Source organism: Coloeus monedula (assembly GCF_965178545.1).
Source record: "Coloeus monedula genome assembly, chromosome: 2".
In the NCBI taxonomy this organism is placed as follows: domain Eukaryota; kingdom Metazoa; phylum Chordata; class Aves; order Passeriformes; family Corvidae; genus Coloeus; species Coloeus monedula.
Genome location: NC_138782.1, coordinates 79539028 through 79665827, shown reverse-complemented (window position 1 = coordinate 79665827; position 126800 = coordinate 79539028). Strand labels below are relative to the sequence as shown.

Sequence of the window (126800 nt, the reverse complement as noted above, 5' to 3'; positions counted from 1 at the left end):
TCGGGGGCAGAACTGACACTTTCTGTTTAAGCCCAGTGCACTTCTGGACAATAGTGCAAAACGTTTTCTGTCTCAGCTTAGTTTGGAGGCTTGTATTCCTAGGTCTCATAGCTTACCACAGCTGTAGCTATGGAATAATTTCTAAACTGCTGCCTCTGGAGAGCAAGGGGAGGGATTAGGATGGATCAGGATGACTGCTGAGCAGTGGCAGAAAGCGGCAGCAGTGGCCTGGGTTTGAGAAGAACAGGGGGGCAGCTTCCTTATGCAAAGCAGCATGTGCCTCTTGGTTTGAGGTCTGAAAGGCAAGAAAGTTATTTATCATGTTTGTTCTGCCCCTTAGACACTTTTACTGCTCTGGTTGTTATCACCAATTGTCTGCACTGTGAATGGCAGTTTTAAACAGCTGTGCAATTGCATTATATTGGTTAGGGGTACCTCTGCCACAGAGCCTCAGGACAACACATATGCTCCTATTAGGATTCTGCTCTGGCTCTTAATCATCAGGCTCTGCTGATTACAGAGGTCTTTCACAGCAACCTCTGAGTCATTTAAGTTTTTGCATTTCCTATCTGTGTCTTTCTGCTTTTGTTGCAGGACCTACAGGACAGATGGAGGGTGCTTGCTGCACCTGAAGTCAGAAAATGCCTCATAGCCCTTGCCAGATGAGCAAAACCCAGTTAATTATTGCCAGGTAAGAAAAGGGAACAGTGTGGATGCAAGAGCAGATAGCACCCTGCTGTGGCTGTGGGGTCTCAGCTGGAAGGAGTGAGGATGGGAGAGCAAGGCTGGCTTCACCTGCTGCCTGCAGCTGTGCAGAACTCCTGCAAAGGCTGCCTGGTGAGCTGAAGTTTCTGAATCACCATGTCCTCGCTCTGCCATCCTCCCATTGAGTGTCTCTGGCTTCTGAAATTGCCATGGTTTCAGAATCCTATGTGTGACCTCCAGATCCACCTGTGATGTTCTAAATTTTGTACCATTTTGGGTAAACATACAACTCTGAACCCAACCTTTGTCCCTACCCATCCTACTGGATTTGGTATATACCTCTGACATGAGTTTAGTTCAGTTTTTCCACACAGCCTTAAAGCTGTCCAGAACAATATTATTTCTATGCTTTTTGGTTCTGTCAGAGTCTGATCATCACAGTGTGAGAGCAGATGCCAACACAAGTCATTTAACCAGCTGGGAGTGTTCAAGGTCATGGGACAAGCTGCAACCAGTGAGAACTCACTGCTGCTTCAGGGAAAGTGGTGTTCTTACCAGTGAATAATGCAGCAGCAGTCACTGACTGTCCTGTTTGGAAGACAGTGCAATTCTGTGCCCTGAACTCCTTAGATTTACGCATTAAAGCTATTTATATCTGCAACTAAGAGCCACAAGGTCTAAAGAGCTGAAGAGCTATTCTCTGATCTTTTTTAGGCCACTCCCATAAAGAGTAATATTCCATCCTTTATATAGCTTTAATCAAAGTATATAGTTTAAAGTCTATATATTTTACCTTTGAGTCCTAAAATGTGTTATCAGCTCTTCTTAGCTATAAATAACCACAAGGGAATCAGCTGCTTTGTGCTTTTAATCAAAAAAATACCCAATTTTCACAAGCAGCAGCACCAGCAGCTTCTTCTGCCACTTTGGTGTCTCTTGAGTATTTCACACCCAAGTGCTGACTAAAGAAACTCACGTGTTATGAGCCAATGTGCAGCAGTTCTGCTTCTGTACAGTAATGTTGTTGTAATCCTTCGATTTCTAGTTGTGGCTTACAATTTTCTTCTTAGTTTAGCAACTTTTGGGCCAAGTTCCTGACAGAAGAGCTGAAACTTCTGTAACTCTTTTTCATCTAAGCTTTGCCTTCCCCAGTTACCCTCCCCCAAACCTGTACAGACATTTAGTACATCAGTTGCAGAATCGTGGAGAAATAGATAATTGAATATTCACACATGCAGAAACAACCCAGGCAGAATGTGGAACAATGTGGAAACAAGCGCGAAAAGAGGCGGCATCTGTTTATTGAAAATTAGAATGTAGAATAAATTAAGAGGGCAAGGTTAAAACACTTCATCTGCAGGCAGAGTTTGTAGGGAGGAAGACTGCAGGAAGTTTAGCACACAGACTGTATATAAAGGACTTAGGCCGTTCTATTTTTGCAAAATGAGTTGGTTTTTCTTCCCTCCAAGGACACGTTATAAAGGGATAAAGTGTCCACATAAAGAATGGTTTTCCAATAGAGATGATTATATATAGCTGCTTCACAGTAATGCCAGAATTAAAATGCTTAAAACATTAATGTTGCAATGCTTCAAGTACTGAAGAACAGAGTAAGTATTTTTAGCAATACCCTCAATTCATGTAAGCAAATGCTGTGCTAATTTTTCCACCAGTGACTATGCAGGTCATGCTGGGCCTTTCTAAAGCAAATAATAAATTTAGCAAATTTACATTTTTTATGCCTGTTTTGGTGTCATTCTGCAAGGAGAAGGGTAGAGCCAAGATAGTGTTTGATGCATTGACAAATCCAGTGAATTTGGTTGTAATGTGGAATTACTCTGCTGGCATTCCACAGGCCTGTAAAGATACCACATCTGTGAACAGAGGATCTGAGCTTTTACTTTTTTGTTGTTGTTCTGTACATACCTTTGCACTTTGTACATTAAGCTTGCTAAAGGTTTACCACTTTAAAACTGCTCAAGTAGACAAAAGCCATATCCTAGTCATTCATCATAAAACAAGCTTAATTATGCTAGGACATATTGACACTGCATCAGATTTTTAATCTTCAACATAATTTTATAACCATTGCTAACAGATGGGCTGATTACACTGAATTTGAGTTTTAAGTAATAGTTAAAAATTCTAAAACATGATCAAACTGGAAATACCCATTGCATACATAATTATGAAAAAAGCTACTGAAAGAAGGAAAACCAGAGTGCAATAAAATCTCTTTTTTGTTTCCTGAGGGAAATATATTGCATTTAAGTGCAGAGTTATCAAAGTTCCTTAGATGACCAAGCAGTTTATGCTATTGGCAGCTCCTCTTCTGTTCAATTACAGCAGATAACACAGGACCTTATTCTTTCCATAGGTCTGCTGCTCTATTCCAGCATAAAAGGTGTGAATTTTTCTATTTCAGAAGCTTTTTATTGAAACATGCACCCCCACACCTCTTTTTTTTTCATTGAAAATGAAAGCAAGGAGTAATTTAAATTACCATGTTTCTGCTCTTCAATAACAATAACAGATGTAAAATTCTTTTGAAACAGAGGGACAGCTTAGTGGGACTAATGGAAGTCACATATGAATTCTGAACAGAAGGTATATTTTTTTCATGTTATCTTAAGGTTACTAAAGGAAAGATAAGCCAGACTTCCCTCTGCCTGCCATTGTTCATCATGTGCTGGACATCTGTTTCTTATCATAGGGATGATAATGGGGCAGAGGTGATTGGTATCCTGAATTCTGGAATAGAATACTGTCTATTCAGATCTCAATTCTATACATTGTGGGAAAAAAAGGGTGCTTAGTATATATACACACATAGTCCTCTTATATCCTGGAACAGTCCTCTGGCCAAGGAGATCAGTGTGGAAAATGCTGGCAAGGCTTATGATGACTCTATTTCAAACAGGTATCCCATCACCAGTATTAGCATTCCAAACGAAAGGACACTGGCCACAGACTGGGCATCATGCTTGGGACAAGAAAAAGCTTACTGGAATTAAATATTTTGTTAAAACCCCACTGACAAACAGTGATTCTGTAGTTATAAGTAATTAAGATGTCTGCTAGTTTTGGCTGGGGTAGAGTTCATTTTCTTCACAAGGGCAGGTATGGGGCTGTGTTTTGCATTTGTGCTGAACACAGGGGTTGATAATGTAGAGATGTTTTTGTTATTGCTGAGCAGGGCTTCCACTTCTCTGCTTCTGATACTGCCACACTGGGGAGGAGGCTGGGGGTGCCTGGGAGGAGACACAGCCAGGACAGGTGACCCCAACTGACCAAAGGGATATTCCAGACCACGTGCCATCATGCTCAGTACATAAAGTGGGGGGAGAGGAAGGAAGGAGGGGACCTTTGGAGTGATGGGTTTGTCTTCCCAAGCTATGTGCTACACCGTTATGTGTGATGGGGCCCTGCTGTCCTGGAGATGGCTGAACACCCACCTGCCCTTGGGAAGCAGTGAATTCATTCCTTGTTTTTCTTTATTTGTGTGCCTTCCTTATTTATGGCTTCTGCCTTCCCCATTAAACTTTGTCTCAACCCAGGAGTTTTCTACCTTTTACCCTTCCCATTCTCTCCCCGATCCCATTGGTGGGGGAACAGCTGTGTGGGGCTTGGCTGCTGGCTGGGGTTAAACCATCACAACATTCAAAATAACTTATAATACCACCACCATTTCATTATATAGATGGGTTTGAATGATGAAATTCCCCTGAATTAGGTACTCTAGCTACAATTTTATTTTCAGGACCTTTTCACCATCAGCTGTGGAATTTACAACTGCAGGAAGCGTCCATCCTTGCAAGCAGTGTTATTTTTAACCAACATACTGGGAGACACCCTTACCATCCAATAAGTAAAATGCTGCCCTAGTGCTACAAAACTGCAGGCCAAAGGAAGAGCCTATAAAATCTGAAATCAGGCTGTCACTTTATGGTGCCACCTCTCTGAGCAACCTGTCCCAGGGTTTCACCATCCTCATAATAAAAAAATTCTTCCATATATCTAGTCTGAATCTACCCTCTTTTAAACCAAACTGTTCAATGTCAAATATTACAGAAAGGTTTAATTTAAATAATGCTTATTGCCTTAAGCAGCCTTTATACAGACAACATCTAATAAGACTATATATATATATATTTGGCTTTTAAGTTTTTTCTATATTGTAGTTAAAATAAGCCTTTTCTTTGTTCCTCCTAACTGGTTTGGTGTATGCTTGGTAGTCAGCATAAACTAGCACTCAGCTCTTGTTAATATTGTTGGAACTATCAGTCACATCTGCAAATGTCCATACCAAATAAATAGACCAAATCACATCCCCCATTTGGCAGTGGTTGATGACTATGATGCAAAATGCCTTATTTCTGTTCGCATTAACTTTGTGACAGAGAAGAATGATAATTTCCAAACTGTTAAATCAGTTTCTCATCTGCCAGGAGCTGCTAAACATTTCCATAAAGTCTTGTTTCTTTTTCAGAGACTTCCAACCACTGCAGATAGTATTAAATGTCTTTAATAACCTACTAAACACATCATTAAGTGCTTTGTTATAATATCTGTTCAATCCTTCAAAACCAGAGTCTTCACTTTCAGGAAGTAGTACTACAGTCAGACATCTGTTCTGGGATCCACTGTGTGGTAGGACTCAAGTGTCGAAGGCATCTCAATTAATTTCTCTCGGAGAGGGGTGTTTTATATTTTTTTAAAAAAAGTTTTTCAGAAGCAGAATCCTCCTGGGATGAATAAAACTCCTCCCAGGTACATAAGCTTATGAGAAGCTATAATGCAAGTTCAATAAGTCACTTTCATAATGAAAAGAACCTCCATGTTCTGCACTATTAAGTAGCCTAAAGAGGCTTTTAGTTACTGCATTATCTGAAGTACCGATAGCCGATTTAGGCAAGAAGATTATCTAGTTCGACTTGATAAGATTACTGTAACAAAAGGGAAGCTGCTCTGAACAAGATTTTAGGGATTTTTGTGGAGCTATCAGACACAAAAATAATTTTTCCTTCCTGTTAACATTGTAAAGTTAAAACGTGAATAACTTTAAAAGTAAGAGCCTGCTCCCCGGTGTTGCCATTAAGGGCAAACCCATTCCCAAAGTCCAGTAAGTAGTTTCAGAAATTTTCAGAAAGCTTCAGATTATTGAGGGAAGTGAAAAGTGTAGATGCCACAACCATTAATAATTAAAGTTTCCTGAGAACTTTATAAAGAGCTAGATCCACCCTTGAAAGACCCAAAACACAGCAAAATATTTGAAAGGTCCAAATTTCCAAGCAAACAGGAATAATTATTAGCCTATCATCAAATGAGAAGTATTTTCATTAGAAGTCTGTCCTCTCTTCTTTTTCCCTCCCACCTTTCACACCTAGTCTAAGTGGATAACTAATAGTGTCATGACTAATTAGAAGATCATGGGACCCCTGGAAATGACAGGTTAATTTTAAGAACATAGCATTGAAAAGGAAGAGAACAGGAAATCTGAACCTGCCTCTTCTTATATTACCCAGAAAGAAAACAGAGCAGTTTTACAATGGAATATGAAATACTGAAATGTTTTAATACAGGTGGAAGATTAAGACAGCTATATACATTCTGTGCAACATAAACATTAAAAAAAAAAAATGCTCTCTCAACACAAGCTTTATCACACTTGCACAACTGCTGAATGCACTGCATTCAACATGTTGGGTACTAGAGCGCACACATTTTTCTCATTCTACTAAAATAATAAATTAGAAATTACAAAATTATTATTTTCTTAAGAAAAGACTGAATAAGATTTTCAGAAGTACACTATTAAGAGGGACAAGGTCTCATTCAATGTGAACTAAGTTGTGAAATTCTTTGAAATCCCGTCTTGTATGTTGCAATATAGGCTCTGTTCATATAGATACTGAATATGTAATAAATTAGCTTTCAACCTTTCTATTGCTATTCAACAGGATACTGAGTTAATCTTCAAATGCATGACAATAATAAAATACCACCAATTTTTTTTTTTAAATTAATACATAAATTGGGGGGAAAAGCAACCACAACAATTGATGCATGTATTTTCATTGTAAAGATAAAGAACTTGTCTAGTGTGTTGTAGACTGTAGTTTTAGACACCAACAATGGCATAACGTCTGCGAGAAAAGGATTAGTCACCATCACACTAATGATCTGTCTCATTTTCCAGTTTTTGTATCTCATTTTGTCCAGCCTCTGTGAGGTAAGATAAGAGTCTCTTATAGGCTTCTCTGTTGGGGGAAAAAAAAAAAAAATCAAAACATGTAATGTGTTCTTTTAACAATCTCACACATCCTAGGAGTAAAAATGTGTAATTCCCAAACACATTGTTTAGATATTGGGATATTAGAACATGGTAACTTCCTGACACCTGTTCAACTTCTTTGTTTGCTGTGACTCTTTAGCATGGCCAGATCAGAGGAAGAATAAGGACTGCATTGTTTATGGCTAGAAGTGTAGTGGAGATGCTTAGAAGCCTACTTGTTTAGTAAACTGCTGTGAAATAGAAGTTCCTCATTTAAAAATGTGGAGTTTCCAAGGCCTAGATGAGATTAGCATTCAGACTTGACGATGTTTGCTCTCTCATTTCTGCCTAAGCTATCCCTGTGACTCACCACAGCACAGTGATGTGAGCCCCTGGCACTTGGGTGCAGCCCAGCACTAACCCAGATTTAGACCACCATCCTCAACCAAGGACAATGACTGTTTTAAAATAAACTGGGAATTCAGAAGGGAACTGTCACTCAAGTGGATTTCCAGAAGAGTGCATATGTGTTGACGAGACTTTTCACCTTAAGTTCATTCTAATACTCTCCAACCTAGACAGTGTAATTATTGTTGAAGTACTGCCTCTGACATTTAGGTCTTTTCTAATTATCTGTTTTTGTCATGAAATATTAACGTGAGCAAACAAAACTGAAGTTTTCTTACTAGTTCCTTGCAATAACAACACCAGACATCACCACTATAAGCATTTAATGCAACTTCTGAACCTTACTTCTTTTATAGAGATGGGTTTGCACTTTCATGTCTACAGTAATTGTACTGAATATGTTAATACAACGTTATTTAGAGGCTGGGACTGAAGAGAGAGAATCAGGTGTTCTTGAAGAGAGAAAATTAGTGTTCTTACAATAAAATGCTCATAGATCACCTCAGGCTGCTGGGTAATGGAGCACATTCTAAATACAAATTACTAATAGAAAACATCGGCAACAGATTAGATAATATATAAGGTTTAAGTGATGAGGCTAAAGGAAATGTAGCTCTTCAGTAATCTCCAAGCATATATTTCAGGAAGCTCAAACAACCTGCTTGCTTTCAGTATTTTGTAGATAATGGGATGAATGTTACCATATTAACAGTACTTAACAAAAGAAAAACAAACAATAATTTTAGCCATGAAATACAGTATCGAAGGATGAAAAGCAGGTTGTGTGGAAATCCTGCATATAACGGTACATCAGGCTGACCCTGGGCAAATTCTCTTAAATAAAGGGAAATGCAGTTGTTGGTAGTGGATAGTAAAAAGTGAAAAATATAATTACAAATTAATTAAATACATTTTTCATTAAATGGAAGATTAATACCTTGTGAGTACCCTTTAGTGTCTCACGAGTTACTCTTGCACAGCTCTTGTCTTTTGGACTTTTTATAGCCCAGGCCCTGCCAGCACACTTCAAAACTTCCCCAGTGTGTGGCATGAGTGGCTCCTCCCCTTTGAGTAGTCCGAGGATGTGCAGTAATGCAAAACCTGGGGCCAGTTCCCTGCCCAGACCACAGGAGAACCACGGGCAGCCTTCCAGTGAGCAGCACTAACAGGAGGAGCCCTTTTGGCTTGGGTTCCACACGAGGCAGAGCTTCCTGGAGTTTTGTAACAATGCTGAAAGGCCAGTGCTGCATCTGCACCCAGAGACACCACCCTCCCCACACAGCTGCTCCCCTCATGTGCCATTTCCTCCTAATGCCAGATGGATTCACATGTCAAATATTTCCTAAGTTCTTGGGGGGCAAACGGAGGAAGTGTGAGCCTGCTGTGCCTATTGGAGCCAGCCTTTCCTGGACACCCACAACTCTTCTAAGTTTAGATTATGAGAGAGCTCTTGAAACTAAGTTGGGGGTATTTCTTTTCCAACCATCTCAGATCATACATACTAATACTATAATTTTACATATGACCCATAAAGTCCTCTAAAACAGGAACTAACAGGAAAATTCTTAGGGTAAGGAATTCTTAATTCTGTTTTGCAACATACAGTGCAGAGACAACCTGGATTCATATAAATTCTTCTGTGGTCTGTGGACAAAACAAAACATCTCTGGAAATACTCAACAAATATAGATGGCTTAAAACCATGAACGGCTTGAGTTAAGAGAGATTTCTGGCTGAACACACTTAAAATCACTCATTTTCGAGTGTCTGCGCTGCTGTCTTAACACTGCTTTCTTTCAAGGAATAAACATCTACTATTCATTGTCAAAAAATAATATTAAATGAAAATCAAACCTCTGTGCAGCATTTCTTCCAAGGCCTTGTTTGTGCTCCGAGTCCTTCAAAGACTGTGTGATTGTGGGAATCAGGCTGGTAACAAATGTCCGATCCAAGACTGCCACTGTTTCCAGTATGCTGAAAACCCGGTGATCATAGACAGCAGTGTAGTCCTGGATAAACTGCCTGAGGGGGATACAGAGGCAGTTAATGCAGGGTCAAAACTAGATGCAGAGAACATGCCAAGAACAATTGAAGAGTCTAATCAGAACAAGCAATCTGGCTGCATAGCAATTTTCATATTGTTACACTGGAATACTCTACCTGGAATACTTTCTCTAAACAAAGCCATGCTTTTGAAGCCTAATGCTAAAAATTCCACACAGTTATTTTCAAGTAATCTGGCAGATTCTGGCGGCTGTTTCACCAGGACTGCCTTGTTCCAGAGCACTTCACTTCATAATGTGTGTGAATGCAAAACTAAACTATATATTCCTTATTTAATAACTAATAATTGTAATAAAAAGACTAACAAAACAAGAGTTTTAGATTCAAATTTGCAGAAACAACGTTGGCATTTCTTATAAAGCTCCACTGGATCTTAACTGGGGCAGACCATTGGATGGAAGCATATCCATTTGCCTTCCTGAGGATTTGAGGTCTTTAAAGACCACAGATTACATTCAAATAAAAATTAACACCCTAGGGATGACACATCCCATGAAAGTGATGTACCACATACAGACTGGCATTCCCACAAACACAAACATTTTGATGAGTTTCTCTGGAGCTTTCACCTAGATGTGACCCAATAAAGCAACAGTGTGTAAGGGTTGCAGAATGTCTTTGGGTGCCAGGTCAGGCACCTGTTCTACTGTATCCATGTGAGATACAGGATTCATTTTGCAGAGCTATGAAAGGAGGATAATTTACATTATAATAATCTATTATTGTCACAAAATCAAATAAAAAAAGATAAGCTTGTTATATGAAGATTATCTGCACTTCAAATTTGGCACACACATCTTTCACAGCACTATTGGCATTCCTGAGGAGTTTTTCCCATTGCAGGAGTAACACACCTCCCTACTGTATGCCTCTCAAAACTACCTCAACCCCTGAGGAAGCAGGTATGTCTCTCAATTCTGTTTTTATGCTCTGGCTTTTTGGCAAAGCTGTGTTCAAACCCAGTGCCAGAAGTACCATTACTTAAATACCATAAACAAGCAACAATGCAGCATGTTAGGATAATTAGTTATTTTAAGAAAACATGTTTGCTGTCAATTGGCTTGCAGCAGCTTTGCTGCCAGTTGGCATATTTTCTGGTTACCTAAATACAGAAGTCAGCTGGGTGGCATGTTCTCCTCCTGACCCTGCTTGGCAGCCTTCTACCATGTACTGTACAATGTCTGTAGATATTTTTTTAACTGCAAAAGAAAAATCACAAGATTCACAGAGAGCTCTTGAACTGACCATCTGGAGAATGTCTTTCATGAAGACAAAAATTTTTAAATGAGGAAGAAAAAAAGGTTTCATCTTTCTTTGATGCAAGTGAAATGACTGTGAGAGCACTTAGATTGGCTGTAAGGAAGAGAATGAGTCATGGTTTTATGCAAAAGTCTTATTTTTACCACCATTATCCTTTAAACAGGTTTTTAAATACACTATGGTCTTTTTAAGTTAAGGCCAAGAGATACACATTTAGAGGAAACAGAGGTTTTATTTAAATGTTACGTTCTGTTTATATTCCTTCATCGTTCCTATTTGATTCAAAAGAAAGGTAGCGACAGCATTATATCCTGCTCAGAGCTATGTGGATCTACTCTGTACTTTCAGTGGTGGAGATTGTTCTGAAATGCACCCTAACTCTTTTTTAAGGGAAAAAGTCCTAAAAAACCCAACAAATCCCCCCTACTATTTTCTCAATAATTGTTTCCAAAAAAATTCCCAAGTTGCAAGATACAGCTCTTCCTTTATAAAGGCAGAACTGGGCTGCAAAGACTTTTTCAGAAGGGTGTGGCAGAGCCCTGTCCAGGCAGGCAGGGAGCTGGTGGCTACAGCAGCACAAGACTTCCAGCTCATTCCCCAGCACATTGCAAGGTGGGTACGTAGCTTCCAGCAGATATGGCTGTGATGGCAAAAGGGGGAAGAAAGCTGTGTGATGATTGAGCTAATTTCCTAAGCACATCTTGTCCTTGAAACTATTATAGACCAGAACCAAAAAGTGCTTCATTAGAGAAAATTCCCAGGAGAAGTCAGAGGTGAATCCAAATTTTGCTTAAATGCCTCTCTAGGAGCAAGAAATGGAAATTTTGAGCTCAGATACCTTCATTATACAATGGTGGGGTGAAAAGAGTGCTTCGTTCTTTAAGCAGCTAAAAAAAAGCTGTTCTTGCTACAAAACAAAGCATGCTAAAAGAAGAAAGAAGACTCAAAGATACCTTCAGAGAGCAACATGCTACTTTTAATCCATTTATAATGCCTCTGTGGGGAGAACATACACTTGCCTTATTTGGTCTCAAAACTTTAGGTGGAAGAAAACTTCTACAATTCCTAAGTCTGGAGGAGATTAGGTGGGAAGAATGGGGAAAAAGGAAATAACTTCAGATTCCTGAGAAGTTGATTAGTTCATTAGAGAGTTAAATGAGGCAGGACTTCTCTGCCTGAGAAACAGAAGTCCCAGACCAGTTAATGAAAAAAACAGCCTCATCCAGTTTAGCTGGCCAAATTACCTTATTCACCTCATCTGAGAGTCTTAAATACTGGGATGAAAGATGCTCAGCAGTGCAAAAATCTTGCAGGTGTGGAGAGATGTACTTAAAGCAAACAAATAACTCACCTTGCAGCTCATTAACCAGTACCAAGCATTTCAATGTGGCTGGGAGAACCAAGTTGATGTCACACAGTTCAGTGCTCTGAGTTCTCTGAAGTACTTCAAGAATGAAAGCAAGAACAGAGGCCAAGCGAGGAGGTGGAGCATTCCCTTTGAACTGCAGGTAGTTTTCACTGGGAAGACCAAGCAAGCCAGAACAAAGTCTATGACTTGGGGTTTTTTTCCATTCAATGCAAGCACCATATACCTTAAAATAACTGTGATATTTCAGCAAGAGGCCTATTACATAGATTTATATCTTGATATCTAGGCTCAAATAATGGCTTCTATTTGTCTTAGTTGTAGCAATGACTCCCAGTTTGTCAGAGGACAGTGATACCTTCTGACTCTTCTATTGAGAGGGGAGTAAGAAATAAGAGCAAGCATAATTACAGTTAAAAACCCAAGTGTGACTATTAAAAGCTATACACAAAGGCAGCTTCATAATATAATTGACTAGATGAAGGAATCAAGATTCTAAGATCCTAAACCAACATCCACAATACAGCTGTTACTCAGTTACGTTATTTTAGCTTCACATGCTTTTGCAAACTTACAATCATACTTGTGGTAACAGCTCTGTTGTTACACTGGTACTGTTGTTTTATTTTTGTCAACAGTATTTTGTAACAGGACAGCCAATGACTGATTTTGCTCTGTCAGAATTAACACAAATGTCTCCAGTATAAACTCTGGTACAAAGATAAAAGGTGACCTGTCGATCTGCAACAAGAGCAAATTTTAACATCACATACAGGGAGTGTTGTAACTTTAACACCTTGATTTGTTCCTTTTCCACAAAAGAATACAGGAATATGAACTACTCTTGGTTTGGCACCACAAATTAATGAAATCTGAAGACAGTAAGTTTGAATTGAAGCATTCAGGACAGAGGAGCACAGGTGAAAGAGAACACAGCTTTCATTCATCAGTCAATAAGAGCACTCCCAGAACCTTAAAAAAAAAGCTTTTAAGATACTTAATATTAGGTACAGTTATCTACTCAAACAAGGCACATGTGTTGACTGAGTGATGCATCAATTAAAAACCAGCATCCTTATCAAAAACTCAATAAAGGGTGTTTCTACAACTTTAAAATGAAACCTGACTTTCAGAGCTCTGGGTACTTCATTGCACTGCTTCAGAGCACTGGTGTGACTTGGCAAATGAAAGCTATAACATGTACAGTTCTTGTATCATGTGGTCTTACTTTCATATTAGCAAGTCCAAAATCTTCTGTCCCATTAATTACTCTGAAAGTTTCCCACAGATTTTTTTTGGGTGTTCTTCCACTAAAATAGTCAGCTCTCTGGCCTGAATAATATAAACTTGATGGTGTAGTTCCCTTTCCTCTCTGCAGCAGCAATACATTCACTGGCTTTCATACGGCAAAGCGGCGAGCAAATTGCACCTATTTGTGTACAGACCCCGTGACTGCCTCATGATCACCCAAGCAATTTGCAAACCAGAGTGCTGCTCAGTTCTAACACATTCTTCCCAGATCACTAAGGAATATTTCACATCTAAAAAATCACTAAGTGCCATTACACCTTCAGAACTTTCCACTCTCAATCCCCATGTTCACACATGCATGCACACATTCAAAAGTAATTTTAATAAGATGACGAAGTTTGGGTATCCATAAGTTAAAAACATGTCAGAACTAAGATTGTGAAATCTTAATTCACTCCCTTAATGTGTGAGAATCAGGCTTTACTTACAGCATTGCCTATCATGCTTACCCAAGATCAACACTGACATTCTTTTTCTGATCAACATGTATACCCACTCTTTAACAAATAAAATTCCAATTACCTTGGATATAAGCCTGTATTTGAGGGGGTTTAAATGCTTTCCCAACATGGACAAAAAGTACAGATTGTTCACTATTCTGTAGTACATAAAACAAAGTGTCAGCCTCTGAGCAGCAGAACACAGATGTGTAGCTGCTGTTGACATCATGTCAGTGGTGACAGTGCAATGAACAAGTACTGTCTCCCTGTCTCTCTGTCTTCCTCTTCCCACAGCCACAGTTTTCCATGTCCCCTGGGCAGCTGGCACACCTGTGTATGCCCTGACACTTACAGTGTGACAAGGTCCCACATGCACAGGTATCTGTGGCAGCTCTAAGCACTACAACTCTGTGCCCCTAAATACAGCCTGACACACACACACGATGATGTCTATCAGAGCATAATTTTTCTAGAAAATTACTTGCTTTTCATGTGACCTCCTGCAATAGTTTTTGTTATGGCCTAGGACCTTTAGCCTTAATTATTCTCTCCCAAATCTTTCCAGTTTTACTCTCGTGGTGTATAAACACCATCCTTCCTTTGCTCCCTGCCCAGCAACTCACAGGCTCTTCCAAGAGCCACACCATCACCTGAGAAGAAAGCAGAGGCCTGAGCTCATGAGCCGTTTGTGAAATCCGAATCTGAAATCCGAGTAAGTGATGTTTTATATTTCACTGGTCCTTACCTTATGACATGCAAAGTGGTCTTGCGGAGACGGAGCAGCTGGGGGGCTGTGATGGAGCTGCCCAAAGCAGTGAGCAGAGGATGCTGTCTGGCACCGGGCGCAGTCGGGGAGGAAGGGAGAAATCGTCCAAAGTAATGTCGAATAATGCTCCCAAGAAGTTGATTTAAATAGGCACCCTGTGTTTGGGACTGACAACATATGAAGGACAGGCCCTGTAGAAGAAAATTTTAGGAAGTGAGAAATTGAATAAATTTTTAACAATACAGTTGAATAAATCTTTAACAATGGTAGGCTAAACACTCACTACATGCTGTGTAAACTGCTACACACGGAGTAACTATGTCTGACAAATAAGCAGCACTGATTTGCTGCAGATATGATGATCTGCAAATGAAGACAGACAAGGCTTGAAAAGGAGAGAAAAATCTTTCACTAGATTAATATATTGGAAGATAAGCTTTGGGACATGCAAGCTCCCCTTCAAGTTCAAAATAAAACCTTGGCATTTCAAACCTGAAAAAGCTGCTGCGCCCAAAAGCTTCTCATTTCTGTTTTCAATCCTGTACATGGTCTAACAAAGTGTGTTAGGAAAGATTTAAGAAGGAATAGAAAGAATAAATCTCATCTGCTTGTAAAGGACCATGTGAAATTTTTGTATAAACGATATAGCAGAAAAATGAGCACTTAGAATTGAGCTCAAACAAGAAAAGATTTGCTCAGTAGTATGAGCACATTAGGGTAAATTAGGCACCATTTATAAGGGATTTAGAGGAGGTTTTAAACTCTGTTTAAGATAAGGCTCAAACTGCTGCGATTTATCCAATATAAGCTATATTGATCCAGAGAAAAATCTATAATGAAAGTACTTGCCCAGAAAGTGCTTATCTGAACACTACCTGTTGTTATAGAACATATCTATGGTCCATCCCTGAAAAAAAGAACTGTATTTTTACTGGAATGGGTTCCCATAAGAGAAAGTTAGGATCTTGTTTCCTTCTCCCTCCTCTGACTACTGAGAGGAAGAACAAATCACTAAGAAAAAAATAAAAAGGTCCTGTGATCTCCTGTCTCAAGGGTCACAGTCAGCAGCACAAACAGAAGCCTCTTGAGAACTCAGTTTTCACAATAGTTTTGTCCAACAAGAATAATGGTGTAAAACAAGGTCAAGCACAGAGTTCCCTAGACAGCAATTTCAACAGTACTTCAAACTTCCATTAGCATTGCAATCCAGACTCCAGTTTTGGTGGGAGTATCTGTCTGAATATTTATGGTTGCTGAGGTAAACCAATGCCCCTAATATAGGAATGAACACAAGCTGCTTTTGTTCCTCAGCTATGAACAAAGCATATTTCTGTTGCTTGTTGTGTAGAGGTTCCTCTCCAAAAACATTTTCATCTGTATCTGTCTGTGTGAACGTGGCTGAACATTCAGGAAAAAAAAAAGCAGCCTGAGGCACAGCTGAGGGTCTTGAAATGGGGATTTCCCACTTTTGGTTCCGCAGTAAACAAATACAGGAAATGTGAGATTTCAAGAAATGAGGTGCCTGAAGACTTCCTGTTGGTGGCTCTCTTGAATGCAGATTTGGGTTAAGGGTTTCACCTCACACACTTCTAGGGCTCCTTGATAATTTTGGCAAGTTCAATGATAAAAAACACACTTTCTGAATTGAGGCTTTGATTAAAACTTCAGATTTTCTCGTCCTTTTGTGTACAGAGAGCAAATTTTTGTAGGAAAAAGCAGCTGCTGCTGTATCAGAATTCTTAAAAACAAGAAGTCTGCTACTTCTTGGCAAGTAGCAGGCTCAGAGAGACTGTTGGAGATGACAGATTATTTAGTGTGTAAACTTAAGTGTTTGATGTTTTCAGTAAGATATTGCAGCAGGCATAAAGAAGAGTTGCCTGTGCTTTCTGTAGTAAAGCTCATACAGATAGAATGTATTTCATAATCCAAATATTGGAACTGGCACTCTTAAGACTCTAGATTGTTTTAGCACTAAAAGAACCCAAACATCTATGACAAAGTGTATTAATTTATCTGATAAAAGGACACAAAAACCATCACAGCCTCACAGAGGATACCTGCAGGAATACATGAAGAACACAGCACCTCTGAAGAACTAACAATGACGGTTGCTAAAATGAGACATTTCTTCAAACTGATGATTAACAAATAATACACAGGATCAAGAAAAGAAGACATCAGTTATTAACTAGTTAGAGTTACTGTTTTAAGAATGATCCTAGAATTATTTAATAGTAGCAATAAAAAGAAAAGAGTATTAGAATTTAGATATCGGAAAAAATGCTGACTAATTTTTGCAGGTCTAATAATTTCATTTGAAAGTGAATCAACAAATGTAGCCTGATCCTTCCAAAAAGCATCTTCATTTTTTTGTGTTGAAATAAATTGATTTGGAAACTGCATCCCAAAAAATTAGGAAAGAACTTGGATTTCCCTCTTGGACAAAAAAGCTTCAGCTCAACACTGTGCTCTTTATTTTGGACTCCTTTTCCTTACAAAGTGCAGAGAGCAACAGACCTGCAAAAGGTCTGACACTACCATATCCCAAGTGGCACAAGGCATAAATTACCAACACTGCACAGTAGCTGCAAATCTCTAGGTTCAATGGCAAAACATGCTAGGCAGTGCTGGCCAAGGATGTGATTACACAGTAATCACACAGAAATTTCTTCTTTTAAATCCCACCAGTAATTAAGAGAGATGAAGGTAACTGTTCAAATGCGAGAATAAAGAAACAACCGTGCTACTGGACTGCAATTCTGGACCAGAGATTTGTAATCAATCACATCAGACACCAGGACAATCCCTACAAAGCAGATGGACTTTAAAGAGCTGATAGAGTTGCTTCCTTTTCCTTAACTCTGTTCTTTAGCCATCTTCTGAGGTTAAGAATAAAAAAAAAGGACATTTTAAGGGGAGCAGAGAAGCATGACATCATCTGCTCTTCGTTTTAGCAGAAAGGCAACTGATTCCTGTGTGTGTTCACTGCAGGAACCTTTTGTGGCCAGAGCTGCCTCTTCTGATTTATCCGTGTATCTGTAAATCACCTGTGGAGAGCAAAGAACCGATTAGTATGGATTACTGGAAGTATTCACTGCAGAAATGCCAAGCTACCTAATGAGGACTTATACTGTAAGTCCTGCTGTTGGAATAAATCTGCTGTTCATCAATTAATGTTGTACAATTCCTATTAAATATATATTATAATTCACAAAATGTATTAATAAGCTTGCTCAAATATCAGACCACAGATGTGGCTCGTGGGAGGGCTTTTAAGGTCTGATCTCTGACAAATGCTGAGCCTGCACAGAGCCATTAAAATCACTGGGAAGTATATGTGCCAAGCACTACTCAGAATGAAGCTCTTTTGCCATTCTCCATATTTAGATAGAAATCAACAGATCTTCTGTATTTGGACAGGATTAATGCTGATAAGTCAAGCAGGGTATCTTACCTTCCCTATCATTATGTAGACAATGCTTATTCCATGCACCCACACTGTATTCTGCAAGATACATTTAAACTAATATTTCTTCTCCAAAACAAGTTTCTTACATTGCTTCAGTTCTTTCCCATATTACTGGTAAATGTGTACTAAAATTCCTCCAAATCATTCTCCAAGAAATCCAGCAAGAGCATTATTGGTCTAAAACTTCCTGTGGTAGACTTCAGCAATCCACTACCACACAGATCAACTCAATTTCTTTTTGCAGTAGTGAAATACCTAAGCTTAAATTTTACATGCCTCACTATCTCATAATTAGGAACAGTCCCATAGAATTGTAAAATGGCTGTTCATTCACGTTCTTCATCCTTTACTTTCAAGTCAGTCATTCAAACAATTCTGAGGGCAATTTTTGTATATATCTCAATAAAAATCTTTCTTAGGTCATAAAATACTACCAAAACAGATGATGCACAGTGAAAGAAATAGTATCCAGATAATAACCCTTTAGGCAAGATTAAAAAAACCCAAAAAATTAGTTTAAAAATTGCTAGAGCAAAGTTATTTTGACAAGGCAGCATCAGTGACTGAGTTTGAAAAATACTTCTTGATAAGTTCCCTGTACAGTGGAGACCAGACCAGCTGCCCAAAAACTGTCAAAAGGCAGAACTGTACAGCCCAAAGTTCTATATAAACACGAATGTAACAAGTAAACACAGTCTGAACTGAGGAGAGAGAAATGCAACATCCAGTCTTAATTAGCGCCTTTGACAACTAGGTGTGCTTGTGTAAAATGAAACAAAGCCTCTAACTTTGATCTACTAAAAATAAATCTGTAGGTTTGGGGTGGTGAAGGATGGTGAGATACAGTCACTGGTTCTGATGAACTGTGTAGTAATAAACTACACTATGTGAAGAGAAGGAGCTTTGTATGTTGTCCTAAAAGATAAAAAAAATTCAAGAATTCTATAGGATTTCATAAAATTGCTGCATCAGTGGATATGTAAAATTAACTGCTCCTAGGACTGATTTTAAAAACCCCTTTAAAACCCACAAAAAGGATCAAGTAAACCACATTAAGAGTAGCTGTTAAAAACTCTGGAAAGAGGGAAGTTTTTTCAGGTCATTGCTAGCAAAACTAAAATGTTTTCTGGGATATGAAATAGTTTTTTTGAACAAAGCAGGAGAAGCCCACACTGTAGGAACTGAAGAAGAAGAAGAAAAAAGATGGAGCCTGGAACTTCTCAGAAGACAGAAGAAAAAAAAAAATTAAAAAATGAAAGGCTGCTGAGTAGAAATTCCACTCAAGGGCTTTTATACTTTGACTGTGAGTAAAGAACTTGAATGTATGAGAAGATATTTTGCATGGTCTCCAAATTCCTTTTTCTCTATTTTCATGTAAATGCCAAAGGATTAAGTTGTAAGCTGGAGTATTAACAGGGACAGATCTAGAGAACAATGTTTGTCTAACACTGGGGTGAATTAAGGCTCCTGCACTAAAATACCAGTGCTCTACCTCCACAAATGAGCACCAGGCACAGGGCAACTACCCAAGAGGGACCTCATCACACATTTCACCTGCAGTTTAAGTTAGTCAAGGTGAGGTTATTCCCAAAGAATTCTGTTTCTCCATCTTCCCTTCCACTACATTTACATGTTTTCCCTCCCACATATACTGTTTTATCACTTTTCTGATATGCCCATCTGGGGTTTTGGGTTTTGTTTGTTTTGTGAGGCTAGTTACTATTTGATTCAGGTCACAAATGGCTATTCACAGAATCATTAAAGCAAATTAAATAGGAATGCGTATGGTGGTGAAAGGGAATGAATTTAGCTTTAAGCCAACTGTGAAACAATAACCTGAGATGCCAGAGAGTGCCTAGAATCCATTCAGTCTCAAAGGATCTCAGCAGAGTTTGGTTTTAAACTGATCTTGAAATATATTTGGTTTGAGTTGATTCTAAATTGGAATTTTTCCACTTTTCCACATAAAAGAGAAAGAAGTATTTTTGAATGAATGAAGCACTTTGAAGCACTTAATGTTGGAACCTTGTAAATACAAGCTATTAATAAAATGCAGAAGTCCCATACTGAAACAGGAAAAATTACTCATGAATTCTCCTCCTTTCTCCCCAACAGTGTTTATCAAATTAAAGAATTACTTGTTTTCTAGAAGCAGTGTTTGTCTAAAATAAAATATTTGATCAAAAAAGATCATCTAGCTTAGCTGGAAAGGACATGGACAATGCAGCAGACTGATGAAGAGTACAAAAGTGAGGTCAGGAAGTCAGAATCTGGCAAATAAACCAGGAAACAAGGGTACACAACACTCAAGACTTCAAAACCAACTCAGGTGGTTTCATCTGAAGACTACATCTGTCTGTACAACTGAAATACCAAATTAGCAAACAGACACACTCTGTACTATTACCATTGTCCAGATGGCCCTACATGTACACAGCTTCTGAAAATGCCAACAGAGCAACAAAGCAAGTCATACTGTGCACAGCATTATATATCCATATTCACTTCCACAGGACATGCCTTCGATCACAATGAACTGCTTTTGAAAGGAATAAATCCAAGAGATGTTAACAATGTCACTACTGTACTGTTTCACAATACAATCCTCCAAAGTAGTGAGTTAAGACTGCAATCAAAATGAAGACTAAGAGAGAAGAGAAAATGGTAAGCAAAAAAGACCCAAGGATTTACAAGGAAAACTTGTCAACTTATTTATTTTCAAAATACAATCTTTTCTCTTTCTCACCAGCAGAAATTAGTCTCTTTCTACAGCATCAACAGGCCTTACAGAGCTTCAAGAGTCATAGGGAAACTGAGGGAAGAGTCGGAGGAATAATGGGCAAGAAGGCTTTAGTCATGAAATCACAAGCAGCAGGAATATGATTTATCAAAACATATTCTCAAAGCATTAAGATAAACCAGTGGTATAATGCATGAAGGATTTTCTTTTGTTCCTAAGAGCAATGAAAAAAGGGTATCTCATCTCTAACTGTCTACAGTTAGCCAAGTCAAGGATGATTTAAAGTATTTGTTTGCTCTGTCGTCTCGCTACTTATTATGATTACTTGATGCACTGTTTGAGAATTCTGTCACATTGGAGACCAGTGTAACCAGCAGGTTGGCTAAAAGTTTTCCATATGCAGCAAAGAGACCAGAAGCTCTGGAGTGTACCACTGCATGGCTGCCTGCAATGAGGAAAGCCAAAAGGGTGGCAATTTTCCTTCCACTTCTATAAGAAGAAAAATACTTCTCTTGCTGCTTCTGTAAATTCAGTCAATGCTTGTTCCCGTTATAGAAAAAGAAAACATCCTCTGCAATATGAATCTCTTCCTGAAGATACATTTGTGTGCTGATAATAGAGTTGTGATATTTACCTGGAGATAAAGAGGCAGGCTTTCCTGAATGGCAGACAGCAAAGCCACAGGCAGCTCCTTGTCCTGCTGAAGCACAGAGTGTGGCAGCAGTAAGCAATCCACAATGCGAAACAAGAGTTGCTGTGCCTTGGAAGTAGCCAATATCGGTGCACAGAATTTTACCAGACATCCTGTTGAAAAAAATTTTAAAAATCCCGAAGTAATTTACAGTTAGGAAAAAAATTAAGAAAGCCTAAAGAGGCAATTATGTTAAATTACATAATGTGAGAGTAGTAAGAGCAACTGAATTGTCTCACTTCCATGTACTCATTCCATGGCATCCTTTTAAAAAATCCCAGTCAAAACAACTCAAAAGCCCACTTACAGTTCACCAAAATGAAATACTAAATTAATTCAACACATTACAATTAGAAGTTTTTAGGCAAGCAAAGCTGATTTAGGAAAAGTACAGCAATGCTAAAGAAAGGATGAGTCTCTTAGATCCCTGCAGAAAACTTAACTAAACGTGATCCATAACCCTATTGCAATCAGCACACATGCACTTGAACATTTACCTTGCTGTGTGCATTCATCCCTTTTTCAGAGAAATGCTGCCTTTGCCTTCCCTTCACATTTGTTTAACACCACTGTGGCAACACCACATCAGCAACTACTCACACAGCAATTCAATGTTAGCAAAACATTAAATATCCTTCAAATTGCATTTAATTTCAACAGATTAAGAAGAACAAAGGGCAGCCAACTCCATTAACCAGCACAGTCTTGCCAGGTCTTTGTGGGGCTCCCAGTTCACAAGCTGAGAGCCTCAGAGAACATCTTTCTTGTTTTCAGCACAACAGTGTATCACTTGCACAGCTTTGAGCCAGTTTTAATATTGCTCTTTTGACTTGCAAAAAAAAAAAAAAAAAAAAAAAAAAAAAGGAAAAAGGTCTTGATGTGTAAATACCCCAACTTTGAGAAACATCTTTATTGCAGATGAGGTGTAATTTTTCATGAAAAACTAACTCCATACTCAGAAGTGTTAATACTCAAAATACACATTAAATAAAACAAGATTCTTATGTAGTAGTTTCCACAGACATTTTAAACTTTGTATTTTAATTAGAGGGAAGAAAAAGTTTGCTGGGTTGAAAATACAGGAATATCCCAAGGAGACATGTTTAAGACTTTGAAAATAATGGAAAATCAAAAGTAGGCTGTTACAAGATATTATTAATCTATAAAAGTCATTCATTATCATCTCTAAAAACAACGCAAAACAACATTAATCTTGTGGAGTGAAAGAAAACACAATGATCAATCATAGAGAAAGAGAACGATCACCTAACAATACTCCTAATAATGTTGTCTAAGCTTCCTGCTTTGAAAGAAACATGGTCATTCCAGCTAAAAGTACTCCTTCTATTATCACTGCTGTGATATATGGGACAGTACAAGACACAATCTGACTACAGACTGGAGGTGTTTAGATTTGTTAAGTTTCATGCTTTGTCCTTGTAATTTAACAAGCCCACAGAATGTGAAGCAGTGATTGAAATACACTTGATTTTTTTTTTCTTTTAAACCTCCTTTATGTTTTCTTAAATAAAAAGAAGGGACATTTTCTTGCACACAACACCATGATTGAAGATTAATCGTTTCCTACTGCAAAGAACAAAAAGGACAACACCAATCTAAAAAGGAAAATACCAATCTAAAATTACTTTCCAAGGCTTCAACCCTCTTCTGGATACCTAAAAACGATTAATTTGATCTTGTGTACCAAAGTATGCTGATCTCACTATATAAAAATAAAGTATCTTACAAAACTCTAATTCCAGTACATTTAATGCACCTTTTGCATCTTGGTCATGCTTTCCCTGTGCTCCTTAGAATCATGAGGTAAACTGTGTATGCATGCAAATCATTACCTCTCTTTTAAGATGCATAAGGTTTACCCTATTTTTAAAGGTAAGTGGGTCAGACTGGCACATTCGTTGATAATTAAAGCACTCTTCTTTTTCCACCCTATCAGTGGTTCCACACTTAATGCATAAATGCTAGATTTGCATTTTAGTAAAGCACACAGTGTATGTCAGAGAAGCAGTTCGCAAAAGAAGCAAAATACATACCTGAGCCAACTTGGCCACTGCCATAACTCCACTACACACCGTGTAGCCCGTCATAATACTGCTTATCACAGAATGCCCTGAGTTAAGAGGGACCCCCAAGGATCACCAAGTCCAACTCTTAGCCCTGCACAGGACACCCCCAGGAGTCACACCATGTGCCTGAGATCATTGTGCAAACACTTCTTGGACTCTCAGGCTGGTCCTGTGACCACTTCCCTGGGGAGCCTGTTCCAGTGCCCAACCCCACTCTGGGTGAAAAACCTTTTCCTAAACTCCCTAAAACCAGAGTTTTAAACTCTACCTTACCCCTCCACATTGGCCCTAACCAAATCTGCCTACAGTTTGCTGAATGCTATGACTCCTTGGCTGCACTTCCATTTCTAACTTAACTACAGTGCAACTTAACAGAAGCAATCATTCAAATAAGTGATTACTACAGTGTTTTCTCTGGTGAGCCAGGCTATGCCCCATAGCTTGGATACCTAACACCAAAGCTGCAGGTTGTCTCAATCCACAGGGTTTGAAACCTGGAATTCTTTCAGAAGGGTATACACCTAACCTTTATGTTCTATAGGAAAAACTCAGAGCTCATCACTTCTGTTTAAAATGAGCGGGCACAGGAAGGAGACAACAAAAGACCTCATATGAAAAGATCTCATGACCCTCTATGGGAAGACCAGATCCACTGTGGGCATAAATTGCTGTAACTTTAGGAACTGCTATGAGTTACAATAATCCTCACTGCAGCTAAATAGCCAGAAGCCAACTCTTGTCACAGTTTCTGAGTTTGTTTAGGTAAAACAGGTGGTTTTCAGTAATGAAAGATGTGAAAACACCTTACTTTTGAAAATACTGATTTGCAGGGTAATAAAAAACCCCACAAACAAAAATCACAAAGAGGTTATACATCAGGATCTAGAGAAAATCTGGGGAAAAAAAAAATCTAATTGCAGTATCTTGGTGGCTTTCTTTTTTCAAACATTAAATAGTATAGAGGAAATACATATATGGATAGTATAGAGGAGAAAAAAAGTATTAAAAGTTTATTTTACTGATTCCTTAAAACTATTTCCTAAAAGAAAAGAGGTTGTAAAATAATTACCTATGATCCAATATGTAAGCTGCAGACCTTCTGGGGGTCCTTTTGCCTTCAGATAGGGTTTTACGTACTTTAATACATCACCTAAATACTCCAGAGTCTTTGCTACCATGGCAGATTTCTCAGGGAGTGTCTGAAGATCACTGTAAGTTCTACCAACAGCCTGATAAAACAAAAACATTGAAATAAATATAAATCAGCTTACTAGGTCTCTCATGAGACTTTTGTGAGTCATTTCTTTTTCAGCACTCTAAATCTGATACATAGTCTCTTTTCACTAAAATTATCCTATGAAACTAACACAGGGACAGATGTACAGTACCTTAATGAACTGGACAAGAGCATTTTCTGGGTCTTGCTTGAAAACTGACTGTCCAACATTAGCCTTTAAAATAATGTTTTCTACTTCTGAGAGTTTAAAAATCAGTCTTGTCATTTCAGTCAGCTGCTCCATGTAGGCTTTTCCTGATTATTACAAGAGAGCACATCAGTAAATACAGCATACAGCTTTTAGATTTAATTTAGTCCCAAAATGATAAAGTAAAACACCGTTTTAAAATACCTAAAACACAAGTATTCGGCAACCAACTGCATCTCTCCAGACAAAGAATGTAAGTCCAAACCAATTATTTTTCTGATACAAGTTGTAAGAGAATAAGAGTTTTACATATGGATAAACAAGCTGATGGCTTTATTTTTTTTTTTGAAATCTGGAAAACATGTATGAGAAATAATGACTAGAAGACGTGTTCTATAGATAATTAGAACTGCAGTGGTTTTAGAAGAAGGGATGAAGTATTGCTCTAATAAAACAAAATATCCAGTATAAAAAAGGGGAGAATTAATTGCAGCTAGATTCCTCCCCCCCCCCCTTTTTTTTTTTCTTTTAGGCCATTCACAGCATGATTTCTGAGTATTTACTTCAGATTTTCACTTTTTTTAGAGCAGTTTCTCCATGGGGGAAAAATAACTTGTCTCCTTGGGAGCAAGTTTTTATTCTTTGCTTCCAAGGAAACAAGCTCTTTTATCTTTGTTTGTGATAAATTTGTCATATGCAGAGCAGGCAAACTATCAATAAATAGCACAAGCAGTGTAAAGAAACACATTTTGTAATTAGGTAAAAGTAAAGGAATACAAACAAAAATACATTTTGTAATTAGCTGAAAATGTTTGCCAGCTTTGCAATATAGCCCCGTTACTGCAAACATGAGGGAAATGTGAGCACTTACCAACTGTTCTCTCAGCATCTGTCTTGGCCAAGGCGCCACTTGGTTGATCGAGGAACATTTGCAAAACGCAGCGAAACCACGAACGTACTGTCAAAGCTTCGTAGGATGTATAGCCCATGCTAGAAAAAGCTTCACACAGTGAACTGTGTAGGTAGAAGAGGAAGAAAAAAGGTAGAGAGATCTAATAAAAGTAGGCAGAAAGGTGACAGTGTCTCTCATTTGGCTGTAGATGCACATAAACACATGTACGTATGTTTTGGCTACATAAAACAGAGGGAGGAAAATTCACACAATGGGAAATGCCTTACTCTAACAATGGATGATTTGACTGCATTACCTAAACTGACAATGTACAATGCTGGAAATAGTTTATCTGAATCAGCCTGGTACTTCATATTGACACTGCTTAAGCTGCTCCAGCCTTTCATACAAAGCCAGCCCAGGTGCCCCACGCTACTCTGAAGTCTGCTTAGTTCTAACTACATTAAAGATGGAGAAGAGAAGGTCTGCTTTAGCAAATAAAGATATGCCATGTTTGAAACAGATCTAAAAGGGAAACATAAAAGGTCATCTTGGAGATGAGAAAGGAAACTGCTGTACTTGGCAGTACACTTACAGACATATTCATTTGGGTAGGTATACACACACAAGTATATACATTCCCACACAAATTTGCTATATATGCTTTCAAACACTTGCTACCATTCTACCAGTCAGGCGTCAGACCAGAGTCACACAATGCACAGTCCCTGTACTCTGCTGCTCTGTATTCCCGAAGTTTTACTTGCCTCACTACCATGAGTAGATGCTGCAGTCACTTTCCCAAGCATATCAACCTTGCATCATTAATTCTGGAGAAACTCCTTGCTAAATACAGCAGGTGTGTTCTGCACTCTGTTCCCAATTACTATCAAAAGAGCCGCATGTGTGCTTCAGGCCAGGGAAGTTTTTCGAAAATAGTTATGTGTTTTATTTGAGATACTTCCTCCCTGGTCAGTCCTGGATACTTCAACTTTAATGAAAAATGCTTGTACTCTTTCTGGATATATGTACATGTAAATCTACTTATTTTCTACTGATTTTTTACTCATGCTTGCAACAGAATGTCAACAAAGGTCCAGATGGAAACCGAACTGGATTCTACTTCTCACTAAATAACATTAATGAAGTTGAGGGTTTTTTCTGCTTCATTTACTTAAAACCAGTGACACCTGTATATTTTGTCTGAACATCCCTGCTGAAGTACTACTGACAAAATAAGTAAAGAAGCAAATAAAAAAAATTTAACACTGAATTCCAGGACCAAAAGAGAACAAATAGGTTGCCTATGGACTTAATGCTCCTTGCAGTAACATATAAACAAGTTCAGTCTCATGTAATCTTGATGTACACAGCTAGTCTATTTGGTCCCAAAGGCTCACAAAACCACTTTCTGTTGTAGTCTCACTCCTGTTTCTCTTGCTTGCTGGTAGGTGGACCACTTAGGCATCTTCTTAGAACTGGAAAGGAATATGCTCCTAATCCTCAGAAAGGAAAGTAGAATAACTACCTGCTACAAGCATGGCAAGTGGTCCTTTTTAAAACAGTGAGCTTATTCACATGCTCAGAGTTAGTTTAGACAGGTTATACCACTATCATGTACTACACAACATGGATCTGGAGAGGATATTTTAGGCTCTACTGCAGAAGAAATTCCAAAGCTCATGTGTATGTTGCCAGAGCTTGCAGGGTATAACAGTATTGGAAACAATTTTTTTAACTGAGAATGTTTGATGTGAATATTGTCAGAGCACAGTAACCATGAAGTCTTAAGATCCTAGCACTTAGATACTTGGATGACTTTTGCTCTACAACTGCCTAAGATAAATAAGTACATGAATCATGCTCCAAAAATAGTGTTTTCAAGACAACAGTGTTTCTAGTATGATACCTCTGTATTCTACAAAAAATATCTTACCTTAGGTACTCACTGTCCTTTCACAAGGAATCTGAGCTAGTAGAACCATGCATCTATGTATACAATGTTAACAATATGTCAGGTGCTTAATGAACACTGGTAACAAATACTTAAGTAACTGTTTTCAATCACCTACTTGAGCATTTACTGAGAGAATTGGTAATTAACTTAAAGCACCTAAACAATACTCTTATTTCATTCAGCACATGCCAGGTATCTGCAAGCTTGAATGAAACTCGTCCTATAAAAATCATAAAAGAGAAATATAGCAGAGGACTCAACACTCCTTTCCAAAGTTCCAAACTGACACACAAGGAACTAAATTCAACCTCTTCTAACACCTCCCTGCAAGAAGGCCATAGCCTCATCTTTGTCAATCACACTTAAATAATCTGTACCATATCCTGATTTACAGTTACTGTCCTTAGTACACTATGTACCCTAAAAATGTGCAACATTTTTCACTTTCAAATACAGTCCGACACAGAAATATTCCTTCTTTCTCTCTCATTTCTCACCTCCCCTGCTTCCAAAACCTGATTCAGAAGCGGGCAAGGCAGGCAAAAAAAAGCACACCACAGAAACAACCACCACCCATCCATCTTAGGTTCACAGAGGCTTACTTAGTGAAAATAAAATTTCTCAGGTGTATAAAAATTTGACTGGATTGTCCTGGGCAATCTGCACTAGCTGACCCTCTTTGAGAAGATCTAAAGAATCTGGACTGTTTTAATGAAACATTACAGTCTGAAGCAAGTTTTTCCTCAAGTCTAATGAAGGATGAAAAGGTACTGGAAGAACAAGCAGTTGCAATTTTTCACCTGTTTTGAATTAGATGACTTAGATATCTTGACACCAGCTGAGGCCACACCATGTCATCCCATCCAAACAGCCTCATCATTGACAGAACAGGCTGTGGCTGGAGATCTGATAGGGCTTTGCTGGGTATATCCAAAGCTAAGAGAGTAAAACCTGTTTTTAGAGAGAGAAGAACATGGCACCATGTTAATAATTTCTCAGCATAATCCCGGTTCCACTAAAAAGTAATGAAAATTTATTACAATTAATAACGTGCAGTCTGGAAGTACCAGAAATCTCAATTAACAGGGAAACTGTTCTAACAGAGTGTTTGTACCCACATTAAAAATGTAGCCTCTATCCCAAGCAGTTTGTAAGTCATCAAGACACACAGGCAGCAAAGGAGGAAAAGTGGATCCTAACGTATGCAATTTTAAATAGATTCACAAAACCACAGTTTATAAATCCTGAAGGCATAGTTTTACCCCCTCTGCAATACAAAACATGTCTTAAAACCTGCCTTTTTGTCTTCTTGACTTCACTTTCTTATTTCCATCCACTCTATCTTGCCCTGTACACTTAAGCGTTACTGTGCTTTACTGGGTCGAGTTTTATTTATTTGTTTTGTTGTTTCTACACACTTCTCACAGTGAAAACTGTATCTGGAAAGAATTCACTCAGTAAAAGCTGGTACCTTTCTAGTTTTAGAAGACTTTCCTGTATCAAAAGTTACCATACAAATAAAGCACTACAGAAGAATTTACTCTTGAAAAGGATCACCAAACAACAGCTGCAGATCTAGAAACACGGGCAGTACTTTGTGCAGAATTTTGTTAATGAAGCATAATCTGTTTCTGTTAGGTCTACTGTTGAAATATTGCAAATGACAAGTGCATTAAAACTCAGAAATTAAATGTAATTTTAAATGCTGGGCAGTTATTAGGTTATAGGAAATGAGAAGCACCAAATGACTCAGGAAAACTGCCCTCATTGGACGGCAATGAAAAAGGGGCTCATTAGTTCCCAAACTCTCCAATTCAAGTTAAACATAATATTAAAATAAATATAAACCTGCGTGCATTGATCAGCTGACTTTGAATTAGACAGGAAAGGCTAATTTTCAGAAACAACAATGAAATTGTTTTCATTAACAGTACAGGGACAGACTATCTTAAGCCATGAGTGACTTCCCACTTCCTTACGTGCCTCAGAATAAACAAGAAGGTCATACAGAGTCCCCACTCTGCCTTAGCTGAGGAAACAATTTGTGCCAGCCTTCTTCCAGATTGTCACCTCGTTTCTGCAGCATCAGCCATAACAGAAGTTGGGGAGGAATGGGAGATAGAACAGTGCTGTGAGGCCCAGGCTGTTTGCCTGGCAGGGGGAGCAGGAGAGCTGTGACAGCTGCTCTCTCTCTCCTCTGGGCTGCAACCTTAAGGCGAGAAGCTCAAGCAGCGTGGGAAAGGTTTGCCTATCTCTGTAGTGCTACCTAACACATCTCTATAAAGCAGGTCACAACTGCACTCCCCTCCTTCTTGGAGGAGTTTATAATAGCTTGCTGCTCTTGCTACTTCACAGTGCTAATATAAAATAAAAAAGCTATGTCACTGTAGGAAATGAATGAAAGTTTTGACATTAACAACCTCCTCCTTTGATTTGTATTGCTGTTTCTCACACGTTTCAGCAGTGTGAGACCACTACTGTTGCACACTGCCCCTTTCATTAATTCTGCCTCCTAACTACCACAGAGCTGCTTCAAACGAAGGATCTTTTAGCTTTTCTACTACCAACTCAGTACTCCTGAGCTTGTAACTGTATCTAATTCATATCATGATGGGAAAAAATATTTTATGTTTCACTCCTCTGAATTTTAGTTGACTGGATACAAGATTTCATTGTAACTACACAATACAGTGTTAGCTACTGATGTTAAAGATCAAACTTGGGTGTCTTTCTATGCACTGCCAAGCTGACACATTGCATGTGGAGCTCACACACATATGGAATGTTGTACTTCAAGATTAAAAGCCTTCAGTGTAAAGCAAGACAAATAATTAGAATGGATTATGAAATAGTTTTATGACCATGAATATAAGGGTTTAGCAATAGGCAACACTCAAGTAAGCAACCTCTTAAAGATTGCCTTCAAATGAAAAATATTTTTAAAAATTTAGTTTGAATCTCAGCCATTATGAACAGTTCAACACAAACTTCTACAAAACCAAGTAAATTCTGGATATAGTGAAAAACAGTATTCTTATTTATATTGTATAAAACTTGTATGTTGATTATAATCTGTGACTAGTAGTGAAAAAGAAGTCAGGCTTGTATAGCTTCAAACCCCTTTGGCGTTCTCAATGTGTTTGTATTCTATTAAAGAATTCAACACTACAATATTTCTTTGTGTCAAAACATTTAGCACGGATTCCACTTTTTGCATTTATACATATGTAAATCACTCAATGGAAGGAGAAATATCCCAAAATACAAACTCCTTGAAAGTTTGTGATGCAGAGAATAGCACCAAATCCAGCAGGTTGCAGGGAGGGTCAGTGCTAACCTGCAGCTGTATCAGCAAGCTGAGGGGAAGGCGGTGTCTGTGACATTCTCTGGCTCTTCAAGTAGGGAAAGAAATTTCTCCAGAGAGCACTGGCAACAGCAAGGTGGTGCTCTTTAGCCACTAATGGAATCTGTGCGTCTGGGGCTGTATTTCCCAGCTGAAGTCCCTGGCTTACACGTTCGTGCACGCTCCTAGGGAGAAACAAAAACAATGTTTACGTTCAATAAATGAAAAATTCACATCTTTTTAAAATGCATTTACTACTACTTTAAACCACAGAGCCTGAGAACTGAAGGATCATTTTGAGCAATTAAAACCTTTATGCAAAGACATTATGCATACCAGTTATTTGATGGATGAATGATGGCATATTAAGCACCATAAAGTTAATGTTAATTACTAATGTCAACCATTAATTATATGCTTTTTAATATGTCAGATCAAAATGAGAAATTGGCAGCTTTAAAATGAATATCTGCATTTTGCAACTGCTAGCATGACAAGCAAGTCTGCTTCCAATCCAAAGCCAGGTGCTTCTTTAAAATTGTTGTCACTAGGATTTTTAGGATAGAGTTGTGTACAGCAAATAATGGCAAATGATTTTGATCAACTGTAAAGCTTCCTTCTGAAATCCACTTCTCACTTGTAAAATCTCACTAGGTAGGAGTTTAGATAAAAGATTCATTTTATCCTGATGCACTGCAGACAATTAGGTTTGACAGCAATGCCCACAGCTTTGTTAGTACAGTAAAGACAAAAGTTACCACTATACATAACTCCCATCTCTTCCTCAGACAATGTGGCATGAATTCAATAATGCACTCAATTTTCTTTGATTCTTCTAGTACCATTCCTGCTACTTAATCTAATTTGGAAGTTGCGACTTTCTAGAGGTTTAATAGAGATATGTCTGCAGGGAATCAATGTTCTCAGAGAAATGGTGGGGGGGGACATTAATAAATTTGTCTGGTAGAGCAGGATAGGAAGCATTACAGTACCAGGCTGATCAACTAAATAACATGCTTATTAAAAACAATCTGTAGGAATGCACTATCATTCCTGTTCCTATTTATCTTCTGGTCAACCCAATTGAGACTGTGCATTAAAGCACAGGCAGCATTATTACATTTGCTTTATTAAATTCTATAAACAGCACTGTAAAGTCAGAGTCAAGATATTTATAAGATAATGGCAAACTGCAGAGGCATTGAGAATTGCCTTAACACTAACATTTCTAGACTACAATTCTTTTTTCTTAACTGCCATTCCCACAATAGCAACTGTTTCACAAAAATCTTTCCCTAGATCTTTATTTTATGCTTACCCTAATTTTAAATAAACCAAAACAAAAATAGAAAAAACTCCAGCTCCTATTTCCCTTCTGGGAATGGGGGAAAATTATGAAAGAATTACACAACTCACAGCACTCATTAGGACATCTGAAATGGAATAATTTTAAATAAAGAGTAGGCTGGCTGCAAGGCCTTCCTGTACTACAGTTGATATTAGAAGCGCATCTCATTACATCAAATTAGTATCCAAAAATTCTGCCCAACACATAATTTAAAACATAAAACATACTGGCTGTCAAAGGTAACGATACCTTATGCCTGCCTGCAGGCATTCATTAGTTTCAATAGGACAGACAGAGAGAATTGAGTACCAGATACTTTTCGAATGGCTACATTTAACAGACAAGGAAAGGTATGCAGCATTAGGAGGAATCAAGGATTTCTCTGAGAGACGGCATGAGTCCAAACACAGGAACAGAAGCCAGGAATTCTAAACCCAGCACTTACTCCCTCTGTGGCTTCACATAAATCATACAGCCTTTGTTAGCCTCAGTTTCCCAGCCATGATATTTGGATAGTAAGACAGCTTACCCTTTAAGGATGCTGTGAAAACAATCAATGCTTAGAAACTGAGGATTATATTCAGTATGTCAGTTGGTATTCCTATTTACAAGGCATATTCTCCAAGTCAACATGAACTGAAATAGAAGCAAGATTAGCATAAAAAGTCATGCAACACTTCTTTGGGAGCATCCCCTTATTAAAAAAAGGACAAAGAAAAGGGTGTAGAAATAGTGAGGTCTAGAGGTCAAATGATGAAAAGGTAAAAGCAAGGCTAAAGACAAATTAAAAAATTATTTTTGCCTATTACAAAATAAAAAAGTTTAACAGTAAAAACAAAGGGCTTTTCTGTTCTATTTTGTTAGGAAAGGAAAGCATGATGCCTCATAATGCAGAGACTAAAACTTCTGGGACCAAATTCTGCCCTACTTACATCCAAACTACGCTGTAAAATTGCACAAAGACCTTTTTCTCTCCTCTAAATTGCCTCTCCAAAGACGGGTGCCTTGCATCTCCTTTAGCCATCTATGCAAAGTAGAAGGGTGTACAGACTTCCAAAGTAAGGTAATATATCTCCGTGTCAGTGGAAGGGCAACACGTACAAATCAGTATTTATGTTTATTCATAGTAACCTACACAAATGCTTGCAATAAGGTAAATGCTTGGAATCGATGGGGCATCAATATATCCTGAAGCTGATGTAGCCAGCTACTTCTACCAACAAGCACATTTTTTAACTCTACGAAAATATGAATAAATGCAATTTTACTTTTTATTCAGGTTTCTACATTTTTCTAACACTAGACAAGCATACCATCAAACATCACTCTATTTCTAAAACTTTATACATTTAATTTTCCATTCTGTTAAGAATTCTGGAACCACCAGTTGCCTCACTGCATTGGTAAAAACTTGGTGTGGTTTTGACTTCTTTTAAATAATGAATGTCCTATTTTTGTATAAAGAGATGTGGGGTTTTTTTTTCATTTTGCCATCAGATCATATAGACCCTGGGTTTATTAAAGAAGGGAATGCTTGTGCTACTTGAATGAGGATTGTGCTGGATGTGTAGGTATAATAGTAGCATACAGGATTATTTTCTATATCCTACAACTAGGGTAAGGAATTGCAGCCATTCATCTGGATGTAGATATAGTAATCATAAAATATGCTTACTTTTACATAAAAATTACATAAAAATTGCAAGCCTGTGTTACTAAAACAGAGCCAAACTTTAGGTCAAGCTAGAAGAGTAAAACACAAAATTCATCAGCCTGCCTATATAAGGGAAACTTTGAAGTCACTACTAGTCTGTAATCTGCACTGGATGCATATTAACATACAGACTTAATGCAATGTCATTTAATTTGATCTACAAGGGTTCAGAACTCCCCAACATGAGAGAAGACCTCTCTCCTACCAGCACTGCCAGGGGCTACCACCCTCAGGGTCTCACAGGCTATGAATATAGATACTGGTTTCTTCACAGACAGTATTCCCAGCTCCTCGACTCCCAGTCTAAGGCAGGCCAGCCAACATCTACAAATCTCAGCTGCCCAGTACAGCCAAGATTAAGCTCAAGAAAGTCTTTTTGAAGGACCTGAATGACCTTTTGATGTTGAAACAAATAAATAATTAAAAACCACCACCTGAAGTACCAACATGCTTGGATAAAACTAGGGAGATTGGGAAGAGATATATGAGTATTTCTAAAATGGTAAAATGGTTTTGATGCATAGAATTTCAACTACAATCATCAGTTATTTCCAGAAAAACTCAGGCAAAGTGAAAGGAAGCAAAGCACCATCACAACCAGATTCAAAGAGATGTAGTAAGTGCTTTGTGCCCTTTGCAAATCAATGGAACTTGCACAATACTTAAATTTGGAAATTTCCCTTCCAAACATTCTTCCTCTTTTTATATCATTATCAACACAGTTTATAGAATCATGGAATTGTTTTGCTTGGCAGGGACATTCAAGATTACCTATTTCCCACACCCCTACCATGGACAGGAACATCTCCTTCTAGACCAGGTTGCTCAAAGCCCCATCCAACCTGGTCTTGAAAACCTGTGGGGTATCCACAATTTTTCTGGGCAACCTTTGCCAGTGTCTCACCACCCTCACAGTAAAGAATTTCTTCCTAATGTGTAACCTGAATTTCCCCTCTTTCAGTTTGTACCCATTATTCTTTATCCTATAACTACAGTTCCTGATGCAGAGTCCCTCTCTGGCTTCCCAGAAGGCCCCTTCAGATACTGGAAGGTTGCCATGGAAGTCTCCACGCAACCTTCCCTTCTCCAGGCTGATCCGCCCCAACTTGCTCAGCCTGTCTTCGTGGGGGCGCTGCTCCAGTCCTCTTGTCAACTTCCTGGCCTCCTCTGCCCTTGCTCCAGGCCCATATTGATCCTCTGCTCAGGTCCACACATGATGCCATGACTGACAGCTCAACCAGGGCTTGGCGGGGGGGGCTGGAGGTGGAGCAGGGCACTGCCTCACCTTCAGCAAAGCCCAGCCTACCCCCCCACCAGACATGGATAGCGGGATTCCAAGGTGTTTCAAGACAAGAAACATCCAGTCTCTGACAAGCGGTAGACTCAGATTTTAGTGACCAAACAGTATTTAGCAAACAGCATTGCAGAATTACTTGAAAACTACTCATTCAATTTCACTTTCTTCAAATGCCATAAAACACCAATACTTCTTTAATACCTGTACTGATTTCTTCCTGTCACACCACTAGAACCGCTATTTATGCTGAACTGCAAGCAAGGTTTCAGCAGAAGCCACAAACGTTTCCAGTAACTAAGTCTATCCAAGATTAAGCTGAGAAAGGTCCTTGTGTGTCCTCCATATTCCTTTGAAAATCCAATACGAGTATTCAACTAGTTGACTATTATGTCATTTAATTACATGTTATAGCAAATTGCAACTATAGCACTTATTTCATTGATCCCTATGGATACCAATTCCCATGTTGACAAACTCACTGTTCAATTTAGTAATTTGTTCCTAGACATTTATTTAATTTTCGTCTGTGCTTCAAACATGCAGTTAACACTAAATACATGTAACTTGTCTGAATTATAACCACTTATAATACCATAAAATATTCAAAGTGTGAAGGAAAACACATTTTTAGAGTGAGTCAAATACTTTTATACAGGATTTTTTAAAACATTAAAAAAGAAAAGGTAGTTTCAGTCTGAACTGTAGTACTGACACTCACAAAGGCAAAACCAAAATTGTTGCATATAGGTTCAAGTCTACTTTCAATGCAGTATCATAGCACTGTGCCAAGATACAAGTAACAAACTGTATGATCCTACCTCTCTTACAAATGCAGATTCATGCAAAAGAAATGGATCTGGATTCACAGAAATGGCATACTAGCTGCATGGTGGTGCAGCGTAGAGAGTGGTGGCAAGTCACAGATTTGGGTTTCAGGCATCTCATGGTAAAGGCTCCTGGCTTTCTGGTCAGTGGCGAAGGATTGTGACCATCTGAGCTAATGTGTGAAAAGGTGAACCTCCTTTCTCTTGGCCCCAGTCATGAATGCAGGTGCGCAGAGTGGCAGAACTCCACACGGAACTGGTTATCAGCATGTTTAGTAAGGGCACTGATAGCATGCTTACAAGAATTTAAAGTGCTAGAACATCTACTTTATGGCCTCAAAGTGCCTAAGCTGGATGCTAAACAGCTAAGGCCTATGAAAACAGTCTTAATGCCTCTGGGCACATGTTTTGGTACCTAGGAAAGTTGGGTGCTTAAAACGGAGTCACCTAAACACTGTCAAGACACTTCCACATTCAGTCTGTTTCAGTAAGACATGCATGGAGGAAGGTGACTAAATTCTACCCAAATCTGATTCAAACATCCAAGCCTTCTTTTACGTCTGTTTCTAAGCTCTCTGGGATACAATTTCTATTTTATAACCCTTTATATAGAACCCAGTATATTGATACTGGTGTGACTGCAGTAGGAATTCTCAAAGTGCACAGAATTTTCACCCATCTTTGTGGAATTAAAGACTACATTTCAAAAAGCTAAGCAAGATGAGAAAATTAAGACCAAAAATAAATTTTCCTATCCATTAAAAGAAACATTCAGAAAAAGATCCCACAGTTTATAATATAAGTGTCAGCACTGTGTAAGCCATAATAACAGCAGTAGCACCACCACAGAGCTGTACTGCTGTACAGCAGAGCGTAAATGCAGAACTGGAAAAATCATGACAATATTATCAAACATCAACATGCCCCTATCAGTTCAGTATTTATTAAATGATGTTTTAGTGTTCTCTCTTCATTTTAATTTGCTTCAATAAGCCACGTGTTTAAATGTTTACTCAAAAAAGGATGTCCAAACAACATGCCTGGTTATGAATGTGTATGATGATTACTGAGTTGTGTGATGGGGTAGAGAGGGCTACCAAGGGAAGAGGGATGTTTCTCAGAACTCTAATATGCAGGACTTTTATCAAATGCTTAAATTCACCCATGGTGCTTAAGTTCTTTATAGCAGACTTGTACAACACCATTAATATCAGTGTTACAACATGCCTTCATCAGGCACAACATGAAGCATACAGAAAGTGATGTGTCTTAGATGTTGGATGAGATCCAAGGAGATACAAGGATGTAATGGTTAAAAAGCAGGGCACAAACAGGTATCAGACTCCTGAATAATAATTCCCAAACTGCTCACTTAGTCAGATCACCTTCTTTTGACCAGAAAGTTCCCTAGGTGCCTGCAACTGATCTACACAAAAGCCTTGAGCTGAGCATCTAACTCACAGTCTCTGTCTACTGGGGCCCAGAAATCTGAACATGACTAATCCACACCAAAAAAAAAGCAGCAGGTTGCATAAGGTGCAGCAGTAGCTACTTGCATTTTCAAACACAGAATGCACTTTTTCTAATGTAACAACCAATGAATCACAGCATCAGGGTGAAGGGCACCTGGGTCCACTTTTGATACTATTTTGGGGCTCAGGCTCTCCTCTTGATTGTGGGTTCTACATTAACTCAGGTACTGGATAAAAATGTGAAATCCAGAACAAGGAATGGAGCCCATGACATTCTTCTCTCCCAGTATTACATACTAACCACTAGGGAGCAGATATTTAATCATTCCAGCTGCTGCCTGTGATTTAAATGACAAACAACAAAACAAAACCAAACCCCAAGACACTTAGGCACACATCTTCAGCAGTGGTTCTGAACACACAGATTTCTGTTTTCATGACTCTAAATTAGATATCACTGGGCCCACTAGACACATGCTGGATTCAATCCTTTCTATTTTCTGTAGGTTAACAGGAAACAAAATCCCAGAGAGGAGGCAAGAGCGGTTTGTTGTACAAGACACATATGCTGCATGTGTCAAATGAGCTGCTGGTGAGCTGGACCTGTTACTGTAGGTCATCAGACCATTACATCTTGGAAGACCCCTACACCATTTGAGAGCAGGATTCTTCCAAGTGCTGGTAACCTTTAAGCTCATCTGAACAGAGCTGTCAGGCAGAGAGATACCCAGGAATAAAAGGTCAAAGAAGCCAACATCACCACAACACTGTAGAAAGAAACTGATGCACACAAAGTTCCACCTGAATATAAGGAAGAACTTCCTTATTGTACTAGTGACCGAGCACTGGATCAGGTTGCCCAGAGAGGTTGTGGTGTCTCCTTCACTGGAGATATTCAAGAACTCCCTGCACACAGTCCTGTGCCATAGGCTCTAGGATGATCCTGCTTGAGCAGGGAGGTTGGACCAGATGATCCCACTGTGGTCCCTTCCAACCTGATCCATTCTATGATTTCAGTTACAACAGCTTCTCTGTAAAACTGTAGCTAACATCGCTAAAAGATACTCTACCTTCCTCCACCTGAAAATCCTACCCTGTGTTTGTTTGGTTTTTTGCCACAGGAACATCAGGAATACATTACCCCCAAACATCTTAAAACATATTTGGCATTGTGTTGCCTTAATCGAAAAAAACACCTTTTACCAAAATAAAAAAGGCTACAGATCCTTTCAATTTATCACACATCAATCACTGCCTGGGTAGAAGCAGATCACATACTCTTTCCTACTGAAGATACAGTAGGTTTAAATAGAGCCATTCCAGTCCTTTCATTGGTGGTATAAATCTTCAAATCTCAGTGGAAGAGCCTAGGATATTCCTGTTGTTAGTGAATCATTGACAGAACAGACTCAACAGTTAAGAAGATTCTAATGTGACAATTTATATAAGCAGAGTAATTAAAGTATATTAGAAATCCAGATAATCTCTTCCAATCAAACCGATGAAGGGCAGCCCATGGGCATTCAAATTACACATCGCAATTTAGCGCAGGGTCACCTTCCCAAGTTAAATAATATCAACAGAAAATGCCTTAAACAAAATGATACTTACTCATAACTAAACCTATTCAGGAAACTATATAAAGTTCTTTGAAGATATAAACATTTTAAGAAGTTAACCACTTTAAACCACTACTTTTTTCCTTCTAGTGATCTGGAGACGAGGGCCAAATTTAATTTCTCAGACATTGCTTGATTCACTAAAACACAGGGAAGAGAGCAGAAAATGTGTCAGATCCCTTTCAACATTATAGTGCAGTATGGCAGTAGTATTTTCTTCACATTACCTGAGAGGGTGTTAAAACAGATGATGCAAGATGTAGTAATTAAAGAATAATACAGACAGATAGGGAATCTAGTGCTTATGATTTTTTTAATATTTTCATAAGTAATTTTTTTTACAGTTTTTGTTGAATGCTTTTTGTTTGTTTCATGCATCTTTTGCAAATCGGTCTATCAACTGCACAACTGAAAGTAATGGATTACATTACATTTTGACATAAAATTAAAAGTAAATCAAGACCAGTATATATAGTTTTCCAACTTCAAAGTTATATTAAAAACAAAACAAAGCAAATACCCCCCCCAAACATAACCATTGCAACCAATCCCATAATACACAAAAATGGCAAACATACACTATTCACTTTTAAGTCCAAGTTCCTATACTTTTTAATACACAGCTTAACTGCTTGTTCTTTAGAGAAATACAATTCAAGAAATGGGGCTCTTTGTCTGAAACTAATACAGAGGAATTTGCTAGATTTATGTCCGTCACTAAATTATTTAGATTTGAATGTAACAGAGCAAACAGTATGTACCGCAGAATAAAATTGAACTGAAAGTCTCAGGCTTTTAAGACAACCATTTTTTCCACAGCAATATGGAAACAATAATGTGCTATGATATATAATCAGCAAAGTTCTCACTGATGAAATGATTTTCCCCATCAAGGAATCACTAAAACTGGCAAAAGCAGCCATGACCTAATCCTCTTCAAAGTTTTCAAACCAAGCATTCAGAATAAGGGATGTTAGTTTGTCAAGCTGCAGCATTCTGAACACAGCTAAGCCTTGAAACTTTAAATAGTCTTCGGGAATTCACCTTCTGGACTTTTAGAAGGAAACAGCACATTGGTGTGAAAAAGACTCAAAATCTAGGCGTAATTCACATATACTCCTTTACTTTTTTTCTACTGGATAGCAGAAGTTACACAAAGGCCAAAGTGGTACTAGCCTGAATATTCCTGCCCTTCTACTGAAGGGTAGTAAAAGTTCCCAAGATATCACCTACAGACTTGGCAGAGACAAAAGAATAAAAAAACAGGTTATTTTAAAACTCATGAAATTGCAGGAAGAAATGTGGATATCCTTTAAAGAGGAAAATGGGCACCCAGCAAATGCTGTAGAATTTAACTAAGAAAGAAAAAAAATAAAACACACAAATGAAGTGTCAAGCAGAGCCAGTTCTCCCTACTATATTACACCACTTCTTGTTCCACATTATTCCTGCAGTGACCTTTACCCCATGCACTTACAACAGAAGAGAGACCTGGAAGATGCTATGAACAGCCTGTCCTGTCCTTCTGACTCTCATGCAGATTCTCAGTGAGACTTGCCATGATGCAGGCCAACCAGATGACATAATCATGAGACCCAAATGAATAGTCCCATACAAACACTTGCAAGAACTTCCCACTGATTGCTTGATGAAAGTCTTACATATATGGAGAAATGGGTCAGCAGTCTACCTGAAACAATTCTTACTAAATTACAAGAAACAGCAAGGATTTGGAAAAGAACTAGCATATAATATAATCATGGACAAAGAAAAGCAAATCAAACTTGGAATTCTTTCCTAGTGACTGGATTCCCCTTACTTTAAAGACACGCAGTGCAAATGTCACCAAAATTCTGATTTTATAATGTGCAATATTGAAGACAGGGCAATAAGTTCCAATGATTTTTCTATGCATTTAACATCAGATTTTAGAGGAAAGCTGTTTGTTACTAGGTCTGCATTAATGACAGATAGAAAATGTCAACACATCTTATGTTGCTGCATCAATCCACTGATTCATAGATAATTTGCGGATGGGGAACACTAGGGAATGTTTTTCTTAATTACTTCAAAATGTTCTTGTGTATCTATTTTAGAACACAAGTATTTTCCAAAAGTATTCACTATTTCGTAGACAATCAAACAGCATAATAGCCCCATACTTAACCACTAATTCATTCATCAATAAATTGTTTTACCCATTTTTGAATGGCTAGGCTTGATGAGTATTCCCTGTATATGTCTAAGTGAAGAAATGTCCAAGGCAACCATTGCAAGAACCACACTAATAAATAAATTCTAAAAAATTAGAAAAATTATCTGCCCATCGAGGGGCTCATCTCCTGATATCAAAGATTCTAATCTTCACTGGGATTGAAAGTGTTAATGCTGTGAATAAGATATTTTCAACTGCAACTGAATCATGTGAAGATTATCAATATAGCAGCAATGTACAAAGGTGCTCCAGCAAGGTTACAGAGTTTAATATAATCCTCTCTATAGCTAAGCACAGTAATAGAGAACCCTGCATTCACTGTGACAGCATGTTGTGTGCGCTCAGTAATACTTATAAAATACATGGGGAGAACAAGAAATCCCCAACATCCTTACTATTCTCAAAGACAAAGTAAAGATATTAACAAGAACAGACACACAACCCTAAAACACCAAGGTACAGAAAAACCAAGCTTTCAAAGCTGCAGAATATTACTTAGCACTTTCTCCTTAACCCTTCTCAGTGGGTTTAACTGCATCACTGAAAAGACAAGTTGTTATGACCGTAAATTAAATGCAAGCAACAGAGCTCAAGCTTGCTTTTTTGTCTAGGTCTGCTGTGGGGGAATATTACATCTTCCATAGCCACCCTAGAAAATTTGTTTTAGAGAGCTGTTTTCTTTTCCTAATCACATTTAGAAAAGATAAGGTTGCAAGAGCAGAAAAGACAACACAACCTGTGTTAATTCAGTGCAACTAGTTCAAATTTCAGTTTGTGGAATACTGTTGGGAAAAACAGACAGCTGATTTGAGCCCAACTGCAATTTTCCTTCATTACCTTCACTGGTGTTCAGCCAAGTTAGCTTCTGCCCTGTACTGTGTAGGCATATGCTAAGATTGCAGTTTCCTTTGTGCCTGTAATGCAAAATACAAACTGGAACACACAAACCCACAAACCAACCCTTTGCTGTCCCAAAATCTGAAGTCCTAGGAGAGAGAGTGTCCAGGTACTCATCTCAGCACAAGGGCCCAACCATTCACAGATTTCAGCCAAGCAGTCTCTCCTAGATTCTGCATAGATTCTGCACTATTCAAGGCACTGGGAGTCATCTTGTTGCTTTGAATGGGTCCCTGCTCAGTTCTTTTGAAGAAACAACAGAAGAAGTAAAGAGATAAAAAGACATTTAGTTTCCCTGAGCAGACTTTCAGTATAGGTCAGATTCAGAATTTTTGAATCCACTCAAAGAACTAAGAGAAAATAAAAAAAGTTAACAAGCCGCATTGAAATTGATACTATCCTAGGCTGTTGTATTCCCCATTTTTAGTTCACATATGCAAAAATCCCCACCTAAACCAACTTTAATATTTATAAGTCATTGCCACTTGACAGAACTTATAATAGCTGCATTTCAATTTTTAAAAGCCTTATTTTGAATAGAAATATTTTGCAATATTACAATTAGTTTTGGTCAAATTAAGACAAAATTCCCCAATAAATTCCCTGTCACCTCACAAAATTAGAGTTTAAAAGGAAAACACAAAACTGACTCATTCACCACTGATGGGAAGGAGGAGGCTTACAGAAATCATTGGAAGTTCTGTGTTCTGCCCTGCCCATGAGACACTTTGGCCTTTGGTTTTGAAGCTTTTGTTAATTTGTTTGTTTAAAAAAACACTGGTCATCTTTTTTAAAAAATATTTCTTAGAGAACTGAGAAACTGTAATTACATTTCTGTAACTTTAAGTTACAAGGGACATAAGTACTTTTTTTTTTTAACAGGAGATTTCATTTCTTTTCCAAACTATTTTATATTTGAAAGAACAGGGAGCCCAGATCACTTCGGGTTATATTTATTCAAGTTCAGAGTTTATTAGGAACATAAATGCTAATATCTGCCACATAGGGACAGACAGTATTAGCTGTTAGGTATTTAGATGAAAACAACACATCACTGCTGGTACCATGATTCCTCCTTCTTGCCATCAGAGCAGAACAGTTACAACCACAGACTTGAGGGTCACAGCTAGTAAGTTTAGCACCATTTGCTCCCTGTTAAAGAGTATCTTCCTTCAAAATAATCAAAAGAAAAATCCACCCATCCCCATCAAGACTTTCTGAGTGAACTCCTTGCTTGCAAAAGCTGACTGCCTGTGACCACGTCCAGAAGGCTTCTGAATAGTTCCAAGTATGGAGACTCCACAATGTCCCTAGACAACCTGTACCAGTGCTCAGTCACCCTCACAGTGAAAATAAAAGCGTTTGTTGATGTTCAGAGGGACTCACTCACCTGTGCCTCTGGTCTTGGCACTGGGCACCAATAACAGCCTGGTTCTGTCCTCTTCATGCCCCCCTCTCCTCAGATAGTTCTATTTATTGATAAAATCCCCCTTCTCCAGTCTAGGCTGAACAGTCCTGGCTCTCTCAGCCTTTCCTCACAAAAGAGATGCTCCAGTCCCAAAATCATCTTTGTAGCCCTTCACTGGACCCTACCCTCTTCAATATGTCCATGTCTCTCTTGTACTGAGTAGCCCAGAACTGGACACAGCATTCCCAGATGTGGCTTCACAATAAACAGAGGGGAAGGATTCCCACCCTGAACCAGCTCTGCCTACTGCAGCACAGGATGTCATCAGGATTTTTGGTGGCAAGGGCATATTTCTTGCTGAAATCCCCGATGAAGGAATATGGAAACCTTCCACATCATTAAAAAATGATTCATATGTGAATATAATTTATAGTGAGAATCGGAATGCCAGATTATCTAAGAAATCAAAATACTTTAGTGAAAAACAAGTGTTTTTAAAAGTCACGTTACTTAACAAACAGAGAAACTGCAGATTACAAATAGGTATCTTTCATAAAACTCTTCTGTTTGAGCAGAACTTCTAAAATTCATCATACTCTAGTCATTATGTGTTAAACAGGATTTCTATTTGTCTTTTGTCAGTTGTTTGCACTTGTTTGCTTTTTTTTTATTTTTGCAGGTGGGAGGGAAGTGTTGGTTTTGTTTTATGCATTTTTTAATAGAAGTTAAAGTCATAGAAAAAAACCTACATTGGAAGAGACCCCTGGAGCTGCAACCCTTGGCTCAAAGCAATGCCAATCTTCAATAAAATAAGGAGGGAAATTCTACAACCTGTCTTAGAAATTTGTTCCAATATTTATCTTGTGAAAATTTTATCCTTATTTCTAATAAAAGCTTCCTTCCTCACAATCTCAGTCCATTGATTCCACAACCATACACATCTGTGACAAGTCTGAGTCCATCTTATTTATAACCTCTCCCCCAATAAGACTGCTTTACAAATCAATAAATTGCCTTCCACCCACCACCTCCTATCCAAACCCCCTTTTCCTAAGGATGAACTCAGCTTTTTGTGTCTCCTTGTAAGAGCATTTGCTCCTGACCCCTAATCATCTTGTTCATCCTCTGCTCAACTTAAAATGGTATTTCAATGTTTTTCTTTTACTGGGAACCCAATATGCTGCTTACTTATACAACATAATTTATTTGAATCATATTCTTGTAGAACACCAGGAGGGCAATGAAATATAGCTGCCTATAGCTACACAATAGCCCAGACTCAGATACAATAAATTTTCTGAATTTTTACAAGCTAAGTCTTTTTTACCAATTCCTTACTGTCTTTTTTCTCAAAAAAAAAAAAAAATCATGAGAAATAATAACTATGTAGTGTGACTGGAATGCCAAGTAATGGTTCTGAAAGGCCAGCAATGAAATTCAGTTTCAGATACAGTAATTTCCAAAATCCTGCCTTTAGCTCTTCTGTGGGACTCTGAGATCAGGATAACAGCAGCAGACAGAGAATTATAATGATGGGAGAGGTTCACCTCTTTTGTAAACTATTGTTTACACTTTTTAAAGGAATTTCTTACACAGTACAGATGGCTGAAATAAAAATTAAAGCTTAAAGGTTGACCTTAAACAGATAATTTCTTACAATTCAGACCCCAGTAGTTAATCAGACTCCCAGTGCCGATGGACTCCCCACACTGGGGAAGAGACACCCACACACTGTACTAAAGTGGATCTCTCTTTAAGCTCACAGTGTTTCATTAAAATGTATCAAAAGAATACAGGTCATTTTGGAAGAGCTTACAATCTAAGAAATGTGATCGCAAGTTCATGGCTATGCAAAGATCATTAAAATTCTTCTTAGCCGTGCTATTAAAAAAATTTTAAAAAATAAAATCCAAAGTTCAACATATTGCGTGAAACATTCACTGAGGTCAACTTCACCACATCTCAAATATCTTCCATTATCTAGCACAGCTTTAGAAATGCAGTTTCTCTCATTGAGCCTGTCCTCACCCAGGCTCAAGTAGCAAGCAGCAGAGACAAACTGGTAAAATTGTTATTCTGGCTGCAGAAATTCAAATGCTGAGTGGGTGCCACCTCAGTTAAAAGTTTCTGATGGGAGCATGAGATGTGAAATGGACTCTGAGGATAACTGCACAAAGTCCTCAGGAGAATATCAAAATATTAAATATTAAACTCCAAATACTGAAAACAAACCAACCAGAAGCACTTCTACCCACAGTTATCTCTTCAGACATTCTGAAATCATTTCCAGTAACAGACCTGTCTTGCCATTACACATGTAACACTGTTGTTAGTATCATGCAACTCATTTTTCAGGCAGAAAGCCTGAAAAATACTTCAAAAATACTCCTAATTTAAAACAAGACTGTAACAGAGAGAGGAATTGTAGTTCAAATGAAGTTTTTCTTTCCTAAAATGAAACTCTCTTGCTCCAGCTCCTCCAGCTGTCTTTGCAGAAAACCAAAACCTATATGCATAGGGATACTCTCTAGGAAGCTGCTGGGAGTCATATACTGTAAGTGGCTAAGGAAAATCTTCCTCTCAAAAGAGAAAACAGACTTTGGAAGGCAGGCAAACTTGTACTCAAGATAATGAGATAACTTGTTTCCAAATTCCAAACAAAGTATTTCATTTCCTTCCTGCAAAATCAATTTTGTTCTTTATGGAGTATCTGTTGCAGGAAAGGATGCTGTTTGTGTAACATATCTTTTTAGTGGAGGTGATTACTTTGGGTACAAAACATCCCCTACTAACACTGTTCCCAACACAGGGTAATACAGACAGGAGAGCTAATCTTCTGTCATCCAGAAAGAATGGCAGGCTTGCTAAACTTATATCATCATCCCCTCTGAAACACAGTAAAAATCACTGTTAGAACTGATAGTTTATTAGATCAAAGGTACCATCAACAATGTCAATTCTGCCTGGTAGTGTTAACAGGAAAATGTTTTACAGGTTCTACCACTGGGCATCCATTTAACTTCCAGCACCAGCTACGCTGTGAAACTGCACATAATTTATCCGGCAACCTGTGTGTGTAGGAAGCATTATCCAGGCAAAACTTCTCACAGTCTGACAAAATGCTTTGACTTGCACTGTTCAGATGATCGAACAAACAGACTTTAAGCAATCATCGACAATAGTTTTTATCTTCAAACATGTTGAAGTGTAATAGTACACGAGAGCAATCCATCATTTAAGACCAGATTTGATAGAATACAAGTAAATGAACAATTACTGCATTTTAAACTTATACACATCTTGTCCATTAGGTTTAAGTATTAGTAAAGCTCACATTTATCTTACACATTTTTTTGCAATTTTGCCGCAAAACACTCCTAATGCTTCCATGGTGTCCATGGTAATGTCTTTGCTTACATATAGCTTAAATAGACATTCATTCCAATTAGGTGAAGTAAACAGAAAACAGCCATTCATAATTCCTCAAGTTACTGTTATCTTTTTTTTTTACATAGCAATCAACAGCCTTCAAACAGTTTCCAGTTAAAGTCTATCACATGCAGTTGATGACAGATAGGTGTGCCAACAAATTCTCTTCCCTGCATCATGGCAAAACCAATTTAATTACTCCCAGTAATATGCACAATCTACAAAAAAGCATTTAATAATAATTCCAACAATGTAAATTTGATAACTTATCGTATTTCTTTTCAGTGTAAATATATTGCTACTACTCTGCAAGGCTTCCTAAAGATTAATCTAGTATTTTTCTATACTATAAAAAACATTTGATTTATAATAATCTGACACACGCTATAATGCCTTCCAAAAAACTCACCTCAGATAGAAAATACTCTCAATAAAAGAAGATTGTATGAAATATTGCATAGTACTTCATATCAAAACAGAAAGGGATGTTGTTTAAAAACTTGCAGCACATAATTTTTTAAAAATATTCTGATTTTCTGTGCTTGTTTGTTACTTTTCTTAATTTCTTAAGATGCACTTGTCTAGTTGGCAATATTTGCTTTTTCATTGAGAAAGCAGCTGATAAAGGTGTTTTCTCATGTTTTTTACATAAGAACCACTATAGTGAAAAAGCAGCATGAGCCCTGGGACACCTACCAGTTCCTACTACTCTGCCTATGTTCAGCATGCTGTGTCCTTGCCATGAAGCATCACCTACCACAGATAGACAACACATTGTTATAATAATGTCACAAATAACTGTTTAAAGTTTTCTATGCAGCAGCCGAAAGAATTCAGAGACAACTTCAAGACACACAGAGTTAAATATTGAAGCTGTTTTCCCTATTTTGCTCTTCAAAACCCTAAACTAGAAAATCCCTTGAGTGAAAAGTCAGAGAAAGGCTACCATCCCTTCTAGGGTTAAAAGATGCTTTTGTAAGATTTTTAGGTCAGATTAACCTTTTGCTCACAATAGGGCCGGTTATTGGTTTTATTTTTTACTGTCTTTAACACAGGTAAAAAAATCAATATGAAGCGAGACAAAGGGCTCTGGAGGCCCTGGCTGCACCAGCTTTTGGTTTGGCTCATACACAATCCTACAACATGCTGAGGCTGGGAAGGATTAGCCTGCTTGTGTTGAGTAAACCGATGATACTCAATAAACAGTTTCTGTTGTAAACCCCTTAGGACGTGCAAAGCCACACTAGTTGGCATTAGACCAGATAAGCTGCCGAACCAGCTGTAATCTCATTTAGACCTGAGCTGATCCTCCTGTCCTTTCATTCCAAAGGATCAAAGCAAACCACTGAGGAGGCAGCTGTATAATAGCAGCAGTGCTTGCTGGATGCGGCAAACATTTCATAAATTCCTCTCCTTGAAGCAAGCCTGCACATAATCTACCCAGAGCCAGTTCAATCAATGGATTTCTGAATTCATTAGTCTTATTATTACAGGATAACTGTTTTCCCCACATAGTGTGGTAGCTGTTGCAAGCCAACTTTGTAAAACAGCTCTTACTGCTGACCATTTCCTTCCCTGATAATGTGCTTTTGCATTTTTGCAGTGCCACATGAAAATGATTTAAATCACTTCAATGCAGTATTTTTTTTAAAGACTAGAAATAAAACCAATTCCCGAATAGTCAAGTAGGAAGCCTTGAAATATAGCACATTCTTCCAAGCATAATTACTGGCTACCTGTTTGAATGCTTCCATGCACCAGTAATGATGACCAATGTTTTCTGAGCTCAAATGATAACAGCAAAAGTAGAGATTATATCATTGTAGCAGCATAAATACAGACAAAAAAACCCCAACAGATGCTAAAGGAGTAATTCTAAGAAAAAGACTTCTATTTGCCTTTTACTCTTTTTGTTTTCTGGAATTAAAAAGAAGAAATATTTTCATTGTTGAAGAAATGATGAGCACAACTTAGGAAAACCAGAAAACCACACAAGCAACAAGTCTTTTTAAACTAAGCAAAAATGAAAACCAAGGCATTGGATCAAATAAGACTAGAGGGTGCAACATTCGATTTCTATACCACATTTGGCGTTTTCACTCCAGTTGCAATTATAGATAAAAAATGTTATAGTATAACCTTAGAGCTTTAGAAGAACAGAAAGTGTAACTCAGAAAATGCATCAACTGATCTAATTCCCACCAGTGAACTCTGCAATACAGCATATATTCACAGATAAGTAAAATTAGATTTGTTACTTACATTGGAATAAGGAAAATATTATTAAAAATATTTTTCAGTCCTTTTAGTTGCTAATTATATTAGTCATTAATGTAAAGTTTTCTGATACAGCTACATTGGGGAAAAAAAAGGATGTAATAAGAATTATGCACTACAGCAGCAATTTTTTTTACGTCATATACAAGTAACATTACTGATTCTTGGATCATTCCTTGAGGAATAAGTAGTAGCCAGAGAACTAAGTTTGGTCTGCAAAATAGGGAAGGCCAGGTAACCCTTAGAGTTAAGGTAAAAATAGCAGTGTTTGTGACTTACTGTTATCTGCAGCCAGTATAAATATGCAGTACAATCATGCACAAACTGAGAAGTCAGGAAGATCCCTCACAGAGAACTGCTCCGAGTTTACAGAGCACAAGAGAAAGGTCTGTATCATCTTTGCAGTCACACCCTACCCTACACCACACAGATCTATTGAACATCTGTATCTGGCTGCTCATGTTTTTATTAGAGTATTAAAAGAGTCCATGTAATAAAAAGTATCAATGAAGTACAATAAAATCGAAGTTTTAACACATGCAAATGATTTTTAACTGATTACAGAGAGGTGATGTTTAGGATGAAACTTTTTCAAGCACTACAGCACAGATGTGCTAGAATATGTCAGAGGCAGCTGGCAAAGATGAACAAAAGGTATTTGCACCTATCATGTATAGATGTGTAAAAAACTCACCACACATCTCTTCCTCAATCACTTAGAAACCATCTGATGTGCTAGTTAATGATTCCCCTCTCTCCACTTCATTCTTCAGACATAAAGGGGTCCCATTTAACATAATCACTTAATAACAGCAAAGTGATGGGTATCAGAACCCTAATTCTTCTAATATTTGCAAAATCCAGGTCTTTGTAATAATAATAACACCATGATAGCAAACTGTAAAACTGTGTAATTATACTTTAATTGTATTGTGAGGCATGCATTAATCACAAAGTTTAAGTACCAAGGATGGAATTATAATAATTCTGTAAAACAAATTTAAGCTAGCTAAGTAGGTCAGAACCACTAGCATGCAACAGGAGACCTCTGGGAATTTATCAGTTAATGGCTATTTATGTGCAAATGAGTGCCCTCCAACCCTCCCAAATCCTGTGTAGCTGAAGGGTATTTCTGTTAACCAGGAGCATGCTTAACTGCTGAGGCATAAATTAAACCATTTATTGGAATGATTTTAATTCTTCTCTCCCCCCACCCACTCTTACTACTCCCCTCCACCCTCACTAGCAGCACAATTTACAGTATTAATTTACATGGAGATAAGATTGCTGAAGAGTTTTCAGAAATTACTCTGTTTCAAGAAAGAGCAGGACAACAAGAGAACAGGAAAGAAAAAGGAGCAAGAGACAAACTTTTAGTAAGAGACAGTAGCAATGCTACACTTAATCTTCAAATCTTCCAGAGGATAGGTTGAGCTATTAGAATTCCAGAGGTTCAGTATCACAGCAATGCATTGGAAACCCTTCCACAACGAACTTTAATGAAATTAAATTCTGCTTTACATCCTCACAGAATCCTTTAGGTTGAAAAGACTTTAAAGATGATCAAGTCCAAACATTAACCCAGCACTGCCAAGTCCACCACTAAACCATGTCTCAAAGTGCAACATCTCCTTTTTCCAATACCTCCTGACCAGCCTGTTCCAGTGCTTGACAACCCCTTCCATGAAGAAATTTTTCCTAATATCCAATCAAAACCTTCCCTGGTGCAACTTGATGCCGTTTCCTCATCTCACATTCTAAATTTGGAGAAGACAATGAAGCTCAAGGGGGACTGCATCCACTGTATTTTCTGTCGTAACATTCAGACTGTACACATATCAAAGGTCTTCTTTCAAGAAAGAAAACAACAAAAATTTCTTGTCTGCAAGAAAAAACACCTTCAATTTTTGAGTTTGACTTGGAAAAAGCTAGCCATTTTTCATGTCTTAAGAAAATAGATACCTTTACAAACTACTCAGAATCAAGATGTATTGAATTTTCACTGTGACGTAAAATGGGGATGATTTACAGACAATATAAATTATTTCTCAACACTTGATAATCATAGCAGTAATTCAGTACAGCAAGGCAAGGTAATGTAAGCCTAACTTCAAGATACACTTTAAGGCTTAAAATTTCATATGCTTGGGATTTCTTTTTCTTCTATGTGCATGCACACATATTCTTGGAAAGCCTGGGGTCCCAGAACAATAAAATAGTAAAAATCTGATTATCCTAGCATCAATTAACCACAGCTCCCTGTTACCCTAAACAGGGCCACATCTCCCCAATGCCTAATAATCACATTGTAAAATCCCTTGATTGCCTGAATATATTCACTCTCCCCACGATGTTTGGATGATCATGGTTGTGTTATAGTTAATTATTATTTAAGAGCTGATCACAGTACATAACACTTTCTGATGTCATCTTCACACCTAATACGAAATTCCACATAAATGTAACACACTGACAAATACACACAGTTTTTCTTCACCAATTCAGGCTGTTGTAGAATATCCATAAATATAAATAGGTGTGGTATGAATCAGAGGAATTCCCTGGGATCAAATCTTTAGCAGCTCTAAAATATTTTTAATAGTCATATGTGGAACACTTACTTAAGTATTTCCAAAGGTACATCTCCAGTAGCTAATCAATATATTCCTGTCCAGGAAAACAGAAGAATATCAATGAAAATATTTGGTTTTATTCTTGTGGTTGACTTTTTGTAAGGAAAACAAGACTGCAAAAAGCAGTAGAAGGAAACTTCACTGTCCTGGCAAGCACATCTGTACTTGCCTGTTCTTCCCTTCTCCTGCCCCTCAGTAAAGGATGACACATCCCTGGCAGCAGGATGTTCCTGCTGTGCGCACAATGGCTGCTGTGGCTGCCTGTGCAGCCCCTGCATTACCACAGAGAGAACCAGAAGCTTTCTGCCTCTTAACATGGATTTCCAAGCACACACATTAAGCCAGACACTTCCCACAACTCTTTGGTAACAGCCAGAAATTAATGAATGAACTATCTAACCAAAAATAAGTTCACTCCTGTATTTTCAGAAGCATTAGCACATCTGCATTATCAGAGCCTATGAGAAGCCCACGGTTACCTCCCCCTTCCCTACAGTGAGGGGTGCAGCCTTGATTACGTCTGTACCTTACAGCCATTGGCAGGGGCTCAGTATTGCCCTAAGGCTTTAATTAACCCCAATTAGAGATAAACAGGGCCTTCTGGTTGTGAAAAAGAGGAGGGAATAGACAGTACCTTCAGCTTATCAGACAACTAAGTAAACCACAAACTACTTTTACCTTTCTCTACTTGCTCCTCCCAAAAAAAAAAAAGTCAGGAAGAGGCCCCCCAAAAGTCCCCGAGATGATGCACAATGTATATGTTGCAGAGCATGCTCTCCTCTTTCCAGTTTGTTTTTAGGGAGGATATATATGGTAGCCTACTATTTCAGGCTCATTTTCCATTAGATGTATTTTCACTGTCCCTGTTTTAGTGCCACTGTAAAGAAAGCTGGAGCATTTAGCCATTGGCAATTAGTGACACTTGGACTTGCTCCAAGCCAAATAAAACATGGCAATGCACATCTACAGGCCCTGAATCAATGTCTAAAAAAGCATTTGCAAAGTAATTTTCTAGACAGATTTCAAGACTCAAACATAAAACCACTGAAAAGCCATCACATTTTTCAGCAGGGCCACTGTCCAGTGCATACAGGAGAAGCCATCTTTACACTTCCACCCCAGAAATTCCAAGAACAAGTAGGATACCGTAGCACTAAACAGGTTCAATTTTTCTCCCCCAATAGAACATGGAAATTAAAACAAACACTAAAAAAAGAAAATAAATAAGTTTGATTCCATAAGTTTCTCTTGAAGACTGCAAGAGTGCTACAGTAGCAGCCTATTCTAAATAACCACACTAAATGTCTGTCCAAAATTAAGACAATTCTGTCTTCACTGGCATGAAGAACAGCAGAAAACCTGTAACATCCTTTTACATACTGGGTAACTTCTAGCTTGTCTCAACTCTTCCTAGCTGAAATCACTTCCATCAAACTCATACAAACTGCCTACTTTAGTCATTCACTTCTGTGACTCCCTCTAATTTTCAATTTATTCATAAATATTTTGTAAAATGACATATCCAGAACTGCATACAGAACGCTGCAACTAAAGACAGAATAAGCAGCTCTTCTCACCTGCAGGAGTTTTATTAACACACCTCACAACAATATTTAATTTTTTTTGGTTTTTTTTCCTAAAGCAGAGTCACATTAGGTCCTGCTTCCTAATATCATACAGGCTGTGTGCATAAGAAACTCACTGTTAAAAGTTAGCCAATAGATTTCAAAATCCAAATTTTGGATTTTCTTGCAGATACTACTAGAAACTCACAAAAACATTCTGTAAACAGAGGTGAAAGCATAAGTAGCAGGTTCATTTCCCACTCCTTGTAAGGTACAAGGGAATCCACTTCACAAGCAATTCCAGTTCACAAACAATTCCAGTTTTTCCCCCTGCACTAGGCAGCAACTGCGCTAGTGCAGGGACAATAATGGACCTTGCAGGAATCTGTGCTGAGCAGGCAGCAAAGTCTACAAGCAAGGGCAGAAATGAGGTAACAGCAAGGGCAGCTACCTCACTTCAACCAACGCCAGATGTGAAGATTCCCTGTTTCTCTCACCTTCCCATACTTTGACAATATGGCTGCAAGTCAAGCATTCCATGTAATATTTCCATGTGTCCTTTCTAATTTCAGTATTTGGCCTTCACTATTTCTTCTTGTTGAGGATAATTTATTTCAAAATATCGAAGTAATTTTAAATGCTGGTTTTGTTTTCCATTTGAACACACAGAAATACTCTCTAATTTCTGGCTACATATAAAATCAAACCCTAACTTTTTTTCATCTAGTACGACTAGTTGTGCTAAACAGTTCTTCATTTTCAGTGATTTGAATGAATGCCATTAAACACTGATAACACTAATTTTACACAAGTAACATTGAAACCTTACACTAGTGATGATTTTTATGAAAATTTTCTCTTATTCCTATAGACTCACACCGTTTTACAGAAAATCTGTTTGTACTTTCAAGGCTGCTGTTTTCTTTTTTCTGATTTTTTTTTTTTTTTTTTGGTTAGGATACCCAGGAATGAGTATACCAGAAGTTATTTTATTTCCAAGAAGAAATTCAATCATAAGCAAAAGCATCCTAGGGGATGAAGAATCAAACAGTATATATCCAGAAAACAGAAAAACACTAAAGAATAAACAGAAAACACAATGTATTGAGATCCAACCCTTCTCTTCATTTGCTCATTGCTTTCAAGAGAACATACCAAATTGTTTTTGCTGATTAGACTTAGTAGCAAGAGAAGATGATGCTCGTAGGTTACAGCTGTCAGTAAGAGAATCGGAAATAAATTTGGAAAAAAGGAAGCAAGTGGCTATTTCTCATCACTGTAGTTATTACCCAGTTTTTGAAGTATGAGTGATGGTGGGGAGGGGGGGAACAAAACCCAGAAGCTTGTTCTACTGAACCACTGAACTGAATCTTTCAGAACTGCACAAAGTGCTTCAACCTATGTTGTGACAAGCATCCAGCAAGTGCTTTCCCTAGTTTTCATTTTCCTCCATTAAGACAAGTACATTCATCTGTTCAGTTAGCATAAGGATTCTCCTTGGAGTTGGTTCAGATTTTTTCCTCCACTTTAAAGGTCAACTTTCTTTAAAACACATAGGCACAAATTAATTCTCCTCTCCAGAGAGATCAATTCCTTTCACAGGGGCTAGCAATGGAGACAAGAGAGCAAAGGGAAATATTCTGGGTGAAGCAGAGCCAAATGTGTCTGGATCAGTGCACGTAATTGACTCGTCTAAACATTCTTGACACATGCAAGGCAGTGGCTTGCTCTTGTCCCAGAATGTACACTTGCTGTTTTATCAGTCACATTTCTGATTCTCTGCTAATAAGAGCCTAGAAACCCCGGGCACAGCTGGGCACTTGGGCAGGCCAGGGCAGCCAAGCTGTCGGCCCGGAGCCAGCCCGCCGTGCGCTCCCTCCATCCTCCCGCACGGGCTGTCAGTAGGAGGCAGCATCGGCTCTGCCAGCAGCAGCTCCGCACCGCAAAGTACTTGGGAGCGGGCTTCATTCTTCTGTCATTATATAAGCAAGATGACACTGTTCTCTAATCCAGCCAAAGCTGATAAGTACCATCAACCTGTCACTTCCTACATTTCAAATTCTAACATTGCAGCATCAAAGAGTTTTTACATTTCGATTTCTTTTGCTGGCAGCGGTCGGTAGCCTCTCATTCTCCCACGGTGTTCTAATGCAGCATTTGCACACCGGGGTTACTCCCAGCCTGAATAGCAGGTCATCCCCTACTCACTGAGCTCATCTGCAGCCCATGTGCTAGGCAATTTAGATCCAATCAGCCCTTATTTAGCTCAAGAGTAATGAGCAGCATAGTGACACAGACTTAAGCCTGACCCTCAGGACACTGCTCATCAAGCAGTAAAACTGTGACAAAATCATTCATCTTCCACCCGCTGGCAAGAAATAATACTCACACTCACTGTATTACTTTTTCAAGACATAGAAAAAAAAAAAGGTCCTGAATTTTCATGATGCGAGACATTAATTTGCAGAAAGCTGAATTCCCTTAAACCCCCCTGTTGCTATGAGCTCACCAGGGGGAAATAGGCCTTAGGAGACTGAAATGGAATAAAGAAAATTGCTTCAGCTTTCTGTTCATTTTAAATAAGCCTTAAATCTGACATGAGATATCCTAAAGAGAGAAGAAATATAGATCTTGTAAGGTAACGAAGAAACAATCAAAATTAAGAGATTAGAAGGCTACTTGCATATAATGATTTTATTGGCAAAAATATTTCTTTTGTTTAACATCCACAACAAAAAAAAACCCACTTCATATGAAAAGCCATTCTCACACCTCATGTGAAGAATAAAAGTAAAACTGAGAGGAAAGTTAATTTAGGGAAAATAGTTTCAGAAGTGAGAAACTTCCATCAGAAAACAAATCTGTGCTTTACGTCCTTCAGGGAGCACATACTTCTCTAAACAACTATAGGGATCCAAGCAGCAGGTTCTCAGTACACCAGGATATGATTTTATTCTTTTTTTCATGGATTTACCTTTTCACAACAGAAATCTTATACTGCTGTCAGGTAGGCTACAGAAAGCTTATGTGGATTAATTTTTGGTGGATAAAATGGATACAATGGAACACAAAAAGTGTGTTTCCATCTGTAGCATAGGGGACTGAACTGTGTATCTTCATGATTGATGTCTGCGTACTAGACTTGAGTTTCTTTAGCTTTGGGTATCTACCAAGACTTTTTTTGAACATCAACAGTTAGGTTTTTTGATAGCTTTTAATGTTTCAGTGTGTTCTGAAGTGATTCTAGAATAGAACAGTAGAATAGAATATTGCAGTAAGAAGGGACCTAGAATGACCATCTAGTCCAACTGCCGAAGTAATTCACAGCTGATCAAGAGCTAAAGCAAATTATTAAGGGCTTTGTCCAATTGCCTCTTAAACATTGACAGGCTTGGGGTATCAACCACTTCTCTAGAAAGCTTGTTCCAGGGCTTGACCATCCTCTCAGTAAAGAAATGCTTCCTAATGTCCAGTCTAAGCCTCCCCTGGTGCAGCTTTGAACCATTCCCACATGTCGTATTAGTGGAGCCCAGGGAGAAGAGCTCAGCACCTCCCTCTCCACTTACCCTTCTCAGGAATCTGTAGAGAGCAATGGGGTCACGCCTCAGCCTCCTTTTCTCCAAACCAGACAAGAACCAAAACCTCAGCTGCTCCTCACAGGACATGCTTTCCAGCCTTGTTGCCCTCCTACTACGGCAAGATGCTATTACATCTTAAACACCAACGTGCAATTAATGTTAATCAGTTGTTCAACTTTCATGTGTCCACCTACTGATTCAAGAAAATGGACACTGAGAAGGGGAAGTGAATATTCTTGCAAACCTGAACCAGTGACAGACGTATACAGGAACTTTCTATATGCAAAGCATTAGGTACACATTTCCAGTGCATGCTGTTGTCTCGTTTCATTTCTTTGCATAGTAATACTCTCAGAGCAGAGGAAAAACAATTAAAGCAACACATTAGTTTTAGTTAGTCAACTTTGAAGGTCAGAATACAAGGGACAAAGATGTAAAACATTATTTTAGACTCCAACAAAAACCTGAAAAAACCTCAAATCCCACAGAGTAAGAAGAAGAAAAGAAAATTCAGTTTTAATTACCAGAGCCACACCTTAAGGCAACAACTGTAGCTAAGAACATACACTGTATTACCTGAGAAGGTGGTAACAGATTATTTTTAAGGATTCCTACACAGGAAACCTCTCAAAATGCTGTTATATTGTAAAGCAGTGCTTGCTTCTCATGCATTAGAGCACTTAGAAACTAGATTTTCATTACACTCCTTTAAACACCAATTTTGTTAATGGGATACTTGAACTTCAAAGAAACCATAACAATACTTTAAAGGATAGGTCAAGTTAGCATAGCAAGGCATACTTGCTCCCTAAGCATAAGATATTTTTTGTAAAGTGAAAAAGGAAGGATCTATTTCCTTTTTTTCACACAGATAAACAAAGTTCACAGCAACTTTTAGTGGTCATTCATTAAGCCTGGGAGATCTTTGAGCAAAACTAACATCTTTGGACTCTCAGTTCAGTGGCTTAGTCCAGAGTTGCCTTCTGTACTTATCAGGGCATCACAGCTGGGAGCTCTATACATTCTCACAGGATGGGATGGGTAAGAGAAGACTCGTGATCTTCCAAACTCTTCTGAATACAGTTTTCAGAAGCTCAACATCAGAAAAAAGATTTTACAAAGACTAACACTATAACCCCTGAGGGGGAAGAAAAGGAGGGAGGACCTTTCTGTTCTCTCCTCCTGAGCTTATCTACTGACTTACACAGTAATAGAGAGAGGGAGAGATGCTTCTGTTGGTCTCTAAAAAGCTTCCCACAGGCTGTTTTGATGGCAAGTATAACACAAAAAAAATTACAAATGACTCTACATTTCCATAGCAAAGATATACTGGATAATCCATTCCTATTGTGGTTTCTCTCACTACCTCAAGGCTAAACACACTCAGATAGAAACATCCTGTTACCCATGGTCCAATTATTAATGTAACTTTCTCCTAGAGACAGGTTTACTTGGTCAATATTCCTGTAAGAGCTTATGAAATTTACACACTGAAATTTTCAAAAATTAGCAAGAAAGTACAAATGGGCATAAATGCACACAGACTGTTTTCAAAGTAAAATTACCATTTATGATGGTATCAGGTTAGTGGTACTTCTCATTTCTCCTCCAAGTCTCCCTGAAACTAGGCAAAGATGTTTGGAGCACGGCAGTGATTTTACACCTGGGCATGTACTCACATTTTATAGTGCTGTAACTCTGTGCTAACACTCAACAAAACTCAAATGCCAGGATGACAATAATAAGAGAAAGCGCATGTCAAACAATACCCCATTACAATACAAGACATTTTAGCATGTTTCAAACACTTCTTTTAAGAATAATATATTGCAGTGCCAGCACCTACAGCCGATTTCTCAGTCTTGTATCCATTTTTACAGCAAGTTCTGTCAAATCCATTTAATGCCTGTATTTTTATTAACCTAGGGCTTCTTTTTGTGCCACGAGGCACACAGATGACAGATAGTGCTAGAGAGTTGGAACAAATGAAAGCACACATGGGCAAACATCCTGCATTTACCTTTCAATAAAAAACAACAACAAAAACACCACCAACAAAAACCCTAAAAAACAACAACAACAAGAAGTCAGGATTTTAAACCATTGCTTAAAAACAGGAAAAAAGTAAAGGAAAAAACTTATGTCTGAGCTAGAAGCTGAATGCTCCAAGTAAAAATAGGAAGGAAGTACTTCACATTTTGATTTAGGGGAGTTTCTTGATTATTTACTGTTTATTTTACATGGTTTTAAGAAGGAGACTGTATTAAAATACAATCTTACAGTTCATAGTGAATGTTACTATGAAGATCAAATACTTGCAAGTGCCAGCAAGTAGCATCTTGATTTCAATTATCCACTCACCACATATCAAAAAATGATAAAAATGAGCTCCTGTCAAGACATAGTTCTATTTAAATATATGGATTCCAAAATAATCATAATGGTAACAACCAATAAAAAAGCAGTTTAAGAAACCTTATTTAAAATAGTCTAACCATAGGTAAATACAACAATCAAAAGCTACCAGTACTTTTCTAGCAGACAAGAAAAATACCAGAAAAAGCTGGAATGGGTTATTTTAAAACACTGTGGTGTAAAAATGGTGAAGGTGGGGGTCTCTTTTCAGATGTCTTTTATGAAAAAAGAAAGAAAGAAAACAAGCGTACTTTCAAATCCTTGTATGCCAAGTTTTAGCCCAGAGCAAGTTTTCACTGCTATGGTACAAACCCTTGAAAATAAAGGTTTATAATGGAAATGCTGACAGACCCTTAACTATAGCGGCATGAATAGCTATAATTAAAGAAGAGCTTTTGGCTACACCTCACTCTGAAAATGAAAGACTAGAATTTTTACAGTATCCTCAAATAAAAACAACTGGGAAACCTGGAATGAGATTCCAGCAATCCAACAAGATATGTTAAAGGGGACTGCTAAAACTATTTGACATTTTAAGCTTTAAATATTGAGGCATTTAGTTAACACAACCAAGTCAGTATTTTCATAATGCTACTTAATCAGCAATAAAGAATGCTCCTGTGAGCCATCATCTGGGGTTAGCAGAAAGTAACACACGAAGTTATTATTTCCTAACAGCCTAGAGGGAGCTGCTTGTCTCTTTAATCAGTGATCTCACTTCCTTCCTACCTGTAAATTCCCTGTCATACAGTTTTAAAATTATTAAGAGTGCAGTGTACAGAAAAATTACTTTTATGAAAGGCCTACTATCTTATATCAGCCTGGATTTTATAAACAAGCGTTTCACCCTTATCTGAATTTGAAAACAGACCAGGCCTAATCAGTCTGGTCAATTCAATAATATTTTAACATCTGGTTAGCACAAAATCATCCATATCTTCTGAATCAAAAAGGTGTTTTTAGTGTTGTTTTATTTGCATGGCAACAGAGAACTGTTTTCAGTGAGTCTGTCAAAGCAACAAAATCACTAACATTTCCCTGTTCCATACAACCTGAAGATCAAAGTGTTTTGTAAGTGTTAAGGAATTTAGTTCTTCTGTAGATGGGATAAATAGGCTTGTAACAGTAACTAAATGTATAAATACAGAAACTGAAATAAAGAGCTGTTAAAAGCAAGGCTCTAAAAATCTCTCTCATACTAATTACTATTTGAGCATGTTGGTAATTCAAATATCTCAGAAAAACTACTCTTTATAAAAAAAGGTACTAATATTGTCCTGTACCTTATCTGTGATGACCTGAGAAGTCTAGATTGAACTTGCATGCCCTCTTCTCTGTCTTACAAGAGGGCCACATACCCCCCAGTCCTGGAAAGCTTAAAAATAATGCCAAGTTATAAAATAGGCAATTTTTTCACCAGTCTCAAATTTCTCCCTATTTTATCTTTAAAAACAACATAACAAATGCTGTGTATTAGCTAATGGAGAAGATGTCAAAGCATTTTTGAAGTCTCCAATTTATTCCAGGAAACACATTCAGTTGAACTGAAATAATAAATAATAAATCAACTAAACTTAGTTTTGTGCTTCATCTTTTTTCAAAAGACTGCCTGAAAAACAGTTGTCTTTGGATCTATAAGCTATTGACAGCTGCAGTCAAACTAGACAATAACAAAGAACCTAGTTAAAGAGAGATCTTGCATATGGGCCTCAGTATTCCTATTATGCACTCTTCCACAGCTCTTTACACATATTTCAGTCTTGCACATTTGAAGTAATGGCAGATCAATAGCTGCCTCTTAATATCTTATGAAAAAAAAGCAGTTTGGGCTTCAAACTGGAGGACTGCTTCTCAAAGGCATCAGCAGACAAAAAATATGCTTATTGAAGGGCACTGTGGATGTTGAAAAATGAACTAGTACATCAAAGCAAAACTGCTTGAAAGTGGTAAAATATGATTTCCTTCTTTCCCATCGAACCCCAGACAAGTATTTAAATCTCCATAACTGTAGTATTTGAATGCAACCTTGATGAAAAAAAGAAATTAGAACAAAAACTCTGAAAAACAGAATAATATTCAATTAAGAAACAAAACCAAAAAAACCCACTCCCCAGCCCCCACTTACGTAATTAACACAGACAATAATTTCTACGTTTCCTGTATCAAATGAGAGATGATATTGTCTGAAATAGTAGCAACTGGATGACTTTCTAAAGAGACACTAATTCATAACAAAATATCAGGATGTCAAACCTAATCTGAAATAGTAAGGAAACATTTCAAAGATTCTATATGCACTGAAGTATTGGTGGGTTTTGAGATTGAACGTATCATACACAGACCTTCAGAGATTTCTCTTTCCTTTTACTCAATTTCAGTAAAAAATTAATAGGAACTACAGTTTAACCCTAAAAACAAAATGCTAGTCTATATCCACAACTTAACTAAATAACTTACCGAAGTCTGGCTAGAACAACCTGAAGAAAATTCAGGACCATGCTCAGCTCAGCTCCTCGACACGCAGGCAGCAGCATAGTAAAGCCATCATTTAGCAGCTTTTCCTCAGAAAGGCTCAAGTAGCAGCTGGTCTCAAACACTTCCTGGGCACCATCAATGTAGGTTGAAAGTAGAGTCCAGAGATTTTGTCTCTGTGTGTAGTCATTTTTGGTTACTAAAAACTCCTTTGCCTTCTCACGGAAAGCATTTGAGATTTTCTCGGCTAGGGCACTAATGTCCATGTTCTTCTCAACATAAATTAAAAGGAAAGCAAAATGACCTCTCCAGATGAGAGCTCTCCGAGACATGGTGATGGAGGATGGAGTCAGGAAATCCAAAAGATCCAACACCCGACTCACTATATCTTCTGTCTCCGCAACAACTGCCAGCATGAGGAACAGGTTAAAAAAGTTCTGCAGCCCCACTTCTGTCAGCTCCTGCATTCTTTTCCGATGGAACTTGGAATAAATTCTACATTAGAAAAACAAACAAAAAAACCCAGGAAAGAGAAAGTTTCTTAAAGTATGCAATTTTCTATCTTCTTGAGTGACTAAAACTGTATTTTCATGCTTTCAGTTTACAGTTATCCACTTCTGGTAACCCTTAAATTTTATATACTCTTTTTTTCATTACTTTTATGGCTACTGGAACAAACATGCTCTTTCAGTTTCTGCTCCTAATTTAAAGCACACGTTGTTTCCAATCGGAGGTGCAGCCTAACCCTTCCCCCCTATCTAACCTCTAGTAAGAAGCGGAGCAAAATGTTATGAGCAGACTCTCTCTACTCTGTCTGTGATGGGTGTCCCCCATACTGTGCCTTCATATCAATCAAGTTTAGCCCATGAGGGCTCCTAGGAAGAGAAGCTGTCAAGTGGCATCTCTTTGCAGCAGCAAACCATTCTGGTACACCAACTTCTTCCCTGGAAACGTCCTCATTTCCACGTGGAAATCAGCTACTGGTTTCTGCTGTTATGTTGTAGTGCAGCAGCTGCTGTGATCAAAGTCTCACCTACCAAGCCATCACTGCAATAAAAGGAAGATTTCTGATGGAAAATTCCTTTTCTCCACAGTGCTTTGCCAAAGTCTGTATCAACCTGTACTGCGCACCTATGGTATGGATGGGTTCTAAAGAAAACAGACAAGCTAAGCTGAGGCATTTGGAAAGAAATCTCTCTCCAGGCAGGAAGAGGTTAAGAAACGTTATCTGTACTGCTTATAGGACAGTGCTCAAGTCATACACAGCTGATGGTGACAAGCACTGCTACTTCGAAATTTTAAAGCAGTTGACAAGAAGGAAAAAGCAGATCTTTTCTGGGACCTTTGCTTGGATGTGGACTCTTAAACGAAAGTCACCATTCCTACAACAGAGGAGTAAGATGAAAACAGCTTGACTCTTTGATTTTTGTGTTTAAAACTTCGGGTATATCCTTCACATTTAATTTAAAGTAAGTTCCACATACAGTAATTAAACAACTCTAAGTGCTGTTTTCCTATTCTGTCACCTGGAAAAGAGTTGGAAATGGTGTTGAGGTTATCAAATCTAGCCACCAAAAATTACAGCATATCCAATTAATGTTGTTTAGTAGTAAATTACTACTGACAAGCATATATGCTTTTCATGCATCCATTAATGCTTGGTTAGCTGCTGAAAACAGAGTTCATCCCAAAATCATAGCTGTAGACTGTTAAATTTTGCTACTTGTGTAATTGATATTTTCAAGATAGAAATGATGAATACTGGTTAAGCAGACTGACACACTGTGTGTTGTGTATTATTATTTCCCCTCTTAAATTAGGGAAAGTAACAAGCTATAATAGCACAAAAATGTAAGTGTAATTCCCTTTCAGTAAGAACAGAGTAGGCTAATTAAAATTTTTTTTAAAAAAGCAAGACACTGATACAGAATCCAACAACATATTTGTTTCTACATAGTTGCAATGATTTATAAAACCAAAATTTAGTGACTATAATAGCCTCTGAAGTGTACATAGACATTAGGCATACTGTTTTTTCTGATAGCCAAGATAACCCTTCTTTCTTAGAAGAAAAACACCACATAACTTTGTAAGGTGTGTATACACCTGGGCATTTTTAAATGTTTATTTCTTGCATACATGAAGAACTTACTAATGCTTAATAGAACTTTAATTTATGTTATTAATACTTAATAAAATCTTTTTAAACAACTCAAAACCCTAAACCAAAACTATTTTTGTTTTCTGTTTTCTCTATCTAATGAAAAAAAATTACCAAGTCTGTATTAATCATTACAAGTGCTATCCTCATTACTATAAGAAAAGTCTCATGGATTCAGTAAGCATCTAAAACATCAAGAGTTTAATTTAGAGCACATATATTTTACGGTTTTTTATATCATGACTGACTGTACTTAATTAGTATGTTTCAAAATTAAGTGAAAAATTTAAATCCTCACAAAAATACTATGAGAAATTTTGAAAACCACTGAAAAGAAGTGAAATATTTAAATGAAAATACAGGTCTAGCAAGTGTCAGTCTGCATGTTCTTGAACAACACATGGCTTACATCCAGCTCAAACACAATTTCTGTGCTTTAATTACATTATCTGTCTGGCAACTGAGTTGTACCACTGCACTGGTTGCCAGTCTACCAAATTCCTGGCCAGTGGGACGAGGTAAATCATCACACACCATGAATGCCAAGGTGATTTTTGGACCCAGTGACAGCCTCAGCTGGCAACAGAAACTTCAGGGAACAACTGCTTTCTTCAAATTATAAATCACCCTGGATCTGTCACCCCCTTTACTTTGCCATAAGCACAGTGCCCTCTGCCTTGCATGTAGCTGTAAGGGCCCCTGACTCACTACACTTCTTACAAAATGAGACAAAGTAAATAGCATCCATACCGTCCTTTAATTTGTTTCCAAGGATGCACCCCATTGTTTTCTTCTTTCATAATCCGTGCCAAAATGCTGAGGAAAATGAAGTAACTGTTGCTGGACTTGTACAGAGAAGGGATCTGCTGTTCGCAGCAGCAGCGTTTCACCAACTCAAGCATTGACAAAGAAGTCTTACTAACATTTGCCAGATCCTTCAGACCAAGCCAAGGAACAGTAAAGCAGCTGTTCTGAAATAGATGAAAACCGAAAATACTATAAATAACAATAAATGCCAATATTTCGAAGGCAGTAAGATGCACTCCTCCACACAAACAAAAGGATATATTGTTCCTACCTCAGCTAAAACAATAAAAATGCATTGTAACTGTGTGCAAAGTATTTTTACAAGATCTTAAACTGAGTAGTCCTGATGAAAAATAAGAGTTGAAATAAATTATCATATTCTATTATTTCATAATGTAATGGACCATAACAAATTTAAACATGATTTCATTAAATAAACATAGCAAATTTAGGGATACTGCCATTGACTAGGTAGTTTTACAGAAGTACAGCAATCAAGCTTGGCTACAGGAAAATCAGAATTAATCAGCAAAAATCAAGGACTATCTACATGCAATTCTACATTTTTATGTATTCATCTACTTACCAGATTCTTGCTGTAATAATCCCAGAGTATGGTGACAATAGATAAGTTCAAATCCCAGAAACTACACAAAGTCAAACAGCACTGAAGATGCATTCGTAACTGTTCTTCTAACACACCAGTCTTGAAAAGGAAGTAAGAAATTAATTGTAGGAGAGGAGTGTCACCTCATCTACACATAAACCCAATACTACCAGACTGTTCAAAGTAATTTCCTAATATAAAAATTATTTTTAATTATATACTGTTGAGTAAATGCATCTGCTAATTCATGCAATGAACTCAAAGATAAAGGCTGACAATTGCACCCTGCAAACCAGCCAATGCAGTAGCTCATCCCAGAATCATAGAATCACAGAATCACTTAGGTTGGAAAGGACCTCTGAAAAAGTTCACAGGGAAGAAAATAGGAAATGCCAAACAATTTGAATGCAGTGAAGCATTCAGGTTGTAACTGTGGGATAATGAAAGTGGAATTCTTCTCATCCAGCTTTTGGTAGCAACAAAACTGAACTTTCATTAGATGTAGAATATTAAGAGCTCTATGCTCTGGCTGAAATCATGTGTTTAACCCAGCCTATTCTAGGCATCTACTTCAGCATAATTCCTGTAAGGGCTTTATTATCTCCACTGCCTGCAAAAGTGGTTTAATGGACCAACTTGTGTGCAGTTGTCCTAAGGGTAGACTTTTACATGTGTGGGTCTAACACCTCCCCCATAGCAAAGGGGTGGGAAGTAGATGATCGTTAAGGTCCCTTCCAAACCAAAACATTCCATGATTCTATGACTTACAGTGCTACTTCTTATGACTTACTGTGTCTTGGAGTGGCTTTTTTTCCTGTTTTCAATGTCACACAAATGAGTTTCACTCATTAACTCATCTCTACCTGGCTATTACATTCATATGGAAAACTTGACTTGCTACACTTTATCACAACACTGCAAACAATTATGCAATCACCCACAATAACTTCTAACCAAGTCTGCCTTCTCTTCTCATGAACAATTATTGTAGGGCATGCTTCTAAAGTGGTCCATTCCTAAAACAACTTGAAAATTGAAAAGACATTTTCAGTTGCCATAGAAAATTATATATTCAAGACATTATGTGTAAGATACAGAACCCAATGAAATAGGAAAGTAACTTTCCAGTAAAGACTCATTAAAAATATACAGAATCATAATTCAAATGTAATAAAAATGCCTACAAATGAAAGGTGATACTCAAGTGTTTTTTATACATAACTATGAAATCAGTAGACTTCCCAAAAGATAACAATCTCGCACCAAAACCAAGGGACAGAATAGCTGCTATTTTTTTAATGAATAAAAACAGGTGTCTTGATGTAAAACAAAAAACCTGCAGCTGAGCATATCTATTTCTCTAGAGGGATCTACTGGGTTACAAGGATGTAAAAAAAACCAAACAAAAAACCAAAACCAAAAAACCCACAAAACTTCAAAACAAAACAATCCCCAAAAAACAAAACACACAACATTCAGGAAGGGAATGCTTAGTCTTGAAGTTGTATTTTGTGTCTAGGGTTATGTTTAGGATATAATTCAACAAACAATGACTGCTTCAGTTAAAGTAATTCAACAATAAACATTGCAGCTGAGCAGCTTCAATTAGAGCCATTATTTATCTGTCTAACAACAGTTTTAGAAACAGTTTCCAAAACCAAGATAGCACTGAAGGCTTTATCTCAAATTTAATATGAAAGAGTTATCCAGACTTCAAATATCCCTGGGATTAATGGATTCTCTCATTGCTCTTTTGCTTAAAATGGTCTCCTGCACTGCTGGAAATACTATCAGAACTCTTGAGGTAGTCAGCTTTTAATTTATCATAGAAGGGAGGAACACCAGATACTATCAAAATGATAGTACTATCTAAACATAACATTTTTCTCTTATGACCTCCTATGTAGTAACAAAATTGGTTTTCCTAGAAATCCAAGAAATATTTCTCTACCTCTTTTAAGGCAGAATTAAACAAAAAATACAGTGAAAATATAACAAAATTGAGGCAGAAATGAAACAGCACAAAGCATTTATTTTCCAAAATGAGAAGTCTAATTTAAAGACAGACTGCTATTAGTTCTTGAGAACCAAAAAGCTTTTGATTCTCACAATAAAACTTCATAAACACAAATGCCTCTTACACTGACAACCCATAAATTTAGTCAGTTTGATGTTGCCTAGTAGACAAGTACAGTTACGATACCATTACTACTACAACAATTTCCATTTTGTAGTACAAATAGAATTATACACCTTCTTTTGGAAGAGAATTACAAATTACAAAAAAAGTAGGAAATACCTCGTGCAACTAGTTTCCCCAAAAATGCCCTTTTTTGTGATAGAACTGGGAGTTTTTTCACATGAGCAATTTTCTTCAACTCATCCATCTACAACTTAAATAGAGAGTGATTTGTGGCTGAAGAACTCAGCTGCTGGCCAACTGTTTGAAGCTGAAAGGATACATCCAAGGAAGCAGCACACTACACTTGCCTAGGTATCCATGATTGCTCGTATCTTCTCACAGGGTGTTTTTGCTTCCCATCACTATTGATCCCGTAAGATGAACAGCACCTTAACATCTTTTCCTTGCTCAGCAGCAGGATGACTGTAACCTTAAAGGAGTCCCTATCTGGAGCAGGGCACTGCAGCACCCCTCTACCACCTTCACCTGGACATGCAACACCTTCTTCAAGTGGTCTTCATCATCCAAAATCCATCATATCATGGATTAACATGCCTTAGGCTCTCTACTGCCTACATGGGGACAACTAGATGCAACAGTATTACTGAAACTGAAGAAATGCTGCAGATTTAACACTGATTAGGCGTTTTTGTATTCCAGTAATTAGCTGTCCTAAGGATGTTAAAGCTAACTCCAGCTTCTGCTGCTTCATGATGCTCTGTTACCCTCAATGGCTGCAACAATGCCTATTAAACCATCTTTTCACAGCATGGAATTTGAAGCTCACATGAAGAGAAATTAACAGTCATTGACAGGAGAGAGATTATCAATTTACATAACAGATGTATGTTCTGCACCTTTTTCAGACGCTTTTGAACACACAAAACTACACATACTTGATTTCTTCTAATTTCCTCCCATTCAGTGTAAATTGCCATTCATCTGAGCATGTACAGTCTAGAAGCTCTAGGGAAGTTAGGGAGTAACAAGCACAAGATTATGAGGTTGATGAACAGAGTAGTAAATATGATTAGTTTTTAAGTTCCCATATACCTAAAAATGAAGTTTTTAGCTACCAATTCCAGCCCTCTCTAGCAAATAGGTGATTCAGCACTATTATTTCTTTTAGTTTATTTTGCACAGCTATTGCTGTGCATCTTTAGTAGATAACAGTCTATATGCTGAAAAGGATGGCTCAGATAGGATTTACTAACAAAGTCATGCCAAGTGTTAATAGGCAGTATCATCAATTCTGTCCTGCTGTTCATTCAAAGCGTACTATTATCAACTTTTGCTTTCTTTTGCTTTTTCCCGCTTTTCCATGTTCCATTTCATTATTGACTTCTTGATATCTCATTGTGCTTCTCATTACTACAGTTTCTGGACTTAACAATACCTAAGAGATGCAAAAGCATAAGATAAAAGGTAGGAGTGGTCACTTGAAGCTGCCAAATCAACAGAGGAGATAGACATGTCTACTGGGAAAGGAATTCCCCTTCCTAGACACTGTCAAGAAGGCTGCTGTGCAGGGGTAGGGAGCAGGATGTAGTTTCTAATAAAGTACTACATTCACTCGTGCATGCACATATAGGAATTAATGTCCCCCAAGGAGCACTCCTCTCGGGCAGCTAACTTCATAATGCAAGAAAAAATAATGAACAAATAAAAAAAGGAAATAAACTAGATGGGCTCCTTAGATGGTTGGTAATAGTTACAACCATGTCTTTGGCAAATGAGGGTTTGTTTTAATTCCAACAATGGTTGCCTTTGGAAATTAAAACACATATTTGCTTCATATTACTGTATCATGACTGACTCAATATGCAAGTCTTCTGAACTTGGCCACTTAACTTCCTTTTCTAAACTGTCTACAGTTCAATACTTTAACAGAAGCATCAAAAACTGTGTATTTTATGAATGTTCAGCTTCAAAGTAGGCTTTATTCAAAATAATAAACACTCACAAGAAAAGGGGATTATTTTGAAGAAAAGAACGTTAAATACAAATGTCTTTTTACTGTGTCTCAGGTTGCTGCCATACAGAAGATGCAACATAGGAAGGTGGCTAATAAGCTACTCACAGTTTTTATGGATCTTATCTAAATCTCTCCAGTTTCTCTCACAGAATGGTAAGCATCCAATAAGTAAAATCATCACTGTGGTTTTAATGTATATGCACAGTTTGTATTTTTAGTCATATACTGTAAAATCATTCAAAAAGAGTTAATCTTTTAAGCTGAAAGACCACATAACCAAGCATTAGAGTTTATGAAGAGAGTAATAAAAACCTGAAACATCATGCTATCATTTCAACTCTCCTAACAACCACAAATATTTTCTTGCTGAAATCATAGTTGTAACAAGTATTGTTCTACATTCCAGCTTTAACTAGTTGTTGCTACTCCATAAACAAGACATTTATAATAACTTAAAAAATTGAAAGAACTGATTCCCCTTCTGCTTTCAACAACAGAACTTTGCAGGATTTTTCTTAATTTCATACACCAAATGAAAAAATAAATTTCATAGAGCAAATGAAAAAAGAAACATTTAATGCTGTCTTAAACATACACAAATAAATTATTTTTACAGGCATTGCTGATACAACATTTGCAATTTGTACCATGCAACTTCAGAACAAATTTACAGAGCTACAATGTAACTTACTTAAAAAAACTTTATGAACAGCATATTTAAAAGCATATTAAAAGGAGGTCAATTCTGACCTCTGGGCCATGAAGCATTGCATTAACAGTTCTGCAGAAAGAAAAATGATAAGGTATGAAATGAGTGCTCAGAAACTAGAACCTTATCAGTAAAAGTTTGATTCAAGCCTGTAAGACAAATTGCTCAGCAAGGCAAGTCACCTTCCTGCTGTGATGAGGATATAGCTGAATTTTCAATGCAACTGACTATCTCCTCCATCATGTCTCCTCAACTTGATATCCTTACATTCAGTATCTGGTTTACATTTTCTAAGCATCCTGTTCTTATTCTGAATACATCTTGTCTGAGAAGCCATATACTACCCTTCCAGGATAATTATCTTTTTTCTTTATCTGACAATTTAGCATCAAGCACAAGCACTTTAAAGCAAGTGGAACCGCTAACAAGGAGGGAACTGTACACTGTCATAGTTCAGCTATGTCAAGGTTGTTCATTTACCAGTGATAAAAACACTACAACTCCAAAAATACATTTGTTAGTTGGACTTTGTTCCATGCACTCTATTTTCCTGAAAGCATCCTGACACTTTCCTTGTTCATTATTCTTTCCTTGACACACTTACTTGAGCATCAGTGGATTTTTTAAGGAGTTCTTCCACAAATTTCCAATTGGACTCCTTCTGTTTCTGAAAAATAATTATCAACATGAAATAGCATTTGTATCCCTTACAGGTTTCTGAAAAATAATTACCAACATGAAACAGCATTTGTATCTATTACAGGAAGCACTGTGTAGTAACATGAAAGTAAGCAGGCAAAATATTTCCAGAAATATTTAATGTCACGACAGCATACTGTAGTCATAATCAAAAAGAGCTTTTCTGTTATATGAAAGTAATCGATATCTGTCCCAAAAATTAGCCCTCAGAAAGCTAATAAACTGCCAAAAACAAAAAGTATGCAACCACTTTAAGTGACTCATTTGCAATCCCAGCCTTCACTTTTAATGGAGAAGCAAAACATTCAGGCATTTTTTATTAGTCCAAGCAGTATGTCTCACAGTTTCTTGCTCTAATGTTCTGTAAAAAGGAAGCTATAAGGGGTAAGAGGGGGAAAAAATGTACAATCTCACATTTTCTTGCTTTTTTTCTTTTCCATTTATTTATGCAAAGTGGAAAAGAAAAGGGTAGAAGGCTTTGCAACTAAGGCCATTTTCTCGAGAAAAAAGAAAAGGCAACCAGGCCAACACATTTACATTTCTAGGAGATCCAACAATCATCTCAGCTATGTATATAGCTTCTGTAGATAAGCAGATGTGTGAACATAGTACTTCCATCATTGTCCTGCCTTACTTGTTTCCTCCACTACCAGAACTGTTAAGCCTTGTACATTATTCTGCAGATAGCTGTCCTTTAAACATCAGTTTAGAACTTACAATAAAGAGCATTTTATGCTTTGGTAATTGAAATATAACTACTTTCCAGCAGCGACACCATTGTGCTCCATCCTCCTCCACTACTGATCAAACTAGTCAATGGTGCGACTTGGTGACAGTTTCACACAGAACTCCAGAAAGTACCAAGATAATTTAAAAAACAAATTCTTTTAAAAAATGCACTAATACTCATCCAACAGTATTTGACTACTTGGTGACTTTACATTTTTGCACCACAAGAAAAAGAGAATACTGAAAGACAATAGTTATCAAGTCACAGTCCATAGACTGTTTATGGAACAAATATAAATGAAAGGACAGATCTACAGAAAGTTACACTAAAGTTGTAATTGCATGATTCAGGAACTTGACTCATATCAGTTAAGAAATACACACTGCTTCTTCCTCATCCTGACAGCTCCTCTGTCTGCCCTCACAACTGTAGCATGCCACTGCTCAGTAGTTCTGGTACTTCTGTTTGTGGGACTCAGAGCAAGAACAGTGAATCAACACAGAGCTTTAGGAGAAGAAGAAAGAATGAGAAAAGGAACAGGGCCTGACTTAGGTCACAGAAGAGGGACACTAATAATTGTGCCAGAACAGCAGATGGCACATCATGCCTGGGGTGATGAACAGGATTTAAGCTGTTACTGATGCCTAAGGCTCTGTAGCATGAAACCAGAGCTAGCACCCTGTCAGGAGAGGACATTGCATCAATAGATAGCGAAAGAGTAAAGGCAGCACTTCAATAACAAGTAAATCCAGGAAGTACACAACCAGCATTTCCAGACAGATCTGGCCAGTATTTACATCAGATTTTTGACTGCTGTATTTTAGAGCCTGGTGTTATGTGAATACCTACACACAGGCAACATCCTACTGCAGATTTCAAGTAAAGCTAAGGAACTACTAAAACGCCAGTTTTAGCAGCCATGAGTAGATATTAGAGTTAACACTAAATATCTATGAGAGCACTGAATGTTTGGATCAATCTGCTTAGCACATGTTTTTAGCAGTACCATAGACCAAGGACACGTTTTATACAGCAGGTGTTTATTGCCAAAGCTCCAGCTTGTCTGCAGGTCACCTTACAAGATCTTGGAGCAATCTAGGGCAAACTCCTGACACCACCTGGGATATTGATTACAGGAGTGCACACAGGTTCAGCCCAAACTCAGGAAGGATGGGCACCAACCACCTGCTGCACTCTTTTTAGTTACAATTGTATCTATATTTTAAAAGACTTGTCTCATTTAAATCCCAATCGATTTAGATCCAAACAGTATTCCCTACTGCACCGGCAATACAGCACAGCACCTGTTTACCATTGTTTACAGTCTATCCCTGTCAAAGAATATGTAGAATCTACATCTTCAACTCCAAACCTCGTGGCTTAAAACATCCTCCCTCCACCCCCAGAGAATCCTAAAAATCAACAGAACCCAGAGACCTTACAGTGCATAGAAGTGCTGCTAAAACCAAAGCTTGAGCTGAATTTGCAGAAAGAAACTTTTGCAAGGACTAACCTGGAAAAGCAATATTAGGCTTCTTAGCTGGAAGTCCATGTTTGCATATCTTTCCACACAGTCATTTCAGATTATTCTATTCAAAGGCAAGAATTCTTAGCCCCAAGTAACTCTGCCTATATTACCTTAGCCCATAGGATATTAAAATTGACCCCTGCAACGTTCAGAAGTAGCAAATTTCTCATCAGGTCCCATTTGAGTTTTAAATATACAAATCCTGCTTTTCAGAAGAGTGAAGTGGGACCTGAACAGGGGAATATGGAAAGAGACATGTACCGAACAGTCTCTAAGAAATCTGTCCAAAATTTTCTAGTTTAAAAATGTGGTTTCATGTATGTGAAATATATATTCAATATATATGAACCACTGCATATTTGAAATTGCATTATATGAGCTAAAAGGGAAAAAATAAAAAGAAGCAAGTCTGAAACCTATTTAGAATTTTAAAAGCTTTCAAAACAACCTTACGGCCATGGAGACCACATTAAAAAATTGAAAATCTTCCACAGATGACATAGGCTTAGAGGCAATTTTTGCTAGAGCATATGAATAACCATCATTATGACACATCACCCTCCCACTTCTGATCACAGTTAATTAAAAGAAAGCATGTGTCACAAAGCCATTGCATCAGATGTTTAATCAACAAAACAGGACTACACTGGACTACATTGAGTCCTCATGTAATTCTACTGACTTCACAAATTCATATCACAGACTATTTTACCTTATAATGTTCAAAAAATATTTGACGTTGCAATTCAAGGAGGGGGACAGGACCTAAAGGGATGGTTACTATTAACTGTCTATGACAGATTATATTACTGTGGGTGAAAAGGCCCTAATGATACTGATAAGATTTCTTTTGTACGAGAACAGGGATCCCTGGACAAACTCAAAGTAACACTCAGAAATACAAAGTACAGCTAACAGTTTGAACATAAAGACTACTGGAAACATCAAGAGGAGCATGCACAGGATAGTCTCATGATTTACAAATCAAGACTTGGAAAGTCTCTTCTCCCAGGTAGGCTCTAAGGAAAAATTAATATTTAATCTTGGGCAAGTCACTTCCTGTCACTGTGTCTCAGATTCCTACTTTAAAAGAACAACAACAGGAATCCTTTTTTCCATTCTACATCTTTTCTTGGCTTATGTAAATAATATCATGCCTGGGGCAAAAAAAAAAAAATCTCTCATGAGGCTAAATACATAGTATCTATCAGTGTGAGTTATAGGAAAAAAGCCACAATGATCAAAGTAATCAGTATCACTGTATTTGGATTATGGCATTAAATATAAGAAACCAAGTACAAATGTGTGATTTCTGTATTTAACTTAGGAATAACCTTTCCTCGCTTTCTAAGAAAGAGTGAGTGTAGTTATTCTATCTTCCAAGGTCCCTCTATAATACGCTTTGGACTCTGTCCCTCTCCCACCCACGTAGTAGCGGGGCAAAACCAAGGGAAACTTGAGACAACCTGCAGTGCAGCAATCAGACCTGGTCTGCAACTTTACACTGTATAAATGTGCAAGAAGTTGCTTCATTCTGCCACATGATAACAAGCTGCCAGCCATGGCATCCTAAAGGATTTGTCAACTGGCAAAGAGAAGCAGCATAAGCATCCCACATGGGCCAAGTCCTCTAGCGAACAGACACGCTCATGAGTTTTTCAACTAAGTATTCAAGCACACCTTTGCTATATTTTAAATTTTTTTTACAAATTTGCAGATCAGAAAACCCAACTAATTCTTAATTTTATTGGAAAATCTAATTTTTCTTAGGATTGTAAGTATTCACAGAATTTCAACATTTTTATTTCATTCTCTGTTTATATACTAATGCTTTTAAAAATCTAAAGACAAGGAGAAGGATTTTAAGTTATCAAAACAAATTGCTCAACCAATGTGATCATTCTTCTCTTTTTATAGATTTACAGTTCGCAAACACGTTTCCAGGTTTTAACCTTTCCTCCTAAATCAGGAATGGAAATCACAGGACAGATTTTAACAGAAAGAGGGTACAGCCTTTCCAGTTTTAATATGCACGTTAAATTACAAATAAGACAATTCACAATAAAGGGCAATTAAGCCCAGTTTGTGGAAGACACCATACAGAGCTTATGCTTGGCAAATTAGGGAATATGAGCAATGCAGCTGAAAGGTTAAAAAAGCCACCAGACAAAAAAACCCCAAAACCAACCAAACAAGAAGACCACCAACATCCTCCCCTGCCAAAAAAAAAAAAAAAAAAATCAAAACCAAAACAAACAGAAAAAAAGAGTAACAATAACAGTATAAAAGAACAGAAGGAAGAGCAACAGAAGATGGCATGACCAGATTCTCCCTAGTTCAAAAAGCACTACTGGAGAGTGAAAACCTACTACAAAACAAACTACACCAAAACCACCCCAAAACCCCCAATTTCTGCATCTTCATCTATCTCACTCGCTTCTAATAAGCTTCCTCTCATCTCAAAATGGATGAATTGCCTCAGCAAGTGCAAGTTTCCTAAACTGAAACTTTAAGTCATTAGACAGTGTCTTTTGGTAGCACACCAACATAAAAATTAAGCTGTATACACAAATATATATGCATGTTACGATGCTATTGCTGTGATGCAAAGGCAATGCAAGACAGACAGACAGACTGAAATTTATCCAGAGCAGAGCTACCACTTCAAAAAAATAAGTGGCATTAATAATTACACAGTCAATGTTTGAGGTTTATACCTCATACAGCACAAACGAATGTGTTCAATTCCTAAACAACAAACCCAGTGAAGCATTTATGCTGCAGGCAGTCTTAAAACATATGCTACATCATTAAGTATATGTGCTACTAACTAGTTGGGATATTTCAAGTTTCCTTCATGCAGCTCTCTACTGAATATCTTGTGTATAACAGGAATGTGTCTGGGGCTCCTAGAACATTTACCAACTTGTACAAACCTAAAACCAACTTCTTTTAAAGAGTATGAAAATTCCTGCATTAGAAAACAAACTGTTTTCTGTCAACAAAAATAACCAAAGAGATCAAAATCAATTATAATAACTCTTAAGTATTTAGAAAAAAGCATACCCACCTTTTCATCTAGATTTCCATTACGGTCGAACTGGTAGAGTGGTGCCAGATGACTCATAATCCACCAGCTAAAACTCAGTGGGTCTTTACATGGAACTGCTTCAAACCCAGACACACTTTCAGAAGTACTTGGCCGTTCAAAGATATTCTTTAGGGTTGTGTTCATCAAGCTCCAGAAACCCTGTAGAAAACACAAAAGTTAATTTGAACTGTGTTCAATAACAAAACCTATGCTAACAATTTCCTCTACAACACTGTCCTATTGATTAATTTGCTTTTACAGAGAACAAGCAAGATGAGCCATTTAAAGAAAATAACAAAAAGCAGTGGTCAGTGTTACCACAGAAAACTCAGGGCTACCTTCGAAAGTCCCCTCTCAAATGTCAGTAGAAAGCAATGTGAAAGGACAAGCTTGGGTCACCAGCAAGAATGCACTGCAATACTTCACAGGCAAAATTACAAGCAGATGGATTGATGACATGCAGACAGGATGGTGCTCCAACACTCACAAGAGAAAGGTTAGAGTTCTTTAATGAAGACTTGTTATAGCATATTTTTGAAAAATTTCTAGTTCCAGACTAACCTAACCAAAAGGAATATAGTAGATGGTAGAGAATCAATCTGAAAGACAGCAAACTGAAGTTCTGTTTTGTCACAGTCTGTTCCAGCACTGAGAAACTGATTAATTCTCTTTGACTCAGACCCTTGTCTATAACACAATATTACTATTTCTTACAGGCTTTGCCTATCTTTCCTAGTTTTAACGAAGCTCTCTGGGACTTCTTTGCACGTGTATTTCACCCACCTTACCTGGGTCCTGATGCTAACTTAGCTGCAAAGTGCTACTGCCAGTGCAAATGCTTAACAGCAACACAGTTTCACTTGTGCTGTCCACCTTTATATGTGTTGTCATTAACAAGTAAACAACCATCAGTGCAAACCCTCTACTGTGAAGTACTTAATTCTGTACTAAGTGAACTGTACTCATAGCACAGATGGCCACTTGGTTCTTATAAAGATTACTTCAGAAAACTTTCAAAGGATTTTTCCACTTCTTAATATTCATTCAGAGAAACATCAATTCAATTCCAACCATCAAAGAAAGAAAAATTAAAATGCTAGAAAATATCAGCAAAGGAAAAGAACAAAACAGAAAACATCATTATGCAATGTATAAAATCACATGGCCTCCTAACCCATACTTGAAATACTGCATGCAATCCTGGCACTCTGTTATTCAAAATAGGATATGGTAATGTGGAAAGAGATTCAGAGAAGGGTGACAATGACCACAGGAAAACAATGGCACCTGAAAAAAACAATTACTGTAAGAAGTAAGACTCTTCAGCCTACAAAAGGCAGAAAGTAGGATATATCAGATAAAAAAAGAACAAACTGAAGAGGCATATAAGGTTGTACTGGTATAACAAAGAAGAACAGGTAATGATTTGCTGATTTCCAACAGAAATATAAGGAGGCATCTAGAGAAGTCAGTAACTACAAGATTCAAAACCATACACAGGCTGTTCTTGTATAGATGGGTAACAAAGACAGAAACATGGGCTAGCTGGATCATTGTTCTGACTGTACCCATATTTCTAATGCCTGGAGATGAGTCATTGCATGACATATCACAAAAATTGCAAATAATTTTTAAAAAAAATAAGTAAACATGGCTGTGGTTTTTTCTTCCATAAAAAGAATGGAACTTTCACAGTCTATTCCTTTGCTTTGCTTTCTTTAGCACTGAGAGCACTCCTTATCAATGACCTAGGTCATAATCCAACAGTACATTGCAAACCTAGAACCAGGACTTCATGCACATTCAAGACAGTGGCCCAAGGCATCAGTTAGCATGCAGTTCTCCTGGAGCAAATACGAGGTTCAGTTCTACCATCAGATCTGCACGTTCATGGCCATATGGGAACATTTGGTGGCCTTACTGCACATATAACAATATTCTTCCTTTACCTCTGTATAAGACCCTTTATTTCTGTGGTCCAGCAGCTGAATAAGTAGAATCCATAGTTCTTTAATGCAGGTACATGGATAATGGCTACTAGTAAGAGCCTCAGAAGGTCGCACCTGAAAGAGAATATAGAGTAAAACTATTCACAGAAGTGTTATTTTTAAAATTGTGGTTTATATATCAATATTTCCTCTAGTCCTGGCTGTTTGGTTTGAGGTTTTTTTTTTTTTTCAGGTAAATAATATAGTTACAATTACACATTCAAAGGTGAATTATTTCACTAACATCCAAAATATCTCTCTCATACAACATAGACTCTTTCCCAATTCTATATAAGTTACAGGTTGCGTTATTTCCTAGTTTCTTCTGATACACTCTCAAACATCATTTAATTGAATAAAAACAGCATTCCATGTTCTAAATGAAAAGAAATTACAATAAATACTGATTCATTGTCTGACAGTAAGGAAAAGAAAATGATTGATTAGATTTTCTTTATGTTCCTGAGAAGAAAAAGATTTCAAATTATTTAATAGCTATTATTGTTATTTTTAACTGAAAAATCCTTAATGACTAGGCATAATGCTAGTAGAATATGTTGTTGTTGGCATGAGGATGTTAATGTTCCCACAACATTTCACAAAATCTGCTTTTCGGTAAATTTACTGCAAGGCATTCTTTTAATATGCAGAAAACAGCATATTTCAAGTCATGTACGTTATTTGATTACTATTCCATATTTAACAAAATTCACTCAGACTGATGCATTTCAAATGCAAAACAGTCTTCTTGTGATTCATCTTTCAATTTTACATTCCCTGAATTGTGAAACAAAACAGCAAAAGGAACTGCTAAATACATAAAAAAAAAATCTCTGTATGCTTTTATGTTTTCATGATCTACCAGAACTGTATTTGAAATAATCATACTATAGACAAAACTATACTTATTCTATCCTAAGACACATGAACCCACTGAACTGTATTCAGAGCTGGCAAAAATTGTGAAAAGCTTTGTTTAAATAACATAATTCAGCACCTTTTACCTTCAGCAAGGACACAATGTAGAAAGAAAAGAGTGAAGACAAAGCAGCTTATACTCATTTTATCCCTAAACAATGAGTAGTCCAAGTTCGAATAATCAACCTACACCTCTCTAAAGCAAACAGAGGGGAATAGGTACCTAGAGAGTAATTAATCTCACTCATTGCAGAACTGTTGTTATCCTTCCATGACAATAAAAAGTACCTCAGGTGACTAGTTTAGCCAACTAACTCCTAGACATCTACATCTGATGAGATGGATCCTGAGTTTTTATATCCTTCTGTTTTTTCTGATCCATTCATGCACTATTCTCAAATCATACCGGCACTTAAAATAATTTCTAAATTTGGAAACCTAATAGTGTAAATTAAAAGTTATATCAAAATATGCAATGCCCATGACAGCAGTGGCTGTGTGAGACATTACAGAAGTGGGAGTGAATGACTAAAAACCCACATTTTCACAATTAGAACAAGTACCTCACCAATAGTTTCAAATCTGTATAATATTCTATTAGGATGCAAACTTCTTATTTATCATCCATATGATATGTTACATAATAATATGTTTACAACTACAGTTTCATACAGCTCCAAATCAGGTTTAAATACTGAACATTTAATTATAAATATGAACTTGCATGTATATATAAATGCGACACAGTTTGTTTTTTCTCTCTCAAGAATCCTGTTTATCCTATGAAATTGTCATGGTAGACCTATTTTAAATAATTCTTTATTCGTTTTCCACATATACTCACAGTACTTCACATGGCCTTCTCTCTCCCCACACTTTTAGCTAAAGATCTGTTACAGGAATCCCTCAACAACCTGAACTAATTTAATGTAAATGTTATCTTGAGAATAAACAGTATGACCACTAAAGTCTCTTAGAAAATTCATTATTTAATTACTAACTTCCCAAAACTGAAGTGCCTCAAAAATAATTCTGGTTATGACTCACCACAAAAGAGCAAAAGAGACCCATTGGAAATGAGCAGTCTACTTATTACTGTAACAGTGGAGGTTTTTATAGAATTTTTAGGCATAGAAACTATCTTACAAATGAGTTTCATGCTTTCTAGGTGGACTATCAGTTGTTGCAGCAAGGTTTCTTCAACAGGGTTTCTTCATCTACTGTTTGCATCTGTTACTGTGCTATTCTACAAGATCGCAGGATCTCTTCTGCAGGAAATGTGCAGTATCCATTTAGGATAGACTCTGGGTAGTAGTAGCAAAGCAAGACATGATACAGATATTGGTTAGACTAAGGATAGCCAAGATATGTTGTTTTCAGAGATATTCTGGACTTCCTCTTGCAACATCCTCAGTTCAGCATCTTGGTAAGAATGTTTAAAACCCCAAACTGTGATGTCGTTGGGACAATAAAGCTCTGGTGCCACAGGTGTGGCTGCTGAAGACAGAAGATATCCACAGATAAGTATTTCTCTGGCAAATATGTCTCAGAGCACACTGGGCTCAGTACACAATCCAAGTCAAGCATCTTAATATCAGAGCTGCCCAAGAAACCAATCTGAAAATATCAGTCTGGAAGACTAGAGTTTATGTCTTTCTTTCCAGAGATATCCATAAATGTTAAGAGCTGCACTCATGAATGTTTTCAGCCAAAAGCCCAAGGACATGTTTTAGTGATGAGCTGATGGTGTCACCTACTAGGGGTATTAGCTGCATTTTCAACAATTTTAAGGGATGCTATTTCCATCATTAGCAATGATTAGCATGCTATAGGAGTCACCAGCTCAAGTGCAAGCTTCGCTTCAGAAATTAACGTCAAATAGAACTAATTTGAGCTGTGGCCCACACCTAGAGAGAGCTTAAGAAAAAGCAGTGGCAGAACAATCTTCTCTCTTTGTAATGTGGCTCTGTAAAAGTACGTCAAATCTGTCATTTTATCATCTGTCATTTCCAAGCCTACCATCAAGCAAAATGTTCAACAGATACTATTTGAACTTTCTTTTACAAAACATTATTCTCCTCTATTTGCCTTTTGTCAGGGGAGAAATTACTTTTTGGGCATTGAGCCAATGATATGAGATAAGGGGTGGAATGTCTTGGGGTGACTTTGTGATGTGTATCCCCTATCGCTGCCCATGCCCAGGAATTAATTTTGTGCCTTTCTATGCTTTTAAACTGAGGCTGAGAGGGAGGAGGAAAACCTGAGCAAAACTTCTTCAAAGCAGTTTGCAGCTTGTTCAAGGTCATACAGAGATAGAGACTTTTTTTTCCAGCTGCAGCAGCAGAGCAGGAGTGGGGAAAGGACCCTGTTTGTTTTTGGCCAGTTTTTCAGCTTCTTTTTTTCTCCGGAGAGAGACAGAGTTGAACTTTTGTTTTCCTGGGACTTTGTTTTTTTTTCTTTTTTTTCTCTTCTGGACTGTTTCAACATCAGAATGCCTCAGGAGGAATTTCCACTGAGGCCTTGGCCCTGGAGGTGGGCCCACCACCCCATCCCAGCTCCAAGGAGGGGGAGAGAGAGATCTACGGAAGGACTCAGAATTTTCCCAGGTTTCTCTCAGCAGAGTGAGAGGTTTTATCATTTAGCATTATTATTCTTTTCCTGTGTGTTTGTTAAATAAATAGTTTTTATCTCTTTCACTTTCCTTCGAGGAAAATTTATTTTTCCCGAACCTGGTGGGGGAGGGCTGGTTGTGGCCTGCCTTCTCTCAGAGGATGTATTTGGTCAAACCTGAACAAATTCGCAGTATTATCTGATAATTTAATAGATCAATACTGATTTTAAAAGGTAACAGTTCTCTACATGAAGGTGTTTTAACAGAACAGTTATCAAATGCTAGTACAGCCATTCCTCCCACCCTCAAAAGTAATATGAAGAAGAGGGAGTCTATTTTTTACGTTTTTGTACTAGGAAAATATAAATTATACAGTGGTCACTGCTACTTCTTCTCAGAGTTCAGCTCTGCATTATGGACCACACATGTCTATCTCAAGCAGGTTTCACAATGACACAAAGATTACACAGCTCTTTTACTGGCTGCTATAGGGAGTTATTACGACTTTCTAGCTTTGGAGTGCTCAAAACAAGTGAGAAAAATACTGCAGCTATAGAAGGAAAGAAAAAGAAAAAAGAAAAAGAGAAGAGATGGACAAGTTTTCCCATGACAAATGCAGAAGTGCTGTAACAAAAAGATGAGGTGGTGGAAACAGGCACACTGCAACAATAAACTGTAATATGACATTCTCTAAGTGTCCAGTTAGCTTACTGCCAGGATTAGTGTTATTCTCTTTTTGTTCCTGTTGAGAGAGTTTGAAAAGACTTTTTTTTTTTTTTTTTGCATCTATCTAAACCTTTTAGACTGTGCCATGTTTGGCATTAAACCTGGAATACTGAACTTAGGAAATGTGGCACTCACTTCTGCTCTGTACACAGTGCATTTCAATATTACTCTCTCATTCAACTGCCAGATGGTCATGAATAAATATAACACAATTTGAGCTCCTAACAAATAACACTCTTTAAAACATGGAGATACAAAGCCATACGTAACATTTAGAACTAAGCAGTAAGAAGTCATCTATGCACTGGTGCAATACCCAATTCATATGGTTCCCAGTACAAGAATCTAAGTACCCATGTTCTATACAAAGAAAAAGAGTTACCTTCGTATACTTGTTGATAGCCAAGCTTATTAAATCAGATATGAGATTTCCACAGTGTTTTTCAAATAAACTGATACTGGTTAAATTCTCTCCGGTTAGATTTATGAAATGGTTAGCATATACAACTTGTCCTAAAACGCAGAAGAAAAGTAGAACTGTTTAGTTTCAGGTCTGGCTGTAGGAATATAAGACAGAGAGGATTTCGTTTCCAATACATATATATTTTAGAATGGGCTTGTTGACCTGTATGTAATTTTAATTTATAAATTCATGTGAGAAAGCTCATCCTAAATTCAAGATAATCCCTTCATCATTGCACGGAAATCTGGTATTATTCAGGTTGACAGTAAAAAAGCTTGGCACTTTACAGCCTTTTATTGGCACAGATTTTGCAGAGGAATAAAGATTTATTTATCTGCAAGTTCCACTTTGTCACATGCCAGTGCGCATGTTCTGGAATCATGACATGTTTTGCAGATATGCAAGCTGATGACAAACAATTCTGGAGAGGTCTAACACTTTCCTTTGGATGTGTTGATGTAAAAAGCTGGCATGATCATGTTCCAACTTGAGCATTTGTAGGCATTAACAGATGAAATGGTAAAGTTAAGAGGCTGCAAGATCTTATCCCACAAGCTTTTCAACAGTACAACCCCCTTGACACCAGTGGAGCAGATGATACGTAGAATGAGCTTGTATTTTATTCCTGGAAATGTAAGGTGAAGCCCTGAGCCCACTATCCTGCCACTGGTCTCGGCAGTGTGAAGTTTCCACTCAGAACACTTTACAGAATAAGATAAAAACCTAAGGAATTCTAAAAGGCACATAAGAATACAAGATAATACATGCAGAGATATTACTGTCTCAACTAGTAAATTTTATTCTTAAAAATCATGAGCTTTGTCTTACAAAGCTAGATTACTGCATTATTACTCAGAACATTATCTAAAAATAAATACTGAATTCTGGAGAATACCTTTCCTTCAACAGTTTCATTACCCTTTCTCCAAAATGCTCTAAAAAAGGAAAACAGGCTATCCCACAATGGATCATAAAAGAAACTTAGAATTATAGAACAGAAAGCCAACCCATACACTATCCAGTAACACAGACATGCAGAAACAGAGAAAATGTGTTAATGTGAGCAAGGCTGTGTTGTGACAGCGCTCGGAGCAGGCAAAAGCTAATCCAAGTGTTCAGATTCAACACCAGTTACTGGCCTAAACATATACTGCATTCTTTCTATACCTCAACATCACTTCAACTGTTGCAATTCCTGTTGGAATTTATATTGACAATTTATAATTGGGAGGCATGAGGGAAGGTATGGTTGCAGTGACACACTGATTATAGAAGAAAACACACTTTTGTGATTTATTTTGGTAGAATAGACATGGAAAATAGATATAAGCCTCACAAAGCAAATGAAGTTCTCTTCTGTATTTTAACAGTTCTTCAGCAAACTGAACTACTCTGAAATTTAGTTTTACAATTGCATTCTATGACCTTTTTAATCTAACTTCAATGAACAGCTTACTCTTATCAACTTACTTTTTGCCCTTTTAAAGCCTTATAAAATTTTTTTTAAAAGATATTGCCTTGCCCTTTTCTTGCTGTACTTTTATAAACTTTCCTGACTGAGGCTTCTTTTGCTCAATATTTTCTTAGTGTTCCACATGGTTAACAATACAGGTTCTCTCCTCCGAGAATCCTTGTTCTGGTCCATCCCTGGACACTTCCTACACTGTTTTCATCAAATTCACTGTTATGCATTCTGGATATCTGTAAACGCATTTTTATTTGTGATGTCAAGAAGTGCATTGTTATTAAATATTTAGTATGTTGCACCAGTTGAGTATGAACTTTGTGATCTTTGTTCTGACGGAACAAATTCCTAATACAATTTTATTTAATTTGAGCCACATGATGAGTCACAAAGAACCTACCTTTACCAAATTTGAGTTTACCCCATTCAATACAGCTATGCTTAAAAACCACCATAATTAGTTTTGATTCTGGACAAATCAAGATGGGAAAACTAGGTAAGTCATATGTAAAGAATTAAGTTCAAGAAAAAAGCCTGCATACTTACTCATCAGTTTTTCACCTAGTACATGAAGAACTTCTAATACTAGCCAGTTAATATCCAAATGGAGATGTAGTAAGTGCCACGATGGAGGAAAGACCTGTAATTAGAAATACATTTACTTATATTTAACATTTCTTTAGTGAATTCTGAATACTGTACTAAGACAGGGTGGTCCAGGCTTTGGAACAAGCTGCCCAGGTAAGTGGTGGAATCACTATCCCAGGAAGTGTTCAAAAACATATGGGTGTGGCATTTGGGGACACGGTTTAGGGGAGAACATGCAGGTGCTGGAGTAATGGGTGGACTTGACATTCTAAGATGGCCTGCAAAGAACATTATGGATATCTATGATCAAATGAAATGTAACATACAAATATGCCATTCCGTTCAAGAAAAAAAAAGAAACAAACAAAAAAATTTCATTACAATTCTGTCCGTAAGAGGCTATTTATCAAGTTTTGATTCAAGCTTCACAAATTACAACACCCTTAGTTAACCTTTTCTTTACAGAAAAGTATTAGGTAGCACACAAACTGCTAAAGTGAGCTCTTGAAATAACTTTAAGGAAGAGAATACTAAAATTTTGGAGTTTACTTGAAATTACTGTTTCTTTCATCAGCTCAACAGTGGCCCTACTGACAAGCTAAACAAAAAAAGATTCAAAATGCTGCTTCTCAGTTGATCATTCCTCTCCAGATACTAATTTATACAACATAAGACAGAAATTCCTTTCTTGTCTTTATAAAAGATTTGAAAGCATTAGCTATGATATGTGTATGCACAAATCCTAACAGTGTATACCTCACTAGTGTTTAATGCTGCCGTGCCTCCTTCCACATCTGCACTTTTCTTTGTATACAAGATCTTTACCCATTCTGAGTCAGGTTTCAGAATGTATTTTTTAAAAAATGCCCCTCCTACTGGGAAGCTCAGAAATTTTAAACATTACTACAGACAAACACCAAGTAATTTTTTTAAACAAGCTATGCTAATTCAAGCCTACTTATCTACCTGTAACTGGTACTATCATTTGTATAGTATAGGAAGAATTCTAAAGCTATAGAATGAAAATAAATAGATAAATAAAAACATCAACAGCAAATCCAGATCTCATTAGTTGTGTATGCCAAGTAAAGGATGGCACTCAATATAGAAAAAAAAAAAAACAAACCCAAACCAGAAAGATTAACTTATATTAAGCCAAAATTTATGAATTTATCAAGAATACATAATGCCACATAAAAAATTAAAATTCTAAAGAGACATCAACCTTTGCCTGATTTTGAATAGTAAATGCTGCCAGAACATTACTAGGAAGTTCACAAAGGTGACCAGTGTGCACAGTCAAAGCATGAAGCTCTTCCACCAACACCGATGGTAACTGAGCTTCTAGTTCTTCATAAGGATGGAGCATTCCATCATTTTCCACCTTAGGGGGTTCCAGATACCTGAATGTAGACAAAAATACACAGAATCAGAAAACCAGTAATAATCACCTACACAAAGCTTGATACTCAAGTTAGTAGAATGTGTGTAAATCTCACCTGAAGATGAAAACTTTCACATAGTGCAAAAACTTAAGACATTGATGCCTGATGCTCTCTGCTTCAGAGTGCAAGCGCGCAGCTTGACCTGAAGTAAAAGAGATCAATAGCTTAAAGCAGATGTGACCACACCACGGCTCGTTTAACATTTGCATTCTCCACAGTAATTAAACCAAACCACTGCAAAGACACTCTCTGAGGACAAGCTGGGAGGTAACTGATGGTAAACACCCACTTCTAAATGTCATCTTGCCAGAGGGATTCTTTATCTTACCATCTCAGGCACATTTCCAGATACAGATAGAAAAAAAGGCCCGCAGGAAAGGTGAGGGCAGTACTGAGTGCTAGAAGAAATCATTCAGCCCTACTGCCCTGCTTCCTGACTGCTTTCAAGACACCTTCAGTAAAGACATTGGTAAAACAGTTTATCAGCCCCCTTTTCTCTTGATGGACTTATTTGTAAATACACTTTGTAACTTTTCCTTGGAAGCATCACATTGTTGCACAGAACCTTCAGATGTATAATGCTAAGAGCCACCCATTCACAAATCCTGCCTTTCACTTGCAGCTCTGTATCCTTTCAGGCAGTTATTCTGACTATATGTCTCCTTTCCTTTGTTCTCTGAAGCAGTTCTTATGGTGTTACCATCCTCACCTAGCACCTGCAAGCTCAAACACCCCTATAAGAGCAGAGATTCACTGGAAGTTATTGCCACTGTGTGAGAATCACTCCTTATTTTTTCCTACACCTTGCCTTGTAGCTTTCAGCTTGTATTAGAGAAAGATGAAACTTGGTGCATAACAAACCAAATATGTCATTTAAATACCAAATAATTATTGCCCAATAATATATATACACACAAAGGCTTACCAAGCAGTCTGACTGCACACATGCTGATTATTGAGAGCATCTTAAATACAAGCATCAAACGAGGACCTTTAGCAGGGCCAAATGGAACTATCACACTAGAGGAGATGCAGGGCAAACTCTTGGTCACCTACTACACTGGACTGCACATCCAGGGAAAGACAGTTGTCTTTGCTCCTCTCCCCAGCTGACCACTGGGGAGTCTTCCCTTTTTTTAATCTTGCTCTCACTCTCCCTTTTGTTTCCCCCCATCTTCTCCCCTTAACTTGGAAGTTCACATAAGTCACTTGTTACAGACCCCACAAATAATGCTTTGTGCATACAAGCTTATCTCAATATCTTTTGAGCAACAACACTCAGGGGGCAAAGCAAATCAACTGGTACAAATACCAGAATATTCCAGTGTACAGCCTACCTGCACCACGTCAGAAGCCATAGCATCTGCCATGGTAATGAACCACAAGTTTAAGAGGATCGATTCACTCTGTTCTAAAGTAATTATCTGTAGATGTTACTGCTGATTTGTAGCAATAACAAATACTGTATTCTAAATTCCTCAGAAGTTTTGCTTAAGCAAAATTTTGTTACAGTATTTTTTACGTGGCTTCTACATTACACTGTTCTCAGTACGAAGTATTCAAAGCTCATCAAGACTGATAGGAAATGAAATCAAATGTACAATATTGGTATCTATATAAACACAGAGTATAACATAGATTTACTGAGCCAAAACTCTTAACTGGGGTTTTAAACAGTGGTGACAGCACATTTATTTAAGACATCAATAATACCTAGCATCACCCTGCCTGATCACTTTAAATACTTCAATCCTTATACACCCTTCTACTACTAGCCCACTTCTATAGGGAACTGAGTCACAGCTGAATCAGTAACTTGCTCTGATTCAGAAAGAAAGCCTGGTGCAAAGCACAAAATTCAAGTTCTTCATTTTACTAGCTCATTTGACAAGTGGAAGAACAGGATACAAAGAAGCGAAGAGAACCAAACAGGTGCTTAAATTTAAGAGAAAAAAAGAACTACAGAACAGTTTCTTGGTGTCCAGCTACAATATCGAAGTTCAAATGTAATTTAAAACAGGCTATTACCATTTACGTCAAAAAATTTAGATTTTTAAGATACTATCAACAACTGCATATGAAAGAAGCTTGATGATAAATTCACATCAATTATTTAAACAGCAGAACATGACAATATCAAAACAAAATAACAGTAATGTGTAAAATTTTCCACTCATAGAACACTAGCACTTCATCTGTAACGAGAAGACACTATAGACAGTTTATTTCTAAGTAATTACTGAGCTTCTCAACTTGCTAAGTAATTCAGCCTTCAAGTTACAATAAGCCCAAGGCTGCAATAATCCTTCAGAAACATGCTGCTTCTCATGCCTCAGTATTTAATTGAAACAAAGCATTTTGTAGTGATCCCATTTTATCGATCCCACTGCAAAGATAAATTAAGTTTGTAAATAACTCTAAACTAAGCAAATATAACTAACTCGTTTAAACGTAAGCCAAAGGAACGCTGAAAAAAATCCCAAGCCACTACCTTTGTAACTAAAATAGTTATTGGGATGTTTGATGAAATTTTCCTGTTTTAATTAAAAGAGTTAATAGTTTTGCCAAATTCTGCTCTAGGGGTGACACCTTAAGTCAAATTAATGCAAAATGCCCCACTAAGGTAAGGATTGCCCTGTGCATCTACCATACAGGCAAATATGGTTCCAAACTGACTCCCAACATTTCCACAGTCTATTTCCCTACTGTCTTACATCACTTGGTTGCCTACTATATTTCTACCCTTACTGCAGTTTTATGCTGCTGATATGCTTTTCTGAGGCACACTCCAAAAGCTCTTGGTCAAGAGTCAAAGCACAAGTGTGATCTGTGAGAATTTACTTCTATAATGAAAAGGCAGTCACATGCCTATTGCAGTGTCAAATTAAATTTGTGAAACTTACCAAAATCAGATGAACTCATTTGTACTAGGTTTTCCAGTGTGTGTATCTGTTGCCTAATTAAAGAAAAACAAAGATTAATGGTATTTATATAAGTTGTTTAACTCCACTTTAGTAAGGTCAAAATGGAACAGAGAAAGGTAAGAGGTGTTTCTTGCTCTGTAGTTCAGAAAAAGCTTACAGAAATGTAACTTAGGAAAGAGTTTTAGTGGAAGGCAATGGACACATCCAAGTGTGAAGGGATGACACTGAACAGAATTTTTGCTTGTTTTTAAATCATTAAATGCAGTACCAAAAAGCCCCTACAACAATTGGCTAAATATTGGGGAAGGCAAAAAACACCAATACAGACAAAAACCCCCAAAAACCATTCCCCACAAGTGATCTTTCCACAAGCATAACTCAACTTCATGTTTGACCACAGAATAAACCTAAAAGTTAGCCCTCATGGCATATACTCAGTACACACTAAATTAATCCACTTGTGAATGTGCATTCTGTCAGCAGCTTTTCCTGCTTCTTGCTTTGGGTGGTCAGGGGCTGAACTCCAGTACAAAATATAAACAGCAACAAATACAGTAGAGTAAAAGGAGGTGTCTCTAGAAAAGTTAAAGCTCAGTTCAGTTTTGGAGAGGAAAGAAAACATTTTTAAAGAAGCTAAGTGCCACTGCAAACAAATATTTTTTAAAAAGCTGTAAGCATAGGTATTTACTCAGCCATATTCTGTAACAACTGTTATTTGCAAGTGGTCTTCCAGTAGAGTCTCCACAGAGATAAAGCAGTATTAAAGTGAATATATGAAAAGCACAACTGTGTCAGACAGACTTTTGAAAGAAAATGCTGCATAAATGAGGAGGGAGCTCTCTGCTTCATTTCTTATACAGTCAAAGCAGTAACTACCAAAGGATTCTAAAACAGGCTACTTGGATATAACACAAATCAAATGTTATTATGAAAACCCTGAAAACTAGAAAGCATCTAAAAGACATAAGAAGCATCTAAAAGACATAGGAAGCATCTAAAAGACACAAAACTCCAGGTTGTAACTTGCATATTAAAGTGCAAACACACAGTAAAATGATCTCCCTTAGCTCTTTCCTGCTTCCTTGGATAAAGCCATGTCAGCTACCCTTCCATCATTTAGATGGGTTGTAGAGTTTTGTTTTTTGTTTGTCTTGAAATCAAACCTGAATTTCTGCCTGGATTTTTCAAGGATTTCAATCACGTGAAAAGGGAGGAAATCTGGAAAGCAGGAGGACTTTATGAAATAGGGCTTTTGAGACTGGAGAATAGAGAAGGAAGGTACCAGAAAAGGAGCCACACAAAAAAAGAAAAGAAAAACACTCTCCAGTGAATTGACAAAAGACAGAATACAGTGGGCTGATAAAATTAAAGCACAAACTGGGCAAAAGAAACATAACAAAAATACTCTTATTTAAATAAATAATTTTAATTTCAATTTGCATTTGTACCTTAAAGATTGATCCTCATGGCTGTTAATCATTAAATCATTTGATTTGCAAATACACATTCTGACAGGTAAACTGGTACTTCTGTTTATTAATCAAAGATATACTATCTTAGTATACCCACTTAAATGGTTACATGGTCTCACTCACTTTGATTCACACTTCTTTAATAAGAAAACTCATAAGTAAGAATTTTTACCATGAAATTACTACTTTAACTTGCAGTTCTATAGTATACTATTATTATTTATTACAATAGTTAAAAAATTGTAAATAATTTTTAATTTCAATATTAAGTATAATCTTAGACATGAAAAAAGACTAGGTTTCTGTAAGCATGTATTTAAACATAGATATTAACTATACTCCATAAATTTAACTATTTACACCCACCCTATCCTCAAAAACTATTGTAACGGGTACTTAACACATTTGATTTCCACAGTGGAAAAAGGAGGAGTTCTACTTTCAGTTGTCAACTGGTCTATAAATGAAACCGTTCCATTTTATGATTGAACAAATGAACTCAATGTCTTTGCAGAGGGACTTGTCAAACCAAAAGACAGCTTAGCAACCAAACTCTCAATATCCAAGTTAGTTGAAATCCATTATTCCTACCAGGTCAGTAGGTTTTAAAGCATGTACAGCTTAAATAGCTTAAAAACCACAATAAAAGACATTATGCCTTATGTTCATCTCTATTACAATTACAAAGCAGTTTATATTACAGGAAAAAAAACCTTAAAAAATAGCCATTTAATTCAACATTCTTGTGCCACTGCCCACTGATTTTATGTTAATGAACAGTTAATAAATCAGACTAAATGCTGAAACTTTTAACTTAATCATATCTCCCCCATTACCACTTTTTTTAACACTGTGGGTTTTTTTAAACACAGTGGAGTCAAAGCTTGCATCAAAGCTTTTAGCTAAATTATTTAGCAAAGCTAAATAATACTAGTTTTAATACACTTCCAGTCATCTATGTCATCACATTCCAATAAGCTAGACTCTATTAACCACGTTGCACATCATATCCTTGGTCATACCCTAAAGGGATGGACCAATCCACTGTGATGAAAGGAACGATGGAATACATCACATATATTTGTGAAATCATACAAAAGCACTTCTCCCATCCACTCTCTGTATGTGCTGTACATCCTGAGGATTATCAGTAGCAAAGAGGATTATCAGTGATCTGTGTATTTGCATTGACCAGATTAAGCATCTACATTGAATTAGTCAAACACTGAGTAACTGTATCTGAAGAGATTGCTGAAGCTATCCTAATCCAAACAACTGAAGAAAGCACTGCATCCAGCATTTATAGTATTTGATTTTTCACCTCCACTTTCCTTTATGCACAAAAAAGGACTAAAAATCTTCAAAAGACAACTTCAATTATATGGATAGCACAATCTCATTCAAGGAAATCTTACATAGTCTATTCATACATTCTGAAGGTAGAGCCTTCTAAATTAACCCCAACACTCTGTTGTAATAACTATACTTAATTTTTTTTTTATCTGGTAATGCCTAAGATATGCATCACACTACTTAGAAACTTAATAATAAGTCACATAATATTAAAAATCCGCGACACAATGTACTTCTTCCTGCAATTCCATCTGTGTCTTATCCATCACTTACTGGAGCATTAAACAGACAGCATTAATCTTTTTTAGATGGATTGCATAACCCACAGTCTTTTATGATGTTACTATTAAAAATGTGAAAAGTTTGTTACACCCAGTAGATATAATTACAGATGTGGATTAATTATAAAATAAACACTATCATACCTAAGTAATCCAAAGAGAAATTCGCAGGATTCAACTAATGCCGTTTCAGTAACCCACTGAAAGCCAAACAATTCCACTGTATTTTCTTCATAGTCATTTGGAGAAGGATCTAGTCTCAGCAAAACCCTGCAAAATAGAGCCAACAATATTCATACATTTTCCAGTACTAAACCTATGGAGTACAATATCTACAGCTGGCTTATGTACCACCAATACTTTCTGAATATATCAGCAACATGTACATGACAGATGTCTCAAAGACAGTTGTACCTTTTAGAGCAATATTATCTATAGTAATATGACAACTCCTAGCTTCAAAAGCATAAAAACAGGATATAGTCACAGGTCACAGTATATTTTGGAAACAAGAATTAACAAGCTACCACCTTGAAGTATCTTCATACTTACAAAGGGGCTGAGACATAACCTACAGACTGTACTTAGAGAAGAGGCTGCTATGTAAGATAACACGCTGCTCTGCATGTTTGGGATCTGTCTCAATGCACACCACATACCTAGCAACTAATGCTGGAACATACGTTTGTTCGTCTGTATACATTTAATAATATTTATACTGAAAATATTGCTAAAAGCACACTTTTAGGCAGATGAACAGATGCGGGTCAAAATGTTACCTTGTCATTGTAACTTAAACTAACACTAGGCCATAACTACCCTCTGCTCTGGCTAAAGAAAAATAAAATAACATCAGAATTAGCATTTCACTCAAAGTGGAGAAAATCAGACACCTGTATTATTAAAACACTATAATTGTGCAAGTAAAAAAATATTTCATTTACATGCTTTAAAAAAAAACTCACAGCAAACTGCATAATGACAGCAGAGTAAATTATTTCAGAATTTTCCCACTGCCTTTCATAAAATAATCCCACACAGACTACCCTTAATTGGCTAATATGTAAAAAATATTTTCATTTTAAAAATTTAAAAAATATACTAGGCAAGCACTGAGTTTCCATTGTATTACACACTAAATTAATATTCTGCTTGAACTATGCACTATTTCCAATTTCATTTTTAGAGGCAAAAAGAGAATCCGCTGAATTGGCTCAACGTCCCATAACACTTGGTAACTTCTTGAACACTGGTCTGTTTTGAAGCGTCTAGCAATTAAACTCAGCTACTCCAGTTCCAAGCAATGAAGACAGAGGAGTCCCTAACATGGAGGCTTTTCTAGGGCTTTGCAATCTAGGTAGACAATGTAAATAGACAGTAGAAGAACAGTGTTATCACAACTATAATGACTGGGAAACTTGTCTACATACAAGCTCCTGAGTGAGGTTTTAATGACAGAAACAATTTCAGGTGAAATATTTGTCAATGTGGAATCCACTACTGATATGTTCATGCAGATACAGGATTCCTCAATCATCTACTTGACATAAATTTGAATGAACGTGCTCTGATGCAACTAAAATATATGATAAATAAGGCAGAGAATGGAGAGGTGCAGTGGAACCCCCCCTTAAGCCTTTACAGAAAAGAATGTGGAAAAAAAAAAGGACAACACAAAATATCAAGCCTGTCAGAAGGACAGACAGACAGAAAGATTAGGCTTTTGTAGGAAAAACAAGACAACCCTTGTAGGTTGAGCAAACAGCACAGTAAACTAAGCTGAATGACAGACAGTAAGGCAGACAACTAAAACCAAAGTAACGTTTTAAAGTCTCACAGAAAATACTTCTTTGCTATGCATATAACTTCAGAACCATAAATCCAGAATGCATGCAAGGGTGAAGCTTTGAGAAAGATGGTCTTAAAGCTACAAAGGACAGCCCCAGCAATCTGGGGAAGCCAGGTAGAGCAGGTTTGTTTCTCTCAAGTGGAAAAGAGAGAAAAACGGCCAGCATTTAATAGAGCATATGTCTGGAAAAACCAGTGCTGAAGCCTCCTCAGAAATTTAAGTGATCTCAGATGCTGCTGCCCAACAGGCCAGTTTTGAAATAATCTAGCAGGCTTGCAAATGTCTGTTACAGTATCTTAAAAGTAAGTTCAGAAAGCTAGGAACTGCATGCACAGCACCATTCAAAGCTGCTTATCAACACAACAGCCCTTCCCACTTTGGTACCACCAAGTTGATTTCAGGATCACGAGAGCTGAAGAACAAACTGATTTGGAAACCAGTCAGCATTCAGAGGCACCAAACATTGAGTGGAAAGAACAGTTTAGAAGGTTTTTATATTCGTAATTCAAAAAAATCCCATACCTTTTAAGAGACCCACTTGCTAAATAAGACTCTGCAGAGAACCTTCTCCCTCCATTTTGGTTGTCAAAAGCACAAGAAAAGCAAGACAGCCTTGAGCTCTCATTCTCCACTTCCATCGCCAGCTCCAAGCTGTCAGTGAGAAATGGGGGTGTGGAGCAAGCCCCAAAGTCATCCTCCATTGTTTACACCTGACCCAGAAAATAGATAGATAAATACAAAAATACTCATAGCATTTCTTCAAATAAATTTCTCCTTGTTACCACTCCACATCATCTTCAGCTCAAGTGTGGACACAGATCTGAGCACCTGTAATATTGAATTAAAAGCTGAGAGTCACCACCCAGAAAGGCAATCACGGTCACATGCTCTGTCAGCCAATTCTGCCACTTTGTGCAACCACACCTGCCTCACTGAACAGAGCCTGTTCAAGAAGACACATCAGTGACTTTAAAAAAATCCCAAAGAGGTACATTTTCCTCTGGTTTAGCTCTCGAAATTAATTAGTGATGAGGTTAGACTAGCAGCAGGTTATAACAGGAGGCAGGAACGCATTACAAAGCTACTTTCAGCAACATTTCATTTCATGACCAGAGTAGCTATGCTGTGGAAATACATCATGCATTACAGGCTGTCTGTAACTTCAAGGCATATTAAGTTCCTCCTAGGAAACAGGGAATACATACCACATGATAACTATGGAACTCTGAAATGCTAAAGTTTTAAAGCTTAGAAAGTTACTCTATGGCCAATTCTGACACAGTTGGAAGTTCCTATCAAAAGAAAAGTCTAACTACCCAGGAATCTGAAAAAAGAGAAATAAAACCAAAGAAAGATTACGACGTCCAAAAGAAGTTTCCTGTATAGTTAATATTAGTGCATTCATATGTTATACAATATATTGAAAGAGCAGAACTAGGCAACAGGTGTCAGAGAGTCCTGTAAAAATATGCAAACAATATAACTAAAACTCTAAATTGAAATTTTCAACTTCTTTGGCGGCAGATTTTGATATGGTTCTCGCAGAAACTAGTTTACACCATGGCTCTAGATTGGTAATACAGAGGTTTAATTAAAAAGTAAGCTCAAGTAATGAAAAAGAAGAAAACAGTTTCTGTTCTACTTTCTCCCACCCATTCACATTCCTGCGGAGCAGGGGGCTGTGCAAGTAGGGAAGGCATGACTTCAGTGCTCCAGTTTACAGCAGGACCCTACGGACGGGCGTTGGTACAGCTGGCGAGGCAGCTGAAGGGAATGCCCTCAACCACAAGAGTGCCTAAGGAAAGCCTGCTCAGTTTGGGGTATCAAAATCGCCCCACACGATACAAAGCCGTGGGGGAAGAGTTACATAAAAGGGCAGCTCTTCCCGGCCATAACTCCCATCAGTTCCGTACTTGTCGACCACATCCCTGATCCAGCGGAAACAATGACTTTAAGCACCTCAACCTCCTTGGCCTCCAAGAAGAACGTTCCAGGCGGCTGCAGTCCGCGGGCAGGAGCTGCAGAGCGGCGGGAGCCGCCGGGAGCAGCACCGTGGGGCGCGCCCACGAACACGACCCCCACGTGTAGCGCCTCGGCCCCGCGCCGCAGCCCTCTCCTCGGAGGCGCTTGCCCGCCGGGCGGGCGGCAGAGGGACGCGGGCGGCAGAGGGACGCGGGCGGTACCTGCGCGCCGCCCGGGCCGCCGCTCCCCTTCCGCGCCCGGGCCCGTTCCGTACGGCCCGCGCGCCGCCGCCACCCGCGCACTGCGCACGCGCGAGGGCGCCCATTGGCCGCCGGCCGCTCCTCCCCGGCCGCGCTTCCTCCTCCCGCTCCGCCTCCTCCCCGGCACAGAGCGCCCGCCCGCCAGCCAGCCCGCTCCCTCCCTTCCTCCCTCTTCCCCTTCCTCTCCGCGTTCCCGCCCCGCCCTCCCCACGGCGAAGCGCCGCCCGCCACTCCTCCCAGTGCTGACAGGCCTGCCGGGTTTCTTGCTTAGGTGGGCATGCCCTGGCTGGGTAGCCACCACTAGTGGTTTCTGGCCAGCTCGCACATGAACGCCACCATCTTGCCGCTGCTGTTAAAGCTGCCTCCCTTGTGCTCACAGAATCATGGAGTGGCTTGGGTTGGAAGGGACCTTGAAGATCATCTACTTCTAACCCTCCTGTGGTGACTTCAACTACACCAGGGTGTTCAGAGCCTCATCCTGGGCTAGAACACCTCCAGGGATGGGGCATCCAGAACATCGCTGTTGAACCTGTTCCAGTGCCTCACCACCCTCACAGTAAAGATTTTTTTCCTAATACCTAATCTAAACCTACTCTCTTTCAAGTTGAACCTATTCCCCCTTGTCCTGTCACTACATGCTCTTTATAAATAGTCTTGCCCCATGTTTCCCATAAGTTCCCTTGTACTACAACTGTTCCCTACCTTTGTCTGGTGTCTTTCTTGTCTAGACTTTACCTGAACTTCATTTTCCTTCTTCTTCTCAGCCTTCTCAGTTCACTCATCCAAATGCTCTCTCACAGAGATGGGCAAGAGGTTCTCCTGGTCTTTTCTGATGCCTTACAGATCCAGATCCAACCTTTCTATGTCTGTCAGGTAACAGTCGTATCCCCAAACACGCTCAATTCTCATCAAGCTTGGGAAGTGGTGTTTAATGCATTTGAAATTCAAGCTAGGTATCACTCCTATCATCTACTGAAGCACCTCCATTGGGTGTGACAGTCACCACAGAATGGGGGCCAGGGCAAAAGTCCTAAAACCTGTGCCTGGCATAATTTAGCTTCAAGTGCATATCGTGCACCAGGTGGCTTATGGGTCTTTTTTAAAAAGTGTTGTATTATTTTGGATTGCTGTGGTTTGATTTTGTTTCAAAATGAATGCTTTTCCAGTTTTGCCTGGATTTTGGGTGCAAAATAGCAGCAGTGCACGAAACTTCCTTCTAGTAAGAAAGTTGCTATAAAAAGTTTTCTGTTGCTGCTACAGCTTGCTCTGAAAGCTTTGCTGTGATTTAAAATGCTTCATTTGCTCCTGTGTCTGTAAGAATCTCTCATTTCCTTCTTTAAATTCCTGTCTAATTAAAAAAACAGTACATCATGGTTAAATAAAACTGTACCCAGGATAACCCTGATTTCCATATGCAGATTTATCTGCACTGACAGCCCCCTCTCCCTCTCTTAGTCTTTCTGTTTCCTCTCCCTCCCTCACTCTCCCTCTTTCTCTTCCCCTCTCTTTCTCTCCTTGTCTTTCTGTCTCTTTATGTCTATTGCATTATGCCTGAATAATTTTCAGTCTTTTTTTTCCTCCCCTCTTGCACGCACATGCTAAAATAACTAGACAAAGATGCAAGGTGGTTGCTGCAGTCCCTGTCTCTAGGACAAAACCAAGAAAGCTTGTGATTGCAATGCCACCTTTCCTTTTTTTTTTTTTTTCCTTTTCTTCTTTTTTTTCTTTCTCAGCCATGCTTGGTGATTAAACTTCCTCAGGATGGGGAAGAAAAAGGAGCTGGGAATGAAATAGGGTTGAGGAAATATCCCATTGCAGCAGCTGCAGCCAGTGGTGTCTGCTGCCAGATGTGCGAAGGTTCCTGGGGTCCTTGTCACTAAAAGGCAGTATTCAAATATTTGGAGACAAAAGCTGCATCCTCAGTGATCATTTTCTTTATTTAACATGGCAGCAGGCATCGTGTGGGAAAAAATCAACACGCTGGATGTTGAATCGGACTTTTCTCCTTTCTGGGATGAAAGGATGTTATCTATCCCGTGCCAAGAGGGAACTGAGGTAAGAGAGCTGACCCAGCTCCTGTTTTTTCCTAGTATATTTCCTAAGCATCTTTTCTGAAACAACCTGTATATATATGTGTGTATGTGTGTATGTATATATATACATGTTTCTATGTTTGTATATTTGTGTATTCCATTTCAAGACAGTAAGTGGTAATGGTTTTTTTTCTCTGCCTTCACATCAATCCAGAGAAAGTTAATTCACAATATATATTCAGAGCTTGTTCAGAAGGGTCGTTTTGTGGAATTTTTTTTGAATACCTTTTTGTTTCCAGAGAAGACTTCAGCAGTGACATCATGGTCGGCTGCTGATATTAAACCGTATTTTCAAAGTCTGTAAAAAAAAAAAGCCAGTAACTTTGTGATAAGAAATTGTGCAGGAGATTCATATGTTCTATTTTTCAGTTGCACTCTAAATATTGGAAGTCTTATTAAAGCGATAGTGAGAATTTTTTATTATTATTATTTCTAGCACAGAAGCGATGAATGCTGCATAATTAAGTACAGTATTTAATTTGGCTGTTGTGAAGCAAAAGAATAAGGTAATAATTTTTATTGTACTAATCAGACTCAAGATGTTCTCTGTGTTAATTGGGTTAAAAAAATTGCAGTACTTATTAGAAATTCTAATTTCACAATGCAGCACTGACAATAAGCTCAGCCAGTGAATTATTCACATCTTTAATTTGCTCTCTTAATGACAGTGTTCTGTAATCAGAGTGCAGCGACTGCTTCCTATGCATTATGTATGATGTTCAGGACTTAAATGCAGGACATTATGAAGCCTCTCAGTGGCTCAGTAATTAGTTTTCCACAAGACAGGGCTTAGATATTCACAGATAAAAGTCTACAGCTGAGATAATGTTAAGGTGGTGACTCATGCTAACAAAAGCAGGGAAGTTCAAATTTAATGCTGAAACTGCTCTCCATTCTCCCTCATTGTGCGTAGGTGCAGGGGGAGGGGAAGAAAGTCTTCAAAAGTAGCCCGCCATGGTGAGTACGCCGCGGACAGCCTGAAGGGGCAACCCGGGGGCTTGTTCACTCCGGGACCGTGTTTCTGGCAACTTTACTGATCGAAAGGTGGAGGCGGAGTTGCGTTTGGTGCCTCTTTGCAGTGGTTGTGAAAAAGGCAGTGAGGTGCATAGTATCTGAGAGAGGTCATGTATAGGTGAGATGTATTTTAAAGGTTTTCATTTGAAGCACTGACATTCGTAACTTTGTCAAGTTAGGAGGTTTTGAATGGGAGCTACTTTGTTATGTGTAGAAACTTTGAGAACACCTGATACTCGCTATATTGCTGTTGTACCTGTTTCACTGTCATGGTCTTTATACATTTTAGAAAACGTTATTTTCTACTAGTTTAGTCCACACCATCCAAAAGATGAACCGTGATGCAGGTTTGTTCTTTTTTTTCTTGGATCATTACCTGGTGTTAGATCAGGTGATTTAAAATGTAGGGAATATTCATGGCTATGTAACTTTCCTACTTCTACATGCTGCTTATTACAGAATAATAGGAAAGAATATTGAAATGAAGCTGGAAAATCATCGTTTTAGTCTATGTCACTAATCAGTCTGGGACTGTACATATGTCCTGTGTTCTCCTATTAATCAGACATTTTTACTGGAAACAAAATAACTGACTAGAGAAGGTTCTTTACTTACTTTGTGTTAACTCTCCAAAGACTCCAAAAACTTGTGGCCTTTTTACAGGATTGTGATTCTAATTATTAAGGTTGAGCTGCCAATAAAATGTTTTAGACTTAAACTAAAAACAAACAAACAAACCACTAAAGATCCCAACTTAACAGTAAAGTAGAGATATGAGAATAAAAATTTGGAGTGTACCTAGATTTTTAAAGCAAAATATTGTAAAACTAATTCCTTTAAATTTTTCAGCAGAGTCTACATCTGGAATTCAGTGTTATTAGCAGCTGTTGCTAGTGTTGTCTGGCCTCAAGGCCATGGGACATGTTACTAAGTAATTCCTCTTAGCAAGCAAAATCCTATATCCTGTGGCTGGATATGACATGGGTTGTGTGTAGTCCAGCCCTGAAAGCAGTTTATCATTAAACTGTTGAATAAAGAAGGTGCAGATTGGATCAAGGTAGCTAGGTGATCCATAGATTGCATCAGAATCCAAGTGATTGTACACATGAAGAACTTGATTTGGTTTTTTCCAGAATAAGACTTTCCCTCCAAGTCAAGATCCCACAGCAAGTGGGTCACTACACGGCTGCATTTCTTCGGACACTTCAGCATGGAATCACACAGTTGAAAATTATTCCAAAAAGGCATCACACCTGCCCCCTCACTCTTCCTCCAAGGCCAGGATCGATAAAACTTGTCTTTTTAAGTGAGCACTTCCCTGTCTGCCTAAAGATTTGTTATGATTACTTACCTAAGTAACTTATCTATTCCAGCATTTCACTAGTCTTTCCATTAGAATGTTTTTTGTGCTTTCTGATCTTAACCTACTATAAGTAAATTAGTTGAACTCATTAGCCTTTGTTAGTTAGTGGTACAGGGATTTTATTTTCCTCTTTGCCCACCCCAGATTCTTAACATATTTGAGATTCTTAGTCATGTTTCCACTGTGTTATTCTTTTAAACAATCCCTGTTTTTTGTTTTCTCTTTTATAGAAAAAAACCCGTCTTTTTCTTGTATTTCTTTAATTCTTGTTGCTGTGCTCTGGACTCTCATTATTTTTACTTTCTAGAAATGCAGTGTTCTGGATTTAGACATGATTTCAAATGCCATATAAGGTCTATATTTTCACTTAATGAAATGTGGTTTGTCTTTTCTTAAGAAAATCTACTTTCCCTAAGAAAATGTTAACAACAACTTGCAGGTTGTAGATACAAAGATATCTGTTAACCCAGGATACAATCTAGGGTATCTATGGTACAATTTGAAAAGGTGCAACATGTGTTTTAATAGGTTTTTAATTCAAGGATTTATGCTTCTAGCAGGAGTCTTCATGGATATTGTTTCCAATATCCTTATCTCACAAGATAAGTACCTGTGACTGACCTGATTAGTGATGTCCGAATGTGAGCCATCAAACTGAAAAGAATATCTGAAGTGTTCAGTCCTCAGAGAATTGTTTCAAGTCGTAGAAGTACTACTGTAGAGTCAAAATTTTACCCAGTGACCATGCTTTAAAGTAGCTTTGGAGGCTGGAAGTTATCATCTGAATTTTTCCAGTCAAATTGGACAATGCGAATTTAAGGCACTGTGACAGGCAGGTTTTTTACAAAAGTGGCAAAGGTGTTACTAGCAATCAAAAATTACAGTCCAGGGTTAACTGTGCAGCAGTATGTTTTAGATGAAAAAATTAAAAAGAAACATTTAGAAAGTTAGTCCATTCTAAGTAGCCTAGAAGATTGACTCCACATCTGGGCTGTACATCTGGGAAAGAGCCAATCGTTGTCTACCCAATCTGTTAGAATAAAGTGGAGGCCCATTCATTTTTAGCTCTGAGAAAGGAAGGGCCCAATATCTTTCCTGGGTCAGAGGAAGATAGTTCATACTATCCTTGAGTTGTCATGGCATGGGAGGAGAACAACACTTCTGAAGTCAAAATGAAATCATGTCTTTGAAGAGTTAAAGATGACTGGCTATGCTTCCAGAGGATCAGGGTTAATATAATCTGTTAAAACAGACATAGGGCTGCCAAGAAAAATTTTAAGGGCCTTTATGTGGTTACACAGACATCTAGTTCATGTATTTGCAGTGTAAGCCTTTGACTGTCCTCTTACTGGCATGTAACTTCTCTGGTTTAGGCATATTGCAAGTCTTTCAGACTGATCTGATTAATATTTCTTTATTTGGTCATATATCTAAAAGCGAGGAAAATAGTTTTAATTCAGTTCAATTTTTAGTGAAAAAAGTTAAGAAAAATCCATCCATAGTATATTTCCAGGAGTTGTATTTTATGCTTTTGTTTATACTGCTTCAGGCTCAAGTACCATTATAAATATGAGGTTCTGAAGTGGTATGATGAGTTAAGTATTTCTAAATGTCTTCTCTTAATCTAGCCTAATAATGCAGTCCTTTCATATGCATAATTCCCGTGAAAACCAGTGGGAGTACTACATTACAGAAGGAATAATAGATACATATGCCAAGATGTCTTCATTTTGAGTCATTGTTTCAACTTGATTGACAAAGAATAAAGTTTACTAAAAGAAATCTATACTGAGAGTGGAAAGAGAGTTATTGATAATATTTTTAATTCCAAATTTATCTGTTTCTCCACTGAAGCATACGTGCCAATAGAATGACAATACTCAGAATATCTGATGGAAATCTCAAATGAATTTACATTCACTAATGCTTTCCAGGAAATATTTCACAAGTAGATAGTATGCTTTCTAGTCTGTAAAATTCCATATAATCGACTCAATATTAAGAATTCTAGCCTATATATAAACCTATGTATATATTATGTAAAGTAGAATAGTGATAAATATTCATAGTATAAATGAGTTTGGACTTTTTTTGCAAAGTCAGGCTGGAAATAACATAATGTACTGTATGAGTTCACATACTCAATCTTCTGTAAAATGTAAATCCATAAAACTTTGCAGTTCTTATCTGTATCCATAGCAGGCCAGAAAAAAATAGTAGTAGGAATACTTAATACTGTACAAAAGCATCTCACTGCTTCCAAGTGGCATTTCTTCTGTCTTATCATCTATACATGTTTTCTCTACTGACTCATCCCAGGAACTACTTCATATCCTCATTAAACCTGAGTTTTCATTTCTCATGTGCTAATTTTTCAGCCTTTCTTTTTATGCTTTTCCCCATGCTTTTTTGAAGCTCAGGAGGCTTTTGCTATTCCCAAAGCATCCCTCCTCAAAATTCTTGTTTTGTTTCGACTTATGTTTGCAACATCCCTTGAAATATTCATATTACACTGTCTTTCTTTCATTGTTTTCTTGTAGTATCCCATTTCTTGCAATATTTAGATTGCAAGATCATTGGTGAAAACAAGGGATTTCTCTGTGCTTGTAGAGGGGACAAAATAAAGCGGTTTTAGGCTCTTTCTAATAGTAGGAATACAAAAAATATGTGAAATTAATAATTTTAACTGCCACCCTTCTAATCCCTAGTAACACAGACTTTTCAACTCTTAACAACTTCTTTGCAATAGAATTTCATCTGTATTCTGGGAAGCTGACAAATTAGGGCACCAGAAAACTGAGAAACAAAGGGGCCACCTACAAGCAAAGCAGAACTTATCCTCAAAATATTTGTGTTCAGTGCCCTCTGTTTACTATCTTAGCTTCTCCTATATACTTTTTCAAAAATACCCTAGGTCCAATAAAATTATTCTGAAAGCTTTTCATCTCTCAGGTACATAAATTCTTTCTAGTGTGGGCTACACAGTGGCAATACAGACTCTGCTGGACCAGGGGAAGGATTGTATCAGTCCAGCTGTAGACTGAGGGTTTTTTCTCCATAAGGAATAGCTTTAGCTGAGAGTGGTTGTGGTGCAGCTGTCTATCAGCATTTTGGTGCACTGTGATGGTAGTATCAAATATGAAGGTGTACTTTGGGAAGCAGAAAGCACAACTGTGCAGTCCAGTATGAAGCTTAGCAGGAAGCTCTGGCTAAACCATATTACGAACTTTTTGATGCAGAATTTTTTAAACCAGAATATTTGCTTTACCACCGCTGCATGGATTTTTAGTTGACAGTGTTTGAATGAAGGCAGTTAATTTGAAAATGGTGCAGTTCTCTGAGTCCAGCTATCACTCTCCACCTCACACTGTCTAGTGTTGGGACAAAAGGCTGGGCTCCCACTTTGCTAGTCAGCAAAGCTCTTTCTCCTGACTTGTCCAGAGGCTGTAAGTTTAGAAAGCAGATCAGTGTTTTGTGTGGATATGAATGTGGATATCATACAAAGGCACTCAGTGTAAACCACATTCTCAAAGAAGTGTATAAAAAGCAAAATAGCTATCTTTGACCAGTGTAATTTGAGAATTACAGAAATCATTCAAGAAAGTGGATCTCCAATAAGCTTCAGCTGTGGTTTCCAACACCACACTATTTTGTCCATTTTTGTGCAATCTCAGAAATATTCCCTTTTCATTTTCTCAGTGCTTTGTGATCTTTGCCTCAATGTAACCTGACAAAAAGAAAATTTCAGATGGTTATTGGATACTTAGCATAACTTCAATGATTTTGTATTTAAAAATGTTGATTTTTTCCACCTCTGAATATTACAATAATATTTATATAGTGGAAGGAAGAAGGTGCTCTGCATATCTCAGATCCACCTTTATCAGCTTAGGAAACAGAGATATAATTAGCAAAAATAATTCAAAGGTGATGGCTCCTATTCAATTTCTCATTCTACATAGTTCATCTGTATGATTTCAGGAACTCCATTCTTGCATCTCCATTCCTCAGCTGTGTAATAGAAAAGGAAATCTTACTTTTCACAGAATCAAATCTCTTTGGACCATATGAATTTTAATGCAGGTTTTCTCTCTTAGTATGTCATTAAAGCACACCAGTGACATCTTAGGCTCGTTTAAAGACACCAGGAGGATCTTGCATACTCTAGGACTTGAGCAAATGTATAAAAAAAATAGGTTGGTGTGAGCAAGTATGGAGATTAACAAGTGTTTCTAATGGTCATTGTAAAGGAGTTCTGCTGAGCATCTGTGTAGTGAGATTCTTGAAAGGAGGTGGAGAAAGAGTTGATTTTTAAAATGATAAACACTTTGCAGAAGGGGTCATTTAATATGCTGCCCGTGAAATCTTTTGCGTAAAACATCTTTTTATAACTGCATTTCACAATTTGCAAGAGAAATTTGTCAAAATACTAATTATTAAAAGGAGCTCTGCATTGAGGCCTTCAAATTGAAATTGTGTTCTTTAGTTTTATTTTGCTTTTTATTTATTTTATGTCATATTTTTGTGTTCATGTTTTGCACATCTTTAATATGATTTCCCATTGCTCTGTTTCTTAGAGCTTGGTAACAACACAATCATATAGCCCTGAAGCTTTTCTTCACCCATTTAGATTTCATTAACCATGGTACTTACTTCAGTGTGTGGGATAAGGTTGTCTGAACTGTGTCATAAAACTATTTTTTAGCTAACTATACGAAAAATATATTTATAAAACTATTTCCTATTAAGTTCGTGGGGTTAGTGCTGGTTTTTTTATCCCTAGGAAAAAGTGATGAGTGAAGAAAGGATGACTTTTCTCTTTAAAGGCATTCCAAAACCGAATAGGAACCAGTGAAAACAAATGCTTTAAAAAATGTACCTAGAAATCAGTACAGGTTTTCCAAAGATGAGCTGTTAGCCAGTACACTAACACAACTTTATACAAATACTGTTTTTATCAGTTGATATCAAAATCTTTGCCAAAGTAAATGATCTTACCCTTTATTTTGCAGATGTCCTGCCTACCTAATTTGTAAAACATGGGTGTAAAATGATGTAATCTTTGTTTTGACAGCAGCAACTTAAATAAATATAGCTGAAAAAGGCATTCTGGCTGAAGAGTTCATAAAAACTGTACAATGGAACTATTCTGCAGTGTCTGTCAATCATGGATAAAAAACAGAAGAGTTTTGTTCCTCTATCTGGTATCTAACCTTCGAAGGCCTCAGTCTGTATGATAACTGCAAATAATGCTATTGTGATGATCCTATCTCCAGATGTCCATTGCAGGATGTGAATAGGAGTTGTATTATCCTTTTGGCAGAGAAAGGTTATACAAGATAGAAGGGTGAGGATGATGTTTGATGACTAGATCTGAAATCTCCAGAGGCAAATTTCTTTCTGGCAAGAGAGAAGAGGAAGTTTGTCTGTCTGAAGTAATTTTCCACTCTGTAAAATCTCTTATATTTTATTCTGCCTCCACTATTTTTAGTAAACACACACACAGCAGCTGAAAGAAATTGTATGTAATTTTTTAGAGATTTCTCGGGTTTCCTGATGAGAGTTTTGTGTTGTAATTTGCCAGGTATGCTTGTAAGACTTAGAAGTACATTAAACTTTGCTTGTTGTCAGTCTGACATGTGAAGTTTAAGCTTGGAGCAATTAAAGTAGAGAGCAATGAGAATAAATAGACAGCTGTCTCACAGCAAGCCAAAACTAGAGAAATGAAAATACATTATCATGAAAACTGTATTGGAAAAATATGTCTCAAATTAACTACTGGACATAAGTAATGAATCATACCTAACTGCATGTTGCATATTCTAATAGATTTAACAATACTTATCAAAATAAGGAAGCCACTGTTTTTGAAAATGAAAATTGTGCAATGGTATCACAGAACAGATTAGACCTAGTAATTTCGAGTAGGTTGGTAACAGCTGTAAAATCGTGCTGTAATTACATTTAGAGCTAGATGCTTTTAGTCAACCTTATCCAGTAAAACAACACTCCAAAGATATTCTAATTTATCCCCTGCTCAGACTGATGTAGTTTTCAGTATGTGGCTATCCTTTGTGGACTAAATTAGAAAAATAACCTCTCCCACGTCAACACTGAGTACAAATTCAAGCTGAATGTTCCAGGAGATTGTGAAGGCCCATCTTAGAGGAAGGACTGAGGCAAAGCACCTCTCTTATCAGTATTTCTCTGGGAAAAAAATTACGTTTTCAGAGGTGCATTGAATTAATGGTATTTGTTTTTAACCAAAGGATGAATTATAAGCAGCCTCACAACTCTGAGCACATAGGGCTTCCCCTTGCACTTTGATGGGAAAAGTTCTTGCACAGTCCCTTGTCCTGGTGCATGAACAAATACAGTTCTTAGCAAGAAAACCCAAAAAACCCTAAGAACCAACCATTTGCAATAGTGGTGAAAATTTACAGTTTTATTTCAGTGTGATGGACAGCTGCTTACTGAGGCGAACATTTGAATAGACAGATATTTGAGAATAGATTCTTCCTACACTAATAAAAGGAAAAGAGATTTTTTGTTGTTTGCTTGTTTGGCATAAAGAACACCAGCGACAATATTGTTGGTTGCAATTATGAAAATAGTTTTGACCTCATCTAGAGCCGATTTAAGTTGAATTTTAATTTTTTAATGATATCGTATGATATCATAAAGTGTGCAGAAGCAATTAATAGAAAGCCAACAGGAAACTTACTGAGAGACTTGAAAAAGAGAATGAATGTTGCTGTTTGACTGTCATTCAACTTTTAGAGTATTTACCAATAGAGAACACCTTTATACTGCTCAGTAAAGCAGATGGGCAACAAAAGTTTGCCAGGTTTATGGAACAGAATGTGTTGGAGAACTTACAGTGAAAATCTGGCAATTTATTTCAAAATAGATTTATTTTAGAGTTTTTAAAGAATAACAGCTGATTATTTAGTAACAGCAGTTTGAGATACTTCAGGACCAGGTTTTCTCTGGAAATTGTTTCTTATTCCTGAAATCTTAGAATTCACATTTTTGACTGCTTTTGAGTATTTTGGTCTTGATTTTTATGTATTTAGCCAAGTTATACTTTAGATATTCACAGGAGAGCAGGGAGCATTTTTTAGATAAATGTTGCCAGTCATCTTTACTAATTGAATAATCTCTTGTATATTAGCCCAGTGATTTAATCTTTTTGAAATCAATACTGTATCTTAATACTTCTTAGAGCAAGCTATTATTAGCAAGAAATCAACTAGATATACGAGATAATCACAGCTACACAAAAGCCACCTATCCATTATAAGTAAACAGTATGATAATTAACCCACAAGATTTTTCCTGACCCTAAGCCTAGGGTTGGCCAAACTGGTTGTGTTTTATTTGAAGTGCAAGTACACTGGCTAGGATCTCAAAAAATAGTATCACTGAACTAGCATATTGCTTTTTCCAAGTTGATATATTGTACATCTTAACACAGCAGCTAAATTGAACTCAGCTTTGTCGTGGTCCAATACTGCTGTATACTTCTGCTTCAGGACCTACCTTAATCAGAAAAAAATATTTGGGATGTCTTCCAGTACACTGTTGCAAATACAAATTGCAGTCTCTCTCCATATTCATTTTGAATAGTAGATTTTTGAAACTTGAGGTTCAAAATGTTAATGCTTCTCAAAATATTATTGGTTGACAAGACAAAGCAGTCTTCTATTTCACCAGTGTGAAATAGAACTGTTATTAACACTGTTTATGAACTTTCTCTCATTCCAGCTCAACTGTAAACGTTGTTAATAAAGTCAAGTAAATTGTCTTGGGAGGCTTAGTATCATACAATAGTCTGATACAAGATTTTTTCCTGTTTAAATTCTGCATAGTTAAGTTACTGTAATAACAGAAGTGATATGATCCATCTCTTTTTACTAACAGTGTTCTCCAACTGCTGCTTTCAACCTGTTTGGATACTGAGCCAGTTGGACTTTTGATCTGATCCCATTAAAATATTCTTAAAGCAACTGTTGTACCTAAAATCTGATCCAAAGAATAGATGAGCTTCCTACTACAAAGAAAACAGTGTGGCAGCGTAGCAAAATGCACATTTCCTTACACATTGCACATTTTGCTAGTTATTTGCAGCATTTTTTTGGCAGAAAGTTAGAAAAAGTAGATGATGTATAAGATACTTCGATTCCATACCATTTTTGGACATTGTTTATGTGCATGATTCTTGATGATCAAGAGCAGTGAGAACTCGATTGCCTGTCTTGTTGATTAAAATGAGATTTGTGGAAGTTTGGTGCATAAATTCCAGAAAATAGCACAGGAAATCAGTGCTCTTACAGCTGCCTGAACCAGTATATCCCTTAAACTCAGCATATATATGTTACAATGATCTTAATTTCCACTTAAATGTAGGTTCTTGTATGTAGCTACCTGGTGTGACCACGGCATTCTTGCTTCTCCTCAATGTCTGTTAAAATCTAGTGATGAAAAGGGTGGCACTTAAACGCTGCCTTCGTCTTTGGAGGTGTCTGATATGTTTTGGGAGAGGTGCTTGGTATGCTCTCAGTGCAGATGGGCATCTTAGTGCTCAGTGCAGAAATCCCTAAGTGTGATCACATCTGTGTTTTCATGTAGCACGTTTTAACTACCAGGTTGTTCAATAGTCTGAGAGGGATGATTGGGGGAGCCAGTGGGTGCTGAGCCACGCTGCAGGCAGGAATGCCAGATTCTTAGTGCAAGGGAGAAGAAGAAAAAGTGGTGGGCTGCATGCCAAATAGATGGAGAGAGTGGAAGGAGCAGCATATTGGTTGGTTTTATGCTTTGAATTAAGAGGGTTTTGGTTTAAGAAATAGTCCTGTAAGACTGAATTAATCCATATTGCCTATGGGTTTGGATTTGTGAGTTGATATTTTAATTGAGTGTATACTCAGGCTGCAGTATAAACTTAACCTGTATTAGACAAGAGAGAATCAATTTGAAAGGGGGGCCTTTACTGAGAAGTGAGTTCTGCACTACTAAGTAAAAGTTGCATTCATGTTGCATTTTCTTTTAGCGAGCAGACACCCCATACAACTGTCTGCTTTTAAAAAGTTTGTAGGAATGTTAAATCTTTGAGACCTTTTCCCATGCATTGGACTTAGATGGAATTGGTTACTGGAAGTGATCAAGAGGAGCTGAGCAAAGCAGCTCATTTTTTTCAGGAAACCATGTAAAAAGGAACAATAGTCTTTGGTTCAAGGAGCTTTTTGTTCTCTCAGAGTCTACAAAAAATGCTGCCAAGCTTGGTGTCTTAGTAAAGATACGGTGTTTCTTTCATTTAAACTAATTTAAATATACTCATTATTTCTTATTCATAGAAACCTGATCCATATCCTGAAGAATCAGGTCAGGTGCCAGGCTTTTAGGAGTAAGAGCTTCTGATGGAAAGCTATTACTGATGTTTCTTTCTACTCTTACCCTAGAAAACTGAATCCCATGCCCTGCATTCCTATTTCTTTACTGTCCTCTGCTCTTCATCTCTCTATTATTTTATGGTTTGTAATATTCAATGTTTTCCTTTTTCAATTGATTATTTGATTATTTCACAATGGATTATTCACTTTCCTAGTCCCAAATAATCCATTCCTTTTCCTCAATTATTTCACAATCAATAGCAAAAAACCCAGCAATTATTACCAGGTAGACATTTTCTGTGCTTTTTAAAAGCATCAGGTTTCTTTCTTATTGCTTTAAGAATCTTTAGAAATTTTAGCTAAAATTGGGTCATTTTATGTTTTCTCTGTGTCATCAATTTTCTTAATCTAAAAAAAGAAAAATATATTGGGATATATCTACAAACATGAAGTGATAAATAGTAAAAGGTTGACAGTTGGTAGTAGTACTTTAATAGAATCATCTTCAATAACAACTCCTCTGGTACCTGTTATATGTGCTCATGAATAGCCACTGAACTAACACAAAACATCTGCTGCTTTGGCTGAATTTAAAGGCCCCAATCTGATAACCTTGTCGAGAAATTTAACATTTGTCTAGAATGGAAATCCACATACCAGTCCTGATCCATCAGAGAATGAGACTCCACGCATGCACAAATACATGTTAGCAGATCCAAAGATTTTGTGTTGAGCGTTGTTTTGTATTGCTGTGTTTTACATAGTGGTTAATGGCTCCGAGCTAGGGAGAATTGTAATTATACAGGTAAATATGCAGGCACTGCCCACAATGTAGCCCTGAAAAAATAGGCAGAAAAATGTGTTTATTTAAAACTGGATTCACTGATGCATGCACGTACAGATTTTATGGAGTAATAAAACTCTACATGCAAGACCTGTTAATATTCCAGATTCTTAAAATTTTCTAGGATTCTTCACCTAAAGAACACTTAAAGAAATATTCCTTTTACAGTATCACAGGCATTTACAGTGTATTTTGGGCGAGTATTTTATGTGATATATGTTGAAATTTATTTTCCAAGAAAAATGCATTCTTACATACTTGCAGATTTCTGTGACTTTTCTTGCAATATATGTTTTTCTTATTGTGTCAATTGTTTGACTGAAGCTTATTACCACTTTGATCAATGAAAGTGATTGATGGATGGGGTTTTTTTTTGAAACCATTAAGTGGTCTTACTCTCTTCTTTTTCACTGCTTTTTAAAAACTAAGTGTATTGGAGTTTCTATTTTATGTATTGAAATTTAAGCTTTCCATTATTTCCATCTTATGCCTTTTAACTTTTCCAGTTATTTTTTAGAAATAATTTTGATGGTATGACTTAAGAAATCTTCAGGTTGTATACTTGCCACAGTTACTCTTTTTGATCTTCAAGTGCCTTTTTTTCTAGCTCTTCTATCCCGGCTTCTTGGGGTGGGCTTGAAAATCAAATGTACTGGAAAGTAAAATAAATACATTTTTTAATGTGTATTGGGATTTTACCTGTTTCAAATGCTTCAACACTTAGAAAAAAAAGAACCACCTTTAGTCTGTCAAAGTTCGGGGTTTTTTGTATCGAACAGCAGGGAGAAAAAAGAAAGTGTACAAATTTTGTACTAAGGGGAAATATTCAAATCCAATTTGAGATTTCATCCTCGAATGTCATTAGCACATATTTGGGACATGGTTCTGCAAGTCCAGACAAGGTAATCTGTAGAAAAGTAGTGCAGCATGCTGCACCTGGGGAAGAATAACCCCAGGTGCCAGCATAGGCTGGGGGCTGACCTGCTGGAAAGCAGCTCTGCAGAGAAGGACTTGCAGGCTGGTGGACAACCAATCAGTGGGCAGAAACATGCTCAGGGAATTCCATCTGAATAGGAGGAAGAACATCTTTACTGTGCAAGTGACTGAGCACTGCAACAGATTGCTTGGAGAGGTTGTGGAGTCTCCCTCACTGGAGATATTCAAGAACTGTCTGGGCACAATCCTGTGCCGTGTGCTCTGGGATGACCCTGCTTGGGCAGGCAGGCTGGACCACATGACCCGCTGTGATACCTTCCAACCTCACCCATCCTGTGATTCTGTAAAGTATAGCTTGTTAAACTCTAAGTTGTCTTAATAGCATAACAGCTGGAACAGACTTGAGAGTGGATGTAGTAGTTCCTGGGGTTTCTTCTTGAAGGTGCTTAGCTATTTTTCTGTGAAATTTACGTAAGTACTTTAAGTACCAAGTTGCTGTATTTGATACAGCATTGGCAAAAATGTAGTAGTACATGAAGGAGAAATAGTTTAAAGAGCAACTTGAAAGTTGTTTGTTGTAGGGATTCTGGGGACCAACCTAGACTTATTGCTATGGTCTTGGGGAAAAGTAGCAGGACCAATTTTTTTCCAAATGTACGTATATGAAGGAATATAGGGTAAGGATACATATTTGTGGGTATGTGTATGTGTTTGTGTATGGTTGGTTACATTCTTTTTCTGTAGAGAGCTCTGATGCCTTTCAATGTCATTGTAATTATATAATAGATAAGTCATTAAGACTTTTTACACTTATGTTCAGTCATTTAATTGCTCTTTTTTTACCTTTTTTTTTTTTGTGTGTGTGTTCAGGTGACCAAAAATCAGAAGAATTTTCAAATACAGGATTATAATTTGTAGTATAATGACACTTATTTTTCCTATTGTTATCTGCACATATTTCTACATTATCAGATGTGGGCACTCCAAGATAATTTTGCAAAATTAATAATTCTAATAAAAATGAAGTAATTCAAGAATATTTTACAAGATACTTCTTCTTATCTAATTAATAGCTATTGTATTTTACTTGTATGACCTACAAGTAAAATCGAAAGTAATCTCATGAGTTTCTTGCTCAGTGGAGAATACTCTAAATTAAAAAAAACCGGAGCCAATCTGTAATTGCTAAAAAGTTATGAAAGAAAGGGAGTGTTCCAAAGAGGCTATATTGAAAGATCTTCTAAACTTCCTTGAATATTTTATCTATATCTCTAAAATTCATAAAATTGTGAGCAAACAAAAGAGTGCAACTGAAGCAAATGACAGATTTTCTTAGAAGAACTTAAGGAAAATAAGAATATGAAATGGAGTTTGTTTCATTTTTGGTTGGGTTTTTTGGGGGGGTTTTGTCCCTTCAGCTGTGCAATTAAAAGAGAGTTGGCAGCAGATGAAGGAATTAGAGTCCCAACATTGGGACATGACAAAGTACAAGAGCAATGCAAAGTGGTCAATGACTCCGTGTCCTGGTGGACATTGGTGACAAGTGGTGTCCCTCAGGGGTATGTACTGGGGCCAGTGCTACGGAATGTCTTCATCAGTGACACAGACAATGGGATCGAGTACACCCTCGGCAAGTCTGCAGTTGACACCAAGCTGTGTGGTACTGCTGACGTGCCTGAAGGATGGGATGCCATCCAGAGGGACCTGGACAAGCTTGAGGAGTGGGCCCATGGGAATATCATGGGGTTCAATCAGGCCAAGTGCTGCACCTGGGTCAGGGCAGCCCCCAATATCAATACAGGCTGGAGGATGAACAGATCAAGAGGAGCCTTGCCAAGAAGGATTTGGGGGTGCTGGTGGATAAGAGGCTGGACATGAGCTGACAATGTGCACCTGCAGCCCACAAAGCCAATTGTATCCTGGGCTGCATCCAAAGCAGCGTGGCCAGCAGGGTGAGGGAGGGGATCCTGCCCCTCCACTCTGGTGAGAACCCATCTGTGTCCAGCTCAGCTCTGGTGACCTCAGCACAGGAAAGACACAGATCTCTTGGAGCAGGCTCTAAAGGGGGCCACCAAGTTTGATCAGAGGGATGGAGCACGTCTCCTATGAGGAAAGGCTAGGAAAATTTGGTTTGTTCAGTCTGGAAGACTGTCAGGAGACCTTCTACTCCCTTCCACTACTTAAAGGGAGCCTACAAGAAAGATGGGGAGAAATATTTTACAGTGCCTGTTGCAATAGGACAAGGGAAAATGGTTTTAAACTGAGAAGGTAATTTAGACTAGATACAAGGAAGATTTTTAAAATGAGCATGGTGAAACACTAGGGTGAGGGTGATTGCCCAGAGAGATGGTACATGCTCCATCCCTGGAGACATTCAAGGTCCTGTTGGACAGGGCTCTGAGCAACCTGATCTAGTTGAAGGTGTCCCTGTTCATTGCAGGGTGGACTAGATGATCTTTAAAGGTCCTTTCCAAACCAGACAAGTCAATGATTCTGTGATTCAGTCTCATTCTACTGCTTATAGCTTTATTATGTTAATCATAACAGGAGTTCCTAAATTTAAAACTTTTTTTGACATCCCACATCAAGGGAAGCCATAAAAAGTTCAGTATTGCTATAGCCAGACTACTTCTAGAAATCATTATTCATTTTTCTGTCTGGCTTTGGGAGAGATGACTGCCATACAGACTAAGCATGCTATTGTCTCCTGAAAAGTGGAATGTACATGTGATGGAGATGAACCTAAAATTTGCAGGATAGTTCCACACAGGTCTGCGCAGTAATGAAATGCATGAAACTAACAAAAGGTAAGCCTCAGCAGGTAATACTAAAAACAGTCGTGAGATCCTGATGTGCTTCAATACTGTGTTAGAGAGACTGGAACAAATGAAAAAAAAAAAGGCACAAAAAGTGACTTTATGAATAAAGTTGTCATATATGTAAAGAGGAACAAAAAGGACAAAACTGAGGAACTGAGGTCAGTACTATTTTCATTTATCTCTTCTATTTTGACATTTTTGTTAGTGAGCTAGGAAATCAATAAAGACTAATTTCATTGGCAAGGATTAGAGAGTACATAGGAAGGAACACTCAGGATGTGTATAGTTGCTTTCAAGGGCACTTTGAATAAAATATATTTATTATAAAGTAAATGGAATGGTTCTTTTTGTCTAATTGTCTCATATATCAAACATTAATTCTTTGGAATACTCACTATAGAAAATGAAGTTTGCAATATTGGATATACAAAAAGTATTTTGTTTATTTCAGATATTTTTGCACCCTTGTAATAAATGCTTGTCTGGTAACCAAAGCCCTTTCATAGAAATAATAAATCATGTAACTCAGAGTATCAATATAATACAGGAACTGTCCTTACAACACCCTGTTAATCAACAATGTTCAAAAATTAAATATATTCCCTGTGCATAATCTGTGATGTAGTTTCTCTGAAAGAAAAATTCATAATTTTGTGCCTTCTATAGGAGATTAACTAACCAGTATCTGGAAAGTTGGAACTGTTAGTTCTGGAGTTAAGAATGTGGTTGCACACTGGATATCCAGCAACAGAAAACAGGCTTTGGCAGGAGGAAAAAAGAGATTCTTCAAAGTTGATGAGGATCCAGATGTACTTTCCAGCAAAGCATCTGGGCCAGCTGACCCTGAGCTATGCAAGACTGATGGGAGGAAATGAGGAGTGATAGAAGTAGGAGACTTCATGCAGTGGGGGCTGGAGGTAACCATTTGCCAACCCAGCCTGTTGCCTAGAGGTTTTCTGCTTGCCTGAGATCTGGATCTGGGACTGTGTTGCCAAAGCTTGTCCAGACCTGTGACTGTTGCCTCCTGCTGTTCTTCCATGTGGGTACCAACGATACTGCTGGAGGCAACCTGGAGAGTATCAAAACTGACTGCAGAGCTCTGGAGGCAGTAGTCAGCAATGTGAGGGCCCAGAACTTGTTCTCAATCTTGCAAGGAAAGGGAGGGCTAAGGATATTGCACATCAGGGTTTGGTTATGGAGCTATTGGTAGCAATCAAGATTGGGTTTCTATGACTGTGGGACCCTGCTTGAAGATCAACACCTGGTTGGAAGAGATTGGAATCCACCCCCATAAGCAGGCCAATGGTGTGTTTGCCAGCAGAATGTTTGACCTGATAATTAGGGCTTTCAAATCCCTATGTCAACAAAGGCAAGAGTGTTACCACCAGCCCTGTGAGAGAGTGATGGTCATGGTTGACAGCAAAAAGCTTGGCGTGATGTAAATGAAAGGGAGCACAAAATCAACAAAACAAGGCTAAAGTGGGGGCATTTCAAGCATTTGTGTGTAAACAAGGAAGTGGCTTATAGAAAAGTGCCATTATTGAAAAAAAACAACAACCCAGACCTTTTCTGATAAATCATCATGGTAGCACACCTCTACGATGGTCTCTACACTAGTGTGGAGAATAAATACGAGGAAAATAAGAGATTTATATGCAGTTTCAGGGATATTATCTTGTTGGGATTATTGAGATGTGGTGGGATGATTGCATGACTGCAGTAGAAGAACAGATGGCCCTGCTCAGGCTGGGGGGTTGGACCAGATGACCTCCAGAAGTCTCTTTCAAGCTCAGAAATTCTGTGATGCTGTAAATTCAGCTAAAGTTAATACAGGTTTTATTAAACTCACTATTTCTGATCATATATCCCTAATAATCTTGGATAACAAACACTGGCGATAAAGGGCATTGTAACGTGTGTTTTATAGTGAAGTAATGCGGTATTAACTTATAGAAGAAATGTCTTCTAATGGTTTCCTTTGGAGTAAATAAGCAGAGGAAAACAAGCTCCAGTCTCATGCATACCAAAAGTTTGATGGAATGTATTCCAAGGTGTGTTCGTTCTTTACTTACCATCTTAGCTAAGCATTGCTGAGAGGAGAAGTTCTTCACATCCACTTTGAAAAGACTCCTGTATAAGCAGTAAGTCTGCTTCAAACTTCTGGTCAGATTTGTTTCAGAAAAAATTAAGTGTGCAGTTTAGTTCCAATGCATATTTTCCATAAAATCAACATTATTTAATCATTGCTATAAATCAGTGTAGCTTGCAATCATGAATAAAAGCATGAGTACTTAATTCATTGTTGACTTCTTTGTTGGTGCCCAGCTGACACAGAAGACAACATGTCTCTCATATGACTTCAGCCTAGCTGTAGAATAAATTTGTAAAGGCAAAACGTTTGAAGATGAAAGATTTAATCCTACACTTCTAGGTGTGCTGTGTGTAATTGTGAAGGGGCAGACAAGGAAAGAATTCTGGAACATCCTTGCTGTGCTGAAAAAATTAAAAAGGAAATTTTGGGAAAACGGAATTATTACCACTTACCGGTGCAATACACCCCCTGCATCACATGACTTGATCACACTTCTGGAGTTGCATAACTTTTCTATTCTTCCTATTCAAAATATTGAATAGAGTATGTATGCTGCCAGGTAGTTGTATTATGTGCTTCTAAAGAATGGTGGAAAAGATAATGTAGAGAAATCTGTATTCCCTTTGCAGTATCAGCACCCTGCTGAGCAAGTACCTCCTCTTATTCTGGAATAGCTGCATTACATTAAGTACAGTGAATGAATTTTCTAATGGAATTTCAACAGAAATCTAACAACCAAATATCTTGGATAATATTTTTTTCCTGTTTAGAAAGGGTTTAAAAATCTAATAATTGTTCTTTAGAGAAGATATTTTTATAATACCGATTAACAGTATTATACAATATAAGCATTTTGTTGTTTAGTTTGTTAAATTCTTGGATATAAGCTTATAATTGCCTGAATGTCCCACACTAAATCACTACTTCACTCGAGGAGATGTTTATTTAAAGATATGAAATGATGATTCCTTTAGAGAGGCTACATATTAAAGACACCCATATACCAAACACCTCACTCATTGTGTCTTCATTCAAGCTACATACACATTAAAATTAAGCATGTGTTCGCAGTGAGCCGAATAACTAAACAGAAGAGTGTCAGGAAGATGAGATACAGTCAAAATATGTAGAGTTATAGGCATATATTTCCCTGAGTACTGTGTAGATATACAAAACTTCAAATCATTTAATTCAATACAAGCAAGAAATTTTAGAGGTAATGTTGTTTTAGTCTTTGTTGTCTCCAAGTCTTTTTTCTCTTTGGTTTGTCTTGTCATCTTTTTGATCCTTCCTATTTTGTGTTTTGTATTTGCTTACACATAACACTGAGACCGTCAGTGATTACATGGTCAGTCAAATAGCTCTAAACATTGGGATTCTGTAGGTATACTGTCACTTTACAATAACTAAAACAACATATTTTATATGTTACACATTTATTGTGCTATATGATTTAATTATAATGATACCTTTACACCTAGATGTTCTGTCATCAGAAATTTTTTTTTTTTTTTTTAAATACGTGGAAGAGACTGAGCTAAGAATTAATCCGACATTTAATTATACACTGAATTATTATCATGACAAGGCTTAAAACCTGTTGTATGGAGTCCAAACAAATTTGGTTAATGCACATCATAATTCTAAACCTGGAACTTGGACTGAGCAGAGCTTGTAGCACTTATCACTTAATCTCTGTAAAACTTCATAGGTTGCTTATAATAGTGTGTTTAGCATGGTGTCAGGTGTCATTAGTTGATGTCTGCCTCTTGAGACATGCATCTTTGTTACCAATAGTTCTTTAGCTAGGAAAACACCCAGATATGTTTTTGCAAATTTTAGAATTTATCAATCTGAATGGTGTTGCAACAGAAAAGCAAATGGCACAATTTTTAGGAGCAACCATGGGTTGATACCGAACAATTTTTTGGGGGGAAATTCCATCAGCATACTGCAGTGTTCTCATGAGACTGATGATGTTAAGTCTGCCATTTTTGATGCCCTAAAATCTGCTGCCACCAGAACTTCTTTTCTTAATGTCAAGGTCTGCTTTGGCAGTGAAACAGGGGTCATATTGTGGAGCTGAAGAAAACAGTTTCAGTGCCAAAAGAAATTAAACAATTGGTGCATAAGGTCAACTGGTGTTCTTGCCAAGTGCTTCATGGCATTAGACCCTTCTAAATCTTTCTTTAAAAATCTTCCATCAAAAGATTGGAATACATTAATCTTGTCCTTTAGTACTCCACAGAAAGGATGAATAGTCCAGTATTAAATTTGAAAGTAATTTTCTAATGAAAAAGAATCTAAAGCTTTTTTAGAATGGCATTTGTATCTTTGAATAAAGCAATATTCTTTTTATGCTTTCTAACCTGAGCTGATAGCTCTTTCATGGGTTTGTTTTAATTTTTTACAAAAACTTGAGAACTATTTTTTTTGTTGCTAAAAATGTCTAATTATGTAGAATGAATAAAATCTCTTCAATTTAAGAGTAAGAGAAATCAAACTGTAGAATACTTCCTTTCCTACCCTTTTATCTAGCAGTTGGTGAAAATGGCAAACAGTAATTCCTATTTACATCCCTAAGATACATTATTTTTGTAGTTGGTGATATATGGCTACTTTTTTTTGAGAGAGTTTTTGCAAAACTCTCTATAAATTGGTTTCATGCTCTTTCTGTTTCTTTTGCATGTGACTCAGATTCTAAGACAATACTTAGCTAAATTCTTCAATCCTTGTGGGCCTAGTAAGGGTCTTAATCAAATCTGTAACACCATGTTATTTAATTTATTTTTAGGTTGATATTTCTTATCAGTTTCAATGGTAAATTTAGTAAGATTGAAGGTGGAAAATTGGTGACATGTAATTTTATATGTAATTTTATACTTTTTAATACACTCTAGAAATTGTTAGAGAATTGTCTTCGTATCAATATCCTCTAGAACTCTTTCAAGGTCAGATTTATAAAGAAGGTGATCCCAGGGGACTAGTAAAACACAGAGTTGATGTATAAAGGGGAAAATACTATTAGCAATATTTTCAGTTGCTTTGATTGCCATTTTATACTGGCAGAATTTACTCAATGGCTTTGCTTTCCTTAGTTATGGGCACAAAACTGAGCCAGAATGAAGCACTCGTCTGGAAGCTGGCGATGGATTTTGTTGGCTTGCCCATTTCTTTTGATAAGAAGGGGTTTTTTCCTTAGCATAAGATATGGTTGACCTTGAGTTGTCTGGAATGTTGTTAATGCTGAAGAAATGACTGACAAACAGCAATTATGGAGAAACATGTGGTTGTTGCTATTCTTATGCTCTCATCAGGTATTGTTACACATTTGAGGTCAGACTGTGAGAGGTAACATTGTGGATAAAACAGTGAAAAAGAAATAGCGTTATTTTCAAACTCTTTATTCATGACTACAGATATTTTCTATATGATTTGCCCTTTCTATCACAGTGACCTCTACAGACATGATGATGAAAAATATTAATAAAAAGATAACAACTAATAGCTGGAATAAGAAGTTATTCACAAACACTAAGCTAAAAGCAGACAAATAATTGCATGAGCCGTTGTTAGCATCACAGGAAGTATAAAGTCAGATGTGGTTTTCAGATTTACGAGTGCAAGGACCCCCTGCTGAAAGCATGTAACAGATGCAGGATTTTCTCAAGGTTAAATGTGATTATAGTGCATGCACACATACAAACTGCAGTCAGAGATTGAATCACAAAATGATGAGATCTTTTCAGAAGGTAGTAAACTATTCTGATTATCCTTTCTACCTGTAAGATATGCTTGTGTTTTAAGTCTTTATACACTATGTTTATTGGGTAACTGCATTTAAGCTGCTATTATGTCATTGAACTTGAAGGTTTATGCACTTCGTTGTATTACCTGCAGAAAAAATTAATTTCATGTAAAGGATCTAGAGTTTTACTTCTGTGTGTCAATGGTCAGAATTATCTTAATTTTTTTTAATTTTTTGTCTGATTCCTTACACATCTGAAATGAAATAATAAAAATCACAAGAACATATTAATGAAACGGAAACTGCTGTAAGAAAATGAAATAGATATGAATAAGTAACATTCTGTGCTTTGTACTGAAAACAGATTAGTTTAAATTTATTGCTGTCAAAATAAGTGACTTCAAAACTCCAAAAGGTGGATTTAAAAAATTCTTTTACTATCTAATATTATAAAGCAATGGTTTAACTCAGATGGAAAACAATGAACTGATTAGATTGCCATAACCAGAGCATCTCTGAAGGTAGTGTCTGCCCTAGTGATTTGTCTTGGTGCAATAAGAAATATTCTATGTGAATTGCCCAACGTTATCCATTTATCTTTTTCTGGTCCAGGTTTCCATGTAGTTTGATGCACAAAAATAGAATTCCTTTTTGAGAAAATTAAATCAGAAGTCCTGATCCAAACGTGTTCCAGAGCTAATGCTTTTACATTAGACTCCCCCATTCTATGGCAATTTAAGAGAAAGTATCTGGTAAACACCACTGAAAAATTAGGGTATGCCAAGTGATTGCTGAATTCATTAAATGATGGTGGAACTGAGCGCTTAAACTGATTCAGTGTGATGCTGCAAAGAGTTAATTTTCAAATTAATATGTTAAACAAAGCAGATTCTGCTGTGTTCTGTACTTAGTCCCAGCTCTGCCTCAGAAAGGACTGAATGCTTCCTCCATTCAGAGTAACACCATATTGTGCTATCCAGAAGTTTTTCACAAGCCTCCACCAAAAGAGTGCTATGCCTTCAAGGCATAACTAGAGCTCACTGGAAAGCTGTTCCTTTAAAAAATGCTCATTGAAAGATGCAGTTTCATTGAAATGGAAATGTACACAGTTTCATGGATTAAAAAGCCAGAAGGGAGGACTGTGATCATCTAGCCTGGCATACTGTACAACAGAGACCTCATGGCTGTCTTAGTTTCTTCCCATTTGAACTAGGTCATGTCTCTCTAAAGATAAAAAACCCCTCTACCTTTCTTTTTAAAAAGCATACTTCAAGGATGAGTGTCTATCACAATTTTCAATGAGGTACTCATCATTGGTAATTAAGATGTTAATTCTAAGTTTGTCTGTCTTCAGTTTGTAGCCCCTGGGTCTTGTTATGCTTCTCTCTGTGAGACTGAAATGAATTTTGTCTTCCTGTGTATATATTTATAGACTGTAATATAGCTATCCATTATACTAAGGAGGTGAAATTTCTTGATTCTCTACTTTAGGTCATGTTTTTGCGTACTTTGGTGGTTACATAGTGAATACTTAGCTACTTACTGATGTTATATTTGACTTGTGGATGCAGAAATCGGCTGTGTTATTTGAATACCTAAGTAGTTGCTAAGTTGTGTCTCCATTCCTGTTTAAGATTCCACTGTTTATATATCCATGTTCATGTTCTTTTTTGAATGAGATTAAGAAAAGTTTGGAGCTATCCAGATGGTCTAAACCTGCAGGGAGTTCTTTGCTTGACAGCTTGGATTGTAAGCTTTTAGGTGTTTGTAGTTTACAGCTCTGTTGTCACCTCTAGTGACACTAAATCATACGTTGTTGCATTCTTCCGTGATGCTAAGTCTTTTTTAGGCTACTTATTCTGGGAGAAGCTTTCTTTTAAAAAATCAGAGACCTACCTCATTTTTTCTTTTCCTAAATGCAGTCTAGGTCTCAGCGTTTGGTTTACTTAAAGCAAATCACAGTTTGGGATGGACTTAACCAAACAGCAGCCTTCAGGAAAAGTAGAAAAAATGAAAAAGAAGGGGGAAGGACTGACTGATGATATAAATGATAGTTGTGTTGCCTATCCATTTTGTGTGAGAGTGCACATGCTAGAATGTTTAGCTCAGATGTGGGAGATCTTAGTGCGCTTTCTTCCTTTGTGTCAGAAAAGACAAATTTACTTTTCCTACTCTCCATGAGAATACTTTTACTACATAGACAGAAAGTGATTTTTTCTGTCTGCCAGCATGAATGTGTATTTCATGTAAAGCTGAGTAGAGGCATGAGTTCAGCAGTGTACTTCAGAGTATCTTCTTTCATTTCTTAACTAGAGCAAAGAATCACTGACCTCTCAATGGAACCTCTTGACCACCAAGACAACGATGATGCAATTTTTTTCCAGTTTTGCTAATTACCATTTAAAAAAAAGAATTCCTTATTTCTTGAAAAAAAAAAAATCTCACATTTGTGGTTTTTTTCTTTTGGTGAGTAGTGGATATTTAAGAATTTTTCAAAAGGTAGACCTTAATTTTTAGAATATGATTAAATTACTTTTAAATTTATTTTGCGGTACAAATACGCCATCTCTGTGATGTTCATTGTAGCTTATGCCAATATTACAGACAGGCATTGAAGTGAACTTAAAAAATGGATGGCATTTAAAATAAAGTTATTATGTATCATGTGGCAAAATGTTTCTAAAATATTTTCTTTCTAAAAGACAGAATCATATGCCATTTACAAATAGTTTGGTCTTTGCAAAGGAACAGTATTTCCCAAGGAAGAGTGTGACAGCTATGGATATAGGATCAGTAGTATTACAGGCCCATTTTAATTTGTTTAATACTTGCCTAAGTTTAAAAAATTGATGCAAAAATTTTCATGCTGGTGTCTGCCTCAGCAGTTTGTTATGGTCATTACAGCAAAAAAGGCCCAGTCATTAAAAAAAAAAAAGAAACTAAAAAGGGGGGGGGGGGGGGTTGAGAAGAGAAAAAAAGAGCTATTTTTAATTTAAATACTTTGTGGCTCTTATTTGACATGGGACTAGCTGCTATATCAGGAATATGACTTGGTTGACCAGTTGCAGAAGTCTCTACCCAAAGCTTCCACTCCTGGTTCTCCCTTCCCCGTTGCCTTCTTTCAAGATTTATTATCTTTTGAAAAACTGGGGTTTGTGTGCTCAGGGTATGTATAATCAGCAGGGACTTCCTGGAACTTAATTTCTAATACTGTATCATAATCACTGAGCATGCTCTATACTTTCATAGTTTGTAATTGGAAGAGATGGCAACTGAATATATTTCTCCCCTTTGCATCTCCTACATCTAATAAGAGCTTATGCATCCACTGCAGACGTGCAGTTCTCATCAGTTAGTGCTTGGGCCATTCCTACTGAACTGGTTCTGACTCAGAATAAATTTCTTTCTTAGAGCAGTTCTGAGCCAGAATAGCAATGAGGCATCAGCACTGTGATTTGCAATGCAATTTTTTTCAGCTGGGCTGCTGTGAGCCCTGGCCTGGCTGCTGGTGCTTGGATTGGCTTGAGGTTGAAAACAACACGTCTGCCGAGTCTTAAAAGATTGAGAGAAAAACTGAATGGAAACTGGAGGATAAAGTTAAAAGTAATTGTGAAAAAGACTTTTTGGAATGTAGCTTTAGGCTGAGAAGCTGAAACTGAGAGATGAGAACTCCAAGAGTTTAATTTGCCTGCATATCCACTTAGTCAAATCTCCCTTCTGCTTTGCATACACAGTTCCACATTTCTTATGTAGCCACTCTAGTTCTTACTCCAAAGACTTCTCACAGTTTTCAGTCTCATTCATAGCCATGTCCAGTCTCACCTTTTGGTAACATCTTAGCAAATTTTCCTCCCTCCTCTCCATGTGGCAGAGGCTTTCTGATCTAGTACAGGTACTAAAATACGAGTGCTTATTTCATTTCTACTTGTGGCTTCTTTTTTCCAGTTTTTCCCAGCTACTCTTAGGCTTCTCCTCATCCTTTGCCTTTTTGTCAGAATTCTCTTTCCAGACTCCTTTTTGTGTCCATCCACTACTTTTTCCATGACCAGACACTCTTGAACTCTGCTCCCTGACAGTTAAGTGAATTGCAGTGCTTACTCTCTGACTACAATCTGTGCAATTGAGATTAAACATGTAGATCTTAAATACAGGTCTCAGTTACAACTGTATTTCAGCTTTGTTGGCCTGTTGTTTGGCATGTAACCTTCGGCTTTCTGTGTTGCTCATTTTTGCTCCGAAGTCTGAATTACTGCATTTTCATGCTGCTCAATGTCTGAGTCTTCATAATCTTAATTATTTTATTTCTAAATTCTAGAGAAATGAGGGAGGAAAAAAAGTGGTTTTATCCATGTAAAATAATCCAGGATATACAAATTGAAAAAAAAGAAACCTTAAAACCTAATTTTTCAGAGTACTTAATGTTATATGCTGTATATTAACTTCTATATGCTGAAAGCAGAACTCCTCTGGATTACATTTACAGCTATGTTATCAGCATTTTTGCAAAAGATATTTAAGGAATAAGCTGGAATGGGATATGTGTGGGCACAATTAATGATGCCTCAGAAAGGCTCCGTTTAAGTGCCTTATCAATGTTATTAAGGCATGCAGCAGGAGAACACAATCCAAGTTTTCCAGGGAAGCTATCACTTGTTTTGATCATGATACCTTCTTTCCAATTGTGCAGTTGTTTATTACACAATTTCCAGGTGCTGCAGCAAATGAAATAAAAATTCTACTTACAATCATGGTTTTCTATCAGAGCAGATTCCTCCTGAGCACCAATTGAGCCTGGAGTTTCCTGGGAAAGAATAGTGGATGTTCATGAAGTACCGTAGTGTTGTTAGTCAAAGGTACAGGGAGGCAGAATTACTTCTGGATTGGTGGATATAAGTCTATTTTGAATGTATGATGTTCAATCGCAACAGTATTGTATTAATTTATCAAGGTAACTCTGGTAGCTGAAGTTGAAATGTTCATCTGTGATAAATAACTACTTCTCTGTTCTTAACATAAACTTTGGAAAATATTAAATGCTAAGAGGACTTTAAAAAATATGTATAGTGTTACACAGTGCAAATGGATGTAGTTTGGATGTAATTGTTATAAAAAATCAGCTGCTATAGTTTGCTGATAAGCAGGGCTTAGACAATAAACGTTAATTATCTGAGGTTCTTTGACTGACTAGGGCAGCAACAGCATGCTTTGACATAAAAAGTGTGTTTACTGACTACCAAACTCTTACAAATGGAAATGCATTTAACTGACATTCGAGACTGTAAACCTGAGCTACTTCTTTCAACATACAAGGTAGGATTTAATAATCAAAATAGAAGTGTCTAGTGCTA

General features: G+C 37.5%; 1 protein-coding gene across 1 annotated transcript; it reads right to left on the bottom strand.

The window, feature by feature from the left end:
• Positions 1-6880: 6880 nt before the first annotated feature.
• On the bottom strand, positions 6881-95633 carry MMS22L (MMS22 like, DNA repair protein; the record flags this gene model as incomplete). Its single annotated transcript, XM_082276758.1, has 24 exons — positions 6881-6965; positions 9242-9409; positions 10554-10650; positions 12063-12229; positions 14574-14785; positions 21438-21607; positions 24651-24810; positions 24970-25112; positions 25877-26019; positions 28655-28805; positions 31192-31382; positions 62346-62855; positions 65272-65492; positions 65915-66034; positions 71406-71468; positions 76829-77008; positions 78799-78912; positions 83475-83605; positions 85567-85660; positions 86834-87011; positions 87108-87195; positions 89957-90009; positions 93228-93353; positions 95455-95633. The coding sequence occupies 24 exons, from the start codon at positions 95631-95633 to the stop codon at positions 6881-6883; spliced, it is 3744 nt and encodes a 1247-aa protein (XP_082132884.1).
• Positions 95634-126800: the final 31167 nt, after the last annotated feature.